The sequence below is a fragment of the Haemaphysalis longicornis genome, unplaced genomic scaffold (assembly GCF_048455015.1).
Source record: "Haemaphysalis longicornis isolate Haplotype H1 unplaced genomic scaffold, Haemaphysalis longicornis Haplotype H1 scaffold_5, whole genome shotgun sequence".
Classification (NCBI taxonomy): Eukaryota; Metazoa; Arthropoda; class Arachnida; order Ixodida; family Ixodidae; genus Haemaphysalis; species Haemaphysalis longicornis.
In genome coordinates this window covers 193,151,585-193,295,763 of record NW_027526385.1, presented here as the reverse complement: position 1 = coordinate 193,295,763, position 144,179 = coordinate 193,151,585, and the positions used below count along the sequence as shown (strand labels likewise).

The following is a 144,179-nucleotide window of genomic DNA, read 5'->3' as shown; positions in this document are numbered from 1 at the left end:
GAAGTGGAAATAGACTTGAGATGGGCGACGGCAACGGCGTAGGCTGAACGTTTTGCGGCAACACCTTTCCCTTGTTTTCGTGCTCTTTAGAGCTTCTGTGCGTGCCGGCGTTCCCTTAGTTCCCGTTCTTCTTCTTTGAAAGAACGACACGTATCCCTCCAGCAGTGGGCTGAAGAAGCATCGTTACCAGACGACTGCGCAACTTGCGAAAGAGTCATTGGTGGCTTCAAGCGGTATATCATTTGCGAAAAAGGCCTCGGCAATGTCAAGTAGGAGCGGAGAAGCGGGGTTGCGGAAGAATGGAGTCATTAGCCGCCGCAACGACAGAATAACTGTATTTGAATCACACTAAATTGCTGGTCACTACGTTCATGACATCCGAAAGTTCCTCGTCTTTCTTATCTTCTTTCTTACCTAGCGTCCTCGAGTCATGTCCTCTTCTTCCTCTCGGTTACTTTGCTATGTGTGACAATTAATTCAACATCCTCCCCTCCCCACAAAAATGTAGTTCAAGCTCCTTGCGTTGTCCGTAAAGTTTTTGAGTCAAGCCTTTCCCGGTACGCTTAAGACACTGCACATCGAGTTCATCTCGTGGAGCAAAATGGTTCTGTGTCAACTACTAATTCCCACCAAGAAGTGAAAACTTACTTCTGATTCAGTAATGTACGCACTCTTCTGTTGTTCTCGACTTTTCATCCTCCGCCCCTGCACTGTGCAGAGTGCTCCGTGACGTGCACAGTATAGTCCCCTTTGTTTTCTGCAACTGGAGAATAAAAGCTTTCGGGCGATGAACCGTAATCTGACCTGTTATGTGAGAGGACCGAATGTCGCTCCTTTGTAGCTCGTTTTGTTTCGCTTTGCACCATGGACGGTAAATTGCTCAGTCGGAACACTTGACTGCTCCAATTTTGACTCGCCTTTTGTGGAAACCATTTTGCGCCAGAAGCTCTTAACCCGAACTTGTGAAGATGGTGTACCTTGGCTACGGAAAAGTCTCGTACGTTTCTTGCGTTTTAACTGGAGCCCTGCCGTACGTGCGGGTCGCCACTGGTACTGATCACTATAATAAGTTCGCCTGCGTCTGTCACAAGCTTGATGGCATTTTCGCTGACTTGATTCTTTGCTGTCGGCGCTTTTACAGTGTCTGGAAGGCACACTCCTTTCGTTTTCGTCATCTACTTGCTGTGCTTCCAACATTTCGAGATTTCCAGGACTCCATAATCTACTCTTTGCGTCAAAAATTTCGATATTTTCAGGACCCCAGAATCTACTAACCACTTCGCCCACCGCCTCACAGTTGCGGCTCACTTTCAACACGCATACGTTTGATGCAACACCCGATGAACTGAGTACGGAAAGGGGACCCTGGAACATCCACCCGAAGACAGAGTTGAGTGCAATTAACGATTGTTTCTGGGATGACGATGTATCTCTCCGGTCATAACCTTCCAGAGATGATCAGCTCCCAGCAACAGGCTAATTCCAGGCCCCGGCGCCATGCCTGACTGAAGAACCTTGTCCGGAATAGGCTGACCAGTAGCTTCGAGAGACAAAACAAAGTAACTTTCCATTGGCACTTGCACGATGTCCTTGCAAATGAAAGGAACTTCGATGGCTTCCACAGAGAACAGTTCGTCATTGTACAGACTGCGGACGACCAGTTCCACTAGACGGCATTCCTTTGTTGCTTACGTATCCTGACCGAAGATGTTCAGTTGCAAGCAGGTCTTCCCAAGCTCCCGTAAACCAAGGTTACGGGAGACATCTTCTCGGATGAAAGAGCGCTGACTTCCCCCATTTATGATGCCACGGACGTACGCACACTGCCGATCGCCATAAATCCAGAGCCGACAAGTTTACAGCAGTATTTCCGTGCCTAGAATGGGTTGATTGCTGGAGTGAAAGCTACTGGCGTTCAATTTCATCACGTTATTTCCTCTGTTAGTTTCTCTGCGCTGCCAGGTAGGATCGCAAACCGATGACACATGTCGCCCGTTGCAGTTCGCGCACGTGACATTGCGGCGACGCTCTCTAGGGAAATGTTTTTTCAAAGTGCACCGAAAGCACCGTCTGTCAGCAGTCAACTTCCTTATCCGATACTTATGACTGATGTTGCCGTCGCATAATTGCGTGTAGTGCTGGTCTGATTCGCCCAACAGACAACTAGATCTACCCGAGGTGCTAGAATTTATCACAGCTGCCGTTGGCGGCATGCCCAAACCTCCCTCACCATCTTGCGGTTTAGGCCGGGCTTGTACCTTTTTGCTTTCAACTCCACTCCGTTCTCGGCACTCCACTTCAGTCATAAGGTGGGTTAAAAGCGCGTCAAGCTCGCCGTCAAGGGACGCTGGTGGCGCCAGTGCTCCGCCGACGGAGGACTCTCCCTCTCGCAGGCTTGATCTGTGCGAGCTATGTGCTCTCTGTCGGTGATAAGCAACGACAATGTCTGATAACAAGGCTCTCAGTAGCACATCAGTCATCATCGAAAAGTACGTGGCATAGGAAACCTTCAGAGCCGCGAGTCCACGAACATGACGATGCACGTGGCCCCGCAGTCGTCGCAGTCCGCCGACATCATTCGAGGACACCACTGAAAGAAGCACTCGCAGCTGCGCTACATGCTCCTGCACAATGCGGCCGTTGTCACCGAAGCGCCGCGAAAGAATTTCCACGGCATGTGGGTAACAATCTTTCGTGTGTTGCAGCCCGGCAACGGATGAAGCAGCCGACCCACCCAGCAGCGACCGAAGGTAATTGAACTTCTCTCCATTGTTCAGACTGGGGTTTTCGTGGACGGCTGCCTTGAACTGCGTCCAGAAGCTCAACCACTGGCACAACTCGCCGTTGAAGGTTGGCAGCTGTCGCGCCGGGAGCTTCACGGAGCCTACCAACCGATGACGCTCGTCACTGTGAGGGTCTACCGCCGTAGCTGGGGCAGTCGACCCAGGCAGGCGTGATCCACTTCGAAGTAATTTATCCTTGGCCTTCAGCTGGCCCAGCATCCCTTTGGCTGCGTCCTCATATTTCAGCATTAATTCATACTCAGCCGCGAACTCTTCGTCGGGTATAGTGTCTTCAAACTGGGCATTCAGCTTACTCAACTCATCATTGTTCGACTGCAGACGCTCTATGAGTGAGCCCAACTGTTGTGTTGTGTAATGTAGTTCTGTTCATGCCCCCAGGTGGCGCACAATGCTAAGGTGGCCAATTTCCAGCATCATCATCAGCAACCGCAAGCCCGGTTATAAATATTGTGTAACAAGAATAACGTCTCTATTTTCCGTGGGTACGAGGTAGCGTCTGCATCTCTCTGCCACGTATGGTGACTCGGTGGGCGGCGGATACAATATAATGGCGACGAGGTAACTTTTTTCGGCTGCGGGCGGAACGCCACGTCACTACTCAAGTATGGCATACTGCAATCTTCTTCAATGGCACTGACGCCGCCGCCGCCGTTTCTACCGACACCGGGAAAGCCCGCCATACCGTGGACGCAATGGCGTCGGCTGTTCGAGAAGCACCTCGTAGCGTCGGCAAGCGACGCGTACCTGCCAGCACGCCGCTAGGCGCTCCTTCTACATTGCCTGGGGTTCGAGGGTCAATGAATCTACTACACGCTACCAGAGAAGCAACCTACGGAGGACGAAGACGAATTCAACACTGCTCTGCAGACGCTCAAGGCCTACTAAGCAGCAAGTACTAACGTTGTCATTGAACGCCAGCGGTTTGGTCAACGCAATATATATATATATATATATATATATATATATATATATATATATATATATATATATATATATATATATATATATATATATATATATATATATATATATATATATATATATATATATATATATATATATATATATATATATATATATATATATATTTATATATATATATATCAGCTCCAAAGTGTTACAGGCTATCACGGTTTGCTTGCATTGTGCTTTGAAACAGTTTGTTAGCAATATCCAAAGACTGACTTGGGAATTTCATGCCATGAATGATACAAAAAGATCAACTGTGGCAGCAATGCTCATCTTATCCTTGTCATTTTGCAGTTTATGAGAGCTGCTGTAGCAAAGCATTCTATAGTATATTTATGAACTATAAGATACAAGGAAAAGGCAGTCTCTAAGAAGGAGGAAAAATATCGAGTAGCATCTGCATTTAGTTTAAATAGTGGCGTGTTGCCCAACTGCTGGGCAGCCGCTATTAATTTTACACCATGTAAAGTGCCCATGATTGTGCTCAAGTATATGAACTCTGAGGCGGCTACATGTTGAAAAAAAATTCCATGCTATCTTCATGCATTCACTGCTACGTGTCCGGTTTCATGGGAAGCATGTGGAGTGTGAGGCGTGGCATGATAAAAATTAAAATACGCCTACTCAGTTGGACTCAAGAAATACCTGATCAGGATACATCTACTTCTGAAGGCTTAACTACGTGATCATATATGAAAAACGGCCAACTTAACAAGCTGAAGGAAAAGAAGCAGCCCCACCCCTTCAACGTAAAATAAAAAGCAGACAAGAAGAAACTATTTTACGTTGATTTCAGGTAATTAAAAATAGGTCTGCTTGCAAGAGGTCCAGGGAGGCTGTGGTTTCTTACTCTTTCAAGAATACATCAATACAGTAATTGTTTTACAATCTAAAGTGAGTATTTCTTACACGACTTCTTCGTCTTCAGTTGGTGTTGTCTTTTCTGGGTGACCTATGAAACCAAAGGTGCAATTTAAATAACAGTACGGCTATGTTGGTTGTAAAGATGATTGAAAAAGAGCACAAAATTACGCATGGCATACTCAGGACTTTCATGGTGTTGTTTTTTTATTTATAGTTAATTTTGTTTTTTCGCAAAGCACAGTTCTATACTCGAAACAAGCTTTCCTCAGAAACCAACCGAGCCAAATTTTATTCCAGGCAATATTACGTGCAATGGCTGCACAACACTTTTTGCCTTAATAAAAATATGGCTAAAAAATTTATTTGTTATTCTGAAGCAAGCCATTTTGATTGCAAGTCACACAAAATGGGGCAAGATGCCATCTGTGCCGAACTGCATGTGACCACACCATAGGAAGTGTTGTCGAGTTTTTTGAAAATAGGTTGTTGGCCCTACGGGAACCACAGCACGGGTAGTGACTGCCGTAATCTTTGTCTCAACCTTATAACTTGACGTGAACATTTCTGCTTCTTAGATAAAACACATTTCCTTTTTTTGTTTGATTATGATTACAGTAAGCACTATTTTATTGTAGAGAAAAGGAACTGCCAGCTAAAGAAAACCACTTCTTGTGTTTCAAAAATGCAGTGCGCAAGATTAGTATCATTCTACACAAGGAAAACATATAAATATTAAACTCTAGAAAATTCGCCATGTACACAAATAACTAATAAAGTGTGCCGCTGGGAAAATTGGTTTTCAATACATAAATAAAAAAGGGCTTTAAAAAGAAAGGATTTCGTGTCTGTTCGCTACAACCTAAAATGATGTGTTGTATCTGAGGAAGAATAAGTGCACTTGGACTGTAGTAGGAAGTGTCCAAGCAGCATTTCTAACTCACACCGTATTTCTTACTGAGAGTTCCTATTTTTTTGATCGAAGAAAGAAGTGAAACGCGCTGAAACCCTCGATTCTGCATTCGCACCGTCCAGTCTCAAGATCTGGCGCAAAAACAAGGAACCACATGACGTACAGACATGTTCGCACGTCAGGTCAGAGTTGCGTATCGAGAAGCTCTGGGCGAGCTAGAGAACCTGGTGAAGGAAATATAAGCTCGCCAGTCGACACAGGTCTTGTACTTAAACATCAGTAAAGCAAGCATTATGGGTCAAACAAACGTGGCCAGAAATAGCTACCTTCATACTTTACAAGGGTTCTAACCACTGTGGCGTGTTGACGCCGCGATCAGGAAGTTGCCACGCCAGCTTGACAGCCCTGGCGCGAATCGTGTGTGTCAGTCCGGCCCACAATTGAAGACTTCCCGTTATTACCGTGATTTGTGGCAGCCAGATTGGTGGGTTCCATGAGCAATGCCCACAAGAGACTAACTTCCCGAAGAAGATTAGTAGAAGAAGAGGAGGAAAAAGGAGACATGGATAATGTCGTGGGCAACCCCCACAATGGCAGGACTGGAAGAAGGGGAAGAAGAAGACAGGCGCGTGAAGTTAGGAGAGCGAGGAATGGCCACGCCTGCGCGGAAGCTCTAGGCACCAAACCTGGAAATGCGCCCAGCCGTCCTCCTAAACGCAACAACGCACGCTCGGCGGCTTCAGAGACGACCAGTAGCGGGGCTACCTGGCTTTAACTCTCGGGCTGCGCACCCAAAATAAGGTCCCCACGGCACCCAGGGCTACGTACCCTGGTCTCCGTAAGCGTGTCCTGCAAACCTCTCAATTGGGCGTCGACTACCGGACCCTACTGATTACAGCTACAACCAGGAACGGACATCAATTACAAAGTGAGCGAAAGATAACTGCATTGTGCTTGCGTACACGACGTTTTACACTGCTGCAGTGAGGAGCGGTGTGATGTGTGGAGTCGCTCGCGTTATTGTCGTTGCATAATAAACGTCTCGTTTTTCTGTATATCGTTAGCCCGACTAATTGACGTGACAATTTTGGCGAGCGTGCCAGGATCCATCATTTAACATCGTCACTGTCAATTCAGCCAGGTGGATCATGGAGCCAGAAAAACTGGTAGCCCTTACCGAGGCACTAGGGTTGACGAAGGAGGAGGCGTTGGCAATGTACGTATGAGAAGCCCAGGAGGAGCAAAAGAGAGCCGAACGAGAGCAGGAAAGAGCAGAGAGGGAACAAAAAATACTGGAACTTAAACTGCACCTCGCTGAATATGTTTTGCAGGGGGCAGTAGTGCAGACTTGAGAAGCATCAGGTTCCGTATCACCTCGAGCCCAAAGGATCTGTCCCAAAAAATTGATGGCACATTTCGATGAGAAACGAGACGACTTGGATGCGTACCTGCAGCAGTTTGGGAGGATAACCACCGGCCAGGGCTGGGAAAAGTCCGAATGGGCTACAGGGTTGAGTATGTGCTTGGCAGGGGAGGCATTAGGCTTCTACGGTCGAATGCCAGCTTCTGACTCTCATAACTATGGAAAGGTGAAGATATCACTACTACAACGATTTCGCTTGATCGCTGAAGGTGTTCTAGAAACGTTTAGACGCTCTAAGCCAGAGAATCGGGAAACTGGTTGACAGTTGGCTGCCCGACTCAGCAACTATTTTGACAGGTGGATGGAGCTTTCCGGAACTGAGAAAACGTATGCATCGATCAGAAATCGTGTTGTCACCGAGTAATTTTTAAATTGTTGTAATCCCAAGTTAGTCGTGTTTCTAAAAGAAAAGCGACTGCACGCTCTGGATGACCCGGCCGAGTCCACTGACGGGTTTCTGGAGGCGCAGGGCATAATACACCTGGGTAGTACCAGAGACGAGATGAACCCGCAGCCCAACCCAAGTGCAAACTCGTCAGGACCGAGGAATCTTCGCGCCGGCCAGCTCGCACCAAGGAAATGTTACCTATGCAACCGCGTGGGACATTTAGCTGCCTACTGCCGCAGTAATAAAAGTGGTGGCAACATTACCCTAACTTGTCAAGTCTGTCGCAAGAAGGGACACAAAACGGATTACTGTAGATTTATGCAGCAAGACAAAGCGGCTAGCATCGTTTGTCCTGAGGAATGAACAATGGCGCCACAACGGGAGGACAAAAAAGTAACAGAAGAGGCAGCACCAGTTGCAATAGCAAGCTCGACAATTAACCCATCCGATAGAATGCCGGTCGTATAGGGAGAGCTTCGACGTCAAAAGATTTCGGTGCTTCGTGACAGTGGAGGCAATGCTGTATTGGTGAGAAGAAGCTTGGTGCCCGATGAAGGCCTGATGAAGGAGTTTTCATCAACCATGTTAGTTGGCAGTAGTGTGAAGTGTTTGCCAGAAGCAATTATAGAAATTTCTACGCTTTATTATTCTGGAAAGATTAGCGCCAAGTGCCTGGACAGCTCCTTATATGACCTAATATTGGGAAATCTTCCGGGTGTCCGAAACGTTGACAGTGCAGATCCTCAATGGTCAGACAGGGCAAAAGTTGTAAAACCAAGCAGTTGTGATATCGGCGCACAAGAAATACAACAAAAAACTAAGAGTTAAGCGTTAAGCACACAAAGGGAACATCGAGGCAAAAACAGCCATCGTTAAACGTGGGACATCGGTAGAAGCTAAGAAACACTCGCTTAAAGTTCCAACTATCGGACCGTTACAAGTTACCTCTAGGGAGTTAACGAACCAGCAGGAGAAAGATCCGTCACTGCAACTGTGCTATCGACATGTAGGAGCGGAATGGTGACGAAACCGTACGGTGTACGAGTTCTAAATACGCAACGGGCTTATTTACCGACGATGCCTATTTCGCTCAGGACGGGTAGCGATGCAGCTTGTCGCACCGCAAGATATACGGGAGAAGCTCTTGGCATTAGCGCACATTAACATTGTGGCGTGCAATCGAGGGATGTGTGAAACCACCATGAGAATTGCTGAAAATTTCTTTTGGCCAGGCATGCAAAGGGATGCAAGGAAATATGTCAAGTCCTGATGTTTGCCAGAAAATTGTCTCCAAAGGCCGTGTTAGCCAAGGGAACGCGGAACGAAGAGACGTGGTCCCCGAGCGACTGTCGAAGTACAGCAAGCCTCATACGAGTGGGCAATGCAGTGCACGAAGTTGTGGCGTATTCAAGAAGAACTACGGCGAGATTTGCCCTGCTTAGTAGTATTTACTGGGACCATGTGACTGGGAAGGGAGAATATATGCGGGGACGTTGAGTAGAGTAGCTGCCTAAGCGAAGGTGTACTCACTCTTTAGCGGTTTCGGTATGGAACGGGCTAAATGTTGCGTGGATTTGTGTGTTTATTATCAACGGACATTGAACTGTGACTGTAAATTGGGTGATGAACTGCGTTGGTGAACTCTTTATGATAAAGTAGAGTGTACTTGGACTTTCTGGGGCTGCAAGCAGTATCTGTGAGAGAAGCCTGTGCTCCCCTTGTGCCGAGAAGAGGCAGTGCTTTGTCAGGATCTATTGATTCTACATTTTCCATGCAGCGAGTGAGATGTTTTTTTGGAAAAGAAAACGATTAAAGGGGGGAGGTAACAATGTCATGAGCAATCCCCCCAAGAGACTAACTTCCCGAAGAAGACTAGTAAAAGAAGAGGAGAAAAAAGGAGACGTAGAGAATATCATGTGCAACCCCCTCAATGAGAGGACTGGAAGAAGGGGAAGAAGAAGACAGGTGCGTGGAGTTAGGAGAGCGAGGAATGGCCACGCCTGCGGGGAAGCTCTAGGCACCAAACCTGGAAATGCGCCCAGCCGCCCTCCTGACCGCAACAACGCACGCTTGGCGGCTTCAGAGACGACCACCAGCGGGGCTACCTGGATTTAACTCTCGGGCTGCGCACCCGAAACAAGTTCCCCACGGCACCCGGGGCTACGCGCCCTGGTCTCCGTAATCGTGTCCTGCAAACCTCTCAAGTGGTCATCGACTACCGGACCCTACTGATTACAGCTACAACCAGGAACGGGCATCAATTGGAAAGTGAGCAGAAGCTAACTGTGTGTTGTGCTTGCGTACATGACGTTTTACATTAATGCAGTGAGGAGCGGTGTGATGTGTGGAGTCGCTCGCGTTATTGTCGTTGCATATTAAACGTCTCGTTTTTCTGTATATAGTTAGCCCGACTAATTGACGTGCAGTGGGATTGACCGATGGATGACTGGTCAGAAGCAGTGAAAAGCAGCCATGTTAACCCTCCGAACGCTTGAAAGTACGTGAAAACATATAAAAAAGTGTTCTAGACTGCACCTAGATAAGGCTATATTGGTACACTCCGGTGGGACTTCAATACGTAGTACATACAGCATCGTCCAAAATTTATAAAAGGTTCTATGAATTCTTTTTCACACTTGTAAGTTTTGATCACGGAGTATCCACAAGCTCAAACTCACACATTGAAAAGCGGGAACTTTTGTTAATTAAAATTTAGTTCGGATGAGATCGACAGCGAACAATAGGACTATGCTGCACTTCAAACTATTTAAAAGAGAATAAACGTCTTCCCACTACTACGAAGCATGTAGAGTTGAGAAGCTTCATGTGGTAAATATGGTTTATTACACCAAGTAATTTGGAGTATAAGGACCCCCCTACAAGAAACATGGTAAACCTGTTGCCAGTTCGTACCTTTGGCGTCTTTCGCAACACGTGTACTCTATGCAACTACCAAGAATTTTATCATGGTAGTTCATAGGCACACTGAGCGGCCAAGTGTTGCAAGTTGTAGTTGCCGGGGTGTAAGCTGAACGGAGATGCATGCCTTCTGTGAACGAAAAGCTCGACATATTCTGAAGGGCAGCTGTACAGTAACAAAAGAAAACTGCACACGTTTGTTGGAAACTTGGAAGAAAGATTTGTTCCGGTTCGCAAATGTTGTCAAACGTTTTCTTCGCAGAAGCTTGCTCCGTCTTGGTGTTTCCCCAAAACCGTTTGTCCTAGATGCGTTTTCTAGTAGAAATTGTACATTCCTTCTAGTTTCCCTAACTTTGTTTTCGAAAACTACACATCATGTTTGTTGCCTTCTTTGGAGACGGTGAGGTGCTCGGGTATGTGAAACATTAGTTTATTGTGACTGGCTTGATTTGATCAACATTCATGCACTTCACAGGTTGTATTCACTGGTGTGACAGACAAGTGGGCACCTTGTGTGTGTGCCGCATCGTCTGTGCTATGTCAGGCTCAATGAGATTGCGGTAATGAACCTTTTCTATTAGCAATCTCCACATGTGCGGGCTGCCAATCCGCCATTCTAGGCAGTCGCCCCGGGCAAAATAAACAAAGGGCTACTTGTTGCTTGGATAGCAGCTGTGCTTTCTAGCACTGCATGTTTTTATTTCCTTTTTTTCCACAGCGTATGGTGAGTTTTGCGCACACACAAAGAAGGATTTTAAAGGAAAGGGGTGAGGACTTGAGGCTGATGACGCTGCGAGCACATGGCTACCAGCAAGGGAATAATGAAAAGGCAAAAATGTAGAGAAAAAGCGTTGCAACCGCTGAAGGCTTATCAGGGGAACGTGCGCCTGCTACAAACACGTTCATGTGAAATGCACAGGACACAAGTGGCTGCGGGAGGCACTGCAGGAAGAGAATATTTTGTGCCGGCGTTCTCCGAAAGCCAGGCTTGTTTGAGTGGCGTGCCTTACTGCCATTTTAAGTGTTCCGTGGCGGCTGCTAGGTGGACGGGCATTAGAAACAGGCTATGGCAAGAGCTGCTTGTTGTTCTTAACTGTTTCACCAAATAGAAAGCACTATATCGACGCCAAAAACTGTTTCGTGTAACACCCTACGACCTACCTATCGATCGATTGCAGGTTTTAACGCGCCGAGCAACGCAGGCGATGAGGTGCGCCGTGTGGAGGGCTCTGGATTACGTTTGACCACCTGGGTATCTTCAACAACCTACCTATGGCCAAACAAAGTTGAAATTGTCGCGTGACTAGGTAGTGCGGTAAAAACTTAAGGGCCTTGCAACTGTGTCGTGATAAACCAATTCAATTCGTGTGCATACGCTATTGAACGCCTATCACTTTTTTATATTCTCTCACCTGTTCAGGGACAACAACAGAAACATTGTGGCCGACCATTTTGCTGTATGGAAGCCAAACTCGGGTGATTTGTTCATGGTGCGTTTGGGATTCGCCAACCATTTGAAGTTTGTGCCTAGAATGTGGGAACCATAAAAAGTGGTGTTGCCGGCCAGGCCCAAACTTCAAACAGCTGTAACTCCTGCTACAGGCCAGGTATAAAGATGATGTTTTCGTATGTTCGCCTTATCCTGATGTTAGCTGAAACCATGTTCAGCTGCGTCTCTCCAGCAGTTTTTTTACAAAGGCTGTCAAAAAATTGAATATAAAAATACAAATAAATCTAATTGTTCTACACAAAAACAAATTGTATATGTACAATCTAAAAGAAAAACTGCTAGTGCCCCCCAGTTGTTATCATCATGACTGTAAAAATCAAGTTTTTTTGGTTTAAGCCCACTGTGCCCCTTAAAAAGGAGACTGCGATTTTTTTTGGTAGACAGCTCGGTAAAAGACCTCCCAAAGGCAGAGATTGAGGTGTATTTCCACCTTACTGCTCTAAGGTGCTAGTGGCAACTGCCCTTGATGAACCTCTTTTAAACTTTATTTTAGGAAATCGGTGAGGATCAATCCCCTTTTACGGGGGGGGGTGCTACAAAACTGGTTCAATTTTAGCCGCTAGATTCAAATCTCATTTCTTCACCTTCTCTTTAAGGATTTGGGCCCCTCCCCTTAAGGGTGAGTGGCCTTGAGTGGTGACAGCCATGCAGAACTTTTTTTCATTTGTAGCAGACCACTCTTAACTGAAAAGAGGAATTCGTTCGTAATAAAGATGCGTTTTTTTCATTATGGGCTTCATGTTGTAGGGTGTCGGGATTAGTGTTGGTTAAACTCTCTGGGCGATGTTTGGCAAAGTGTGGGCACGTCCAGCCTAGGTGGTGATCTGTTTTGACGTCAGTGTTGCAGTGGGGGGATCATGGGTGTGTGTTGGGGCTTCTTGTCCATTTCTGGGTAATGTGAGGAGTGTAGGCGGCATCTTCGCATAGCTCGTTGATGAATACTTCCTCGGATCTGCTGCACGAGACGATGTTGGCAAGATACTCAGGAGGTGTGGCCTGTTGGTAACGTTGTATTTTGCGTTTCTTCAGTCGGAGAAGTATAAGGGCTGGATGAGTGGGTGTGCAGGCTGGAAGGAGAACCAGTGGAGGCGTAAAGTTCGAACACTCCTGTGGCGCCTCGTGGGCAGACTGGTTCCCTGGGCCGGTCCCATCGTGGTCTGGAAAGCAGCCAGTTGTGATGTGCACGTTGTGGCTTTTGAAGAGTTCTTTTATGTAAGATTATAGAGTTTCCGAGCGGGTTCAGGGAGAGTGGCTTGCGAAGTTCTTGAATTGCTTCAAACGAGTCCGGTAGAATCCGTATTGTGGCTGGTGGTCGGGTATTGAGGTCGTAGCAAATATGATGAAGGGCACCATTGATGGCATGCAGTTCGTCTTCCAGTGAAGTTGCATCATCTTGTCGGAGGGAGAGTTGACCTCCAAGTGATGGATTTTCAGGGCAGGTCCATGCTACGCCAATATGCTAAGTTGCCATACCGGCGATGGTATATGGTATATATATGTATACCGGCGATGGTATATATGTCGATGTCATTGGGAAGTTTGGACTTCTCTAAGTGAAGGCTATGTTAAGATCTTGTTGCCGTTCTAGAGCGGGGGATAGGTTTGGTGAGATTGCTGGTAATGTTTTCCGAGATTTACCAGGGTGCTAAAGGGATGGGAAGGTCCATGATCGGGAAAGGCTTCTGCTCGTCTCATGCTGTGAAAAGGAGCCCTTGTCGGGTGAGCCCGCGTTTGGTGTCTGCCTGTTCACGAGTTTCTTTAATGATTATGTCTATAGGAGGCTCCTATAGATTAGGAGGGAGAGCAACTGCTCGCTCAAGAGCTTCCGTTTTTGTATGTTTTGGGAGGCCTGGGATAGTACGCAATGTGGCTCTATGGAGCACGTGAAGGTGTTTTATGTTCGTTTTGTTGAGGTTGTATACTGGAGCTCCATATGCGAGAGTGCCGATTGCAACGGTCGGGATCATGGAGATGTATGCTTGTTGACTTGCGCCACCGTATTTGTTAGACAGTCTCGCGATAAATTTGAGCGTGGCTTTCCATTTCTGTCGTAGTTGCTTTAAACATATTTTAGCGCTATTGTACTGCCAAGTGGGAGACCGTGGAGGCGTACGTGGCCACGTGTCGCTTGGATAGTTGTGTCTCCAATGAACCGCAGAGCAGGGTCCACGGGGTGCGTTTTGGTATCACTTGATACCATTAGAATTTGTCTTTTCTGGGGCGAGGTTTAGCCGAAGTTTGGGTATGCATGCTTCGAGGCTGTTCTCCGCCGCCTGCAGCTCAACCGGCATGTCGGATGTTGACGAGTAGTCTCTACCTTCCTTCCATATCGTAATATCGTCAGCATAGATTGCGAAACGGGCTGAGGTTTCTTGCCCTATAGTTATGGCTAACTTTACCATGACGATGTTGAAGAGTACTGGTCCTAGAATAGATCTCTTTGGAACACCTTTGTCGTTGTAGTAGGTATTGGGCGTCCATCCAGGGAGCCTGCTGCTGAGTTGAATGGGCTGGTTGTGGAAAACGTTACGAGCTCAAACTTGTGCTTTTTTGCTGGGGAAGGCTTGGGCCAGTTCAGTCAATATTGTCGTTTTATTTACGTGTCGAATGCTTTCTGGAGGTGTACAGTAAGGACGTAGTCAGGAAGTCCGTGGTCGTACAGGGATCTTGAATCAATCAATCATTTGTAACATCATACCAAGTTGCAGTTCCACTTCCAATTTGGTTCCCCCTACTCTGCACTGTGGAGTAGACTACTGGGTTGTAGTAGGGTCGCCAGCAAGCAGTCCTCTAGCTCCCACGTTTCTTTGCATCTCTAACATTCAGCCACATGCCACATACCCGGTTGACACGAAAATACACTGGCTGCTGACTCTCAACCCTTCATATCGTCCATTTGCTTTATTCTCCGTCCCTGTTCGACTGCGTGGGAAGGTTCAGACGCAAGTGCTGTTCTTCTCTATTGCTCCCTCTCCTGTCCAGTCTTACAGTGCCCCTCCAGATTTTCTTCTCTGCAACAGGATGTGCAAATCTGTGGCTATTGTCAGTTTCATCACTCCTTTGGGACGCGTTGATCTCTGTTATTTGTTCTTTCATGTGTTCAATAATTGCAATAATTATACTTAAAAAAACATACACCACTTTATTTTAAGCAACAATGGTTAACACAGAGTTTTCTCATGAGGGATTCCTTCATTGTCATCTGAGCTTAGACGTTGAGTATATAAGCTATCTCTTTGAACTGCACGCAGTTTGGCCTTGTGATCGCAGTGGCTTTCGCACTTCGCTGCTTGATTTTGCATGACGAATGCTTTGCATTCAACCATCGTCGTCGTTACATCGTGAGAAGCACTATTTTTGTCTAATTTGGCATGTCGATTCACCCCTATCCAAATTCAAACTGCTTTGACGGTTTTGTAATGGTGTCCTGTAATAGATGTTGGTTTCACACCGCGAGGGTCCTAATTTATTTCTGACTAGAGGAAGCGTTTTTTTCAGCACTTCTTCACACACGATTATTATCATTGTCAGAGAAAGTTGGCTTTCTGCAATTCCTTTTTGGCATGACATACTCCCCTTGTGAGACGTAGAAAGTTTTGCTCTAAAATCAGGGGTCTTCAAGAACTTGTGGTCCAGTGTGTGGGATTCCGCACATATTTGTAACCATACAATACTGAGCAAGCACCCTTTGGTCCTTCCTGTCTTGCGGAAGCAGTCTTGTCATCCAACACCTGAAAGTGCCTTCGACTTTTGCCACACTTTTCACTGATGTCACAAACTGACCCAATAACTTTTGTTGAATTTTATTGTTGCGCATGTCAAATTTGTATTCAGGGTACCTTGGGGCAGAAAAGTGCCTGTTCGTATTTTTATCAAGTGCTTTTAGCCACGGAGCACGCCTCGCACTCTTGTGTGAGCAGCATTATGGGGCCTTGTTGCATGTCGAGCAAGTAATGTGACGCCATGTCAATAAACATTCTTCAATGTTCGGGAGGACTTTGGTATTTTTTTGGCTTCACTTTCACATAGCGAAAGGTCCTATCCATCAAGAAGGATACAGTTACAAAGGCTAGGTATTTTTATTTTTTCTTTAAGGTGACATTTACAGTTTCCTTGGCAATGCAGCATAACATCAAAACCAATAAAAGCAACAAAAATGGCAAATTTGGCATATTTGTAAAAAGAATACACGATGCAAAAAAAAAACAAAGCAAGAGAGAGAGCACAAGAAGTGACAACACAGCCTGTCTGTACTGTTTTTGCATAATAAAAAAATTCAAATAAATAAATACGCAAGGAATGCGATTGAAGTAGGGTACTTTCTTGATCGAGCTTGTTCCTTGGACATACAAGTACATTTCTTAAATTGATTACTGGAATTTTGGATGAAATTTTCGCTATTAGGCAGGCACTGGATTCTCAAAGGGACACAACAGTAAGTTGGTTCAAGTCTTATTTGTGGTTGCATAGTGCAGTTTCACCGTACAAATCTTTTTGGCCAAAGTCCAAAGCTTTGGGTAAGGTAGAACAAAAAAATGCCTGTGTGTCAAGATTTCGAAGCATGTCTAAGATTCATACGTAGCCTGACTGAACCTGTAGCGCTCCACTACAGTACCCCTCAAAGCTGGCCCAAGCTATGCCGAGCTTTGCCATGTGAAACTTAAAAGAATGGATCCCTGATTTTTACAGCTACGCTGTGCAATGTATAGGCCTAGGTAAATATACTCTTCAGTATTTTGACTCTATGCCGGTTTTCAGCGTATTACTCCAGAATCAAAGCGCACAGCCAGTTTTGAATTAACGAGCCAACCAATTCAGTTTGAAAGAACAAAATGCTCTCTAGCAAAAATGGCAGTCTTCACACGTGCAGAAATACGTAGTTCTTTACCACTAAGCAAGGCCAATGCACAATGCCAGGAGAGTAAAATATACTCGACGAGGTGCAGTTGGCCAGTGTGTAATTTAAGCAGATCTTTTTTCAAGACAAACGGGAATTGGTGAAGCAGCCATGAACTTCTTACACTAGCTGTCACCATGACTGGCCAATTCATCTGATTGGGGATGCTACGGCTGTGTGTTGAAGCTTGAGCGTTTGGCCTAATGAATTGCCAAGAAATTTCAAACTCATTGTATATCGGGTTGCTTGTTCCTGTGGACGTTTTTTCCAATTAAAGGTCACAATACGCTCCCTGGGCCCACCTTTAATGAGCTAGAGCCACTGAGCTATAGTGGCTTCAAGGATGTGGTGCTGGACGTGCACTAGGAAGAGCATGCGTTTGATTCCCATGAGGTTTCAACTCTTCCGCAGTTGTTTTGAACTCAATGCACTCTGTTCTTTTTGCTATACCGGCCAATTTACGAGCTGCTGTGCTAGTACAGCCAGAGAGTAGTGGCTTGTTAGTCAATAGGCCACATATTGCTATCGCAAGGATACGGTAGGGCTTTCAAGATTGTGTGTTATGGGCGGTTGCAGTTGCTACGTTTAGGGTGCTTAAATCCAACCATATCTAAATGCAGGCCTGTGAAAAATGGGTACGCGTGATTGTCTAGATGCATAAAACTGCGCTTACTGTCATGGTACGCCGTGAATTGGTTGGTGGAATGGACATTTACGAACATACAGTGACACGATTTCCACTGCAGCATAAAAGTTGAGGCTCCATGCATAATGATACAAAAGGTGCATTCTAATTTCGCTAGTGCCAAGTTATATAAGGCCAGCGCTGATTTCACTCGGGGTGCTTTGGACAGCTCACAGCAAGGTGCACTAAGCACCAAAATCAGCTAGTGCTTGATGTAGTTGCTGCATCTATTCCCTTTGAAATTCAAGGTGCTCGACACCAGATTTCCCTACACTAACATTAGAATTGGGTTAGACAAGTGTTATGAATTGGAAAGCTGTGGGTGAAAAGTATCATCAACATGACAATTCGAACAGGGACAAGGCCAGCTTGTTTTGGGAGCTTTACCCAAAAAGACCACGGGTCTTGGCAACAAAAAGAGCCCCAGCAGAAAACTTAGGCCTCACAGCTTGTGGAGGGTGCTCTTTATGGTAGAATGAATGGTTCAACAGTAACTGCCTGTCATCATGCGACTCCGATTGCCCAGGCGGTGAATGACATTGAAGGCAGGTGACAGAAAAGTGTCGGGAAAGTCGTGCATAAAGGCTACTATTCCTGTTGACACTGGACAAACAAAAGCCAAAATTACTACTGAACTAGTTGTCTACAAAATAAACAGGCCACGTTCTTGTTTTGACAGAGTTAATAACATGCCCTTAAATAATCCATGCATGACATATGTTCATCACACACGGGTTAGGGTCATCAAATTATTTGTTATATGGAACCGTTTTTTACCACACTGAGCAAGCAGTTAACTAGCCGGAAGCGGTTTTATTTGGTGTAACGCATTTCCAAGAGCAGCGCAATCACTTCGTTCTCTGTCTACCTGACTCATACAACTGATTCTTAAATTCGTACCAGTAAATAGAAAAGAAACACAAGTAAGAACATAATTTGGCGCATGAGATATGTCTAGCTGTCCATTGTTTTGATACTCGCTGAAAGACTTGTAACGGTGAAGCTGGCATAGATCCGTAGATGAGTTTGGTTTTGTTTTCACTGGCATTCCCAGTACACACGCTGCCGTCTTCATGGCTACCAACAGCCGCGTTTGTGTAAACCCTCGATTTAAATGTACGCAGAGTGAGAACGCAGTTGTGAATCTAAAGTTTAGCATCAATTTTAAGCCAGGAAAGGTCGGAAACCCGTTAGGTTGTGGCAAGTGGCCTGCACACATCAGTTCCCACTAGACGAACAGGATGAGTGCTTCGGGCAGGCTAGTGGCTCCATGACTGACGTCAGGATATGCCGCAAGAGAAAGAAATCGAACAAGAGAAAGAAATGGAACATAAATAATGAAACAACGTTCATGCAGCAGTAAATAAACAATTTACGATGGCTGAAAAGAAGGGCAAACGACACAGGAGACCACACAAGCAGTGCTCCAGCCCTGCGTTGTTATCGGTGTCGTTCCCCCTGCATTTTCATCATTTATAGAACGCTGATTGGCTTCACTATTAGTACTGAAAACACAGGCACTCATGGCAAGCAAGAGTACTAAATGCAGTAAAGAGGTGCAAGGGGCTAAAGCAGCGTGTTACAACGCCCTAACAAACCACTCGCGCACACGAAATGCTTGCCAACAGCGTTCTGTCACACTCTTACTTCATTCATAGATCGTACTGCTGAAAAGAAGGGCAAACGAAAGAGAAGACCACATAAGCAGTGCTCCTGCGTTGCGTTGTTATCGGGGTCGTTCCCCCTGCATTTCCATCTGTTATAGAACGCTGATTGGTACTGCAAGTTCATTTTCGTTGTACCAATTAGATAGGTTAGAACAAGCCACGCAGCCTAGAAAAATCGCAGAGGATATCAAGTGATGTTAATGACGCCACATAAACAAAAGACAAAGAATCGCCATGGCCGAGAAGGGTTTGCATGTGAACGAGTTTCTGGGCCGTGCGACAAACCGTCAACAGCTCGTTGTCGCATACAGATGCGAACAGAGCAGCATAAACAGCGATACAAATGCGCGAAGGTGAGAACGTGCAGTGAAGAATTTTGTAAACGTCGCTAATATAACTGTCGCGAGCAGAAAGCAAGCTTTGCAGTAGGAGATATGCGAACTGATTGCAAACCCGCCCAAGAGCGTTCACCTGATTCTGCCGATGGTGGGCAGTTGGAACCCCACAGCTAACTGTAAAGTGCCAGAAGACGCAGGAGCTGTTTAACGACGACTTACAGGGCGACAACCATCGCCAGTTCTGAATTCTTGCGTCGACCGCAAAAGTCGAACGCGACTACTTGAATCGCTACGTCGCGCATGCTGTGTAGGCAGCACTCGGAAAAGATGTAAACATACCACGCCGGAACGGTGGGGACAAACGGGGCGTCACATGTTCCTAGCGTGCTCCTTACCCGCGAAATGGTGGGTTAATTCCTCTTCTGAAGGGCAGGTGCCTACACAGTAATGGTGGCTTCCAGTCTTGCCTAGGGAGGAAATCTCCGGCTAAAATGTTCAGCAGTGACTGCCCTCTATACTGGTAGTTACGGGTCACGCTTGAGGTAGTAGCTGTCACCCTAGCATTGTATGCACATCGCGCTACACTTTATACTTCATACGGGAAAGTCACTCTTTGGTGGCGTGTTTAAAAAGTTGAATGCGTTTCCGAATTTGGCATAGTGGCCGTCCGATGAGTTTGCGCTTTGGCAGTGGCTACGGCATGCCAGCCATAAGTTGCACCCGGTGGGTCCGCGCTATCCGTGAGAACCGGCGACACTAATGAGAGCGATCCACCAAATTCAACAGCGGTGCTCACAACGGCGTGCGCACGTAACGGTTTTGTGACTGTTTTATTACGAAATACAAAAGCCACGATGCCAGAGGTTGGAGGTCAATGGGAGAATCCTTCTTGCAGCAGTCGACTTAAGTGGAGGGTTGTTGGTGGTGATGGTGGAAATGTGCACTGCGTTAAGTTTTGTTGGTGCAGAGAGCTCACCCTTGGTAATAAAAGTCGTTGTGATAGATTTTTGGTGCGTTCGCAGTGTAGTGACACTCATACGACCATTTGTAAATTCCCGTATTCAAATCTTGATACGGTTATTTCGAACAGTGACAGTGCGCTCCAAGACGACGTCACCGAGCCTCATTTGTGGGAATAACTAAAAAAACAATTATATTTTCTCCTTTCCTTACCGCAATGCGACTTCAAACGCAGGTGACGTAAAAAAATTCGCCATTGCAATCGCCACTGCAAAGGCGAGAATTAACCGGTCGACGTATAGCAACTGAGGTGCATGCATTATGCCAAAAAGACTTTGAATCCAGCACTAGCACAGAGTCATAAAACAAAAAGAAAAAGTACCACGCAAAAAACGAGCGCGTCTGTTTTCATTTCATGCAATTTTTACTATAGGTTACAATCCATTTTTTGACACCGAAGTGTCTTTGCAACCCGTCGTCGTGAATAACGAACTGGTTAATCCACACATAAGCTCACATGAAGTGGTTCACGTGTGATGAAAAAAGGAGATTGCTCCTACCTCTCATCTTAAACTTTTAGCGAACTGTTGTTTCTACGCAGCCTCACTGTGGATTTAACAAGTTTTCAAGGTGTTAACTCTGCTGTCTGGGCAGCTTAAACGTGTAGGAGTAATTAAATGCTGGAAAATTACCTTTGTTAATACTGAGGAGGAAAAAAAACACAATAAAGTATCCTCAAATCCGCCCTCTTACACGTGCAGGGAGTCATATTCTACATGAATTTTCAGACTTTCATCAGCTCTGGTTTATCAATTCCAACCTGAGCAAGTCATTGCAATGCCTAATATTATTTAGGTCGGACGTTTTCTCTGAAAAATTACGGTGGGGCGTAGAAAAAGTATTAGTTTTGCTTTATTCCCGCGCGGAGAACCCTCTAGGAATGTTTGGCGCCTACGGGGTTAACGAAAGTTTTTAAAAGACTTCAGTGCAAGAATAGGGACATTGCATGCTCTTGAAAAGTGGAGACATGTTTTTGCTGGGAATAACAACAGCAGTTCCCTTCACATGAATACATATGCTTGCAAAGTCTGTTTCAATTGCAGTGAAAACATAAAAAGCTTTGCAGCGCAAGAATACTTTTTGTACGCTGTCCAACAAAAAAACAATGATCGTCGGCTGGGGTAGAAGTTTGGACATTTACTTTGCTGCAGGCAAAAGACAATATAGTGCTTGCTGTGACCATAAAAGTTTGAAAACATGCGCTGTCCGGGGGAGAAAGTGACATCGCTACCTGGCAATAAAATTGCGTTCTTATTCAAACAGAAAAATCAAGGATGCCGTGGAGTTTACGGTTGTTGATAAACAAGAATGTTTAAATTTTTTGTAAAGCAAGGGCTGCAGGGCGCAAGCATAATGAAGAAAGAAAGAGACAACTTTAACAATAAGAAAAAGTGAAAGTAGAAAAGCGACGAACTTTTATTGGCCTGCGAAAATGCGCAAATGTTTACGATATCATTAAACAGATGCTGATCATTTCCGTGCGCGAGAACAAATGATGGAAAAAATGTTGTCTAGAGTAAAATAAAATAACTTCGCACACGCATTTTAGTCTCACAGCATCAAACGCTCACCATGACAAAAATTGAAGTTCTGAGAATGTTCGCCTTGCTCGGTATTCTTTACTCTGTATTTCTTTTAGGAAGCAGCCAAGAGACTTCAGCGAATAGGACTGGCTGGGGTGGAGGTGGTTCAGGATTCCGGCCACAGCCAGGGCTCCGTGGGGGACACCGACCTAGTACGTCATATTCAGCCTTTTAAGTCTCCCTCTGGCTGAAGGAAACTTTATTGCTAAACGGATTGACGAGGTCAAGGTCATCGATTTAAATGCGTTCCTTCTTGCGTCTGCTTGCTTGCCCCTGTCGATGTGCCTGTTATTCCACAGGTTATGGTTCTTGTTACGCAAGAATACGTTTAACATTTTGGCTGAGCGCATGACATAAGCGCAGGTTTACACAGGAAATCTATCGTCAAGTGAAAACAATTTTTAATAGCGTAAAAAATCTGTTTTTCAGTTTTGTTTGTGGTTTTGACAGCGTTTGTGCTTTAAAAGCTTTTATCGGTTCGGAAGTCGGGTCCTTGACTAAATACTTTCTAAAACTCTGTAAACACAACCATTGAAGCTTTTCGGAAGCCTTCATTTGCCATTTTATCAAAACGTTGCTTTTAAAACACCAATTACTGACAAAAGTAATAACACATCTTGTGCAAAATCTGGTGCTCATATCGACACCTTGCAGAGAAGCACCGCGACTGTACACAGCACCTGCGGCCAGTTTTGAAAATCAGAACTGCCATTTGGTTACAAAATACGGTTACTGCATTGTTCAGGCCCTGTCATCAACATAAAAAATTGAAATAAAAAAGCATTATATAAACGACACCTAATTGCCCGGCTAGAACTTCTTACTGGAACGCTTCATTATGCAGCCAATAAAAACTTGCATGCAAGTACGCTCGTATAGCGACTTTCGAAAACTAAGCAGAATTCAAACGAAATAATGGTCTGTTCATTATTTTATTTTTTGCAATGGCTCATTTAAGCGACTGATATTACAAAAACACGTCAAGTGTTATTCCAAGGGAAGAAAGGAAGAAGAAAGGACGGAAAGGCCAGGAGGTTAGCCAGGTGTACAGCCCGGTTTGCTATCCTGCACTGGGGGAATGGGGTTCTGGAGTAAAAGGAAAGGCGCGAGAACAGGTAGATATAGGAGTGGGAAGGCGCGCACTCTAGTCCGGTTTTGGGAAACTAAACTCTTTCATGCAAGCTCGTTTAGCTCAGAAAACGTAAAAGGGCTTTCGCCGCCTTCTTCGAAGTGGATGGTCAAGACCGATGAGTTAAAATAGTTTCTACAATAAATGGCTGATTGTCAAATCGGCTGAGTGCGTTGGCAAGCGCGCTTCTCTCTGACGAGTATTCGGGTACGTGACACAGCACATGCTCTATCGTCTATGCCTCCTTACAGGCATCCCAGTGGGCGCTCCTGGCCACCCCGATGAGGAAGGAGTAGGCTTTTGTGAAGGTCACTCTCAACCATAGTCTACAAAGTAAAGTCGACTGCGGTCGAGACAGCCCGTACGGAATACGGCGCTGAAGAAGAGGACCTTGAATATATAAACGGGGATTCGAGACGTCCAGTGTGTTCCATTGCTGAATGGTAATCCTGTTTCCAAAGGAGCGAAGCTTCCCGGCGCCATCGGTCTTTGAACACAGAAGCAGGATGGTACGGCCACTCTCATGGCCTGTACGGGCAGCTTCTGCCAACACGTTACCGATGACACCGCAGTGACCTGGAAGCCACTGGAATGTTACGTCATGGCCGGCTGTGAAGGTTTGATGGAGTTTTTCTCTCATCTACGTCACCAGTTAATGGAGGGGCCGTAGCGCAGTGATGTGTGTAATCTCTGTAAGGTAGCCTTGGAATCAGAGAAGATCGCCTAGTTTTGAGGAGCAGCTCTCATGACATGATCAATAGACTCACGAATGGCTGCAAGTTCTGTAGCTGTCGAGCTCGTGGTATGGCTACACGAAATCGAGTTGTAGTTGTGGCAAATACTGCTGGCACAACCACCACACCTGCCCAACCGGATGACTACACTGAGCCATCCGAGTACACATGTTTCCGATCGTTGTACGTCATGCAGGAACAGCATCGTAAGCTGTTGAAGGGCCAATGGGGAAAATTCGGCTTTTTTCCATTCGCGGGACACAGAGACGAATCTCAGTTTGTGCGAGGCACCATGACGGGGAGGACGGTGTTACCACAGGAGTGTATCTTGATGGTATCTTAGCTCTTAGCTTTGTGACAACGGCTGATATGGTAGATCGTGGTCGATTCTCAGGAAGTTGCGGGAGATGGTGAGATGGCAGCCTTGTGAGGAGCCTGATGTACAGGCCTAGTGTTTCGGTAGTTATGTACGTTGCTATGCTGCCCACTGTTGATGCACAACGCGGCAGACCAAGACACGTACGCAAAGCCTGTGCTTGGATGCTCCGTATTAGCCGCAGATTAGTTGTGCAAGTATTGAAAATTGCGGGCAAGCTGTAACGCAATGCTCCTAAAAAGTCCAGAGTACAGTTGCCGCATTCCTCCTACCGATGTTCCCCACGTCTTTCCAGCAAAAAATCTCAATATCTGGACAATGGTGGCACGTTTCTTATTAACGAAATACACATGTGTGCTCCAGGAAACACCCCTGTCGATGATGACGCCAAGAAATTTGGGATGCCTGGAGTAGAGAACCAACCCCCCCACCATTGATCTTGATGGAATATCGAAAGATGAGCTTGCGGGCAACGAGCGCGCACTTGTTAAGCGAGATACTCAGACCTTGGTTTTGCAGGTAAGATCCCCTTACATCGGCCGCCTTTTGAAGTCGTGCCCGTAGCGGTGGTCGGTCGACACCCGAAGCCCAGAGGCAAATGTCGTCGTCATAAACGGAGACGCAGAGATTTTTGGTGAGAGCGAGCACAAGTCTGACGATCGCTATGTTGAAAAGAGTTGGACTTAGCACCTTACCTTGAGGAACAAAACGTTGAAAAACGTGCCGTGATGTTGGGCTGTCCTCCGCCATGACATATAAAATTATTCAGTACGAGAAGCTTTCCATCCATCGGCAAACTCGCCCACCCATAAGAAAGTGCTCCAGGGCATCCAGAATCGCTTCATGAACAACGTTGTCTTAGGCGCCCTCAACGTCAAAGACGAAGGCTGCTGATACGCGTTTACATTTTTTCTTGCTGTGCAAACGTTACCAAGTCCACCCCGCAGTCTATGGAGGAACGCCCGCGCCGAAAACCAGCCATAACCTCAGGGTACACATTGTTTTATTCGAAGTACCACTACAGCCGCGTGAGTATCATTCTTTCCATCACCTTGCAAAGGCAGCTTGCATGGGCAATTGGATGGTATAATGAAATGTCAAGGGGAGACTTGCGAGGCTTGAGTGAGGGGACCAGACGGCTTACCTTCAACTCCGGTGGAACGATGCCATCCATTCACGTCTTGCTACAAATGTCCAAAAGCGGTGGACGTGCTTGAGGACCAAGGTGGCATAGGGTGGAGTAGGAGACTCCAACGGGACCCGGGGACGAGCTACGCCTGCAGTATGCCAGAGCCGCCTCTAACTCTTCCAAGAAGAAGAGCACGTCCATTCGTTGATTGTGTGACATAGGGACTTCATGGATCCTTGCAGATCGATCGCCATCAGGTCCAGAGGCAACCCTCGCGGAGAAATCTTCTGCGACTTTCATCTCCGGACTGTTTTCAAGTAAGGCCAAAGCCTTGAATGGGTAGCGCTGCTGCACAGCAATGGTGTGGCCTGGCCACGGACTACCCTCCATATAAATGAAAACCCCTGCGAGGGTCGAGGGACTCGCAGAATGATTTACACCGCCATGTCTGGACCTGAGCGATGCGGCGCTGTATTTTCTTCTGTATGCTTCTGGCTACCCTTAGGTCGTGCGCAGCTTTTGTACGCTGTTACCGTCGCTCCGCTCGACTTCGAATTTGCAGAAGGCGTTCAAGTTCGGTATCAAACTCTGCAATTTGGGGTGGCATTGTGCTAATAAGCGTGCAAGCCTGGATTGCACTGCCGATAGCGGTTTTTAAGCTTGCGATAAGCCCTCACAGAAGGCGTCCTCCATAAGGGATTCAAATTTCGACGTGTCAGTATGTTTGGACATGTTGGGAGAAAAAGGGTGCTGGAATTCTTTAACTTTGATGTATGTTAAAATGTGATCGTTGCCGTGGGTGTTAATATCGGTAAACCATTGGAGATGTCCCGCGAATTGCCTTGAAGCCAAGGTCGGATCCAGCAACTTCGCATAGGTGGGGGCGTGGAGAAATGTAGAACTTTCATTAGAGTACGCGGAGCCCATATTCTGACATGAATGATGCATGTCTCCGACCCCTGAGGGTCATCTTGGAGCTTCCCCAAAGCGGGCGGGGGGCATTCAAATCTCCGCTGAGGATCCAAGGGCCTGGTGTTGTTTCGAAGATATGCTTTAGTCTTTGTCGGTCAATGATAGCTGATGGGGATATGTAGGCTCCGAGGAGCTGGAAAAAACGTGCCGTGTTTTCTCAGTTAAGATTACGTGTTGCCTGGTGTGTGGACGTATCAAATGAGGAGTACATGTGAGTTCCCAGCGTATGAATACTACGACTATGCTACTTGTCCTACACGATGACTCGATGCTCTCATAGCCAGAAAGTCTTATTGCAGTTGGTAGGTTTTGTTTGCAGATCATAAGAATCAGGAACGGATTATTGAATACAAACTGGCGAAAATAAGAAATTCGGGGTTGTAGACCTCTGGCATTCCACATAAAAATAGACGCTCCACAGACATCCTGGTGAAATGATGCAGTAACACGGGCCATGATATCACGTGAGGCCTGACAGTAGTGGACCCAGGGCATCGAGAACTTCCAGGGCGCTCAAAGCGGTCGGCATTCTTAAGGTATCAAGAAGCGTACGAATGGCGTTGACCAACGCCCTGAGAACCGCGACGATCTGTACGTCATCCTTCGACTAAGCAGTCGGAGTCTCTTTGGACCTCAAATCTGGCCATCGGGGCTCCACCGGAGTGAGATGCGGCAGCCTTGGCCACGGGTCCTCTGGTGGCGATTACTTCCGGATTCGTTGACCTTTACATATGAAGCCGTGGCCACGCTGCTTGTTGACTCTGCTAGTAGTTCTGGAGGTAAAGCACAAACCTTCATTTGTCTCAGCATCGTGAGTTGACGTACTCTTTCAGCTGCGTCTCGAAGCTAGACATCAATAGCCAAAATGTTCTTTCGGTGGTTAATTCTGCCTCCTTTATTTTCTCGGCGGAATGGCTTCCAGGGAAACTGAAATATCCCGCCCATTGAGCATCCTGAGGTCATCCTTGGACTCCGGTACAAAAAGACGGTATGAACAGGGGGCTTCTCGCGGTAGTTACAGTCGATGCGCTCGACGTTGAAGACGCTCCAGTTGACCGAGAAGCCGCAGCACGCAGCCTCTTCTTCACCTTCTTCCCGAATACCAATAGTAAGCCGTCATCAGTGCTGTCATCGCTGGGTGCAGAGTATACAGCTCGGTGTCCTCGGAGCCCGCCTCGTTTGGGAGGCAGATTCGCTTCCTTGACGTGGCATGATCCGACGGCGGGTTACCCGGCGCAGTGTCCGCACGTTCTACTTCCATCATCACCGCTAGGAGGAAGCGACGTCCCGACGAAATAAACGCTAAAAAAATGCAAAAACCCTTGAGGGCTGACAGAAGAAAGATCTGCTAGAAAAACACTTCATCGTCGTGTATAGTCCAGGGGAAGCTTACAGAATGCTAGCCGTGTTTTGGTGGCACACCCAAGGGTGAGGGAAGGTTTTTTCAATAAATATATTGGTAAATATTCACAATTTAGGCGATCAAATTTGCTTTTTACATTGAAGCTCCCTACAGACAGGGTAAACCGTCTACAAGCGGACACCTCAAATGGAAGCAGTCTGCATGCAGGAAGGAATCGGAGCGGGACGAGCGCCAAGCCGCATTGATAATAGAACGACGGGTCTCAGGCGAAAGGCTCCATGGCCGCGTGTTTTCGATGCAAATCGTTTGCTACACAACCTAAGAGATTACAGGTAACACTCTGGCTTCGGACAGCGCATTTGTATAAGGAGCCACCACAAGACCAGTACAGGTATAGAGAGTCAATTTCGGCCCGAGTTTACAATGAGACGACGTTACCATGGGATGCATCCTACTACTGGCAAGGAGCACGTGCTACATTAACGGAGCTGTGAGCAGATCCATGAGTTCCACCATCACCCGGCAACCCGTAAGACCGCGTTACCAAAACGAGAAATGCGATCGTCGGCATCTGACCAATGTGGAGCCGTGAGAAGAGTTAGCCCGCAAAGGCAAGTGCAAGAGGCGTCTTCGAGACAGTGATGATGCTGCCGCCAGACACAAATTCATCTAAAAGTGATGTGAATGTAGACGGGAGGTCTTACCGTCATTTACAGCCTCACTGTAAACAACGTTGCCGGTTGAAGGGTCGACGATTTTCCTTAGCTTGAACTCACCTGTCTTGAGTCCGCCGCTTCAAAACCACGAGCTTTCTGGTGCTTGCATCGCAGTTCTTGTTAATGCAATATGCTGATGTGGAGGGATGGTGTAATATAGAGCAGACGCTCCTTGCTGTACCTACAAAAAACACATGGGAAAAGATGAACCAATGTGGAAATGATTTTGCATAATGTGTACCCTTAAGAGTTTCGAAACAGTGCCGGAATCTGCGATGTACAAGAGAAAGTTCCCGCTTGACCTGAAAGCTAATGTATTAAACGTGTCAAGCCATATGGGTTACCACCTAGCATATTGTTCTAGAACTGCATTTCTTAAAAACAAAATTCGCTTCATTGGGATTGCTGGTAAGATATAGAGGAAAGTGCGCGTTAGAAATATATTTCGTATGATGATGTTTTACGCAGTCCCAGCGATAGCGCTAAACCTGAACATTTAGAAATATTTGTGTGACATTCGAAACACTCAGGACAGACGCGAGGCATGAAAAAAAATCACAGCGTATCAGTGGTTACACTGTATCTGTAAAAGCCCCTTCATCTGACAAATCGCGCGAGTCTGGAAGGTGCGTGAATTACAAGCGTACTCTTCATGAATATATCGTCACAAAATCTTTGTCGGGGCAGGTAGCTTTTCAATCTAAGGATGCGGCCATCCATGATCCCAATAGGACTGAGGATTTTTCGCGTGTGTAACAATCAACGTCGCAAATATTGTAAAAGGGGGCGGAATCTTTTTGTTCGCAAATCAATATATCAAGGAAAATGTTTTTCTAATAGCAAATGCAGCCCGCCGAAGGAGCAGGCACGCTCACTTGAACTGCAGTGTTACCATGTGTCTTTTACAGCGTATATCTCTAAAACTAGGGTAACTGGTCTGTTATTAGCGAGGAGGAAACCATGCGAAGCATTTAGCACGCATGTGCACAATAAACGAAACGAGATGGGCTTGAAGCTGCCAAACTAGGGAACGTTGTATTAAAAAGCGGTAAAACACGCGATTGCCGCTTGCTGGTTACGTAGTTGGTGAGCCCCCACGGGAAAGAGCGTGTCGCAGTGGATCACGCGTTAGTACGAGTAGCGACTCAGCGTCCCATACGAAGAGACGCTCATTTTTTCTCCGTTATTAACGTGCGACAGCCGTGCGGGCTTTGTACTCTAGAGAAATAGCATGGGCAAGAGGAACGACAGAGCGAGCAGCGGCGAGAATGAGAGTGCTGTAACGCGGCGGTGAGAAAAATTAGCTGCGTATCTGCTCCTTTCGTTGCAAATGCCGTCAAAAGACGATAGTCTTTATTGGCTTTTGCGAAGTAAATGCCTCCCTTCGCTTTTCCGCTCACGTCTCATGTTGTTCCTCTTGCGTTGCGCTCCTCCCAAGGTAAAGACGCTAACGGTTTGCATAAATAATTTTAAATTTCCCGCTTTCCACTTCTCCAAACCGGGTGTCTCGATGCCAACGCTGCCGTACGGAGAAGACGCGCGTTAATCGAGGCGCCCTACTTCAACGTTTATAGAACCGCGTTTCCCTACTCCACGTGCGTTGCAAGCAGAACGTGGAACCTGTCTAGTGGAACCTTGCGTAACTGTTGCCGGTTGATTTCTTAAAATGGCGCCAGAAGCTATAGTGGCGCGGGCGACAGCAGGCGACCGCGGAGTGAATTCTTTTTCTGCAGTTTATGAAGTATTTAATTTCGCAAAAGTCAAGCATGTTTGATTTTTTTATAAAGGAAAACTGCAAATATCACTTCTTTATTGATTTGTTGTCTCATATTTGCCTAATGTCTTGTTTTTCTTCAACAATGTTGACAAGTATGAACATTACACCGGACAAAGACGGGTAGATTTAGCTGTGACTATATAAGACTATTGCGCAGGCATTGTTTTGCTTTGGCCGGGTGACTGAATCGATTCACAGACCGACAGACGGACAGACAGACAGACATACAGACAGACCAAAATTTCTGTGTTTAAGTAGCCCAAGAAAGGCTATCGTCTTTAAAAGAGTGGGAGTCCATGCGACTGAGTGTAACTGTAGCCGCCAGGTCGAACCAGCCGCCCTGGAAAACGAGAGCGCCCGCGCCGCTGTATGTGATCGTCGACGCTCCCCTCAGAATGCCGCCTGTGCCAGGCCCCGGTACACTTTACGACGTTGTAGGAGGCTGCGACCAGACCCCACTTCTCCGCCTCAATCCCTATCGCACCTGTGAGCTTTGGGAGGGAGGCTTGGCCAGCTCCACCCTAGGGAATGAGCGTCAGCTGGTCGAGAGGGCTGTTGACGCGGCCCGTGCTCAGTGTGTCCTGAACCGAGGATGCCACTCCTGATCCCGCGTCGCATGACAAAGAGCCCAACTTCAAGGCACAGAACATTGTCTAGGGCAAATATTAATAAAAATTATGATGTAACCTTAGTCGTACTAGCGTGCTTCGTGCCGTAAAATGGGCTCGGCTGGTCAAACACATTAAGTGTTGAATGGCCCATTTTTTTATGTGCACCTAAAATAATTACACTAGTGATGGTCAAAATACTCACCGTATTCTTACAGTGTAAGACAGCGCAACTGTAAATGCTCCTTGAGGCTTGTCACGTCGAGTTCAGTTTTTACAAGATGCCAGTCGTACGATGGTATTTCGCTTCAGTATGCATTTACACATTTACATAAGCCTTCAAGTACGAATCTGTATAATTTATAATGAAGTATAATCCGTATGATTTGTAGGTGGCACCTACAAATGCTCGGAAATCGCCTTCGTCGAATTTTTTATTGCTTTCTGCCGTTTTGGGGCTCTTCTCCATGGCACGGTCACGAATCCTGCTGCATGTGATCCTCACTTATATACCTCGTCTTTTGTTGTAGCCTAATATTTGTACGTCATATACGCGCTTGCTCGGGGGGCCGTCATTTTTAGTTCGCCTTTTTCTCGTTTGATTGCACTTAGTTTTTGCCGATTAACCCCCCCAAGGGAGTGAGCCCTTGCTGTAAACTTTAAGTTATGCTCGAATCATGATATCAGCGTGAAAAGGAAACTTGCTGATGTGTGCAACAGCAGGGAGTCGGTTGGCATCCGCACAATGCGCGTCGGGATAACTTCCGCAATATGTGTCCGCATTAGGTAAGCTTCTCAGCATGTTCAGTTACCATTTGATGCTGGATGCCATCACTTCCACAGCGGCATGCAAATCAGAAAAATACAGAACCCCCGCAGGGGCTAAGTGGTATGGTGTTGTGCTACTGGGACCAAGGACTGGAGTTCGTTCACAGCGTGGCCATCGCTTTTCAACCGGAGGTGAAAAGTAACGCAGCCCGTGTGTCCAGATTTCCGAACGTTAAAGATGCCCAAATGGTCAAAAGTAACCCAGAACCCCCCACTACGGTGCGCCTTATATAATAGGTGTAGGTTTGGCTCGTTAAACCCCACAATCTATCAGAAAATGTAAATCACATACACAATAAGCGCGCTTTGCTTATCACCTTGGATCAAAAAGTAAATAAAACAAAGCTTTCGGAAAATGTGGTTATTACAGCAAAGTGTAACCCTTGGCACTGGAAGATCTATGCTTTCGTCGAGCAGTATTTCATGAAGTGTGCATCCCCCCCATTTAAATATTAGGAAACACGCGTGCAACTGAAATCTTGCACGCTGTGTTGGTTGGCATTTACCTAGGCAGTGCCACCGCTGTATAGATAGTGTGTGTGAAACCAGAATTTTTAGGAGAGTCTGTTTTCGAGGTTGTAGGCTATATTCAACCTTGGAAGGAGAGTCGGGGACAGGCATACGCAAAATATAGGTTTTTACTTTCTTATGTCACAGGAATTTGCTTACGAATCCTCTGCAACGCCTTTTCATCATACGTTCTGCAAACACACTATCTTACTTGATGGTATATTGCTGCGTAGAACTGAGGAAGACCAGAAACTGCCAGGCGCAGGCAACTGTTTTAGCGGGTTACTGTGAATTCAGTGCGCCGACAGTGGCTTTAAATGTTATCCAAACATAATGGTGGTTCCAACCGCGGACATTTCACAGGGTGGGCTATAATACCACACTGTGCTTTGTCGCGCTTGCAATTCCTTCGAGGGAGCTGCTAAAAACGTGGGAGAAATTATAGAATAAAAAACTGAAGCCGCTGAATTATACGTCGACTATTGCTCCTTTCGCTTTAAAACTTTGTCCCCGCCCTAGATGAAGGGTTCTGCAAAACGTTAAATTGCATTTTTGAAGTTCATTCGAACACATTCATGCCATTTCTGTCAAGGTTTTCGCACAAACAAACACAAACCTCCCTAACGTAAAGGCAAAGTAGATAAAATGTATGTGACTTTGAATAAGGTCAAATTGCATAAAAGGAGTACGTTAGTCGACGAAGCTGATGTATTGTAGGCGTGCTTTATAGTGTACATTGGCGCTGGCATCTGGTCGTGACTGCGCAGTAAATTGAAGTCATGTAGGGGGAATAAAGATAGTGATCCGTACGGTCGATATTTGGTACCGACAGAGTAAGGTTATACTTCAAGCGAAGCGAAGATGGGCTGGTTGGGCATTAAGTTGCACCATTTGATGCAGCGGGCATTCTTACCCAGCCAATGTTACGTGCTGGATTCAGTTGGCGCCGGCTGCTTTTGGCTGGTCGCTATGCATACACCCGTATCTAATTCACAAAAATGAGCTTTCTGCATCTTCCTAATGAAGAAAGGGTTATTTAATCTCACACACAACATAAGATCCTGTTTTAAGGGCCCTTCTAGCGTTGCCGCAAAATGCTTTTACTCTATTTTTTGTGTTTGGAGGCACTTAGAAAGCTTGCGTGATCACCAGCTGAGAGCCGCACTTCTTGATTTGCTGATTTGCTGCGGTAAAGCGGATACAGCCCTTACTGTATCCAGATTTCTTTTATCTAGCGTCTCAGTGCTTTGCAAATAGATGCATTGCTGCAATTGAAAGCAATCGGGCTGTTACCCGTGACATCAAGTTATTTACCTCATTTGAGCATGCAACAATACGTCTTGACTGCAAACGAAAAAAAATTGTTTACTAAACACCTAACATAATATTACGCTGGGGTGAGGCACTGTGTGATTTTCTTTTATAAAGCTGGAACGGCTTGTTAAGTACGTTCTTAAGCAATTCACGTCAAAAGGGTGATGAAGTGTTATGTAGTCTCTCTAATGATTACAAACTCTCGTGCACAAAAAAGAGATGAATTGTAACGACAAGCGACAGGATTTGTACAGTTGTTTCTTAAAAATTGAAGACATTTGTAATCTTATTTAGAAATTTTCCTAAAAAATTTGACTCTTGTGCGTACTGGGGTTCCAGGTATTTTCCAGGTGTATACAGTTACAATATACTTGGGCCTACTAAACTTATTAAAAGAATTATAAAAAATATTGGGCGACCGCTCGTAAAAGAGCACTTGTATTCCCGAAATTACATTGTGCAAAACAAGCGAGCTAAACTGCTCACCGAGGTGGCTAGTGCCAAGATCCTATTGTGGTGGTAACGAAGCGCCCAAACAAAAATTATGGCTTTGTAAGAGAGCACGTGAGAGAAATAAAAGGCACATGAAATTCAGCTGCTGAGACTATGAACTGGAATTAGAAAGTTTGGTGACGCACTTACGCCAACGCGTTTCTAGAGATCGTGAGAACATCTGTAGCAAGGGTTCATTACAAAGTAATGAATACTTTACCGCTGACACCCTGTCTACAAATTCGTTTCCATACCTTGTGATTGCTGCAGTCAGGACCGGAGCCAGAATTTTTTTGCGCTTGGAGTAATGGGGTATGTGAAGGGAGAACTTTTTCCCAAAAGAACACCGAGTCCTGATTACGTGCTGCTTTAAAAAAATTCGAAGCGGGTTTGATTCCCTAAACCCCCGTCTGGCTACGTCTCTGCCTACAGTTACTTTTTGGCTGCTCTTAACGTCTTTAAAACGGCCATGAAAACTAAATACAACTGGGCTAAACTTGAAAGAAGTAGGTTTCAGTACCTCACTCAGCTCCATTCCAGCCAAGGAATTGTTTTAACCGGCAAAACTCAAAAAGTCTTAAAAAACGTGTACGTTTTCCTCCAAAAGGACGAGTTAAGGACGGGAGTAACTCCATACGTAATGGCATTAAAAAGAACTTTCAGTGTGTTAATTACATGTTAGGGCTCAAGTGAGGCGACCAAACGGAAATACAGGCCCCACTACAATCGTCCAGTCATGTGTCGTAGGAATGATTTAGGTGGGCGGCCGCCAATCGAACAGAGAATATTCTGTGACGTCATAAAGAACTTGCCAGATGGTAGCCAGGACGTCGGCACTGCTTTACATGTTTCATTCAATATCTCCATTGTATGTTCGAAGTTTGCGTATAAATTTGTATGATTGTCATCCGGACACAGCACTCTTTCTAAGGAATAGAACTCGTATTTCGTCTTCGTGGCCCCTTAAAAACACTACTTAAATGCACTTTGAGCCTGATAAATGAAAAAGAGCAGTCGTTAGATTTGGTGGTACATCTCATCTGGGCCAAGTATAACATTGCTACGCGCGACGGAAAACGCACGTACACATTCGTTGCAAAGTTTTGGCCCTTTTCATAACCCTTCTTGCGTGTTTTTGTACGCCGCTTTTAACGCGTATACGTCATCAATTCCGCCATGTGCGTCGCGAAGGAGAAATACTGCTAGTGGACGCCTTTCGAGCGGAAAGAAGCTTCCCCTGCTCATCGTCACCGGGTCATGGCGGCAACTTTGGTTATTAGCGCTTCCAGCACTACGCTTACACGCTATCGTGTTCGTCTATATTTACTCTTTTTACTCTACTACCACGCTTCAAGGTACAACACATGGGTGCAGCTTCTCAAAGCACACGTGCACCCAGCTTGAGTGCACCGCTGGTTTTCTCTATTCCTTACAAAAAGGGACGTTTATTGCGAGTTCTCTGCTGGTTTGAAACTGTTTTTGCTTCATGCCACCCGGAGGAATTACCGCAACACCGCGAAATAGGACCCGCCACCGGAGGGGGGAGGGATGACACCTGTGACGGCACTTTTCGTATAAACAGTGCGCGCGGCGCTAGAAAGAGAACCAGAAAAGTACGATCTTCGGCATGCTGCTGATAAAAAAGTTCTAACCTGCCCGTTCGTGAGAATTAGTTTTCCAACGCTTTAAGCTGTCTTTTTGGCGTGCCTGCGATAGCAACCACTGCAGACTGGACTTAGGCCAGCCCAAAAGAGGAAATGGTTGGCGACCTCACCTTTGAGAAGCAAAGTGTCATGTGAGGGAACGCTGGCGCGTCCTCAACAGCGAGGAGAATGGTCAAAAGAGGAAGAAACGAGCCGCAGGGACAGAGCGCGGCTTTTTATTTACAATTCTCAGCTAATACTCATCCCTTTAACATAATTTTCGAAGGAGGTGATTCCTAATGCATTGCTTTATTTGGTTGTATGCGCATCCACGTATCGGCGGATGGTATTTGATGACCCCTTCACGTCGTCAAACGGCGGCGTTGTCACATGTCTTATGGAAGCGGTTCTACTATTGTTCCCAGCATGAAGGGCCACTTCGTATATCTTGGCATTTCATGCCACCTGTGTGCGTTTTTACAAATCCGCAGATTGTCGGATAGTTGGGCAGATTTGCAATAATATTTCCAAGAAAGTTCGCGAACCCGTTGGCACACGTAGCCTTTCTTGACATTGCCTAATTGTTCCGAAGACACTGTCAACTGTTCGTACTACATATATATGCTGTTATTTTGCAATTCGGGTTATATTTTTTAGACCCCAACATGTCCTCCTCCAGCGTTGCCAGATGCTAAAATTCCGCACCAGATAGTGAAATTATGGCGAAATTTAATGGTATTAGGGCAGCGGTGCGGCTACACCACATATCTGGAAAAACGTTGTGAATAAGTCGTGTTACTGCTTAGAAGGAAAATTTTATTCCCTGAATGAAAGCTTTTCCAGCTCCTAAATACCACATGTGGCCCACAAGACGGAGCTGTGTGTTTTATTGTGCTCGATAAGTATTTTGGCTTTTCACTGCCACTTGAATATAATAAAAACACAAATGTTACGTTTTTTACCTGAAACAAAGCACACTAGTATCCTTCGGAATTCTTCATGCAGGACGGCACACTCGTGTGCTCTCTCTAACGTATTTCTTACTATTTTGGTACCGGAAGTTGATTTTACAGCAACCAGTAAAATGTTAAATGCTGGGATTAATTTTTATACAAATATATGTTTCACCATGTCTCATGTTTGAACATTCTGATTGTAAGAAAGTACAGCGACCACTATTTTAAACGCGCGGTATCTTTCTGTGCGAGCATGCTGATAAAAAATGAAGTAGCAGTGAGAGATGTGCAAAAGATATTTCACTTGACTTAGCGAAAACATCTTTTTTCTGTAATCAGAGTCCCGTCCTCCACAATGAGATGGAGAACAGCAACTGAAACACTAATCTTACAGACTATTCTTCGGAAAATTACGCGCTCAGAAAAGATGCTAGAGCCGAAATTACGTTAGTACGACAAAATGTTTAGTGCTGGTGAAACATTGTGAAAGTTTGACCAGTGACTGGTGTTATAGCCTCTTTACAATCTGGCAAGGCTGTCCTCGTGTATGGAAGTACAGATATCAGCTGAAATGCTTCAAATGAAAACACGTCTTCTCAAAGCATTTAGCCATTTTTATGCAAACATTGATTGATTGATTTATTGTTGGGTTTAACGCTCCGACGCATCACAGGCGATGAGGCGTTCCGTAGTAGAGGGCGAGAAAGCTTAAAATGGCGAGAAAGCTTCAATTTTCTCGTTCCTCCGAACAAGTCGTATTTGCTTGCTTTCACTGGCGTGTTGGGCCATTTACATTTTTGACGCTTTACATAGATAGCCATGTTTGGGCTGCTTGGGAGCAGTATAACTCCATTTTACGCTTTTCCAGAAGGCGTCTTCGCACCGCAGTTTGTCAGAGCATCGGATACATGTTGTAAAGTCCTCATGTGTAAAGCTCGCAGCTCGCAGTCCTCGAAGTATGGAGCTCGCCGGTGTTGTGCCTCTCAAGTGCATCCGCCTCCTTACGAAATATTTTTTGCAAATATATTTAGAAAACAAAATACTACTGCCGCCAAGTAACAATATTTCAATTCCCTGCCTGCTTAAAAAAACGTTATAAGTTGTTCCCATTCATTGAGTGAAAATTTGGTTACGAGCTTTGACCCTCCTTCGTGAATACGAGGCGCTTTCTTTTAGAAAAAGATATTTTAGCATGTGAGGAGAGATATAAACAATTATGCACTTAGGCAATGTTACATTATAACAATATTTCATTTTATAGGCTAGAGAGATGTATGTTAAAAATTTGAGAGGCTTGAGTTCGAGATTACACTTTGCTTGCAATATAGAAGTATGTTTTGGAAATTGTGTAGAAGAAGAAGACATAGCTCCTGGCAGGTAGACCATGACTATAATCATCATTGTAAATAGGCCTGTTATCGCCAGTAAACAAACGTTCCTTCACGGTGGCTGATGGTTCCGTTCCCTGGCGTCTCTACAGCAACAAGTCGCTCGAAGAGAAGTTTTTCCTCCTCCTTCACCTCGCTCCGCAACAGTATGTACTATTTTTGCGTAAATAAACGTTCGTGTTCTGTGCCACTGAATAAATATTTTACACTGTACCCACATTGTTTAAATTTAAAGAAGTGAGGGCACATGATTAGAGAAGAGGACAATGAGGAAGTGCTGCAGGGATCTGACGTTTTCTGTGTGTGATCATCTGCACATTCAGCTCTTTTCCTTTACCGAAGGTGTAGCAGTCACGAAAAAGTGGTGCCGGAAGCCCGAGGGATGAACGAACGACCGTATGTACCCAAGAGCTGCGACCAATGCCTGCAAAGGCCTCAAACTGACGTCATCATGACCAAACCTCGACCGGAACGTACTGATCATCAACTGTAGCGCAAATGAATAGCTGAACTTGCTATCATAACAAAGCTTATTTCCGAAGCGAAGGTTGCCATTATAATTGCGTAGTGAACTAATGAAGGCATTTCCGCCGTAAGCGAACACCTTGAGGAGTTCAGAGAACCAAGGATCATCGACCGCGACATCTAATCAATTTTGACTGGTGCCCACTCTGAGCAACAGTTTATAAACACTTATGGGCATCGTGACGTCATGGTAGCTTGGCAATCCATGTCAGCGGAATCGATGCAGTTCCCGAGAAGCCAAGTTTATGTTACTTGTCTCGATACGGCGAAGTCGCGCGGCAACTTCTCATCCGGAATGGCAACGAAGCTAAAATTACCGCGTTGACGCATCACAAGCCAGCGTGCCTTTTCAAGACTCAAGCAGCTCTCTCAAAGCATCAACCGGTAAAGAGGACTGTAGCAACGACTCCGATGCACATGAAGCGACAGTGGCCGTTGTCGTCAAATCTGAGCCTGAAGCGCAAGGTATGTCTGCGGAGAAGGGCGCATATCCAGATGTCGTGCTTGACCTCGCTGGACACACCAACAGTGAACTCAACTCGTCAGCTAGGGACAGTGGAGCCAGTACTGGAACCATCGCTGCTAATTGCGCGAGCCTAAGGTCGGTGTGGCTTCCATCTCACTTGAAAGTAGGCGCATCGAAGGAATCCTCAGTTCACCGAAGTTGGGATAATCAAATTGGAAAGACCTCTTGAAAAAGACGTTGATTTTATCGCAAGATTTGCCTCTACGCCGTTTCTGCACCGATACATGACTGTTGAATAAACAATTCTCGTTGCTTATGGCGTTCATGCCAAACGTCGGGGAAATTGCCCCGATCATGATACCTTCCAGACTCGGAACAAGGAGCAGGGCAAGGGTAACCAAATGAAGCCTTCCCCTGCTTTTTGGCATACTTAGAAACCCTCCGCGAAAACACTAAGTGAGGCTACCATTCGGCCCGATCAAGTGGAACAATACCATACAGGAAACCCCACCTCTGGTAGGAGTGCATACGCAAAGACGGGTGCAGCGACCGGGTGCAACAACCTTCCGCTGAAAGGGAGGTTGTTGGAACCTAAAGAAGTGAGGGAAGGTAATAGTAAAAGAGGGCGATGAGCAACTATAGCGGTGATTGGACGTATTGTGTGTGTGATCAAATGTAAATGCATTTTTTTTTTCGTTTATCGAAGTGTTGTAGTTGCGAAACCCATCTAAGGGGCCTTCTACAGAATATAAACCGCTTCCTATTTTGTCAATTTTCAAAATGGTGATGGGGGAAAAAGTTTGTTTCGGAACGCCGCCACTAAAAGAAAGAACCGTGTTGAGGAAGAAGGGCATCTGCGATCTTCGGCGGTGCGGAGGAGTGCGTTAGGTGGTTAAATACTGCATCACGTAGAAAATTTTGTAAGGGTAAATTTTTATTGCTATGAAGCATAAATAACTTGGTATTATTTGAAAATGAGAAAAATGAGCACTTGCGGTCAACGTTCTTCTATTTTCAGGATATTTTATACACGATGAACCTGCAGGATACATAGAAATTCTTTTATTCACAAGAAATGTACAATTTTTTTAGTAAGATGATATTTCATTGATAATTTATCGAAGCGTTCAGACCCCTTTGCTTTGATGGCCATTGAGTGGAGCAATTATCCTTAACATATTGGTAGCTGCGACCAAATCCACGTCAACCGTGCCGGTGACGCCGTCATTTTATTTTTACAAGGGACGATGTCGACTTCCTACACTTCGCATGGTACATTTGGGTGATGAAGAAGGTCTTTGTGCGGTTCATTATTCACGTTCCTCACATTTTCTTATGACCGAGTGATATAGTTTTATCTCTGCAATAGCAATCCTTATTTTTTCCTAAGGTGTGTTTTTGGCGCTTCATGAGCGAGTAACATGCTAGAATAAATGAACCGATGATTGATCTGAGCCGGTTACTTTTTTGTTGAGGCATAAAGTCTAAGAATCAAATCTTTTTTTGCATATATAGGGTGCTCCTAATCAATTTGCGCCTCCGCGGCTTTTTCTGCTTACCTTCAATTTTTACATTTTTAAAATTTTTAAAGCAATGCAATACCCTAAACCTTCAAGCAGTTCAAGACATTCGGGAGAACCCCTTAACCCATTTTGCATTATAAGCCGCGTAAAGGGAACATAAAAGCTATAGTATTTTAGGTCGGCTAGCTAAGGGAGCTAGCATGTAATGCTTTCCATGGACCGTTATTTCTTTCACGTTTCCGTGATTAAGCTAAATTATGAAACCTGTTAGCGTACGATGGCATTTATACACCAATATGCAAATACTTTTCTTCCGAAGTCATCCACGTTCATGTTCTCTAATACGAGCTTGCCTCATTTGGCCGCTGAAACCGCCGCACAGCTGTTGCTGATTTCCCAACTTTTTCTCCTATGTAGGAAACGCTGGAGTTACTAATCAGTCCATTTTTAAATATTACTAGGACTACCACAAAATAAGTTTTGGCAACCGTTGAGCTTCTTATAGCGAAATATTTGGTATTGTTTGTCGAAGTGATTATTGGCTCGCCTAACTAGCGTGTTTTTTTTGCCTTCAGGCTGCAGAATCCGTGAAGTGTGGGTGAGATGCGCAAGCAGCAGCTGCACCGAGAGGATATGCGGGCAACCTTTTGCACCTACGACTGCGCTAGAAAGTGTGTCTGCAAGCCTCAATTCTGCAGAAAGAAGGCGGGATTTTGCGTTAGGGACAGATACTCCCCACCTGCAAACGTCGAGTGCTATTTTGCTGGTTTCCACAATGCTGAATAATAAACGCTTCATCTGCGCCCGGTGGTCTCAGAACAGGCGTATTTCTGCGCGAACTGCGAAACAAAATTCGCACCTCATGTGACAAATTCTGATTTCACTGTTTATGAATTTTCGTGCCTCCCGATTGAAAGTAGTTAATGCTTTCGAAAATCACCCTTTTATACTTTCTGCTTAACTTCATAAAAAAAGCTTATTTTGCGTGATGCTCGCTACACATGAAGAATTAAGGTTGTTGGAAGAAAGAGCTGATGGATTTTTGGTCCATGTTACACGAAGAGAATAGTGTGGAGTGCGAGCTGCCAGAACAAGCGAATAACGGAATCGAAGAGTGAGGGAGTGGAATATTGCTACGACATTGTGAAGTCATACATTATGGTTGTACGCCGAAATAATTGCAGTAGCCACCTGAATTAGTTTCACTAATAAATCAGCGTAGAAATAGCAAACGATAGCAAAGCATTAAGAAGAGCTTCATTAGGTACTAAAATCTGTTAACAATAAGCGAGTGATATTTGGCCTTGAAATTTAGCAAGCGCGATAGGTTGTGCTGGAAGGCAGCAGAAATGGCGATGGCTGAACAACACGCGTTTTGTGTGCATTTTTTTCTTGAAAATTAAACAAAAAAACCCAACCTTCCAGCAGGTTCATATTTATAAAAGTCGTTTGTAAGCGTCGGAAAAGACACGAAAACTTTGAATATTTATGTAGGCGTGGGAAATATAACCGCATCAACAAATCAACAAAAATAAAAACATCGCACATTTATTTCTTGGATTCGATCGTAACACTGCAAAATAGAAGACATCGCTGCGCCAAAATCTCCGACTGTCGCTGCAGCTGTGGCGGACACAGCGTGAGCAACTGCGTGGTTTTACCGTGAACAGCGTGGAATATATATCCAGCCCTACGTGTCGCACAAAGATAAATTTGACTTGGGTGTTTCATGTATTGATGCCTATTTTCTTTCGTCTCATTTTCAAGCACTTGTTTAAAACCAAGGCTGCTCCAATTTCTGCTACCAGGTTCCCGTGAGAGTGTTTGACGTTTATTTTCACGGCATATAGTTTGATCCAGCAATGTCGACTGGTAAATATTGTGATCAATTTATTCTTGTATAACCAAAATGCAACGATTTACTAGACACGTCTGTGGTATTTAATGAACGCTCGGGGGCCTCATTATTTAGAATTTCCGAGATAGAATTTCAACGTAGTCTTAGGACGGCATTTGCTAAAAATATTATTTCAGATAACATTCTCGGCCGGGCAATGCGTACGAAACGATGTATTTATAAAAAAAGTGACAGCTTACTAGACCTGTGGCACGGTATGGAAGCGTTAGTCTAATCAAGCATTTTGCTACCAACTGACGACTAATTATATTTGTTCCTACATTTTCACTCTTTGGAACTGTGCAAGCGTTTTAATGCTGATTGAAATGTCACCTAGTGCCCAAGAGTAAACGAGAAAGAATATCTTCAGTTTCGCCAGCCGTATTTTGGGACGGGGAGTTGCATCTCGCCAATGGAATACATGGCCGACTTGACTGCTAGCCACAATGATATTAACCTGACTAATCTGCCTGTCTGCATTCTGCTGCTATTCGCAAGCGTTCCGCTCTTAATCACACACAGAATAGGTGGAACCGTTTTGGTTACAAAAAATCAGTTGGAATGTTCCCCGAAAGGCACACTATATCCTTCTTGATTTCTTGTTTTGAGCCCAAGTATCGTCGATTAGAGCCTTTTTTGGTTCATTCCCTCGGGACCTGGTTGTGGTTACGATGCATGATTCGTCAGTACGACCTATAGCCGTAATTTGAACTTCTATCTTACCATTAGGAATACTCGACAATTGGAGATGAGAAAACTTTAAATAATGCCTAGCAGGCCCCTGGTCTTGCGCTGAGTGTTAAGATATGTATCGGGGATGCGGGCAGGATACCCAGCGGCTATACAATCTTCAGCGTTGAGCTCAGCCAATAATTACCACCCTGGTCTGAGTTGTCAATTTAGATGACGAACTGATTCTTGTAGAAAACATTTTTAAGTTAGTGGCCGGTAACAGGCCCCTCTAAAGAAATTCAAAATGGAGCTTAGCTACAGTTATTTCTACAAAGATATTAAAGTTACTCTTGTCTGCGACTTTTGCAATAGTGGGTCTTGAGCAAAATAAATCTGAGGAGTCACCGGCTATGAGGCGTTTTCCTGAAAGCAGATAAAAGAAACGCCAGAAGAGGCGATGCCACCACACCCGGTGGTGACTAATATGTGTTGAGCGACGAATTTGTGGGAACACACGTGAAAGCGCAGAAGCTTTGAAAATTGGTGAAGGCAGTAGGCATGTCAGTTGCCTCACTCTTAGGTGCTCCCATTGTAAGCATAGCTTCCGTCGATTTAATCGAAGGGGACCACGTAAGCCAGCACGGCGTATCACAGGCCATATGGAATCGCTGAAGAGCAGCCACAATCGCCGTTGTGCAGATGTCGGGAACGGAGCACAGCTCCGGAAAACGCCGAGTTCGTTGCTTCTATTTTCACCAAACTCTCTCGACTCACATTTCATCGACAAGTCTTGTAATTTATACACGAAGTAAACGATTCACCTGTGGAATGGTGTGTTTTCGAGAGACGGCAAAGATTGCAATAGAAAAAAGTACCACCGCGGGGACAGGCCAGCAGCACAAGGAGCGACAGAATTTGAAAGATAGTAATTGTACTGAAAAGTCGCAAATAGGAAACCTTGAGCGATATTGGTGCTAGGGATAGCTGCAGTCAACATCCGCAGGACTCTCAGTTGAATCGGCTCCAAAAGTAGTGAAAGTTATCAGAGAGTTTTAGCAGTCCGTCCGTTCCGTTGGTTACGTTGTTACCGGGTTGATCGGGAACCGTCTTCGCTTGCGCGTGCGGAAGGGTGAGGATGAAAGGCGAGGAGGCGCGGACATGGCGAAGGCAGGCACGCTAAACTAATCCCCCTAAAATTTTCACAGCCAATTACCTTTAGCTTAACCGGAGAACAATAATAATGGTTGAAGGACAAAGGAAAGGATGCAAATTTTTAGCAGGCACCACGCCTGCACCGTAGGGTGCGTTCTACGATGTGTTTGTCGTACACGATCGCCAGCAACGACTGTAACTGAACCCATTTTACCAAAGTGCCGACATTGTCCTTTTTGCGCTCTAGAATAATTTTGACCACCTGGGGATCTTTAGCATGCGCGAAAATCTCAATAAACGGGCGTTTTTATTTTTGGCTTCCGGTCAAATAGCGGCCGTCACTCCAAAGAATTGAATACCTGTCGTGGGGATGAGCAGTGCAAAGCATTACCCAGTGAGCCACCGCGCCGTGTTTTCCACTGAAACAGATGCTGGCACCAATAAAGGGTCACCTAAAAAAAATTGGCTCCAATCCCCGCTGTTTGGACAGCAAAATTCGCACACGCGGCTCTACAAAGAGTGAAACCGGATATTCTGCCAGCCGTTACTGGGATTCGCGGTGGCGGCACCCCGAACGCCGCAGCAGCGTCGGCCACAGGAGGGATAGAGCGGCGGACGCCGCGGCTGTAGCCCGCCCGTGCGGAGGTACAAAGGAAACGGCTAGGAGTGTCTTTCTAAGGGCGAGACAGCGGAACCTAGCCATCTTGATGTGATAGCTCGGGGCTACACCACCGCTCCACACAAGCGCAGACACCAAAACACTTAGGCTTGTGAGCTTAGTGATTCCCATTTATACCGATTGAAACTAGTTTAGTAAGTTTGAGAATTGAGAAAAAGCTGAGGGAACGTTTATAATCGTTATTTATCAGAAGCAGTTACTCCTTTTACCTTTTGTTATACCTGTTAAAACACAACCGAATTGGTATTTAGCATTGTAGAAAACGGTTTCCCATTCGGGGTAAGCCGTGCGTAAAAGGTAGCGTTTTATTGGCGGCCAGATGTCTGCATGTGGTCCCTACATTTTGTTTTCCCACCCTTCAAACCAATCCGTAACGTATTTTCGCCGTACGACCACTTATTTCCGTCAGATGGGCGCTACCCAGGAGGTGTTGTTGAATACGTTGATCAAGCCGTGCGAAGGAAGCGCGCAGTGGACGCGAAGTTGTACCAAAACAGGCCCAAAACAACCGTCGATGAAGCCGACGACAAAACCGTTCCGCCGACGCGGCTGCTTATGCAAGCAGGCACGTGCGCGCGAGGAACGCAGGGTAAATTCCTCATGCCATCTACAGTAAGCTCCGTGAGTAAACCCCTCCTCTCTCTCGCCACCCCCACCACCTCCACCGCGTTTGTAGTTTATTGTCCCACACGCAGCGGAAAAATCCTTGGCTGGTAGAGGTAGAAAGCGTTTCTTTAAAATCCTAGGTGCTAGTCATTTCCTCTTGTCAGGCATTCTGCGCCACCGAATCACACATCGTTAATGCCGCAACTTCCTTACAATACGCATATTAACCGAGAAGAAACGCGTTCGCGTAGTACAACTTCAAATCGAAACGTAGATATCATCTGCGGCGTTTTTTCACCCAACATTAACAGTGAGTGCGTTCACCACAGACCTCTTGAACGCGACCATGGACACTGAAGGCCAATCATTGAGTTGTAAATTATATACAAAGGTGAATAGCAGCGTCATTTCAAGAAGGCACGTCGCAAAGCAAGTGGTACTACGAGAACAGGCTTGTCGGGCTGAGCTGCTTTTGGCCACAGATTAACTGTCCAAGCAAGAGTGGGAGTTGGGTTTTAAGCCAATGTTGGGGTGGTACTAGAAATATTTTGCATCGTAGAGGACTTCCTTCTACGATGCTCCAAGGACTTTCAGTGGTTCAGGGACCGAACACCTTGAGTTTCTTTGCTTTGTAGAGCCCATTGATGTCTACTAACTTTACACCCTCGAATAACGTTTTTCGGGGGTCTACTCAGAACTGAGAGAGCTCTAGGACAACGAGAATAAAGAAAACAAACGGCAAATCCGGCTGTAAGCGTCCTCGTACCCGCTAGAAGAGTTACTGTGGCCCTGGAGGTTAGGACTCGGGCAAAACGTTAACGTTTGGTGCAGCAAGTGGTCAAAGCAAAGGTGACGAGGCATACCAAACGTCCTATCTCGTTTACGTTTCTTTAAAAGAACGTCCCAATTTTTCTCGAAACATCATCACTCAAACAAGCGGTCTTTCGTTGGAACTCTGCATGCCGATGTTCAATGATGTGACTCCGAAGCTTCACGACGCCAAGTTCTTTTCCACGCTTTTTGCAGTTTCGGTGTTTGGCAAACTTTCCACATTGAAAACTCTTCATTTCCACTATCGGTTTATTCGCCTGCCATTTGGATTACTTCCTTTCTTCTGGTGCTGTTCCGTCCCAGAACTTTTCCAAGAAACAGTGCTCCGTCTTTTGGAAGGCTTTCACTATGGTGTGGTTGTGATAGATGGCGTACAAGTGTGGGCCACAGCAACAGACGAATAGGACTCCAAGTTTCAACTTCTGTTCTCGCGTTGTCAACACCGGAGGCTTCGGCTGAACCCCCAAGAAGGGTGCGTTCTAGCGGCCGGAGCTGCCGTATATTGGACGCATCCTCTTCACAGGACACCCAGAGAGCCTACGCCTGGACTCCAATAGGATACAAGACATTGTAGGAATGTCTTATTGTAAGAACAAAATAGAAATAAAAGTATGCCTTGGAACAATAAATTTCTTGCAGCGGTTTATTGCCGATATGTCGATGGTAACAGCGCAGCTTCGAAAACACTTAAGTAAGCATGGGATTCAGCTATAGAGCAACGTGCAAGTCTAGAAGCATTACGTTATTCCTTAGGCTGTTTTCAACCTTAGGAAAACTTTTACTGCCTAGATTTATGCATGGCAATTAGGAGTATGCGTAGATTTGAAGCAGGACGGGACACTGTAGGTTTTTCGTTCCAGTCTGGTCCCGCCAAGATACGTAACAAAATTGTGAACAAAGCTAGAGGGAGGTGCTGGCGATAGTGCATGGTTACACAAAATTGCATGGCGACGTTTTTGGTCAGGCAGAACGGAGTGTGGAGACCAGTCACGTGCCTTTAGTATTCATTATTGATAAAAAACAAGCCATTGCATTATTGCTCTTCTCGGCTGCAGCAGATGAAGCCGACTTCTCAGAGTATCGAATTGAAACTGGTGGACAAACATGGCAACGACAATTTTTTACCTGATGTGTTCTTTCGTTTTCTGAGCAAAGTGAGTATGCTAAAGAAAACAATGCAATTTCAGGTCAATTTGGTAGAATTTTTTACGGCCTGGGAACCTTCTTCAAAGATGTATTCTCGCAGTAACAAAGACAATCCCGGTCTCTTCACACTTAGGGAATATGCGGTGATGAGTTGGCGTGACTACACACCTGATGTGCCAGAAATCATTCACCTCTACTAGTCTTATTAGAAGGTCTTAAAACACAAAAGACGGCCTTACATTTGTATTGCTCAGCAGCAAGGTAATATTACCACACGTTATAAATGCCTAATATTTGACATGCCGGAGAATACGGTGAAGGCGCGGGTGCGAGGCTTTATTTTTGGGCCCAGCGTGTTAAGCAACATAAACATTAAAGCCACATAAAAGCAACATTTTTTCCGACACTGCGAAAGATGTAGGCTTTGCCGCGGCAGTCGCAACTGAATGCACGTGCCTGCGCTCATCCTTACCGCCCAAGAGATTACCCCAATCAACTACTCTCCACTCAACCGGTGAACGAGCGGCCCTATCGGAAATGACCTGCGCCTGCTCCTAAAGATCGATAAACCCGTTGTGCACCCTATTTCCAGCAGCGTCACACCATCGACAGCTATTAAACCTGGGCGGCCCGACTTTACCGCCACTTGGCAGCGGCAGTCGCAACTAAATGATGTGCATGACCGTATCCTTTCTGCCAAAATGGTTGGAATTTTATTTTGAAAGCACTAGTTTTTAAAAATTGTCCGCGACTGCTGCTGCTGCCACTGTTGCATTCTTTTAAATTTGTGCAAGGGTACCTTGTAACGCCGAGCTAGCAAAGAGAATTGAAGATCTTGAAAAGCATTTTAACGACAGAGTAACCGAAGTGGTTGACAATATTTTAGTAAATCTGAATTAGAAACTTGGAGAAAACTCTTGCGTGACAATGACGCCAGCTGATAATGAACTTGAACTCCGACCTCACCCTCATGTCCCTAAATAAAACGATAGAAGCAATGACAACAGAACGGAAACAGGTGAAAGCAGCAAATAAAACCTTGGTCACACGTAACCAGAAGCTGGAGTGAAATGTTGCTGACATGGAGCTGTAATTAAGAAAGCACAACCTTGAAGCTAAAGCATTTCAGCAACTAAAGGTAAATATTGTGAGAACATTGTGCAAGCTATTTGAAAAAATATTGAATGCCCTGTGTCAGAGTCCGATTTGGATCTTGTACACCACGTACCATTCAAATGCAACACAAAAAGTTTGATTGCTCGTTTCCTTTCGCGCACAAAAAGAACGAGTTTGTGATAAAGGCACGAAAGGCCCACCTAGAAGCAAAGGACATTTGGGTTCCATAGCATGGAAACAACGCAAGTTTACGCTAATGATCACTTGACTCTGAGCAACAAATAACTGTTTGCAAAAGCATTAGAAATCAAAAATGAAAAAGAATAGAACTTTTTGCGGACACCGAACTGCCAGATTATGACCAGAAAATCTGAGGATAGCCAGGCAATCCATATCAAGGACGAGTATGACCTGGCTATCTTTCGTTAAGTGGTCTTAAGCTGTTTTCACAACTGTAATAATGGCGTACATCAAAAGTAAAGACGTAGAATAATTCACTAATTCTTATCATTCTTTTATTCACTTCAACTCCCGCAGCCTTAGAAAGCACTATGATGAATTTCAAACTTTTGTATTGCGAGCAGCACACCCATTTTCGATCATCTGCGTCTCCGAAACCTGGCTGAGCGATGCTGATAAGAATTCATACTGTCTTCCCTCATATAATTTAGAGTACTCCCATCGTTTTACCTTGAGTCATGGGGGCGAAGCCATATTCCTATTATCATGTATCATGGTTGACCTGATCTACGCCTGAGCGTAGTTGCACGTGAATCAATGTGAAATGAAGTGACTAACCCTGATTTTCCTATTGACAGTAAAAATGTTACCATCACTACCAAATATTGCTCAACTAGTTACGCGATTCCTAACTTTTGCACGGAATTTCAGAATTTATTGCGTTCCCTGTGTCTTGAAAAGAAAACTGTTATTATAGTTGGTGACATCAACATTAATCTTTTAGCTCACGGAACATCCCAGCATACCAATTACAGCCATTGCTTTCATGGCTATGGTTTCGAATCTTTGCTTATGCTACCTACCCGGTGCCGTACCACTGATTCAGGCACTTTTATTGATTAGGCTTTAACGAATGTTTTCTGACGTAGGCGAAAAGCAGAAACGTCCGTGTGTACGTGATTTCGGCGCACGTTAAAGATCCCACCCGTCGCGGTGGCTCAGTGGCTAAGGCGTTGTGCTGCTGAGCACGAGGTCGCAGGTTCGATTCCCGGCCGCGGCGGCCGCTTTTCTGATGGAGGCGAAAAGCAAAAACGCCCGTGTGGGCGAGATTTCGGCGCATGTGAAAGATCCCCAGGTGGTCAAATTTAATCGGGAGCCCTCCACTACGGCGCGCCTCATCGCCTGCGTTGCGTCGGCGCGTTAAACCGCCACAATCAATCAATGAACGTTAAAGATCCCGAGGTGGTCGAAATTAATCCGGAGCCCTCCACTACGGTGTGCCTCATCGCCTGCGTCGCGTGGGTGCGTTAAACACTACCATCAATCAATGTAACGAATGCGCTCCTTCCACCGGATGCCTTTATCATTCAGGTTCGCTTCACCGACCACTTCCTAAATGCTCTCGGTTTTCCGTGCCACAATCCTAAACGTGTTTCGCATTATAAAATCTGCTTTTAACAAAGTGAAATTTATCAATTTAGCTGGAAATTCAGATTGGGCCACAGTTACACCTCTAAAAGATGCCCGGTCATCTTACACTGAATTCGCATCAAACATAAATCACTGTATACTATCTTGCACATCTGTCATGTCCTGCCAAGAAAAAGCAATCGTCTCCGCCAAAGCAATGGTTAACAGTTGGTTTGCTGGAAAGTCTACGAAAAAAGGGTAACTTTTGTCGGGAAAGCAGCTATTTAACAGCCAACTAAAGCAACGGTAGAAGAAATATTGTACTGTGCTTAGGTCAATACTAAAAAGGCGAAAAGGTATTATTACGAAAACCAAACCTTTGTGTCAGGGAGCAGTATTAGAAAGAAATGGCGCGTGTTGAACGAGTTCATGCACAACAACCCGAGCAGAAACCTGATAGCGGAAATTAATCATGAAGGTAACACCCTCACCCAGCCTGATGAAATAGCAAATCTATTCAGCATCTTTATTCTGCCCCAGTAAGCTCAGCCGACCCGCCTACTTTAGATTATCCGCGACATGTGCCACAATCTTTCTTCTTACCTACAAGACCCAGTGAAGTAGACAATTTTTAATCTTAGATATACCAGTGCGGGCCCTGTTATTATGCATGCAAGCTACAATAAAGCCATCGGCGACATCATTTCCGGTATTTTTGCGGATTTTGTTAGCCCTTTATTTGAGACAGGCATTTTCCCAAACGAACTAAAAAAGCAAGTTTTCTCCCTGTGCTTAAAAAGGTGACTGTACCATGATTTCAAACTGCCCACTCATCTCAATTCCTACATTTTTTAGTAAAGTTGTGGAAACGTTATTCCATTAGCCACTGTCTAATTGGCTCAAACAAAAGAATATAGTAAACTAAAAGGCAATTCGGTTTTCGTCATGACTTATCAACCAACCTGGCTTTAACAGCCTAAGAGAAAAACTAAAAAAGAAATCGACCATGGGAGAATAGTGGGATCTGTCTTCATTGACTTTACCAAAGCCTTGGCACGATTGCCCCCAAGGCACCTTTTCGTAAGCTCTCTTCATATGGAATACCCCCCCCCCCAAAAAAAAAAAAAAAATCTTTCAAAGCCAACCCCAAAGCCCTCCAGGCGCCCCGCATGGGCACACCCAGCAACGCCATAATCGTCTTCGACGGCTACAAGGTACCTCCATACATTTATTACCGTGGTGCCGAATACAGGTGCTACATTCATCGTCAGAAGATGGAGGCATGCCTCGCCTGTGTTGACAAGGGACACCACGCCGACGTTTGCCCACGTCCCAACCCCACGCGCTGCAGGAGGTGTGGGGACCATGTCGTCGACTCCTCCCACACGTGTGAACCAAAATGCGCCCTGTGCGGCGGCGCACATTCTCTGGGAGATCGTTCGTGCAATCAACGCTTCAAGGCGACACCTCCCCGTGGAAAGACCACCAGCCTCCACAAACAATGGCGAGAAGATAGCGCTGCACTGTCATCACCGCCAGAACTCACTATCAAGTCTCCACCTACTTCCCATGAACAGCACCTAACTGCCTCCCAAGAGCGACGTGCCTCTTCAGCATCTGCAGCAGCCACACCACGAGACACCACCCAAGAGAAGAAAAAGGCATCGTCCCGACCTTCCAAGTGGGAAACTGGGCAGCAGTGGCGGCCTCCAACTCATCTTCCCCATCGAATGAATTAGTTGAGTTAAAGCAGTTACTTAATCAGGTTCTCGAAGAAAATGAGAAACTCAGAGCCAAGATCAAACAGCTCAAAACATCTCCCCCACCATCCAGCGAATCCGATGACTCAGCAGTCATGGACAGTGATAACCCTGCCTTCTTTTCACTCAACCCCTCCTAACCCTCCCCAAATTGGTTCTTCTACACCCTACATCACCAAGCAAGATTTATAGAATTCTATTCAAAAAATTACAGAAACTATCACCTCCAAGCTCGCTACACAATATGAACCGTTCTTCAACCTTGTGACGAAACTGACCTCCCAGTAACTGCATTGGAAGAGCGGTTATTGACAGTTGAGCCACGCCCTAGCACCGAAAAATCTTCCAAGCCTTACGACAGGCCGTCCACCTCCCAAATAACTGATCATGGCAACTGCTAGTTATACAATTTGGCAGTGGAATTGTCGTGGGTACCGACGTAAGCGCGGCAACTGCAACAAACCATTGATAATCGAATTCTAGGTCCACCCCCAGATGTATTGGGCCTTCAGGAGACAGGTGTCGTGGCCAAACTATCGGGATATAAATCCTTCCGCGACTCACATCCCATTCCCACAGAAACAACTATTTTGGTTCATCGCAATATCCCTGCTGTACAACACACTCTCGAAAGCGAGATAGACCACGTTTTTGTGGAAATCATACCCCCCAGAAAAGACGCCCTCAGTCTCTTTATTCTCAACGTTTACAGAAGCCCTCGCTTTCATAGGCATCGTTTTCATTCTCTCTTCAAAAAGGCTGCTCTTGTTTCACGGAAAAACCCAATCGTCATAACAGGTGACTTTAATGCACACCATCCTGCGTAGGGCTACAGAAAGAGCACTATCAAAGACCGATCATTATGGGAAGCAGCACAACAGGAACAACTTACCCTCCTCACAGATCCCGCATACCCAACCAGGCTGGGCAACAGTGTAAGCGTAGACACTACCCCCGACCTAACCTTCAGCAGATATGTCAACCCCCAAGCCCAGTGGGTAAACACGCAACAGTATCTAGGCAGTGACCACAAAATACTGCACATCAAAGTACCCCTTAAGCACATGTCCCGGCAGGTGAAATCTGCCACCATCATTGATTGGGACGCCTTTAGACATGCCGAACAATCTCCTCGTCTCACTAAGGACACTCTTTCCGAGTGGGAGGACGGTCTGCTCAATCGCGTTAAATCGACAACACGTGAATTAGAAGTCGATGCGGACCTTCCCCAGCCAGATTCACGCCTCGCTCATATGTGGCAAGCTAAAACTAGCATGCAAAAACGCCTCTCCCAACAGAAACACAACCGGAACCTCCGAAGAAGGATCGCTCGACTCAATGAAGAAATACAAAATTACTCTTTTAAACTTGTGGCTCAAAACTGGGAGGCCACAAGCGAGTTTATTGACGCCGATTTCAATTCGAAACAAACTTGGAACATCCTCCGCCATCTAATTGATCCCAGTACCACTAAAACAGCTCAATCCCAATCCATACAATACCTAATTCACAATTTTGAAGGATCAGAGCAGGACCTTCTCAACTACATCACTAAGAAATATGTCCAACAGAGTCCACCCTTTCAACACCCCTCATACAGAGGCAACTCGAACGACGAATTGGATGCCCCCATAACTGAGGCCGAGGTAAATGCGGCCATACAGCGGCTGAACTCCAGATCGGCCCCCCGACCACATCTGATAACAAATAAAATGTTGCGTAACCTAGACGATTTATCACCGGAGGATGTCACACGACTCTTCAACGAATGCTGGGAGTCTGGTTCTATCCCGGAACGGTGGCGTACTGCCAAAACGATTCTAATTCCTAAACCCGGCAAACCCTTCGCCCCATATCATTGACATCGTGTTTGGGTAAACTCTTCGAACATGTTTTCCTTTCCAGATTAACTAGTTTTGCCGAACGGACACATGTCTTTCCGCCCTCCATGTCTGGCTTTCGCCCTAACTTGTCCACCCAGGATGTTATGCTACAACTCCAGCACCATATTATTGACCCGGCTTTTGCCCCTGTGCGGACAACCAAGGCTATCCTCGGCTTGGACCTTACACGGGCATTCGACACCATCTCCTATTCGGCGATTCTCGCGGGTATAATGAACTCACATTTGCGAGAGCGGACTTACAACTATATTTGTTCTTTTCTATCGGACAGAACGCTCACTCTGCACCTGGGTCCCATTAAAACGTCCTCAATCAGTTTGGGAAGCACTGGCACTCCCCAGGGCTCGGTCCTGTCACCCTTTCTTTTCAATATCGCTATGAAAGACCTTCCTCCTTTACTATCGACCCTACCGGACCTCCACCATTCCCTTTATGCAGATGACATCACTCTTTGGATCTCCAAGGGTTCGGACGGACACATTCAGAACACCCTTCAAACAGCTACCCAAATGATCGAAACATACACATCTAGCCGCGGCCTCTCCTGTTCTCCACAAAAGTCCGAGTTTTTATCTTTCGGCCCAACTCACATGAGCCCCCCAACATCTAGATTACCACCCAATCTGGCAACATCATACCTACCGTCGACACCATCAGGGTCCTTGGTTTGCGCCTCCATAGCAAGGGACACAACCTAGACACTATCCGAGAACTTGAACGTGGGGTATACCAAACTACGAGACTAATATCTCGAATAGCTTCAAAGCATAAGGGTGTTATGGAGGGCAACCTCATTCGACTCATACAAGCGTTTGTCCTGTCCCGAATAGCGTACTCGACCCCCTTCCTAACCATGAAGCGAAGTGAACGAATAAAAATTGACGGCTTGATACGCAAATGTTTTAGGGTAGCCCTCGGACTCCCTCCAAAAACCTCCAACGACCGCCTCTTTGCACTGGGTGTCCACAACTCCCTTGACGAGATTGTTGAGGCGCAACGCACCGCCCAATTAGAAAGACTCACTAAGAGTCACACCGGTCGGCACTTGCTAGCTTCCTTAGGCCTTTCACCACCCACCTACAACCATCAGCAATTGGTAGACATTCCCCCTTCCATCCGCCAGAGGCTCCGAATCAAACCTCTTCCGCGAAATATGCATCCCGTACACAATGAGGATCGCAGACTGGCTCGCGCGAGAGCCCTTGAAAAAGCGAATCCTCCAGGCTCCCCCACGCTATACACAGATTCAGCAACCTATCCTACCAGAGCGGCTGCTGTAGCCACAGTGGTTGACTCGAAACAAGTCCAGCTCGCTTCCGCCTCCTTATCTACGACATCCCCCACAGCGGGAGAAGAGATCGCCATCGCGTTGGCTATGACCCACAGTCCCCACCTTCAAACAACTATAATCAGTGACTCTAAATCAGCCATTCTAAATTTCCTTTACGCAAGAGTTTCCCCAGCAACTTTATCAGTCCTGCTGAAGGCACAGAACATTCGATCGCGTTCTTTCACTCTCGTCTGGGCTCCCGCCCATACCGCGCTACCTGGAAACTCAGCGGCCCACGAAGCTGCTCGAGCTTTGGTCTACCGAGGGCTCGATGGCGCCGCCAATGATAGTGAGATATTCACTCTACGGGACAGGCTGCACACATACGGGGACATCCTCGCCCATTACCGCTTGGAGCGTGCCATTTTTCCTCCTCCTCACCCATCCCTATCCCGATCCTTGGCGGTCATATATCGGCAGCTCCAGACCCGCTCCTTCCCCACCCCTGCCATCATGTCAGCGATCTTTCCCGACACCTACATAGACGAATGTCCATATTGTTCGGTCCATCACGCATCGTTATCCCATATCATATGGGCGTGTGATAGCATCCCACTATCTAGGCACCGATCCCATCCCATTCTCAATACTATCACCAGCGAGGCGCGCTGGGAGGCCGCCCTGCGTGACCCAAACCCCCAAATTCAAGAAGACCTGGCCCGCTTGGCCGAAGGCACCAGACCCCTGCCGAAAAGGGGCCCTTCTGCCCGACGGACGACGGAGAAGACGTCGCCGGCCTAGTCACCCCAGCTGTGGCCAAATAAAGTTCAGTCTGTCTGTCGGTCTGTCTGTCAAAGCTATCTACTTAACCGCGAACACATTATTTCTTTAATTGGTGTACTGTGACAGACCACAGTTATTAACATTGAGGTTCCTCAGGGTTTCATTCTTGGGCCGATTTTATTCTAGTTAACATTAACGATTTACTACCCAGTCTCAGACCGGAAATGGGATGCCTGCTTATGCTGATTACACACAACCTTTTACGTGCCATACAAGTATTGACACCATAACCAAGAAATTAAACTCTGGCCTCCGAAACCTTAACTTGTCTTGTCCAAAGAATTATTTTAAAATTATTACCGGCGAAAGCTCACTTTATAATACTCGGCTGTCGAGTCGAGAACACTGAAAGTATTACTGTTACGGTCAACTCGCACTCCATAATAAGTACTGCTCAGAGCTCCTTCCTTGGTGTTCCACTAGACACGCATGGGACATTTATTTGCATATTGCATCCTTAGTAAAAAAAACAGCCTATAGAATTTGCTCACTGGTAAAAGCTCGACGTTATTTCAGCTTGTGCACGTTAATTTTTCTTTATAATGCTTTCATTTATAGTCACATAAGTTACTGTACGACATCTTGGGGGAACACTTGCACGTCTGACCTTGCGTCATTGCAGCATATTCAAAACCAAGCAGCCCGAATAATCACCTTTAGCAGAAGACACACCCATGTAACCCATCTTTTGCGATCTCTGAACCTTCTCTCACTCAGTGAGCTCGCTTTGTACAACTTAAGAACTACCACTCCTAACTTGGTCAGCCACTCTCACCTTTAAGTAAACGGACAAACAAATCTTACCAACAACAACACACGATGTTCAATGCGAGATAATTTGTTGCTTCCTGTGGTCCATACGAACTAACGAAAACAGTCGCTTGAATTCAATCAGATTGTGTAACAACCTGCCCCTCCTCCTGAAATGTCGAAAGCCATTATCATCTTTTTAAAGACCACTTAACTGTTGCACTTTCGCCCAATAAATACAAGCAAAATATATAAACCGTGAAGCCGTATGTCTCCAGTTGACCACCGTTTCTTTGTGTGTCGCGATTTATTTTCTTGATCCATCCGAGGTCAAGCATGTAGCTTGATTGATCCCCGTTATGCGTTTATTGTGCAATATAAATTTACAATATTGTGCTTTTATCTTATCCAGAAACTTCTCGAACGCGTTAATCCTCTGACGTGTGTTTAAAAACTCAAAAGGCACGTGCGCATTCGCGTTAGTACAGAGGCCCAGGACCCAGCTCATGCAGTCTCCGCCGCATGAAGATAATACGCTGCGTGTTCAGAGAACAAGGGTACGGTATGTTCCCCCGGGCACCTTTTTATTTTTTTCTTTCTTAGTAGGTCACTTGCCCCTCAGCGAAGGAATTCAAATCCCGGCACTTCTCGTACGCGTTAATCCTCTGACGTGTGTTTAAAAGCCACCTCAGAAGGCACGTGGGCATTAGCGTTCGCCCAGAGGCCCATAACCCAGCTCAAGCAGTCTCCGCCGCGTGAAGATAATACGCTGCGTGTTTTGATATGATACGTGCCTCGGGCAACTTTTGATTTTCCGCCTCGCGTGTTGGAAGACCGTGGTTCAAATCCCGGTGCCGGACAACCCCCCCCCCCCCCCCCCACAAAAAACCCTTGCAATTCTGGAATTGCAGTTGGGGCTTGGGGTGCGGCCTGACCCCGGCGACTATTGCCGGTAACGCACTCCCTCACCAGAGAAGGATTGGCCACCCTGGTGAAGAACCGGCCACAACCTCCCATGAATACGCCAATTAACCCACGGCCCTCAGTCTCCAGTGTTTGCGAAGCAACTGACCACGACGGCGGTCAGACCTGTGAGGCAGCAGGGGGTCCTAAGAATACCTGGACCCGGAAAAGCCGCCATTGGAGTCTGAACCTAGCAACGTTTAACACGAGAAGCTTATCAAGTGAAGTGAGTCTAGAGGTGTTCGAGGAATTCAAGGGCATCAAATGGGATGTCATAGGGCTTAGTGAGGTTAGGAGAACAGCTGAAGCCTTTACGGTGCTGAAAAATCGACACGCTCTATGTTACCGTGGTCTAGAGGACAGAAGTGAACTGGGCGTAGGATTTCTAGTCAATAAAAGCATAGCTGGCAACATAGAAAAATACTATAGCATTAACAAAAGGGCAGCAAGTCTTGTAATTAGACTCAATAAGAGGTACAAGCTCAAGGTGGTACAGAGCTATGTTCCCACATCCAGCCATGACGACCAGGTAGCGGAACGCTTCTATGAAGATGTGGAATCGGCAATGGCTAAAGTAAAAAAACAGTATACCGTAGTTATGGGGGACTTCAATGCTAAAGTAGGCAAGCATCAGGCTGGAGACAAGGCTGTTGGGAACTATGGTCTGGTGTGTAGAAAAAGCAGGGGGGGAACTACTAGTTGAGTTTGCAAAACGGAATAACCTACGCATAATGAATACCTTCTTCTGTACACGGGAAAGCCGGATGTGGACGTGGAGGAGCCCGCATGGGGACTATAAAAATGAAATAGACTTCATATTATGCGATAACCCTGGCGTTGTGAAGGATGTGGTAGTGCTCGGAAGGGTAAGGTGTAGTGACCATCGAATGGTAAGATCTCGAATAAGGTTGATTTGAGGAGGGACCAAAACAAGCTAGTACGAAAGAAACCGATTAATGAGCTAACAGTAAGGCGTAAAGTAGAATTCAGGATCGCGCTGCAGAACCGATACTCAGCTCTTACCGAGAAAGCCGAGCTTACGACACAGGAAGCCAGCGACAACATTGCACGCATTACCACGGAGTGTGCAGTAGAAGTCGGGGGCACTATGGCTAAACAGGATACTGGTAAACTTTACCACGAGACGGAAGCTCTAACTAGGAAACGGCAAACCATGACAATCTCCACCCCAGCTGACAGAATAGAACTAACGGAGCTTTCAAAGTTAATAAATAAGTGTAAGACAGCTGACATACGCAAGTATAGTATGGTGAGGATCGAATATGCTGTAAAGAATGGAGGTAGCCTGAAAGCAGGAAAGTGGCGTCTTGGCGTGGGGAAAAATCACATGTATGCACTTAAAGACAAGCAAGGTAATGTCATCACAAATAGAGATAACATAGTCACAGTGGCCGAGGAGTTCTATAGGGTTCTGTACAGTAGCCAGGACATCCAGGATAATGCCGAACGAGAAATCAGTTCAGAGGAGATGGACATCCTGCCAGTAACGACCGAATAAGTAAGGAAGTCTTTGAAAGAAATGAAAGGGGGCAAAGCACCTGGTGAGGATCAGGTAACAGCAGACCTCTTGAAGGATGGAGGAGAAATTGTACTTGAAAAACTGGCAAACCTGTATACGCAATGCCTAATTACCGCAAGCGTACCGGAATCTTCCTAACCCATCCTAATCCATCACCCTAATCCATAAGAAAGGTGACATGAAGGACCTGAAAAATTACAGGGCGATCATCAGTCGTCTACAAGGTACTTACGAAGGTAATCGCTAACAGAATTTCTGCAACCTTCGATTTTAGTCAACCTAAAGAACAAACAGGGTTCCGTAAAGGTTATTCAACAATGGACCATATTCACACGATCAATCAGGTGATACAGAAGTGCGCTGAGTATTCTGAACCGCTAGCATTCGACTCGGTCGAAACCCTAGCAGTTATTCAGGCATTACGGAACCAGGCAGTAGATGACCATTATGTAAAAATACTAGAGAATATCTACAATGGGTCCAACGCTACCTTCATCCTCCATAAGGAGAGCAGTAAAATACCTATAAGGAAGGGCGTCAGACAAGGAGACACAATCTCTCCAATGTTATTTACAGCATGTTTACAAGACGTATTCAGAACGTTGGATTGGGAACATGTGGGAGTAAGGGTTAATGGAGAATACCTCGGTAACCTCAGATTTGCTGATGGCGTGGCCTTGCTAAGTGACTCGGGAGACGAATTGCACAGCATGCTTTCTGCTCTAGACGAACGGAGTAGAACCGTGGGCCTGAAAATTAATATGCAGAAAACTGAAGTAATGATCAATAACCTCGGGAGATCACAACAGTTTGGGATAGGGGGCGAAGTAGTGGAAGTGGTAAAAGAGTATATCTACTTAGGCCAAGTTGTTACCCCGGATCCCAACTATGAGGCAGAGATAATTAGAAGAATCAGAATGGGGGGGGGGGAGGAGTGCATACGGCACACATTCTCAGATAATGAATAGCAGCCTACCATTGTCCCTGAAGAAGAAAGTGTATAACAGCTGCATCTTACCGGTACTCACCTGCGGGGCAGAAACTTGGAGGCTCAATAAGAGGGTTCAACTGAAATTGAGAACGACTCAGAGTGCAATGGAGCGGAACATGATAGGTGTAACATTAAGGGACAGGAAGAGAGCGGAGTGGGTCAGGCAACAAACGCGTGTTAAGGACAAACTGGTGGAAATTAAGAAAAAGATATGGACGTGGGCAAGGCATGTAAAGCGCAGGCAAGGTAACTGTTGGTCATTAAGGGTAACAGAGTGGATCCCTAGAGAAGGCAAGCGTAGCAGGGGGCTGCAGAAAGTTAGATGGGCGGATGAGATCAAGAAGGTTGCAAAGACGAATTGGTCACAGTTGGCACAGGACCGAGGTAATTGCAGAATGATGGGAGATGCCTTTGCCCTGCAGTGGGCGTAGATGGGCTGGTGATGATGTACTTTTATGTATGCTTTGTTTCCTTTACGAAGGCATTACAAATCAGCCAAGGCTATTTTTGCGCAAGTAAACTCTTTCACTACATGCAGTATATGTCTAACCCCCCCCCCCCCCCCCAGCCAGTTTTTATATCGGTGTCATCGATTTACTCGGTGCCACTTCGGGGCTCCTCCTGCTCCTTCGCCTCCACTGATGGCCCTTTGGCAAGTTGCGGAGTCGGCAGCTAACGGCGGTATGCATGCGGTCATCAGATGATTGCGGAGAATGAGCAGAGGCACGGATGGGCATAAAAATGCACTAACGATTACTACACTCCCTAATATAAAATTTGTACGCAGCGCGAGCTGTAGTCTTCTCGGTCACGGCGCATTTCTGCTGCGTCTCCCGCAGCGTTCGTGTAATCAGCGAGCGTATGGCGGCGTGCGCTACTCTGCTGCTACCTCGCAATGTGCCACCGCCGCCGGCCAGTATGTTGCAAATCGTGTTTGAACCTCCCTCACAAATGTGACGTGGTTAGGATTAGCCCTGCACAATGAAGCAGAGAACATTTTTTTGCATATTGTGTCTGAACGTTCCACGTGAACGTCACGTTGTTTGCATTAGCGGAGAATAGAACAGAGTCTGGGGAAAGTGTCAGGTGGAGGGCGCTCCTTGATTGCGACACACGAAGCCTGTGTGAGGGAAAGGCAGGGAGAGAGATGTCGCCATAGCCGCACATGTCGTACTCCACTTCACCTTTCGCTAGACGCTCCTGTCCGTTGTCTTTCAATTGTCACTGCTGCGTTCGGTCACTAGGTTACGCGGACATAAACAGACGCCGCTCCCGCGAAGCCCATGTAACGGCTGCCGAAGGGCTGCCCCCTAAAATGACTTAAACCCGCAACTACCATTTCCACTCAAATTCACTTCGCCAAGTAGCTGCGAATCCCTCCCGGTAGAAGAGAAGCTTCCTCAGTTAGAACGCCGGCTTGATCCCATATTTCTTTTTCAGCTTGAAAGGCCTTCCGAGAGACATTTTCGCCGGTGTGTTTAACACCTAAGTATGCGCCATCCCCGCCGTCCGGTATATGCAACCATGGTTTCCGGGTAGAAAAAGGGGCACATGCACGCACAGCTAGGCTTCATGCCACTGCCGAATAAATGCCGGTTGTAGTGGTATTTAGATGTAGAAATTACATGGCTTAATGCAGTTAGTCGGGTGTCCTCCTAAATCGATCGAGTGGTTTGGGTATGGGTTGATGTGTTACACAGACATCTTAGACCCACAGTAAGATGCATTCGAGTAGGCTTTGTGCTGCTGAGCACGAGGACACGGGTTCGATTCCAGGCCGCGGCGACCGCTTTTCTGGTGGAGGCGAAAAGCAAAAACGCCCGTATGTACGAGATTTGGGCGCACGGGGAAGATGCCCAGGTAGTCAAAATTATTCCGGAACCCTCCACTACGGCGCGCCTGATCGCCTGCATCGCGTCGGCGCATTAAACAGTCATTCAATCAGAGATGCATACGAGGGCGAAGGAAAACGGACAGCCACATGTTTGTACGCGATAATAGAGCTCAAAGGTATCAGAGTTTTAAATAGTTATTGGGCGGATGCATGCCGTTCGTTTGGAGGAAGAACAGCAATATTCTAAGCACAAGCACGAATGGGTGCAAAAACAATAGAAACCTGCTGGCACCGCCATTACCTCCTCAGATTCAGCTCTTCGAGTAGCGGCGCATCCCTCCCTCCCGGATGAGCACAAAATTGCCTGCGTCACGTCTTCAGCCAATATCACGTCTTCAGAGGGCTTTCAGGGGATATTTTCGACGACGTTTGTCACTTCCAAGCACGCACACATGACCGGTTGCCAGTTTATGCGTGCGCAGGTTTGTAGTGGAGAATAGTGTGAGGGAGGAGGGGAGGCATAAAGCCGCAGCAATAAGTTTCATGCCCGCACTGATGGATGGAATGTCCGTTGTGCTGGTGCGAGTTTAAACGCGGAAGTTAAACGGCCCATGGGGACCTGTCCGGAGTCCTTAGTGGTAGAGCGGATTGGGTTTGTGTCTTCATGAATATGCATGAAGCTTCCGAGTTGACATCCACTTCGTATGAAGGGAAAAGCACGCACAGTTGTGTAACCCATGGATCGTTGCGAACTGCGCAGATTTATTTGGCATTATCTCAATGAAAAGTTCACGTTCAATCGTCTTACAAGTTCACAAGAGAAGTTCCCAAGCCCTAATATTATGATTATTATTCAATGTCGAGCAGACACGGATGGTGGTGTGGCCTCGGCACAAATCATCAAGTTGTGGTGATTGTTGCTGGCGTCCCATACAGCTCTTCACCGTCGCCGGCCAAGTGGTAAGCAGAGACCGAGAAGGAGCATTCCTTGAACTGCGTCGGCGGGCCTGTCAGAAGAAAAAAAATAGATCATTACAGTATGCTCTTATGATTGTCAGCGTCAGAACAAAAGAAATACGGCTAGCTAATGCTATTTCTTTGAGCAAAGACAACACCACGCGTTGAATGGGTAGCTGCATTTTCATTTTGCAACAACTCAACCAGTTCATCAGAAGCAAATTATGCTTGATAAAAAATGTTTAAGCTTTTTGAAATATGCTAGCGCACCGCTGTTCCTTTCATAATGCTTCATAAGGAGAACCTCCGCATGCTTACACGCTTACCTTTCGAAAGGGTTCATCCTAAATAGTGATAAGTACATTCGAATGAAAAAATACCCCGCCTACCTCACCTAGCCACTCCATTAGAGTTGAACACATCTCTTTCTTAATACACGTTCCTTTCATCTCTCTACTTATAAACCAAACATTCACCTAGCCGTGGCATCCCCCACTAGCCACTCGAAAAATTGCATCAATTTGATGAAGGCAATGTGGGTTTCAAACGGCTATTAGGTTCAAAATGCAACATACTTAATTTTACTGCTTTAAGATCGGACTGGCACGTAGACCTGGACATCCCAGCGTGTGGTATAACTGCGTGCGCGTTGTGATTTCGGGAAGTACATTTTGAGCCAAAAATACATGCTAAAACTGTCCGTTTTAGCACTGTTAATTATATACCCTTCATTGAGGCGTGCAGAAAATATTTGAAAGTTATATGACGTGGGTGCAATTATACCGGTTTAGCTAGACAAGGCACCGACAACGGGGTAAGAATGGTGTAGAAGGAATAATAAACAGATATTGCCGGGCCACCAGAAACAACATTTTGTTTGCGTTGTGGTCGCTAAACAATGTTTTAAATGTTCTTCTCTCTGGATGGGCGGGCGATGGATTAACATCAGTTTTGAAATATCACTTACCGAGAGTTAAAAATATTCTAAGCTCAGATCGCATTTACTAACACAGAAGCAGAAATTAATCTAGTTATTTTTATTTTGTGTGACCCAATCGCGTAGCTTCGTTGACGCAACTTCTCTCCTCCAGCACTAAAACCTCAAATTCTTTCAGCTCTTCCAGAAAAGAAAGAAAACACTGGATATTACGGGAAACTGTGATTGACTACATTAACTTTAAGGGGTTCACCTTTGTTTTATATTAATGTTCTTTCTAACAATAAGTGCGAGATGAAGTTATTTTAGCAGACCAATTTTGGGAGCTTAACTTCTTTTGGTTTTTCCCGGTGGTGTCCTATGCTACTAATGAACCGAGTGACGCTACTTATGAATGCTTACTATACGGCAGAAATAATTTTATACCGTACTGTTTACATGAGATATAAATCGGTAAGTATCATAGTGACATGGCTGAACTTTTAAAACGTTACTACAAAAATTATCTTCCCTATGTGTTTTTAGGGTGCCTTAGATATATAACATTTACCAAGAAGTTAATTGCTGTAGAATAGGTTGCCCTGCCTTTCTCGGGCCGTACATCATTATCATGAGTACAATTCCATACAACAAACATTGGGAGGAGTTATGGAAGGTTATCATTCTTTTTCTCAACATGGCGACATGACTTTTGGGAACAATGGCCTTCTTAGGTGAGCAACAATAAGCGTATCCTGCGTTTCACCATTTAATTCAACGAACCAATTATGAAGCCAGGAATGGGAGAGGAAGATTCTGAGAACATTGAAGGTGCCTAAGACTAAGATGATCGAAGAAGCCCGATTTTCGAAATCGTAAACGATAATCCCATGCATAGACGACGTCCACGCGGAGACGACGGCCGCCCGTTCCTTGGGAGCTCAGGCACCAGGATTTTCGAGATATACGCCGTAAGGCGAGACCATAGCGGTTCAGCCCAAAATGTGTTGGACTGCACGAAAACACAAGTCCTTCCTTGTCACCGTGGTTGAAGACCTCCAAATGGAAATGACGCCAAATCGCGAAGGGACAACAGTTCTTCGTAGTTTGAACCACGTCGCGACGTGCTGAGAAAGACTACAAAAGAAGCAGAATCCGCTGTAGACACCGGCAGTGTACAGGCTGATAGGACAGCTGCATATAATTTTCACTGCTTAGTTTCTATAGCAACTGCGAGGTGTCAAATAAACTTTTACCACCACAGAGACTCCGACAAAACCTAATTGGCAGTGTCATATATAAGTGCGCGCCCAACCTAAGAAACGCCTATAGAATATAACAAGCAATAATATATTGTAAAACTACAGAACTACAAACATAAATCCAAATTCAGGAGACGCAATACATATTACTTGTATTTTTTTCTTATTCTACCTAAGAACGGGTAAAAAAGATCTTGATATAGCACTCCCGTAGGTGAGCAAACGTCTGGATATGTAAAAAAACTGTATAACAACTATATTTGCGGACCCACGTGAAGCGTTTCGAATGTAAATTTTTTGTTTCTAGAACTATTTTGTGAATAACAACGGTCATTCTTTATATCTAAAAAATAAATAATGCTCATGGATACGTTTACACTAGAACCCTGTTCATACTTTCTTTATGGGAGCGGGTAAACAAAACGTAAATACCAGTAAAATGCAGCACTGAGAAAACCTGCGAAAATTAACGAAAATAGCGTAGCTTTGACTTCCAACGTATATTTGAACGTGTCCTCTGTGCTTAACTCCTCTGTTGTGAACTCCAGATGGTCAGGAGCCCTCGTCAGGCAATGCCTTTAGCTCCTGCACCGTCAGCAGGCATTGTAACAAGGTCTTCTGAAAAATAATCTTCTTCTTCTTCTTCTTCTTCTTCTTCTTCTTCTTATATTTCTGGAAGTTTGGCTTCCAAAGCTTCAAAAAACTCCAGAATGTATGATTGCCGCTTTTTACGCCCGCTGGAATACCGCACGCCTGTCAATGCAAGGTCCCTAGCGATGTCGACTTTCTTCCGCGCTGGCTGCTTGTCTACTGCGTTTGGTACGGCAAGCTTTTCCTGAAGGGAAAGCGCCTACCGTTTTGGCGACGTCATCAAGGCACGGGAAATTTCGCGGTTGAAAGTTCAACGGTGTTCTGAAAGCTTGAAGCGCACGATGACGGCGAGAGGACGTGCTATTCGTGTGGTGGTACTTTATGGCTAACCCGGATTTCCGGCAACCCGAAGTGAAACTTCCCTTGTAAATGCGGCGATGGGGGTGATAACATGGAGTAACATAGAGCCATCTAGTGGTGACGAATCGCACCCGCGTGCGGCTTCGGGCAGTGAGTTTCGCAGCCAAGCCTTGACAAGGCTCGTCAAGTGTTTAATGGCGGTCCGGGCATGTTGCCCGGGCGGCTCCTGAGTGTCAGATTGCGACGTATGATCCAAGAACGTACTGGGAGCCACGACGTAACAGTGAGGAGTTTAATACATGGGCCTCTATAAGAGCTGCGCAGGGACTAAACAAAAGCAACGTAGCAGCCGGGAAAACGCAGCACTGAGGAACGTAAGAGGGCGTTCTACTGTATTGTGCAGTTCAAGACAGATGATACCTCTCAGTTTTTAAAACGTTTGTGCGAAAGCACTGATCTGCATAGCTTGTTAGAGTTCGCCATTGATGTGCACATATATGAAATGGGAACTATTACGAATGGTCACCCTTTTGCAATATGTGACGCAGCAGTCACAGAACCGTCGAACAGAAACCAGTGGCACTGAATGCTGGAATGTCTGCGATGCGTTTACTGTCTTAGTCTAAAAAAATGACCAGGTTATTAACGGCGGAGCTGTTGTTACTGGCTGTACGTCCGTCATTGTAGCAAAATACACGAACAAAATTCCGAGCGCCCGTGAGCACGTGCCTCGCGGCGACCGTCAAGCATGCTGAGCATGGGCAGTGGCTTTGGAAAAAAAGCTGGCAAAATAGCGAGTGCTTGTTAGTGCGTGCCTCGCGCCAACCGCCGAGCCCCTGACTGGCGAAGCATCTTTAGAAAAAAGAAACTAAAAATCTCCAGCGTTGTCGTCAAATGCCGCGAATGTAAAAGAACTTCAAGCGCCAATGCTAAACGTTATAGACATCCATTACGGGAGGGATAACTGCAGCCGCCGCATTTTCTAAAAACCGTTATATGTCACTGGAGAGATGGCTGTAAGTGTGCCGCTCTTTCACGAGCCGCTTTGAAGACCCTGCCACCGGTGCCGCGAGTCGACAGCGAACAGTTGGTGGAAGTCTACGATGCCGCAGATGACCTTGCACCCACCACTTTCCACGAAGAAGACGATGACCTCTTCAATGCATATAACGACGGTTACTAGCACCGCAACTACACAAATAAACAATAATAGTGCAACTTAACTATGTATCCGATTATGCTCACCTGCCAGAGCTTCACCATTCTAGTCTCGCGCGTCAGTGCAAAGTTCACTGAATTTTTTGCCTTCCCCACAAAAAAACGAAGACGAAATTCCGGCAATCTGAGCTCGATTAAGTTGGTTGCACAAAAAAATGTACTATGGTGATTGGTGAATCTCTTTTATGCTTAGTAATAATTACGCGATATTTTTAAACAAAAACAATGTAGCCCCGTGATTACCATGTATAGGGTTTGCGCACATACGGAGCCGCGTGTAAGCCGCCTTATGCGAATAAAATGGAAGGCGATTTGTTTCTCCTACACGCGTTCAAATTTGAGAATAGCTTAAGCACGCAATAGGCGTATAACGTATTGGCAAGTTTAGCTGAACCAAGAAACATAACCTTTTATTTCCGCGTACTTCACACCCCGTAGACACGGACGTTGCCTACGTTCTCGCCGGCAAAGCATTGCCAATATCCACCCCGGGTCGTCCTGTCGTTGTTTCCGATCGTAGGCCTTGCATTTTTACGAGGGCGTTATCAAACCGTAGTCGATTCTATACTCGGCTCATCCGAAATTACGATTAGAACGATTCATTGCAACTTTGAGAAGGCCTAGTGAATACCCGCACCGTACACTTCTGCCGCCGACTTCTGATTGCGGCGTACCTGGCGTAGCGATATTCGTCGACGGCTTTTTCACTTCGCTTAAGTACTACTTCACAGGCACACTGTTCTTTAAGGCTGCTGGCTTCGAATGACATCTGTGGCTTCTCTCGCACCGCTGCTTGCGTTGGCTCATATACTCTCATCTTTAGGGAGATTCGCAGCTCCCATGCGAGCGACGATATGAGCTTGCTTTTGTTGCTGGCTGTACCACCCTACTTTCAGGGGAGCTTTTCCTCTACGTCGCGATCGCAAACTCAAGCACATAAAGCCTTTTGTTTGTGCATTTGCATTTGTTGTGACACGTTTACTTTCACTATACGGTTTTACTCTTCATCTTTAGGGGAACTTCCTTCTCCCGAGTGCCAGGAAATCTTTGATTTTAAAGCGAAGCTTTCTACCTCTACAAGCCAACCGTTCATTGGTGGCGTGCGGGACAAGAAACACCCAACGCGGCTGAGGAGGCGGAAAGCGCTTTTCACTCACGGAGCACAGCGTAGATGGCGCCGAAATAGGGCGCTATTACCTAGCGTTCCCCGTGCTCACCCCGGCGGGGGCGTCGGCGCTACCTTTCCGTCGGCTTTGTCGTCTCCTTAAGCGACGGTGTTGGGCCTGTTTTGGCGCAGCTTAGCGTCCATTGCGCGCTTACTTCTCACGGCTAAACTTGTTCTACAGCAGCTTCATGGCAACCCGGACCCGACGGAGGAAGTGGTCGTACGGCAAAGATACGTTAAGGAATGGTTTGCAGGGCAGGAAACGAAGATGTACAACTACATTCAGACATCCGGCAGCTAAACAAACACTGCCTTTTGGGCAACGCTTGCCACGAATGCGACTGCATTTTCAAAATTACTAAATACCAATTCGGTTGTGTTCTAACAAGTACTACAAAAGGCTGGAGCAACTGGATCTTATAAACAGCGACTATAAAAGTTCCGTCAGCTTTGCGCCATTCTCAAGCTTACGAATCTATTAATTTAGTACTGCATAAATGGGAATCACTAGGCTTAAATGCCGGATTATTTCGGGGTTTGCACTTGCGTCGCGAGGTGGTGTAGCCCCGAGCTAGCATATCAGGATGGCTAGGTTCCGCTGTCTCACCCTTACAAACACGCCCCTCGCCGTTTTCTTTCTTCCAACACACCGCCGGGCTACCACGGTGGTGTCCGCCGCTCGATCCCGTCCGTGGCCGACGCTGCTGCGTTCAGGACGGCACCGCCGCGAATACCAGGCACCGGCTGGCAGAATCTCTGGTTTTACTCTTTCTAGAGCCATGTGTATGAATTCAAGTCACGTCGCATGTGGAATGTTTGTCGGAGTCGTTCGCCGATTCGCTTTTCAAGCCCCTTCACAGTGTTGATTGGGGCCAATTTTTTTTTTCCATAGACAGCATCCCGCTAAAAAGCCCGCGCTGCCCGGGCACCCTTGGATCCTCGCGGACAGTTGAGGGCGGAGCTCACTGCGGTAGCTCGTGCGCTCCCTTTGGCGTGTATGACTTCTGGAACGGCCGCATCCGCCTAGGAACGGAGGAGCCATCGGCGACCTAATGTTTTGCATGGTTAAGAACGCTTTATTGCGTCCTAATGAACAGGCAGCGGAGTTCCATTCTACAACATAGCTTTGGCGCTGACACCGAAAAAAGTGAATAAGTGTCCTCAGCGTGTTGAGGCGTCGTCATCGCCAGTACATCGAAAACCTCAGACTGCTATGACATAAAAATGCACTTTAGAATATAAAAGTTGGCTGTATAATATTTGTTGTTCAGGTAGTGAAAAAGTGTTATTTCATTATTTTTTTCTTTTTACGCTGCTTTTCGTCGCTGAGATTACGCTCTCTGGCCAGTACAATTACGCTGGTCTGATAGAGGTAAAAATAACCTATTTATTCAAAAAGCGTGTCCTTCTGCACCTGATTAGGTAATAAACGTAAGGAAAGTTGCATAGCAGAGCACCTTAGTAAGTTTTATCGCGTGATGAATATTTTTCTTTGATCCAATATTTTATTCAGTGAAGTACTACTTGTAGAAATTTCCTCTTGTACATTCTGGGAGTGGCAGGTGACAATTTGTTATTAGGTGTGCCATAACAGATCACAGTTAATCGGTATTTCAAACAAAACTGTTCGCGGTGCGCCCACTGGAAGATGCTATTGGCTCGGAACTTGTACTAAACTGGAACTCTAACAAACCGGCTAGTCAGCCTTCACTACAAGACCGGGAAGTATCTCAAAGAAGAGAAACCACACGTGTTTTGTGAGTGGTGTTGACTGGTTGGGCGATTTTGTGCAAAACCAGAAGTACAGATTACAGTTACCCTTACCTTTACCCCTAGCGTTGCTAAGTGTGTCTTTGTAGGACTTTTTGCTTCCAGAGTAAAATATTTTACTAGATGAGCGTGTTAACCTAGTTGACAAACGCAAGTTTGATTGCATGACTTACATCTTCGGCCAATTAACCGGGATGCATGAATAAATATTTTAGAGTTTTTGCCTTGGGTGCCTAAAACAGGGCCTTATGTTTGTGGCTCACAGCCAGTTCTATATAACAATGTAAATTGGGTTCATCTACCCTCATGATTGAAAACAGTAAGTGTGCCGTTTTTCGCAAAAACAAAGTGAAAGTTAGGCAACGACACGCAGCAGTGTCATCAACACTGTTTGCTTTCTAGTTGTGTAGTTTGCGTTGATTTTTGCCAAACATCTCTCGTAACTGCGCGTGCATTTATTTATACCTACCACTGGCGCTTTTCAACAACTTAGAACATTAATGCGACATGTCTATAACATTTGTGAAATTTGCACAGACTCACAGCTTCCACATTTATCTCCGATATCCACCTCTACTTTGCGCAAAAGTATAGAGGGCGACCATAAATGATGACAAATAGCAAAGGGATACCAGGTGTTTGTTGAAGCTCTAGTCAGGTGTCTTTCACCGTCTAAGGGTGCTGGTTGGGATCTTAATTCCGCTTCCTTGACACCACGGCGTACCTAAGGTCTGAATAACCCTTATAATTGTACGGTACGTGTCATGCTCTAGCCACAATTGGAGAAACAAAATGGAAATATTTACCAAGTGGCAAAATTGTTGTGCTCCATTCTTTCACAAGGCAGGCAGCATGTTTATACTTGAGCTGGAATCCAGGCTTTGCAACTTTGCCACCCACTTACACTCGCGAGTAAAGATTCACAAATAGCAAAACATAGAAGTTGCCTATATTTGAATAGTGCCGGGTGCTAGCGCTTTGCTGTCTGAAGTTCTTAACGGCCTCTCGGTCTTACTACCCAGTTGATCGTTCTTCAATTCTCAAGACATTAGGCCAACTGTATGGTCAATATTCGGATTGATTTCTACAACTAAAATTCCCAGCTTATCGACCAGAGAGATTTTTCGTGGCTTAACTCTTGCGGATCCGACTATATTTATACGCTCCGCGAAGCATTTCTACTCAATAACAGTACAACAGTAAGGTAGCCGTTTTTGTTGTAAGCAGTGCAGATGCGGCAGTGTTATCGCATGAATGCATATTTTAGTAAGGGCTGATTGGGCATAAGAATGTCGTACCGGGGAGAATAAACGAACACTCGGTTGTAGTTGCCGCCATCGTGGAGCCTTTAGCGCACTCCCAGGAAACCAGGTAACCGGCGAGCGGGCCAGCGGGCTCAGCAGGTGGTTGCCAGGACAGAAAAGCTGTCGTATTGCCCTCAGTGTGTAGATGAAGCTCAAGGGGCTCGCTTGGCACTGAAAGAAAAGGGATGCATAAACGAGTGCACAATTACGATAAGAAAGGGGACGTGTTTTTAATGCTGCAAAACGTTTTTACCAATACAATACAATCGCGGCCGATCGTTGCGATGGGTGAAAATTGACGTAAACTGGTAATATGAGGAGAGCGTGGACAGATACAAGCCCTAAAAAATCATACATCGCTTCCTCTAACGAATACGATGGGTGAACGCGAAGCTTTCTCGTTACGGATTATTTGGTTTTTCTAGACAATGTCGAACCACTTAGACCATGTGGGACTGTCGCAATCGCATAGACACTGGATTCATAACTTTAGGGACCGAGGTTCGATTCCTGTCACAGGAAGCGTTCTTTTTTTACTTCACCCAAAATCATTAACCATCATATTCAGAGCAATTTTCTGCATGGCATGTTCGCGTTATAGACGCCGTCAGTGAGAATATAATGAACCTCCGCTCTAAACCAAACTCGCTGTCTCAGTACCTTTACAAATGATGGGCCAATCGCATACCCAGCTTGGCTTTTGAGGAGATATCAGAGCAGGGGGTGCCAGCTAACAATTTCAACCCCATACACTTCAGTGAAGGCCGGCATCTACGGGTTTCAAAAGGTTTAAAGGGGACTTTAGAGTCTCTTGAGAAAACCAACGCTGTAGCACGTCGTTGTGCTTGTTAACCCTACTCACAGTTCCTGGGGTGTCCTAAATAAAGCACAGGGCGACGAAGTCGTTATTGGCGTCTTTTCTAATACCAGATGGAAGGGAAGGGTGGTCAGTGTGATGTCTAATCCCCCACACTTGTATCGCGCGCACGTGCGGTAAGGGCAGCTTAACGACATGCCTGTAAGCTGTCCACGACCGGATCAACTACTCGATGCGCCGGCTCGGTCGCGACCCTGCTCGATGGTCGGGACGAATCGCGGAAAGCAGGGTCACGCGTCTAGGGGGGTTTCATCGGAAGTGTGGTATTTCTTAAAGAATCGTACTTCGGTCGTAAATTTGTGTCGCCGGATTTCTATCTTCAGATTAGTACCTTGGGTTGGTTGAATAGGTCTTTTAACAGTAGAGCTGTTTAAGCTTCGGCTAGGTTCGTTGTCGTTCGCAAGAAATACAAAATAAAGCTGCTGTAGCGCAAGCTGCCTGGAAAGACCTTCAGCCCTCCGCGTAGGCGCAGCCATGCCTCGCCTGCCTATGACGTCATCACACGCGCATGTACCGCTCGACCTTCTGGAACACCCTGCCCTCTGTTTGTGGCGGGATCTCTCCCGTGCTCTTATCCTCGCCAGTTCACGTGCGTTAGTGCCTAAGTGGAAAGCAGAAAACAGCTCACGCGTCAGACATCGAGTTCGTGGGGCCGGTTACCGTCGGTTCTAGGGCGTTCTAACGCGGTACACTTTGGGAGAGATGTGAAAGACTGCGAAGGAAACGGGCCGGGCCTGTCAGTAGTGGATAACTTTTAGCGGCAAGTTCGCAAATTCATGTGATGTGCAACTGCCGGGTCACCGATGGAGCGAGCGGAGCCACAAGGTCTGCTGTTTCTCCCGCTTTGCACAACTACTGCAAGCTGCGTGAATTTTTTAGTGTAGGCGAGGATGTACGCCCTGCCCATCATTAAATATTTTTCAACCGTACGGGTATTTGCCGGCACACGAAGTTACCAAGGCGCAGCTTCAATCTGCTGGATGCCTTTCGCCAAAGCTCTGCCATGGGTGAGAAAAATAGCGTCACCAATGTTTACCTTTTTGAAGCCCTAGAACTGGCTGAACTGACCATAAGCAGCCAAACGTAGCAGCATATTCATGGTTTTGACAGGACAAGCTTATATAGAGTCCAGGGTATGGTTTTCATTAACAGGGTTATTTTCAAAAGCGGTCCCAAGTTTTATAACAAAACGGCAGCCCTTACATTCCCTTATTTAAGGCTACGTTTTATTATTATATTCGGGTGCAGTTCATTTCGCTTCCGGAAAACGTTACGAAGGCGGGTGCCCGAAGGCAAGGCAGGCATATAAAATCGCAGAAACGGTGAAATTGGTGGGAGTGTATACATGGCGACGAAAGTGCAAGCCTCACTGCTTGCCAGTTTCATTCAGCGTGAACCTTTCTTGCGGCCATTATTCTGCAGACTGAATTTTTCGCTGCTAGCAACAGTGGGAGAAAAAGTTTATGCGAAACGTCTCCAGCTCGAAGCATTTTTCACAATTTTCCCCCGCGTCGTGTTGTCACTAGAAGAATTTGCGAAAAAGGAACATCCAAACAGAAATGAAAAACATTTTGTTGTAATTTATGCTCTCAGGCAGTACAAAATTAAATTTGTGCACACTGAGATTTTTTTGTAATGCATCTAGAAGTGGGCGAATTCAGAATTAAAAAAAAATGGCCGTGTGCACTTCATACTGGAGGTATTATTTAAATTTTAACGTGCAGGAGTTGCTTGCCCGTTTGTTACTCCCTGTTGTTCTGTAGATTCCTTCTCACTATGCGTTGCGCGTTTGTGGTTTTCTGTCGCATTCCGGTACCTGATCGCTTCGTAACTAATCGCAAAACTGCGTACTCTTCGGGAGCACTTACGACGTGAGGCCTTCCCCTATCGGAATAACGTGCAGCCGGTATTTGTAAATCCGCATTTATATGCTCCGCCCGCCCCCCAGCGGCTCCTGCCCTTTTTCTGTGGCTTGAGCTATGGTTCTCTCTGGCTTTTCTTACTGCCTTGCACCTAACTGCCGTGCAATATTTTTTTTTATTAAGCCATGCGCACCGCATTGTTTGGAATGAGTTGTTTTTGCGTGACGACAGCCGGGGTATTTTCCTGGCCCTTGGATATTTAAAGACTGCTATAAAATTTCACAAATGAAGGAGGTGCCCCAGAAATTGTTTACCACTCGGCAATGAATGGGGCTGGCTCCCTACTGACGGGAGGGTGTGCTGTCTTGCTCGCTGATAGGGCGTAGCAGGGGAGTTTCGTAGTTCTATAATTGTTTTCCGAAAATGACGACATGCACTAAATATACTGCTTTCTACCATGATAAGTCGCTTTGCCACCGACCCGTCTTTTCATCCAGATACTTTTATAAAGTGGCCAGCTACACATTATGATCAGTCATGCTATGAGCAACTTCAGAAAAAGACCACTGGAGTGGACACCACAAAGATCACTTTTATGCAGGCGGAACACCTCAATTTCGCTCTTAGTTCTTGCAATCGGGTCGTAGACATCGTCGTCAGCTCAGGCTCTACCGGCGATTTGCATTTGAATTTTTGGGTAACCTGGTGAGTATCGAATAGTTTGGCTCAACGCAGTCAGTGGGCTGAGTAACAGTAAAGCGCTCACACGTTTCCAAGATACCATTTGTTTTCAGGTTAGCCTTCTTTTAACCAAAGAAAGGAGGATTGATTTAACTCACAAGGGTACTTCGAGCAATGGTTGTCAGTGATGGGTCGCCAGCAATTCCCTCGCCGAAACACAGTACTACTGATTCACCCATTTTATGCTTGCCAAACAATGTTTATGGTTACGCCTCACATATCGTGTACTGGAGCAGTTGGATGGCATCAGTCTCATCGAGAGAATTCTTAAAGAAAGCGTATCTTTTGCGTGCGATATTCCAGAGGCAACTCCAATGAGTGACAGCTCTGGGAGGCTGGAAGTACCCACTCCATGTATGTTCGAAAGAAATATCACATATTCCTTGCTGTTCTTTTATGAGTGATTTGTTCAGGCACATTATTACGCCAATCTATTGCGTGTCCAAGAACTGGCTGTGAGTGTGTACAAGACAATACTACCTGAGATGCCGGTCGTGACATGAACACCCGTTGGGGAACCACACCCGTGCTCGCTACAGCCTCGGATGAAAACAGCGTACGCTTCGTTTGCCTTGAGCCCGGAGATTTTGATGAACCCAGATTTGAAAGAGGAGTTCCAACCGTACAGCACAACTACTTCGCAGGACGACAGCGTTGTACACTTGACGAAGTCGGTGCTGTTGGTGGCCACCTGGAAAGGAAAGTATAGTTGATATTGTCCATGTGCAAGAATGGGCCATGGGCTATTCCTACACTTATAATGGGTACTTAAACCGGGCCAGAACTTTTAACGGCCAAGATAGGCGAACGCCGAGGCAGGCAGTCATGTTCGATCTGTTCGGACGTACGGCACCGCTAACGCTTGGGAACGCGCACGGCAAAATCATTTTTATAGTATGAACGAGGCAGGCCGTCGCCACTACAAATTATTTGTGTTAGCGTACCCCCGTACACGTCTAGCAGGGTTTGTGCGCGGATTTGTGGGCGAGCACTGTCAGAATTACTGCAGTGACAAATCCGTTAGCAAAAAGCGAAGAAGAAAGAGAGCGAAAGCGCTCCACCAATAAGAGTAAGTGATGGCCATGTTGAAGAGAGCGGAACAACAAAAGCGAATGAGAACAAAGCTGCAAAAGAGGACTCGAAGGACAACGGTAGAACAAGTGCGCTTTCGTCCATTCGTAGAGCGGAGGTTGGTGTGGTAACTGAGCCATGAGACCCGCTCACGCCTCTTTCACGCGCCCCCTTCCGCGATCTCTCCAGCCCTACCGGTGTTGTTACGCGCCTCGACTGCTCATTGGCCAGTTAGCTGAACAATCGTTTCACCACGCCATCCACGCTACCCACAGCGTTGTATTATTTATAACGATGAGAATGGTGGTTGCCAACTTCCCATGCCACCTTGCCTCAAATTTTATTTATAAGTATATTACAACCGCAAGTCCCCCACGCAGCAGCAATCAAATTTTTTTGTTAGTGCATATCCTCATCGCTTTGCCGAACTTTTATATCTCTGAGTAAAATGTGCGCTTCCAAGTGAGTTTTTAAATATTCCTGAGTAAATAGTCTTGCCTAGGGAATTAGCTATTAGCTAAAGATTTTACGAGATATTGGTCATAAAAATAAATTCAGGGTAAAATATTTTATAAATAATGGCACGTGTACACGTGGACAATAAAAAGTACAATACTAAACTCCTAAGTTGTTTTTAATGTTTATATCCAGATAATAAGAGAGACTAAATTTGGCACGTACTAACTGTTTCTGACCGCTCAGGAAAGAACGAATGAGTAAAAGTATATCTTTGAAGATTCGCTTCGATTTTATCGTTGGCGAGATTAGACACTACTACCTTTTAAGGTTTATTTTTATTCTAATCGTGCCACATCAATGCGTCGTCATACCTTGATAACATGTGCGCAAAGCACTATTTAATTACATGACACCGCTCTCAGTTTCTGACGGAAAAAAATATTGACATTGTAACGAACAGGAAGTCGCATCTTAATAAAATAGTGATGTTTGCAAAATCCGCACTAGATGGGAAACCCTTTACAATTCGTACACCACATCCTAAACACAAAAATTTCTTTTTTTTCTGAAAACAGCTTGTTACCTCAACATCCACGACGGTACTGTTGACAAAAACCCAGGAGACAGCAGCTATACCAGGTGCATTTTTGAAGCCCTTGGTGGATAATGTTGGGGGTAGGGGAACTGAGGAGTGAAAATAAAAATAGAAACAAAGCAATTGTAAGAAGCTGAACACCATCGAAAAAACAATATTGCTATTGGGTCGAAATCCGCCTCTTTAGGCACAGCAAAACAAGGCATGTTCTTTGCACTTCTTTAAATCCGGACTTCTTCTTGATTCAGACTTACAGGGTTTCCTATGCAGCACCATGGTTTTATTTTAGTGTCAAAACCATATTATTATACCTGAGACTGATTGGTATGACAAACGAGGGCAAACGTTTATGAATATGATGATCATCTCTTCTGATGATGCGCATGAACACAAAGCCGAACTTTTTATATATGAATACATATAATCGTAAGAGAGCCAGGTGTTTAATAATGAGTACACCGGCGTGTGTTTGGCGTCAATGGCTTGCGCCAAGAGTTTATATCGAAACACTGACGAACTATTATCAAGGCTATCTGTGTTTATAGAATCCACTACAGTTAATAAAACTAGAATATCATGCCTACACCCATTTTTTGGTTAGCCCGAGAAAGTCTTGAATACGTTAGTTCGCTGTATTACGAATTTAATAACTGGCCCTTAAGAATTTTCCAAACCGTGCAATGTCTTACAGTCAGGAATGCAAAGGTCCCCAATCGTTATGGTACTCCCACTTCCAGTTGCTATGGTAACCCCAAAATAATAATCAGGGCTTCACGCAAAACACAGTTCCTGTAATAGTTTAGAAAACATTTCAATTTCTTCTCTTTTTGGCTAGAAGCGTAGCGGCATTCTCTTGCCTAATCTTTAACACACGAAGTGTGGTTGCTTACACAGCATTTCTTCCAGTCAGAAAATTCAGCTGATCCCTTATAGCAAGAGCGCGATATAAAAGCAAAGCACACGGATATAATTATTCAATGGTGTACTTATTCCCATCACCCCGTCACAGAGATACTTTTTTCTGGATATTCATACAAAAATTTCCTAAAAATTGAGAAAAAAAAACAAAGATATTTGAATGACACTGCCGCAAGCAAAAAAACCAATCAACCCGGCCGGGTAAAAGGTGTATGTAGCATATGTTAGGAGTAGTCTGTCCAGATATTTTCCGAGGCGGTTTGGAGGGGTTGTTCTCTTCTAAAGACGGTTCCTGGGCACGCACGGATAAAAACTATTTCACAGGCAATGTAATTTATGTATTGCGTTTTTGCCACTGGGACAAGTAGCACTGTATGGCATTTCAAACATATATTGCAGAATTCCAGTTATACGGGCTCAGACATTTGTTGACAGTAACGGCAAGAACGGGTTTCGCGGTCCACGCGTAATAAAGCGCGGTGGCGTTTAAAGGAACCATGAAGAGAAAATACAAGTTTGGTTCATTCGAAAGATTGTCTCCTTAGAATCATAGTGACACCACTTTTAACACCCACTTCGCTCGATTAAGCTATAAAATTAGGAAAAAAACAAATGGTCATGCGACCCCCTAGCTCATTTCCCGCAACAGAACCTATGATGTCATACCAGCAAGCTCTCATATTGGCGGAGGTAGGCGAAAGCCAACAAGAATTAGTCAGAGCTTATAAGCTTGCCAAACGAGCTGTTTTCGCATAAAGTTCGGGCACCTTCTTTTTATTGCAGTAAGAATGAGGGGTTAACAGTGGAAGGAACGAAAGAACACGTAAACATAGAAGTACCGATGCATACTCCTGTTGGTACTGTGCGCACTATGATTGTTTCATCTGCACAGCATCTTGGTGCTTACAAGTTGTCTTACCCGCAGTGGCTGATTTGCGTAAGCGACGTTGTCTCACGTGACCCTGTTTGTCGCGGATATTCCATGTTTCATGAAACAATTAATTTTTACAGTAACAAAAACAATCCAGGTGCAAATACAGGGCAAAAAAAGCAACGTCAGGCAACCATGGGTGCATTAGTATGGTAGCGCCATCTGCGAAGACTGACGGCAAGAAGTGCTGCAGCCCAATCACGCAGTGCAAGTTCGTTTGTTTACGCGCTCGCATGACGTCATTGCCGACGTCCCGAAAACGCACGATTTGGCGGGAGAATCAAAATTTAAACCAACATTGAATATTTTCTCAGTGAATATGGAATTTTCTGCGGACAAGCGCAAGGAGAATTATAAAGCACGAAATCTTTCGAATAAAACGAACTTGTATTGTGTCCTCATAGCTCTTTTAAAGTGCTAAAGTACTACCGATCGCTGAGTTACTTCCAGATAAATTTATTTCTACGGGAGTAGTTGAGAATGTGGATCAGGAAGGTAAATTTCACTAAAGTGCATAGAATGCATGAGTTCTTTTTATTACATAACTGCTTTGCTTTACCTTCGTGCTATGTTTATTCGGTGCAGCCTCAAGGTGTTTCTTTCATCCGCTGTATTCACCTTGTGGCCGTGTAATTCCAAATGTAATACCCGAAAATGTCAATTTAAAGTAATATTCTCTGTACTCGACGAAATATGCTTCTGATTTTACTTTGTCCTTTTTAGTCGTTTACAGTCACAAGCGTCGCCGTGCTCACTGAATGGAATGCGCCTATGTTCATGACTTCATCGCCCCGCATATGTATAAATCTGCTTTATATAAAACTACAAAGGCCGAGGTGTACGTTTCGCCATTCACAAACAAATTAGGCGTTTTCAAACTTTAGGCGAGGTGTAAAAATTCACACTTTGTAATAAAACCTAGGGAGACAGGAAATGCAATGCTTTAAAATAATGATGTGCAGAGTATCATACTTGGAGTACCACGGATTTCTAGAAACGGTCTATCTACCAAGCCGTAAACGGTGCTACAGAATACATTTCGAACAAAACTCACACAGAAAACATAATATCGGAATTTGCGTCACGTGATACTCCCTGTTAAGGAAGAGAAATTTCTGTGCCAGATAAGGTTGGCATCATTCGCGCAAAAAAAAGTGTGGCTCAGGTCTGTTGGATAAGCAAATTTGCGGGCTTGTATTTTGGTGTTTAGAAATATAAGTTCGTCTCCATGGTAAGTTAGGGTTAAAAGGCGGCAATAATATTTGCCGAAATATTTGTCATGACTTCCTCCGTAACAAAACATGTGTTACTAAGTGAGCATCAATACGGGTTCATCTCCGGCGCGGGCACGCATGCATTACTTGAAAAGTTGTGTGATACCCTTCCTAACAGCATAGATGAGAATAAGGTTTCGTTTGGGTTGTTCCTTGATGTTAAGAAAGAGTTTAATGCTGTGAACCATACTCTGTACTAAATTACACGGTTACGGCTTCCGCGGACCATTTTTATCTCTGCTTCAAAATTACCTTCGGGATTGTTCTGAAGTGGTGTCACCAGGATCGGTGCTGAGTGATACTTACTCAAAAGAGGTGTCCCGCAAGGGTCTATGTTGTCACCTCTTCTTTTTAATTTGTATGTAATGACTTAGCTACTGTTGTTATAGCTTCAAAAATTTATCGATACGCTGATGACACCCTTTGGTGTCTGGCAACACTGGTTATTCTGTCGCTCTAAAAAATCTTCAAGATGATGCTAGAAATGCTGATTGATTAATTGAGTGGGGTTTAACGCGCCGACGCAACGCAGGCGTTGAGGCGCGCCGTAGTGGAGGGCTCCGGATTAATTTTGACCACCTGGGGATCTTTAACGTGCGCCGAAATCTCGTACACACGGGCGTTTTTGCTTTTCGCCTCCATCAGAAAAGCGGCCGCCGCGGCCGGAAATCGAACCCGCGACCTCGTGCTCAGATGCTAGAAATGCTGCGAATTGGTTCCAGGCACTTGTAATAATACTCAACCCTGTAAAAACTGGGCTGCTTTTTTTCCGAAATCGACAGAAAACAGTGCCGAATGACGGCTTCATTAGGATACACAAATAGAATTGTACATCATGTTCTTGTACCTGTATTTTTTGTTTCGCGTCGGTTAAATAACTGGGTATATATTTTGATGGAGATCTTTCGTGGAACACACATATGATTCACATAAGCAAAAAGCTTAGAAGTACTGCCTGTAGGTTGTACAACATAAAAGTGGCTCTGCCTTTATCTGTTCGAAAAATTCTTGCTCTAACATTGCGTTATAGTGTTCGTCGTTATGGCATGTTCTGTTTTTCCAACTGCTCTGCTAGATGGAAAAACAGAGGTACAGTACTTTAAAAAACATAGCCAAGAGTGTTCTTTATAAGTCCCACGTTCCGGATTCGGGCAGCATATTTAAAGCAAGCGGTTTACCATCATTCGATATATTGTTTAAGCAAATCGTCGTGCTAAAGTATCTCCGGTGTACGGATTACTGAACTCCCAGTGTTAAACCGATACCTCTGCGGCACATTGACTGATTGTAGGGTTTAACGCGCCGACGCAACGCAGGCGATGAGGCGCGCCGTAGTGGAGGGCTCCGAATTAATTTTGACCACCTGGGGATCTTTAACGTGCACCAAACTCTCGTACACACGTTCGTTTTGTCTTTTCGCCTCCATCAGAAAAGCGGCCGCTGCGGCCGGGAACCAAACCCGCGACCTCGTGCTCAGCAGCGCAATGCCTTAGCCCTCTGCGGCACATACCTCGCTGTATGACGCCAAGGATCCGTACCCATTACGGAATGGCTGCAAGCCCATTATGTACCTGCTATCTTCCATGAATTCCCTGACGAATGATTCTTCTCAACTACGCGGAAACAGTTGCGTGCTGCTATTCTAGCATTAGAGTTATGCTGAAGTGCGTATGTGTGTGCAGGGAAGGTTCATTATTTCTTTGTTCTCTAATTGCTTCTTTGAAAATGTCACCCATGCAGATAGAACCCATGTGTTTTTATTGTATTTTTGTTTGTCTGTTTGTCTTCGTGTTTTTTGTTTGTCTGTTGTTTTTTTGCTTTCCTTTTTGACTTGTCTTATTTTTCTCTTCTTCTTGCTTTTTTTATTGTCTGCTTGTCTATTTTACCTCCCTATTGAATTACCACTGTGAATGAGTGCTTTTTAAAGAAGTAAAGGACGTTGCTGATGGAACACACAGCACAAGGCAATCTCTCGGCTTTTGCGGGCCCATTTTACCTGTGTATGTACTCCTTGATAAGAAAATATATTAATAATAAGATTATTATTATTATTATTATTATTATATATGTTGCTTATGCTGCGGGCGTAATCGTTGTATGTACTATGCTACACTTCTTTAGTCAACTCTTCATACATATGTTTAAGTGGCCCGGACGAACCAAATGTTATAGAAACAAATGTTTGTATAACCTATCAGTTTATGTGAGTAGTTACAAACATTTCCTGTACTTTGTTTCATACGTTTTTGTGTAATTGATGCTTCAGCCGATTTCTATGGTCATTGTACGCTGTGTTTGTGCAATGTACCATAACTTCGTATAATGTAGTTTGGATACCACTTTTAATTTTTTCTCTGTGGTATTCCAGATTATTGTTTTTCATTCACCCACATTTTTTCCTGGTTTTATATGTGTCAGTCGCTGATGTATTTCAATGTGGCATTTTTTCTTTTTTTTTTTTCTCAGTGCGCCAGCACCAAGGCTTCGGCTGTTCCTGGGCACTATAATAAAGGTGGATTGATTGATTGATTGATTATTATTATTGTTGTTGTTATTATCGCGCAATGTAACAATTGATTGTTCACTGTAGTTGGTTTATCGCGCCGACGCACCGCAGGTGATAAGGCGCGCAGTAATGGAGGGCTCCGGAATAATTTTGACCACCTTGGGATCATTATAGAGTGCCTAAATCTCGTACGCACCGGCGTTTTTGCCTTTCGCCCCCATCAGAAAAGCGGCCGGCGCCCCGGCCGGGAATTGTTCACTGTAGTTATTGAAAACGAAAATAAACGTGGCCATGTAAAATCTCACAAGACTACATGATCGGAAACCATCAAAATCTTGTATTCCAACTTTGTTCTTTCAATACACGCAATTCCAATTTTGAATGCTCCTCCTTTTCATACCAGGAAAGCTTTCCACTCTATTTTCTTCCATTGTATTTTGGTGCGCAAATTCTCGCCTTAACTACTGTGAGCATATTTGCCCTCATCTCTCCTCCCCGTGCATGTGCTCGAAATTTATCAAGGCATCATCATCTACGCCACGATATGTGCAACACTTAATTGTGCAAGAAAAACACACCAGCAAGGCACAAGCCACCTCTTACGTATCACGCATCCATAAATATCTCCATAACATCTGCTGTCAGGTTACTTGCTGCATTACAGAAAAAAGCACAAGAAAAAAGCTGCAATGAGCGATAACAAAGACGCAGATACGCTACTGGTTTTTTCCAGTTGCGGCCGCTGTGTTGTTGTTTTTCCTATTTACGTAGGCGTTTTGGCGCACTTTTTTTAATACAATGAATGTCAGCTTCTTCCTCGCACAGTCCGCCCTAGAAATCCCTCAGGGACTTACTGAAAAGTTTATGCGAACCTTCGGGAAGGTTAGAAGCACCGACATGTGAACTTTCACGAAGCCACTGTTTTTCTGTGGGCACTGTTGCCTTTGTCTATCCGAAGATTTAAATCCTTATTAAGCGCAATTCAAATATTGCAGTCCCGCTAAGAATGGATAATAATGTGTGGGTTTGTTTCTTTTAATCCCCACCAGATATAGAAAAGTCCTAACGAAGGGCTGTCCTTGTCCTGGCAATGCTGGTTTTCGGTTTACAAGACTATAACGTTATCCTGCAGTGTGCCTTACTGCTCTCTGAGCGTCCATTTCTTGGCGGTATTTTGTATAAAGCCACCTCATTATTGTGAAACAAAGTTGATAAAGCTTATATTACGTTGATGCGATGCTTTGAAAGCCAGTCACTTGTACCTTTGTCAAAAGTTAGGTCTCTGCGATGCCTACGTATTTTGTCCAGGGAAAATACACGTGTCTAAACTAAGAGAGGACAGGAATTAACCAACGTAGAGCTTACCAATAGGCCACGTGTTGACAACGGCTGTGGTCGGTTGGCCGTATTGTCTCCGTCCGGGCACCACCTCCAAGGATGGCCGAACCTCGACTGTGTATTCCGTTCCCGAAGCCAAGTTAGTAAGTGTGAGTGCCAATTCTGTTGTGTTAGTCAGTCGGAAAACACCGTTGTTGTACGCCCGCACTTGAAACTGGAGATCGAACTCTAGCCATTCTTCTGGGTGGAGAAAGCTCCATTCTACATAAATAGAGCTTGTGTCCTTAGCGAGTATTTTTGTGATGGTGGCTGGGGGGATGCCTGTAAGACAACAGCGAAAGATCGTGTTGGGGCATGCAAAGAACTAACGATAACAAATATACCAATGCCCATTGTTCGAACTTTACACAACTTTTATGGTAAAAGATATTCTTGTATACATCGCAATGCTTAGAGATATTCCAAAGCCTTTTCAAAGTGAGGACCTCATGATTTCGTCCGGCCAGCCTGCATCAAGGTCTACGTTACGCTATACCTCAGCTTTTACTCCGTAGCATCGACCAGTTCGCAGTGGAATCGTCGTTGTTTTTATATCTGTTGTATCACTTCATATTCCTGAGCAGTTTTTCTCATACTTAAATCGCAGTGAAAAGCCATTTGAATTTTTTCAAAAACTTGCGATATCCCTTATTTTTATTAAATCAACTCCCGCTAAATTTGTCCAAAAAACACAGACTCTCATCTCGCTACTTAATCCGTGACTCATTCCCTCAACTCGTATTCAGAAACCAGAACCGTTTCCGGCTAGAATAGCCATGTCGGGTCACCCCTTCTCCCGCAGAGTATTACAAGTGATAGAGGCGCAAAAATCCGGACAATTTTGACCCGATATGACAATTATGTTGTGGCAGTAAGCAGGTACTTTCAGTAACGTATTTTGTCAAAACGCTTCGCAGTGTCCACATATTCCTAATCTTAATCTTACGTGTGCGCTTAATATTACTCCGATCACTGCAGAGGCACTTGGTAGAGGACTGATAGAGATGCACGAAACTCCTAAAATTGGTGAACGCGTTTACTTTACTCTCCTTAAGAGTTTTGTTTTCCTGGCCGGATGGGAGACGAAACAATTGTGGGAAAGCGCACGTCCCTCTTAAAAAATGTCCCACGCTGCTGAATAGAATCTTAATTTATTAGCGCGACAAATATTTACCCGCATATGAGTGGAAAACTCGCTCAGGAGGGCAAGTAATATGGCCAAATTTTGAAAGTGGTTATAGTGTACTAGTCGAGACATTTGTGTTTAATTCGGCTTTGGGACAGACTACGACGGCCATTTGTTATGTTTTGATCCATAAAATTGGGAAGTACCTTGGGTGATTACGTTTTTTGGAGCTGGCAACAAGATTGCAGGTTGATTGAAACTTGGGCTCGAGTCGGCGTTTAATTTGTCACTTCAGTGTAAAGACTAAGTCAGCTTATCTTTTCTTCAACTAATATTAATCGCAAGCTATCGCAATATGCAACATTGGCCAGTAAAAGAGTTGGGCTATATATGCACTGCCAGATGAAAAACGTCTGTCGAGTCCTTCAGACAAATTTATTTGATAAAAATTACATCGCCACCAGGTAGATGTAGTTACTCATTAAACGACGCCGAATAGAACCCGATCTATACGTTAAGCTGAAAGGCACGCAATGTTTCCAAAACTCCAGTCGTAGAACCTCATTGTGGCTGACACAATACTAACGACCATTGCGCACAACTACACAGCACGCAACCAATCCCATAATGATTCGTATTGTCTCTTTATAGTGCTGTTAAACACGGAACTGCTGTCGGAATGAGTGGTTTAGCGTGAATAACTCGTAACGTTGCAATATTGAAAAAATTATTTACCAGTATGCGCAGATCAAACTGACGATTAAGTAAGGAGATCCCAGGCGTGTTACACAACCACTTAAAGTTACTTATGTAATATGTGTTGCCCCGTCTCTATAAAAGCAACAAGTGCGTCGTATTTAGCCCGACTACTTGCACGTAAGGCCGAAACGCGCCAATTTAAAAAGAGAGTGCTACATTTTATGCAGGAAGTAATTCCGCTAGCTTTGTTTTTTAAAAGACGCTGTTTTTTGAAGTTTTCAATACGAACTGTTAATTCGGCTGCAAAATCAACAACAATCACTTAATGTATGTTGAAATGCGGCGTGCATACGTCTATAGGGAGCACCTAACTTTTGAAATGTCAACATAAACAAATGCTTCTTAAGCATGAGGTAACGTTCAGTACTTCCCCACAGCTTCTATATTAATGCCTAAATTTTAACTCAATACTAAAAAGATTGCAAGGAAGCGCTGAAATCTTTGGCACTGAAAGTAGTCGAAAATGTGGCTGAAAGTTTTGTTCGCTCATTTGCGACAAGCACTTAATTTGCAAATGCGAAAGCGAAACTTAAAAGTACGTAAACAGGCCGTACATGCAACATATATCTTCACTGCTCCGTATAATATTATTGCCCAAATTAAGGCTGTATGCTCGAAGTACACTAAGGAAGTGCACTAAAATAAGCACATGTTCTCACTTAAGGGTGGTGTTCTGAAGGTCATTGACAGCTTATCATTGCACCCATCGATTGCGCAAGCCCGGATGTGGACATCGTAGTTCCTATTTGGCATCAGGCCGAACAAAGGAACGCTATAGTTTGCAGGTGACAGACTCATCCCATCTAACGAAATCGTTGCACTGCCGATGTTGCTGTTTCTGCTCCACAAAATAGCAGATGAGGACAGTTGCTGGTTGGAAGGCGCAATGTCGCTGTCGTCCTCCAGAACCATGTATTCCTCTTGAGAAGAATGTGAACTTTCGTTGGTGGCAATCAGCGAAGAGGAATTCTGCAGTTGGAACAATGATAATACAAAAAGGTTACGTTTTTATTAAAAAGGTGAGTGAAGTGTTGGTATCATAGCTTTGCTACATTGCAAAATTGTTTGACCAGCCCGATTCTGGAAGTCCACAGGCCACACACTTTAAGGACAAGAAAACGCAGCTGGACGAATTTGTGTGAACGAGGATGTAACACCTTAAACGTACGTCTCTATAAATGTGTGAGTTCGAATGCTTGCACGTTTACGCTGAAAATATCTGCTAGACAAGTAGTGTTTTTTTCTGTTTGTGCCCTTGATGCGTGCATTTGCTGATACCCAGTTCCTGTCTTGTGCTAGCGGGTTATACTTAAATCTTTTGAGTTTACCGTGTAGATATAAGGGCTCTTCTTTTTTAAGATATGGTAGCCAGAATATCTGCCAAACATATATTTTGCGAAGTTTCGAGGGCTTGAGTTACTGGCGGGTATTGTTTTTTTAGCGATTGGAATGATCATTGTCACAGTAGAACCAATGGAAAATATAGGCTGAACGAGAGTTATTCCCGCATACCGATGGGGAAAAAAGATGCTGTGCAATGCTTTCTCATAAAAATATTGTACTTAATAAAAAAAATCTCAGATGTTACACTTGAGTCCCTCTTGGCACCATGTCCAGCTGTTAGCTGCGAAATAAAAAAAAAAGAGTTGTTTGCTCTTCACCGTACGCTTTGTTCTTTGGTCCCACGCTTGATCCTTCTATATGTCGTCCTAGGGAGGAAGTGCGAAATTGACTTGTTTATCTGACTATTTGCGCTTACGATTGAAGCTAGACCTAAGCGAAATCAGCATCGCTTACTATATCTGTGCTCAAATCAGCATCCTCAGTGGCTGTTTCGGTTATAGTGGTTATTATGCGTCGCCTGGATTTTAGAGGCTAAATGCGAGCTTACGAAGCTTGCTTGCCTGAGCACAAACCTTTACAGATAACTCTCTACTTGCGTACCTTTTTGTACGGTCGCAGTAAAAAATATAAGGAGCATAAAGTGTTTTTTTTTCACCGGTAAAGGTTTACGCAAAACAAGGAGCTTTGGGAAGCAGGAATTAAGGGGCACATGAGAATATGTTCAACACTACAGGTTATTAGATGTCTTGATTTGAAGCGCAACAGAAACACGCGGACGAAGAACAGAGTAAACAAGAAGGGCGCCTACCTCGTCGACTCTGTTCATCGTCCGTGTGTTTTTGTTGCGCATCAAACCATGACAACTTTTCAACAACTAGCCCAGCAAGGAGTTCTTCTCACAACAGGTTATTGTTTGCAATAAGGTGGGAACGATTGCTTGAAAAATCAAATTATGGGGACGCATACTTTCGTACTCCAGGAAGTGTGTAAAGTTCACGAAATTCTCAAACTGCTGTTGTCGAAGCAGAATCAAAGACGAGTATGAATGAGGTATTTGGCGAAGTCGCTGAGATATGACTTTAGAAACATGAGGCTGCGATTGTTTGCAGAGAGAGTGTAGGGTTGCTTAGACTAAGTTTAGTGCATTCGGATGTCGCCGTTGTGAGGGATCGCTACCTGGGGGATTCTGAGTTCGTGTAATCGCGTAGTACTGGACAGATTCAGGGACTTGGTTAAGCAGTGTTTTTTACTGGGTGATAGCAGCTGACAGTGGTGTTACGGGCTAGCTTGACCTGGCCATTGTAAAGTCCTTGAATCCTGAAAGGGATGCCGGGGGTGTAATTTCGGGCCTCTGTGTAACCGACATGGTGGAGTGTAGAACAGTTTGAAAGGCTGAACCAGAACGCCTGAACGTCTTAAAAGTATGTTAACTTAAAATTTAAGGTAGCTATAAAGTTCTTTCTGGGTTCGCTTTCAGGATATCCCTGAGCAGCGTTTGAACAGACCTCGGCAATGACCTCGGAAGGTGCGATCAAGGCCTGGCGGTATCGAATGTCGCGCCTGGCCAGGTGTAGATCGATGACTTTCTAGGTGGCGTACATGGCCAGCAGCATTTTTCCAACCAGCATCACGAACAGCACAATGCCAAGGACCACCAATCCGCAGACATACTACACAGCTCTTGCCTAATGCCCTCCCGTGCCATGTAGGCCAGCGAGCCGCACCAACACCAATGCCCAGTGCCAATCTGGCTGAGTCCGAAGTCGATGAGTTTTGCGGTTTCCCTGCTGTCTATCAGGAAGTTCGAAGACTTGATGTCACGGTGTAGAAATGCTTTTTCGTGCACGTACTGGATGGCCAGCGCCACCTGCGCCGACAGCAGGCGCACCGTGTCCTCCTTGAAGGGACCCTTCTGGCGGACAAGGTCTCGTATCGAGCCTTCTGGCAAACTCTCCATTACGAAGCACCAGTCCTTAGCAGTTTCGAAGTACGCATGAAACGTGACCACGTAGGGGTGATCTGTGCCGGCCTCCCAGGCGGATTGTTCCACTTCCACGCGCTTCGCTCCTTTTCGGGGTTCTGGTTCTTCTGTCGTATGTACTGGGCGGACTCTGCAATGGCCACTTGTAGATAATGTAAATTCATAGTTTCACCTCATCGCATTCTTTGTCTCATCTTTGTCCTGCTGCCAAGACACATGTTTGGTGGAGTGTGTGGGGTATCCTCATCCCCGTCCTGCCACCACCAGCTCTAAACGAAGTTACCCCGCCTCATGTCCCCAGCCCGTCACTGAGGAAGATGTCCAGGTAAGACCAGCCAACCTCGCCGTGTCCCCAGCCCTTTCGTGTGGCGCTGTTCCAGTGCCCGCAATGGTTCATCGTGGCCTTGTGGGCGTCGATGTTAGGGAACCAACTCTCACCAACCCCACCATCGGCAACCGTGGCGGCAAGGACTTTACTGTTTATACTCATCCCATCTCATCCTCACCGGAGGTGCCGACGACCAGTTTTCCGGCGTTGCGTCGACGTCCACGAGAACGCTCCTGGCTACTTTCGACGGATTCTGCGCCATGAAAAATGCGTTCCCACTATGAAATGGAGACGCTGGCGTAACAGCTTGTTGGCCAGAAGTTGCCTGCAGCTGCTCCATGGAGAGGCTTCAATAACAAATTCGACACGGAGCGAGTTACTTCGTTCATGTTTATAACAAGCGAGAACAAAACAGGACCGAGGAAAGAAACACGTAGAGCCCGAACCGGCGTTTAATACCAACTGACTATTTTTCGAGCGTACAAGCAAGGTTAGACCAAAACACAAAACAATTTTCTAATATCAGAAGATAAGGACGTCAAAAAATGGTCAACACGTTTCTGATTACAAGAACCCGTCTAAGAATTGGATCACTTTATCAAACAGTGGCAAGGATGGTGCGTCTTGTCATTCGCTTTTTTGATGCCCCGCGAAATCCGCAGCAGTGCTTTCGATAAACCATATCGAGTATGTGTAAGTACAGAAGACTAAGCCCAGTGTTCCCGACTGGTTTCAAAGCGTACTTCACTTACGGATCATTAGAGACAACACCAGCCTACAGGGGGTAGTGGCTTTTCTCTTGATCTCTTCTTGTACAAACATTCGTGTTTTGTGCGGGTGTTTGCCTCTCTTGTATAGGAAATAAAGAAAAATAACTACCAGAGCACAGCTGGCAGAGCATTGGGCTGGTGCTGGTGACGCTCATGTTAAAGTCCCAGCAGATCACTGTTATGTTTTTATTTAATTACTTCCTAGAGCCGGGGCAACTTTCTTGACCAGGCAACAAAAAGGCAGTTGTTTGCAGAGGGGGGCAACTAAAGCTTTTGTCTTAAAATGTGCTTAATTATAGTCAGGAGTGGGAAAGAATTGCGGCAGAAAGATACCGAGTCGATGAGCGTTTACTTTCGAGTGCGAGGTTTGCAGTTATGGTGAGAAGATTGACTAGTAAAGTAGGAAGGATGAAAACAAAAATTGAGTACAAATGTAGATACTACACACTGAGAAGCTATTTCACATTCTTTTTGTAAATGGGTGGATAAATAGTCATAGTCAATTAAGTTTTGGGTGAACACGACCCCCGACGGAGAAAAAAAGTTGGTATAGATACTAAAGACACTCAGGTCGAATTTTTAAATGTAGTAGCGCTTTCGGCACTGCAGTCAGCTGTACACGGGTGCTGGGTCGCACGAACTAGGTGCTTAAAGTCTTGTCCTACGGCAATTGTGCGGCCGTCCGTAAGAGACTCTGATAAACATGGTTTTTTAATGCTGTCGTATACAAATAAACGCATCACGACAACTCATTAGCTGAGGCGTTCTGCCATCTTTAAACTGGTAATTTCCATTTGATTACCTAACCAGGACTCCTCGGCATTTTTAGAATGCTACGCATCCCTGTTTTACGCCCAGTAAATCACTGGTGATGTGCTATTTTATGTCTACAATATGGCAGTTTTGTCGACATCTTCATGCCGCCATGCCATGGGAGCACATATCAAGTAACCGTTAGCCGCGTCGCAATGCAATGAGTTGTTCTTCGATTTCTTCAACCCGAATATGCAGAAGGAAACTAACAGCGCAAGATTGAATGAGACCAAAGAATAATCATTCAAAAAAAACACAGCGGTCGTCAGAACACTGTTTTAATTTTCACTTTTGCCACGCCATTTCTTTCGCAGCCGAATCATAGGAATGACAAGGGTAATATTTTTGTATGTTATGTCAATAAATGTCTTCCCACAGCACCTTATCTTTGCTCCACAAAGAAGTGGCGCACTAACAGAAACTAAAATATAGAATGTCTTCTTAGATGAGGGTCTGACAAGACGTTCTAACAATTTTCTTAACGATTGTTATCTACGCATATGAATGTAAACTCTGTATCTTTTTCTTGTTTTTTCAATAACAGATATGTAAGTAAAGATAGCCACGCAGCAACAATCCCCAACAGGGAGGTTCAGGCGGCCCCTAATTAAATTTTGTACATAAGAACGGCGCTTTTTATTTTTAATTTATTACGTTCCTATTGTCCCACTATATTTTTTTACAGGAAGGCGCGAGGCGCCGTATGTAGTGCATTTACATTCTGGTTTGCATACATGTGGAGCGAGGTTATGGTGGTCCCCCGTTTTGTTAGCGGTGGAAGACATGGTGGACAATTTATTAGGCTCGCAAAACGCACCTTTCACTGAGCGCCTATTTCCATCTTTTTCAACAACTTCTCTGTCCGATCCATGTGCTAAATTACCGTTATTTTATCACTTTTTTGCATTTACACATTCCCAGGCTTTTGTGGGTGCTTATTTTACGGTTGTAGAAACAGGTTAGCTACGATATTAGGGTCCACGCGAGGTACAGTAATATTAAAAGTCAATGTATCTCCATATTACACCCACTTGCCAGAGCGAGTACCTGAATGGTACAGCAGTTACGGATGCACGCAGTAAGAATCACCCTTTCTACGATCTTTTGTATGAGGTACATCAACACAACCCTTCTGTGTTTCTTCTATTTCATGACTTGGAAGGTATACTTCTCCCAAATGTATAAAACTAAAAAAATTGTACGTCAGCACTGCGTTTGTCATTTTTGTTGTCTTGTGTATTACCAGGTTTTGCCGCGTTTCATTTATTCCGCAACCATAAGCCAACTAGCCAGCTCTTAACCCTAGAGACATTATTATTACCTCACCGTAAGTTAGTTCCCGGGAGTCAGACGGCTTACTCACTCGGCTGTGGCAGTGGGAAGAGGAACCGCGCTGGCTGCTCGACACAGAACACGGGATTTACTTCTGTTTTGCCGCTACAGCAACAAAGATTGGTTAAAGGTCATTGCAAAGCGGAGAACGAGCAAATCTGGAATAGCTGAACTGAACCATCGTGATGGTCGTCAAGGTTGCGTACAGCTGCGCTACCTTCAAATCTTACTCGTTAGTGTGAGCCTCCTTCATTTTCCTGTTACCTTTGCCCAGAAAATAGCTCAATTTTTAAAACTCGCAAGCACGGAGGCATTGCTGCAAACGCTGCGCCTGCGACTAGGGCTGACTCTGACTCCATTAATACACCAGACAGAAGTACTAAACCTGCGGGTGTTGGTGATTTGTTTTCTGTATACTGCTATAGCGAGTTTTGTGAAAGGCTGGAATCAACAAATTGCTTAACAGCTTTGCTGTAAATCATTTGTATGCATATTTATTTGTTTTTCTCGTCCCGCAATCACCTATTAAAGAAAAACGTGCGTCTGCACTAAAGACCGCAACTCGCAAAATGGGATTACGCAGGCCGGGGGTGATTCGCCAGGGGGTGCAATCACTGAGTTGCCCAAAATTAGGCGGCCATACAGAAGGCAGTCTTTTCTTCCCAAAACTAATAGCGACATGGCTGTCACTTTCTAGTTCCGTACCTACGAAGACGGACGTTTCAAAGGCAAGAGCGAAGGAATAAATGACGGAAGTGAGGGAGAGGAGCAGAGCGAGAGGAGGAAAGGAGGGCAGAACATTAGACATTTGCCACTTTGTCTCGAAATTATTTACACAGCGGCAAGCATTGCGCGGTGACTTTCCGGGCAACAGCTTGGCATCACCTGGGTATCCTGGGGTCTTTAACCTCCAGTCTATCTACAGCGTGCCCCGAAATCTGGACTCCCGGGCAGTTTCGCTGTTTCCCCCACGAGAATAGCAGCATCCCAAGCAAGGAACAATCCCGAGTCCGTGGACCCAGCAGCACAACGCCATATTCTCTGAGCAACCGCAGCGGGTTTATCTTTTCAAATCGCCCTTCAGTTGACCAAAGTAACTTGCCACAATATACCGTAAGGGGGCCTTTGTGCAACATGGAAATAAAGTGTAAAAAAATAAACTGCAGTAAGTATCGTTTATGTATGGCTGGATGCGTCATTTTTTTACTGTGGTGGTCGCTAAAAAAAATACCTGAGGTATCGGTTCTACTGGTTCCGAATAAGCTAGAAATATACTTACCAATTGAAAGTAAGGCCTGATGTTCTTTTCATCTGTATTTTCACCTTGGCTGATGTTTTGAAGGCTCACAGTGATCTGAAACGTTTTAAACGTTGAAAGTTAGATGGCGTGATGCCAATATTATCATAATAAATAAGCGCATAACTGACAGTGGTCTAACAGCAATAGAAAAGCAGGAGCAGATTTCCCCGTATATCGCTGACGTTAGCAGCGAAGCGCTTAGCTTCACATTGATCACTATTGTTTTGTGTGTCGTCCTGGAGTCCAAAGTAGGTGCAAAAGATAGCAAAAACGTAGGCCATAAAAACATGCCCTGCTGCCTTAGAAAAAGTTGGAGATAAAAACCAAAACAGCAGCATGGGCGACAGAACCTCCAAAGGGCCGCTAAACATTATAGAGGACGATTTTATATTGGGATATTACCTTAAAGACTACATAAACTATGGAAATAATGCATCTTCAAGCATATCGCAGCAGCCCGTGCACAGCCATCCGCCGTTCGCGTGGACTCCGGCGGCTGGACAGACGGCGCAGGTGTAGCAGATTGAATAAACAGATGAATGGTGCACAGCCTTTAATCGGCACATAAAAGTACGCTCCCAAATGTTGTTCTCAGGCGTGGTTATAGGACTTTCATGGAGGCGTGCTATCTAACCATAAGGATTAGTTTTAAAGTCTTTTGCAAGTAGTGTAACGTTAGGGCATTGAAAAACTGTTCGAAAATGAAAGATAAGGGTGTAATTCTAACCACCTTCATGCCAATTCATTTCAGTTAGACGAGATGGCACCTCAATTTTTTCCGCACATGAGATCTTTTGCTCTGTCATGAGGTAGAACACTTGAAAAATACTTGGGTATGTTATAGTGGTAACTGATCCTATTACCCTGGGGCCATCGCTACGTTTAACTGATTAAGGAAGCGTTTGCGATGACTGGTTGTGATTCAGCAAATGTAAGTCATTAAATCTCGTATCTTCCCCATATTTGGTGCAGATAATTGCGACTATGTCATTTTTGATACTATATTTTGCCATTCCATACTTGTACAGTAAACAACAATAAATATGTTGTCAAAACGTTTTTCTCACGAGGTTGATCGATAGGCTATTGATGATTGTACCTTATTCAAAGCAAGTTGGGCTATGTTTGCCTAATCCATATAGGAGTGTTTTTTATGCAGTTGCCAATATAAAGGTGTAGCGTTTCAGCCAAACGTTTACACCATGTTTTAACCAAATGTTCACTAGCTTGGCCGCCCAAACAACATGCTTATCTTGAGAAACTTTCCCAAAATAGCCGTGGCTGTGAATACCTGGAAAATAATACCGTTTGCAAAAGAAGCTACAATATTTGTTCTATCGCACTGAAAAATGGAATCGTACGCCAATCTTATGATTATATTTTGCCAGTTGTTTTGAAAAGCGCCTTATTATAGCCATTTTTATGGTCACCTGCTTTCAGAGCCTTGCGCTTTTTTACGAAGATAGCACGCCAGCAGCTTTTTCCGAATGTTAAGGAGCTACTATTCTTAAATTGACACAAAAGCATCCCAGTCAGGAAAACAAAAGGAAGAAAATGCCTTTCGCATGCACTGCAGATACCCTTCTATGTAACATTTTATGTGTGGTATCTCCCCTTACGTAGACAAAAAGGACCCCTGTTTACAAGAAAAAAAAAAGCATCTGAAAGAGAACTTTCAGCCTGCACGACGACGTTGGTTTTAGTGTTTGGTGCCAAGAGTGAATACGCGCAATCTGTTACAGCGTTTCTATAATGTCCTGGTGAGCGTGTAGAGGCTTTCGTGCGTTGCGCAGCAAACGAGTTTTGCACGTGTGCATGTGCACTGCGCGTCGTATGTGACGGCACGTCGTTTAGAGCAGTAGGAGAAGGGAAATACCTTTGCTTCCAGCTGGTAACCACACTGAAAACAGATATCTTATGTCGTACAAGGGCTCATGTAATGCTTGCTCTAACTGTCCACACAAAGACCCCGTTGATTACACATTCGAATACATACCTCAAATCTTTCAGCGGGGGTGGGAGATTGCCAAAACAGCACAGCACTGGTCGGGTCAGCAATCTCAACTTTTGCAAGTAATTTGATCGGTGCTGTCGAGAAAAAAACGCAACCAAAGAAATAGAACACAATACAAGAGTATTTTTAAAATGTACTTGTTTTGGCGCATTTAGTCAGCACACTGCAGAGTTCTAAATTAGAAATAGTATGTATCGGCATGTGGTAAATTAATTTTCCGCTGCAATTTTCATAACACTCGTTGGCCATAAAGAACACTTCTTATCATTGTTTTATTTCGGCAACATAACATGCATAAATGTACGTTACTGAAAAATTCAAGGTGACATAATTGCAAGCCAGAGAAAAAGCTTGGCGTAATAAAAATGCAATATGGTAGACTGCCTCAGAAAGACGCAGTCTACTAGTGCTTCTTTGTGGTCGATAAACGGTCGATAAATACCCGTCTACTCAGTTATTCGGTCATGAGGCCAGCAGTTTGGTCTCTCCTGCATTCCCCGTTTGTTTTTCGTAAAGATACGGGTGTTCGCGTGATGAATTTTCTTTTTACATATGATTAGTTTACCAGTGGTGTTCATCAGCTTCTTTCTCAAGCTAGGTGAAGCGCTTAACGTTACATTTCCGAGCAGAGTAGCTTCAAGCGGTACAAGTCTTGCTGTGGGCGAGGAAATAAAGCCACAAAATGTCTGTTGTCGTTCTCCGAAAATAATTTGCAGTGCACGGGATGCGAATGTGAATACTCTCATAACGAAGAGCTGCTGTCAAGAAGTGTGCACTGCGAAGGAAGCGGAGCTGTTTTCTTCCACTGCGACGCGAAGATGGTATATTTGGTCTTGGTAGGGGGGGGGGGGGGTGCTGCGCAGGCGAAAACGTTCTGCCGGCGTTGTCGAAGGAGTAACATTTGCTCTTCAAGAGATTCATGAAAGAGTTTTCCTTGGCACCAGGCAACGCTATTTTTTGTAGTTTTTTACAGCAGAGGACCTTTACATAATGTCCCCAGCATATTTTCTGATACTAATTGGACAAGGGTTTGCTTGAATGTTACCTAAATGAGTATAAGAGTGATCAACTCTACATGTACCTGGCACAGACTCCCGTCATTTTTGGTTACAAATTAGTCAAATGCCACACAATATGATGATTATTCGGTAAACCAAGAAAACTACATAGGTGATTAAAATTTCGGTAAATGTCTGCTATATTTTACCTTAATGTAAGCAGCAAATAATATATATTCAAACCCATTTGCTCGCGTTCGCAATTAGAAAATTTCTAAGCAGTCATAAAAATGTGTCTAGAAAAGTGGATTTAGCGTTGAAACCAAAGGAAAAGTTTGTTTGACTTCTGTAAGTACTCAAAAAGAATTTATAGTATAACTCTTAACAGGTGAAAGGTATCTGAAGCTAGACAACTTGTTCACCTAATTTTTAACACGGGATACGTGTGTGTACCCAGGAACCTCAAATTTTCAACTTCGACGAATACACGATACGACTCTGCTGGCAAATACAGAAATTGAATGCGGAAATGCTATCGTAATCACCCTCTTGATGTTGACTGGGCATCAAGAGCAAAATAAAAATAAACAATTTCTAGTTTAAATTTTTTGAAGCAGTGCATTGTTTTCGTTTTGGGCACACCCTTTTTGATATTTTTCTTTTCTTCAAAAAGGCCGAACTTGCAGTTTCAACAGGTTATCCTTTAGGGTAATTGTTGTGCAAATTTTGTATTTTTATTACTTGTTTTAATAAACGTGTCTACAAGATACTCAGGAACCCTGAATTTTTGGAAAACTTGCTCTTTTTTTATAAAGCTTGAGCTATATTGCTCAAGCCTACAGTATCAGAAAATACAAGGTATGAATGCATTGGTCGGGAATACCTTGCATTGGAGTAACTATATGAATACCTCGGCATTGTTTTGTATTGAAAACTTGCTTGAAGCCACACCTACGGTGCAATAACACTACAGAGCAGAACTGTGCGCACGCTACTTTTTACCACCTTGTCTTTGCGGTGCAGTGAATATGGCCAGTGTAAGACAAACACATAGCTCGGATGATATTAGAAAATAAAGAAGAATCGGCCAAAAATATTTTTGGCAAACAAAAAAACGTACCACGAAGCTTTGGCTACAAGGGGGCATAAGTAAAATAGTTTTCCTTGTACAGACCGCGACATACACAATATACAAGCTGGCGGACTGCAAAAATTTTACAAGAGTAAAGGGAACACTGCGTATTTTTGTTGGAATGATACGCTGTCTGAAAATGTATTTAATGGCGTTCTGACCAACGTATTCGTCTATGAAACGAAAATTGCGGAAACAGACATATGAAGTGAAGCTAAACGTTTTATTGCCTAAAGAGGAAGTTATGAGTCAAAACCATTATTTCAATGAACATTTTCCTACAATGATTTGGTTCATAGAATATCGCTTACGCATTCTTGCACGTACTAAAGCTTCGATGACAGAAAAAGTATTTTACAAAACATTCCCTCTTGAGCAAGATGTTTTGAGCTCGTTGCTTCCTATGCACATTATTCAGAGTTCTCTGTGGCCATGTATTGGCTTTCGCCCTGGCCAATCATAAAGGGTGGCATTGTATTAGGCCTTAGACGTGAGTGGGTGAGACCAGAGTGAAGAAATGTCTTCATTTAGCGGCATGACCCCTCCTGAACCACCTGACGAAGCGTTCTGCTACGTTTGAGGACACCTACACCATCTATAAAAAGTTTTGGTGCTGTTACGAATCGCTAATATCCGGCCACTGGCGAAGATTCTGAAAACCGTGTAGCTCAAAGCAAGCCTAATAACCCGTGATTTTTTACATAAATAAACATTATATTCTCTACCTGAGGCGATACCTAACTATAAAGTGTAATTGGATACTGGACCACATGGGGTTCTTAGTAAATTTGGAAAAAATGAGGCCTCTTCAAGCACGTGGTAACACGTAAAGCATCACTGCCTTGAAAGCCTCCATCTTAACCACATGCTCAGAGGTTCTTCGCAAAATGAGGCATTACTACGGTGTTCCGCATACAGGAATTGCTCGCATGATAACGCCCATGAGGAGTTACAAAAAACCACTACGGCCTTCTTATTTAGCCGTAGCCATGAACAGCACAGAAAGAAAGACTAACATGCTACACAAGACCGAAATGTTGCCTAAATATTGCTTGAGCTACATTATAGCTTGTGCTTGAAAGTAGCTAAATATAGCACTTGCCCTAGAGAAAAATTCAATACAATTCCAGGTTACCTGAGAAACCATTCATCGTGGTCTTCTAGTATACCATCATTCGTAAAAAACACACACGCTGTAAGCCCTAGTTACGCCTCTCGAAAAAAAGCCAAGAAATATTACCTCCGTCTCCCAAGATACTATCGGTGTCTTAACAGTTTTCTTTCTATGGTCACTGGTACTTAGTCAATACACAATTTCACTGCTTCTCCGCTTGAAGACGTGTGCACTAGAAGGCAAACCGCCAATTTTGATATTTGTATCTTACCCACAGAAATATTTCCGATAGTAGCTGTAGTTTCTGGTCCTACAAGAGTTTCTCCCATGTCTCCCATACCGCAGGCGCTGGCAAAAACGGTGTACTTTCGTCCGGGTTTTACCGAAAGAGTGACGTTTAGCTCGTAATTGCTTTGGCCTTGAAGTTTTATGAGGCGTTCCTTCTGGTCGCCGCCGTCAGTAGGTTCCACCCGCACGCGGTAGCCGACTGGCTTGGAGTTCCACGCCACGGGCCCGTAAATGGTTAAGGTCGGCTCATCCGGTCGCTGCCATTCCGATTCAGGCCATGGCGTAACGGCAGATGGTGCGGTAGGGGCTGCGTGGATATTGGCACACATCACGCTAAAGTGGTGCTGAAGGAGTCTTCCTACAATATTTCCAGGACACAACCAAACCGAATAATCACCAGCACCTTAACCCCTTCGATAACAATAACAAGAGTGATTAGAATTTTGCAACTTCATTTCGGTCATTTGAAAACCGAAATGAACCTATACTAATTGCTGTCTATTCATTGATTGATTATAAGGTTTGCGCACCGACGCTACACAGGCGATGGGGCGCTCCGTAGTAGAGTGCTCCGGATGAATTTTGACCACCTGGGGATCTCTTTAACGTGCGCCAAAATTTTGAACATACGGGCATTTTCGCTTTTCGCTTTCATCAGAAAAGAGGGCGCTGCGGCCGGAAATCAAATCCGCATCTTCGGGCTCAGCAGCACAACGGCTTTGCCACTGAGCCACCGCGGCGGGTTGGTGCAATCTATTTAAAATGGGCCTGTAGTCATCCTAAATTGCAATGAGTTGAGTGCTAGGCTTGCGTGTAGCGTGCCTATGGTTGTGTTCCCAAAAAATACCATGCCTTTTAAATTGATCATTGAGCAAATTCTGTCACTACTCTGCGTTAGCCAATGTGACGGTGTCTATGACGATTATTATGCGAAGAATTTGCAGCTTCAAGCTTCCAGTTTTCTGGAATAAGCAAAATGGTATTCTATATTGACACGCTGGCACAAGTATGTGAGCCACCGTCACAGCTGATTTTCGGCAAACAAATGAACATTCTCAAACTCTTTCATGTGAAAACCGGTTGAATGTATTCAGCTCTTAGTGTTAGTTTTATAAATGTCAGGGTGGTGATAAGAATTAAATATTTTTTGAGCTGACTTATGGACCATCATTAACTTAAAAAACACGATTCCAATAAGCAGCCAGCACAATGACGTGCACGAAATAGCGTCACATATTTATTGCCACGGGGATTCATTGGCACGCTTTTTTTGATGGTGCTCTTTTTGCAGAAACACCGATATGCACTGGGAGTATGCGGGAATAAACAAGTGCGCTCAAAGATAGTGGCTGCAAAGCAACAAAACTTTTACATCTAGGCAACATTCCCGTTTTGGGGTCAAACAGGCAGGAAGCGAGTGATTCGTCTGAAACAAGAGATATGATGCCGAGCAAATGAAGGCGCTGGTAACAAAACATAGGTAGCAAAACTTGAAGGTATGACTCTTGGCATTACCCCTATAAAAGCGTATCGACCAGTCGCTAAAAGAAAAGAAGTACCCACACCCTACAAACCGTATCGCCTGCGTATTAGGGCTTGTGGAAACGCACGGGGACAACATCGGGCCGCATGCATCCTTGTAATGGCTCGTTATTACCACAGGGAAGAACTGCGCAGCTAAGGAGGCCAAACGTCGTCGCATTCAGTGTTCTCTGAAATGCCATCGCCGCTCTTCATTGAGGCCAACTCGTCTAACTGTGGTCCAAGTCCACACGAGATCACCGGATACTCGTCGTCCCTTACTCTAAGATGTCGTCTGGAATCTACGACCTGCAGTGTTGTTGGATGGACTAGACGAAAATTCCAGGCGTCCTTACCAAGTTGTAGGTACCAGTGGGCGTAACATCTGAGCTCGTTGTAGTCGCCTGTCTTCCCTAGGGAAGCTAGAGTCATGTCCATAGTTTTCTAGGTAACTGTATATATGTCGAAAAGTAGAATTTTGTACCACGTCAACTTTCAATGTCGATGTGCCGAAGCAGTATATCAGCGATAGTCTTGTACAGGTGTTCGATTGGATCGCTCGTTTGGCCTTTTTCGCCGTGGTCAATATTTCGAGTTTCTGCAGCTTAGAATTCTCGCACGCGCTCTGCAGTGAAGGCCGTTTCGGGCTTCCTGATTAGATTTTCAGCGATCGTGTGTCGCAAAACTTGGTGGCCAAAATTTGAGAAGTTCTTGAAACCGCTGCAGTCGGGTGTCATGAAGTCAGGAAGTCATGAGGTCAGGAGGTCAGGAAGTCAGGAAACACTCAGCACTATGACTACGAAATTGCACTAGAAGGTCCATGTCTACCTTTGGGAAAGGCCTCAACACTTGATGATGTCATTTAGAATTTTGACGGGGTCACAATCGGCTCTTTTTGTCACTTGCAGTTGCTGTGTGTTAGGATGTCGTGGGTGACATCGGATTATAGGCGGAATCAATAGTGTTGCGCTTTTAGTTCTTCAGTGTACAAGTTATTCCGAGATATTTGTGGGGTGGGTGTTGCTCGCTTACTTACAAAAGGTACGTTAAAAAGCACTACGGTGACGACGAGAAGATAACACTTTCTTTTTCAGTGTTCCATATAGCTTTTGATAAGGACGTAATTTTTGCGGCAGAAGGCAAGAATGTTTGGCTAGAAAGGTCTAGGCTTGGCAATGTTGAGTCTTTTATGGTGGTGGATCGCGGCATCCTTCTCAAATACCGCACTCTGCTTGGCGGTGAGGTGTCTCTCCGTGACGGTGCGGAAATACGAAGCCTTCATAGGCGTCTTTTGTGTATTCGTGCAAAGGAGCTGTGTAATAGGCCTTCTTCCTTCTCTGGTTTTCTACCGGATTTGCGGAAGATGGTAACCGGGAAATGCTGCAGGCACAGGCTCTATCGCTCAAGATGACCAGAGGGGCCCCATAAGTTTGCGAGCCACACAGCGGCAGGGAGTTTTTTATCTCATTTAATCAAAGTACGAAATGGTGGTCAATATGGCCTGGCACTCGTTTTTTCAAGCCTAGGCTCACCGCGGCTGGAGAAGGCGATTACTTTTTCGCAGGCCTTCCTCTGGTTTTAACGAGGTTGTCATCCATGCCTACCTCAATTGCGTCTATTTGCATTTTTACTCGACATACTCATCGAAATATGCGGACACAGGCGCACGCTGGATGTGATTTTGAAGCACGCAAAATGCGGCGTGGTGTGAGTCTTTCGAGCAACACAAAACGCGGTTTTCGTTCAGAGGGTGGGTTGTTCGGCTTTTTGTGTCAAGTTTAATAGGAAGAGCGGGCAGTACGCCCACAGTACGAATTGTCAACGCACGCATTTGGTGCCGTCTTATCTTGAAAAGTAAGTATTTCCGAAGTTTTTGTTGAGTGAAGAAACACTCACTCGGCGCTGAAGACCTGGCCTTAAAAATCGAGTTGCCCTTACGAGAAGCGGCACTCTTAAGGATTAAACGTTAACTTCAACGTACAAATAGCGTCATGCACCGACTATGGCTTTGCAAGTTATCGTCGAGCATCCGAGAATATAAAACAACACAGTCGAGATACACTAGGCATTTCTGCCACTTCAGGCTGGCTAGGACAGCATTGATAAGTTTGGGGAACGTTGCTGGTGACATGTGCAATTTAGAAGGCGTCACCCTACACTTCATACCTTGTCACCATAAGCTCGACGGTAAATGAACTATATGCTGCTCTCCTTCTCATCTACTTCGATTAGCCAGGAGCCGATTGTCCGGCTTAAGGAGAAGAACTTGGCACGGTAGAGATAATCGATAGCGTTGTGCGCGACTCATACTTAAATTTTCATGTTGTTTTTCAGTCTTTCGCCGTCAGCGTAAAACCTCACTGTGGCGCCTTTTTTTCCGCAAGCGCCACTAGAACATCCCTGGGCTCTTAAACGGTGACGAGTGACGTCTACAAGGTCTTCAGCCTGTATCAAGATCGCTTGACACCCGTGCGTAGACACGCGTTAATGTGATTGCCGCGTTGCTCGTGCGCTGTATTTGGTAATAATTACGAGTTTTGCAACTCACACGTGACATAGCTTCAATCTCGAAAAAAGTCTTTGTGTAGCGCTTTAGCGAAAGTGTCAACTTTTTCGGTTTTGTTTTGCGATTGCATCGGGTTTACAATGAAGAAATTAGCATGCTTCAATACAATATCCAATTCGCGTTGACAGTGGGTGACGGACAGTGGGTGACGGGTGACGAAAGAAAAAGAAGAAGACACCTATATAACCGCTGCTTCTTGTCGTACACAATCACCCTTGATGAAGGAGCCGAGGTGGCTCCGAAACATTGAGACCGCTTTGAATAAACGCCCTTGGTTGGTGTATTTGCCTGTTCTAGTTTAACCCAACCAGACAGAGTTCTATCGAAGATGTTCACATTCAAGTCTATTTCGCATAATGTATAGAATTGAGGTTGCGCGGTCGCTTGGAAGAGCTTCACGACGTCTTCGCGAGCGACGGCGCGGATGGCGTCCCGCATGATATTTGGAACTCTAAGGGCAATGGCGGAGTTTGGTTTCAATGTGTTAACTTGTCCGTCATACTGAGCACGCTTAAAGAATCTTCTCAGTCATTCCAGCTTCAGTCGAGTACTGACCGACTGTTTTAAGCCCAAAGAAAAGGTCCTGTTTCGTTTCACGGCCTTGAAAGCATAGCATTTCTGTTTTTGTGTTCTTAGGGTAATCTCCAAGAAAAGCCTATTCATTTCTTCTACAAACAGAAGAGGATATTTGTTTGGGCCTTGCGAGAATCACTACTTCCTGCAATATAGTGAACCTTTTTGACAGGCCAACCCGAACAGGCTTTATCCAGGGTGTTTGTGTAGTCTTCTGGGTTTTATGCATTTTCAGTTACATCTTCTAGACAAACGAACACATGTCAACGGGTTTTTTCCCTCATACACGCTGTTGAAAATACGACCTCTCCCACAAATCATCCCAGTCTTCTGCGAACAATCTTCTGAAAGGGGGCGGTTTGTCGGGCTGATACACGGCCGTTGGTCAAGTGGCTTCTTACACCATAGGAGTGGTTTCGCAACTCGTTATGTTAGGCTCTTCCTGCAGGAAGCCAAACTGGGTGGTAAACTTCGCCTTTGGACTTGGTTAATAAACCCTTGCTTGTTGGTTTTGGGAAGGTGTAGAGAGCATCAAGGGTGCGTGCTCAACAGATTTAGTGGATGTCACGAGCCGAAGACGATGAAGGGTGTTTGAGAGAATAAAACTTTATTGGAAAGAACTTCTGCGCCACACTAAACTTAATAACGAACCAAACGTCGAAGCAGCAGTCGGCAAAGAGACGTGAACAGGACGTCGGTGAATTTAAAGGTTGACATTTTCCCTGCACGCGATAAGATTTACACGCATTTACATCGACGTCGTTGAAGCGAATGCGGAGCACTTCCTCAGCGAGCTTGGATATCTACATTGATTACATTTTCCTACAAAGTAGGATATTTCAGGACAGTAACCGCCAAGCAACGCCCTTTTCCTTCAAAACAACTTTAGTGGTGCAGAATACCACAAATAAATTACCCATCTGTAGACACAAGAACGGTGGGCGAACGCAAAGTTTTCCATAATCTTTTTCAAAATGAAGTCATACAAGAAACGAACCAGCCCAGACGCGAGAACCGGTTTCCTATAAGAACGTTTAAATGCTCTGTTATTGCGCTCTGTAGGTCTTTGCTGGTATGGTCATTCGATGGCATTTTCTAGCGTTCAATCATCAACGTAGCAACGCGGAGGGGTGCATTTTCTGTCTAATTGTGCACGTCCGTGCCCCCCTCTGAAAATTTTGACTGCTTCGACATTGCCGGAACAGCGCCATCGGATGGACATCAGGTTCACGACATGAGGGACCCAGTTTTGAGTACGACCACGGAAAGTTATGTTTTTTAGCCGCTCTACCTTTACAAACAATGACCCGCATCAGTCAGCGGAGGCTGGCTTTCCCGGACTGCGTTTTAAACGGCTTACAGATGACACGGGTGACACGAAAAAAGCGTCGCCTTAGAAGCAGAAAAAACACGTGTGCTGCGCGTCAAGCCCAGCATATATGGTGTGGAAGGCGCTTGTAACAAAACGTAAGTACTCGAATAAAATGGCATTGTCGCGGTAATTCCTGACCTCATTACCCGTATTAGTTTTTGTTGAAACCCGCAGTTTATTCTGTGCTTGCCAACTTCATCATCATCGGTGATAGACATTCCCCAGTTTTGGTCGTTACTGACATACGAATTCTTTTTTCTTACAGGTGAGTTTTCATAGAAACCCCGAAATAGTGTAAACCACTAGTTTGGGAAATTACGAAGCGTTGAGCGTTTTGGATACGCCTACTCGCTCTTTTCTGAAGTATTATGTTATTTTTGCTTCCGAGTACGTCGAGTAGTAAGTTTTATCTTTATATATAATTTTCAAAGTGGCAGAGTTTCCATAATTGCACAACTTCAAGATCTACAATTGCAGTGGTAACTGTAGGTCTATTTCTGTAGGTATCATAACGTACCTGTTGCATTATCTGCTTTTTATTTGTCGAATGTTAGATAAAACTACGTTTTTCTAAAACACAAATGGATAGTGATAGCTGTATTGTTAATAATTTGGATCAAAAGCAAAAAGAATATTTTGATCGGCTGTGAGCCGTTGAAGAGCATTCTTGTATGAGGGAAGGATGCAAACCTTATTTCCGGCTGACTCGTTTGCTCTTCTTAACTTGAGCTATGCTGGTTTCCAGAAAATATTATGTGCTTTAGTTCCTAAAATATTCTTTAATCTTTCATCCGGAAAGAGTGGATGCGCTGAGGCAACGTATCTCTTGATTTTGCAGGCAACAAAATCAGTGCTGTTCTCGATGTATTAATTATATAAGCCTTACCTGATGCAGGCGAGTGCACTGTCAGCGTGGCTGGCTTCCAAAGCTTCTCATCAATGTCATCTTCGGACTTGTAAAATGGCCACAATGCAATATCATACTCGGTGTAAGCACGCAGCTGGTCAGCAGTGAAGCTTGTCGACGTGGGAGGTAGAGTGATTAGGGAGCTGTTGTCTAGTGAAGTTGCCCTCAAGTAGAAGCCCGAGAGTTTGCTGGGTGCCATGCCGCCACGCCACTTCCACGAAAGTGCCACCGACCCGTTGGGTTGTGCAAGACTGTTGAAGTGCACAATTTTTCCTTCGGAGGCCTCTGCGTGTAATGGACGAAAAACATTGCTCCAGACATATATTACTCAGAATTATAGTTGTATGCGAGCGTGTAAATGTGGCAGTACTATATAAACGTTGAAATATGCCCTCGAACGACTGTAACGAAAACTCTTCTCCGAGAGCTTTTGTCGTTGTCTTAGAAGAAAACACCATTCCAGACATATTTCTCTACAAATGATGCATTGGAGGCACATTATTGCCGCAATTAAGGCCCACTTTTGGTAACATGTTCTTTAGTTATGGTAATTAAAAGGCAGTGGTAATTAAAAGGCATTCAAAACCGACTGTGCATAAGCCAAGTAACGCTATATTTGTAGGGCAAAAAATTCACGGAAGAGAAATTGTTTGGTAGTCTTACTAATAGTTTATAGCGGTCTTTAAAAGCGGTCTTTAAATCGTTTTTATAAGGAATCGGCTATATGAGAAAATAAAGTCACTCAGAAGATCTGCAGGTTTTAATTTATCTTCAAAAACAAAAAAGCACATGACGAAACAGCTCCAAAGGAAGGGTGTAGACTTAGGAGGGAGTAACAAAACACTGTTAGGTGTCAATTTTAACGTGCTCGTGCAATTTTTGTTCTGTTTTCCTACGATCAACCATGCACCATTCCAACCAATCTTCCTATTATGACCTAAAGTGCGTTATTTGTACCCAAAATTCAGATCCCTGAGAGTTTTGACCTGATTTTAAGTAAGTGCGGGGCACTTAAGGCGGCCGTCCTGCTGTCGTAGCTCGTGCGTGGTCGCGGTGTTGCAGCGGCTTCGCACAGCCAAACAGCCACGGGGCGCTACGGACACAAACAGAGGCTTCTTAAAGGTACCAGCTTGTCTCGCGATTCAGCCTTCCCACCACAAGTTGATGATACTTGAAAAAGTTTATATAGGTCGAACCGTTCCACATTTCTGGATCAGCTGGCACTGGTCATATCCCCCTTATTTCACACACAAAAAAAGCTGCAGATGCGTTGGAGGCAACATATAGCCACTTAAACAGCAATCCATGCGTTCATTTTGTATGGAATGTTCGTTAGCTTGCTTTTATGATAGTAGGCAAAAAAATGTGACCACGTAAGCAAAAAAAATGTTGTGTTCAAAACGGTGCAGAAAGGCTGCAGGACGTGCGAGTTAAAAGCAAGCACGAAAAGAACCAAAATTTACGCTCGTGCTAGTGTACGCAAAATAAGAAAGAAAAGATAGAGAAAAGGATGTGAGATGTCCCTGGCAAAGCCGCGCGAGCCCTGCAAAGACGGAAAAATTCAATTACATTGAATAAACCACTGTTTATTTCATTAATTGTAGGTAGCGTAGTAGGTAGTGAGTAGGTAGGGTAGTGAGTAGGTAGGAAAGAACGGAGAACACCGCCACAGCCCCTTTGTCGAATCAGTGCTCTGCACTTAAACGCTTTTACGTTGAGTGGAACTGCTTTAAAATAAACTTTCCGCTCATGCTGCGACTACATGGCTCGTCGATGTTCGGGCGCACAGTAGGAAAAAAAATTACTCTATCATCGCCAAAAATAAGAAAGAAGCGCATTTGGCATAAGTAATATTTTATGTGCCCCGCTTTTTCAAAGAATCACTGACGGTAAGGTAACCGAAGAATGCAACTTCTGCGGCGCTAACTAAAGAGCGTTATTCGCAAAAAGCAGAGGAAATGTAGATGCGTGAAAATGGCCATTTTGTTACTTGCGTGTGTTCACGCATACTAATGTAATGTTTTGGCAATGAATCTGTTAGCTTGTTTTTGTGGCCCATTCAAGTCTACAGGCAATACAGTGTCGAAGTAGGATTCCTTGTATTGTTATTTTCAACATCATTTATTTACGGTTCTTTATTGGTCAATTGTTTAGGACTTCGCCTTTTAATCTGTTTATTCGTGTTATATTTATTTCGATAGTAACGCACTTTCAATTATTGTTTTGTCTAGGCCTTCAAGTGCTAACCAATGAAGGACCGAACGCTATCTCAGAACACGGGCGAGTCTTCGAGTAACCGCGGCCGCAGCAAACAGTGTAGCTATGTTATGGCAGGAATTGCTATCAACCCAAGCTATCAACCCAATCGGCTGAGAAGACGGCGGCGTTCGTTACAACAGCGGCGTGCTTCTGTTGAAGAATCGAGGCATTAGAAAACCATACACTTGCTGTAACTTAGCTTCATGCATTAAGGCGAAACTTTTAAGCGCCACGTTGTGCAAAAAAATCTCGATATTGGCAGTTCAATAAAATAGCTGGCGCTGTAGACAGTAAGTAAAAACTCGCATGTTATCGTTTGAATGTGAACCCAGGTGTCTACATTAGATTTGGCTTTTTTTAACTACTGAACTATCTTCGCTGTTGCTAGCGGTAGAATGAAAGGTGTAATTTCTGTTGTTCCTTTCATTGCGCTACTTACCCAACTTTGGCGGCAAGCCCAGCACCACGAGTATTGAACAGCTAATCAGCGAGTTTAACAATATTCTCGAAAGGTAATGTCTGTAGTGCTGTCCGACGATAATGTTAGCAATCCGTTGAATTGACGTCAATCGAAATTTTGCTTAACCTGCCACATCTCGCACTTATTTAGCTTTACTGAAAACCCTAACCAAACCTAACATGGCCTAACAAGGAGATAAATGATTTATTAACCCAAAACGCGCCGGAGCCAATAAATAATAATTCAAAAGGAAGAGGTAAATAAATGAAGAAGACAAGAGGAGGACCTGAGCCATCTACCTTGTAACAAGCAAGCTTAGAATAAACCCTTACAGCACAAGTACAGACGTTCCGGCCTTCAACAGAGCAGTTTTAAAAATTGCAATTGCACCCTAGCCACGTCTGCAGCGCCGAGCTGGAGTGTCGACGTGTGGTACACTAGACACTGCTTTCACAAAACTCTGAATTGGAAGTTTAAATTTCTAGAATAGTCCTTGCCCCGTCATTATAAAACTTATAACAGTTTAGTTGAATACGTGCACAACATCCGCGCAGTACACGGTTTTTAACAAAACAGTGGAGCTGCCAGTCTGCTTGCTGACTTAATTTGAAGTGTAAGATAAAGCAACGCCAGCTAATAAAAGTAAGTCACCTTGGTTTACCGAAAAAAAAAAAACACCATAAGCACTTCGTGCATAAAGACAGAAAAGGAATGCGAAGAGACGCAAACATAGTGTACAGTAAAGAAGTTGGTGGGCATCAGCAGGTTTTCAACTTCAGACACGCGAGCAGATTTATTTTCTCAAGGCAATTTTTGCGGTCTGCATTTGCGCAAACTAGAGAACAAAAATCAACCACAAAGCCTCTTAGGGGCGCTCTTGCGAAGTTCAGATTCATTAAAGGCAGGCAGTAATGCAAGTTGATATTTGTACAATAGTTTAATGAGAGGTGAACAAAACGTCAGCTCTGTGCCCGCTATGCTTACATAATATTAAAGCCAGGTTCATAGAGGTGCATTAAATTTGAAGCCAATACCGGGAGTTGCTGTAAGGGCATAAATGATTTAACGTTGTTTGGCACCAAATGGTGTTGAGGCATAACGGGCTTGAATATTTTTGTACTAAATGATAGCAATGTTCATGAGTCATACAATGCAAGTTTAAAGTGTGATGGCAAACGTTCTGTGTTAAACTTTGCTATACCCAATGAATAAAGAAAGCACAATACAATTGGAAAGGTATATATTGCTAACTTTGTACCAAAAACAGTGCTCAAAAATAGCATGCCCAAGCAAACCAAATGCCACCAAGCTTGCTCGCACCTCAAGGGCCTAAATATAAACATTCGATTGCGCGAAGCATTTTAACTGAAAACCCTGATAACTGATATCCCACTTATGTTACAGCAGCTACACGCCCCAAAACTATTAATGCGGCGTCTGGGATTCAACATGCAATGCCACTCAAACCTTGTGCAGCTGAAGAAGTCACTGAGCCTCAGCACTTTCACCAAAATTACAGCAAATGCCTATCGTGAATATTTTTAAGGAACAATGAAAGTGCATCTTTTCATTTGCTATTCGATAACCTTGTTTACACAGAATGGAGGAATAAAATTTCACTGCTTTTTTTCACAAAAATGGTCCAGCTTCAAAGTTTTCAAATCGGTTGAAATCGAGCATTGCATGTGACACGTCAGTTCAAGTCACTCGCCAGAACATGAACTTTAGGGTACCTTTCAGCTTCAGTTAGTCTTTCCAAAAAACCTGCACAGACTTGCTCTTTGGATGGGAAATTAGCAGAGGAATAGCTAGTTTTTCGCAACTCACCTTCTTTGCAATCCTGGTCGTCATGATGGAGCACAAATCCGGTGCGGCAGGCACACGTGCGCTTTCCCTCATTATTGCCTTCGCAAATGTGCTTGCATCCTCCGTTATTCTCTGCACACGCCACGTGTACTGGAGAAAGAGACCACAAATAAAGCTCCAGACTGCTGCCGTGATTTCTCCAATTCAGAAAAACAAGACGCTGTTTATGCCCAACATGCGAAACTGCCCGCAACGAGACCACGATACCGTCTGTATAATGGCTAACCCATGCTTCTTATTAAGAAGAATGAGCCCTTAGCATCTCGGGCTAGAAAATTACGAGCACAAAAATTCCACACGACTGGACATTCAGTGTTTTTCCTTGTTACACCAAAACAATAGCTGACAAATATAGCCGCAGCACCATTGATCGGAACCTTTCATGTAGGTTTACTTTATGTTTTGTTATTTATGCAACTTCGAAGGGATTCAACATATGAGCGGCATAGATTGACTGCATAAAAGCTTAGTAATGGTCAGTTAATTTCATCACCATGATGCAAAACGGGCCATTAAATATGGCGTAGCCAACAAGGCTCCGAACATTGCACTTACACTCAAACAATGTTCAATAGATTACATGTGTTCTGAAGCAGTGCACGTGACAGAAAGGACAGCTTACTCTGCGTTTGTGTTCGAGAGTAGTAAAACCATCACAGGATAGAGGGCTTTAAAACTTTTTCAGCAAAACCAGGGTTTTCGAAGCAGGTTTTTGTCAGATCTAGTTGCTGCTAGCCCCTCCGTACACATCTACCACGTCGTATTGATGATACCACATCTACTAGTTCCGATCACAAGAACCGGGTCGGTAGAGCGGTGTATTTGTTTTGTCAGCAATGCATGCGGTAATCGCTAGACATTGTCACCGATTACTACTGCGGAGCGGTACATGTCTACCCCCCCCCGAGTTTTCATTCCTTGGATGCTGATTTACTCGGCGCCGCTACGGGGCTCCTCCTCGCCACCATCGACGGCTCTATCTCAACTGCTATTCCCCTCTCCACTACCGATGCTTCTTGCAAAACTGTCGCTATCGGCTGAAAACGGCGGAAGGCCCTTGTCACATGATTGCGGAGGACACATAGAAGCGCGAATGGGCGTAAAAATCAGCCAAAGCCGCTGCTGCTGTTCTGACCACCTCAAATTTCTCCTCGCCGAGTGGGCGGGAATTGAAGAGCCACTTGCCCGGCCGTAATGCCGTCGTGAGTTCATAATTCTTATTCAACGTGAAAGCCTTTCCGAGCGACAATTTCGCCGGTGTATTTCACGCCTACGTGTGCGCCCATCACCGTTTGCCGGTTTATGCGTGCACAGGTTTGGGGCTAGGGGGAGAGACGAGGGACGTGCCAGCACAGCTGGGCTCCCTGCCGCCTCCGATAACACTCGTTGTGCTGGTCCGAGAGTTAAACGTGGAAGGAAGACTCGTGGCTGGATGCGTCCTGTCAGCTGTTGTCCGTTATCAAGCGGTTTCGGTTTGGATTGGTGTGTTCAAAAGGCAGTAAGGTGCCTACGACGGGAGAGAGAAATGGACAGTTTGCAAGAATAAAGCTCGAGACCTTCCAGCTTTAAGTCACTGTGGGACGAATTCATGTCAATCGCTTGGAGGAAGAACGGGAAGTGAAGAAGCCTCGGCCCGAACAGAAGAGCGAGTAGGCAAAAAAACAATAAATAGCCGCTCCCCCCGCCGTTGCGTACTCTAGTTCCAGCTCGTCAAGTGGCTGCAAATCCTTGCCGGATGAACGGCAACTGGCCCGCTTGGAACGCCGACATGGAGCAATATTTTGTCAGCTTACAGGGATTTTAGAGTGACATTTTCGGCGGTGCTTTCGCTTCTAAGCCCGCGCACATAACCGGTTGCTGGCGTGCACAGGTTGGGAGGGGGGGTTCGCGGAATGCAAAGCTATAGGTTTATGCCCTTACTGATCACAGGTCCGTTGTGCTGGTGGAGGTTTATATTGTTACGTGGCGGCAGAGCGAATGACTCGAACCATGTTGAAGATGAAGCGATGTATTGAAAGGTGACTGATCTATGTACAGTATGTACATGGCTTTTATAACAGAGCCTGCGCCAGCAACTTTTTTGTCGTCGTCATCATCGTAGTCCTAATTGGGTCATTACCCTGTGGGGCATTGTCCGCCTATATGCGAGTCCCGTGACAATATATAGACATCAAATAGTCCTATGTGACTTGACCGGCGTGGTCTCGGTGGTCGAGCGGATTCAGTTGGTGTGTTACACAAACGACAGGATTCTAAGTACTCGGGAGTAATACAGACAGCTCCCTGTTTGTCCGGGGGACTGAACCTCGGGTCCTTCCAAGCTTCATTCAGATAATTGCTGGGAATTTCTGCTCAACCGCGTTCAATTCCCGGCCGCGGCGGCCGCTTTTCTGATGGAGGCGAAAAGCAAAAAACGCCCGTGTGTGCGAGATTTCGGCGCACGTTAAAGATCCCCAGGTGGTCAAAATTAATCCGGAGCCCTCCACTACGGCGCGCCTCACCGCCTGCGTTGCGTCGGCGTGTTAAACCCTACAATCAATCAATCTGCTCAACCGCAAATTAAGGACATACGTGTTTTCTTTCGTGCACTCTGTGGAGTACGCCCGTCTTCGCAGGTCATTCTTCTTCACAGAGTGGAAGAGAAATTATTTTTTTTGCTTTGAAAGGACCACAAAATCTAAAAAGATACCGGTATTTTTTGAATGGAGGCTCTTTTCGTGTTCCTTGAGACGTTGCTATCTGGTCCGCAAATTGATACTGTGCTCCCTACTTGCCTCAGCAGGCGTACCGTTGGAGAGCGCCTCGACAAGTCTTGTGGCATGTGTGGATGTGCGTTTTTGTTTAAAATGTAGAATGTAGCCAGTGAAGCGCAGAATTTAGCACGGATTAGGAGAAAAACAGCAGTAAATTGCTGACACATGCGGACAAGAAATGAAGTGACTGGCTTCCTCTTTTAAACCGAACAGGCCTGACAGCTGATACAGACGTAGTGCAAACAAAAGAGTTCGCGGGCTGTTCAGAAATCGACCGGAGTATACATGTGGCGCTTTTTTAGAGGACGAATAAGACATGGGCTTTAAGACTAGCCATGCGTTCGCTAAGGAGACAGAAGAGCGACTTTGTTGTTGTGAATATCCATCAATGCACCCTACATCTACGTATCAAGTCAACGCCCGGACAATTACTCTTACCCGTGGCTCGACGGCGAGTTATGTTCACATGTTGTACAACCCGTGCTGCAGCCTGTTATTACAATATGGTTTCGGTTGACATTCCCGCGTTAATAAGTGTTCACACATCCCCCATGGAGAGGTACCATTCTTGCACCGTTTGCATAGAGACACATGTGGTCAGTTTGTTAATTTAAGCAGTGTTGGCGATAACGTATTACAAGTAACGGCGTTACCGGTAACGCGTTACTTTTTTTGGTAGCGTAGTAACGTACTCGTTACTTTTACAAAGACTTACGTTACTTGTTTTGAGTAACGTGTTACGAAATTTCGTTACGTTACTTTTATTCCTAGAAATTAAAAAAATAACTTTTTTTGTGTGTGTTTTTAAGTTCTCCAGACCCACGGGATGCGCAGATCAAGGCCGCCGTGGAGGGTACGGTCGAGATTTGACGGAGAGAACTTTCCTCCGGCAAAAAAACAAGCAAACAAACAGTACGGCCGGAAGCAGAGCGAAAGGGCAAGGCGATTAAGGTTGACTACGCTGCGAGCAGGGGAACGAAGTTGAAAAAGTAAAGAAAAAGGTTGCTTGGACCACTGCAGATTAGTCACGGGAATGTGCCCCTGCTACCGTGACATTAATCTGATAGGAACCCGGTACGGGTGGGTGCGAGAGGGACTGCAGGACGAACATATTTTGGGCACGAGTTTTCTGCGAGCGAGGCTTTTGAGTGGCGTGCCTGCCCGTAATTTTTTGGTCCCCCGTGGCGGCCGCTAGGAGGACCGGTACTGGAAAAAGGTGTGTTGTCAGAGCGGAAGACGTTAAAATCCCCCACGACACTCATTCGCAAGCAGTTGTCTTGACCTGTAGGATGGCTACGGCAAGTGCAGCTTCATCGCCTTGGACAGCACTCAATAAATATTGCTAACTGACAGAAGCCAAAGATGACAATTTAAGTTTTAAGTGCCTTCTGTGTCAGCCACAACTCAAACTCTTTAGTTGTGCCAAGTCATCAAGCTCCAAACTGAAGAAGCACGTGAAGGTAAGAAAACTGTTTGGTTCTTGCTCTTTATATTTTTAATTTAATTCTGCTTTGTGCATTTATTGGGCCGTCAGATGTTATCAATACAGCTTTAGCGGAGTGTTATTTCATGTCAGAAAGCATATCGCCATATTTTTAATGAATTATCTGCTTTTTTTTTGCGCAGAAATTACACAAACAAAGCTTGGCTGCGTTCGAGGTCCTTCCAACAAAAAAGAGGGGAATCACTCAAGCGTACGAGAGCCCTGGAGCGGATTCCACACAGCCAACGAAGCAAGCCAAGATCGATGACTTACTCCGCCATCAGTCCGTACTTCAGGCGCAGCTTGACAGACTGGGTGAGAATTGTGTTATTAATGCCACGCAGGCAGTCTCGGTGGTGGAGGAGCCTTCATTTGTGAAGTTACTAAAAGCCACAGCCTCAGACAGGAACGTGTTCCAGCGTCTGATGCTCATGACACGCCTCAAGGCACGCTTCAATGCCCTGAAGGACAGTTTGCGCTCAACATTTCGGAAGCTCCAGTTTGTGGCAGTCACCGCGGACTGCTGGACTCGCTTTCACAGGTACTGTTCTTAGCTCAATTGACATTTATTTACAACCATACGAGTGATGATTGACCTATCCGCACTTATGGCATTTTACTCAAAGACATATGAGCCTATTGATAGCTACTACGTTTGCTTCACAGAGTTTTGATGTTCTTTTTTACCTTTTTGTATGTTTATGGTGTTTTTCAAATGTTTAAATTCACGGGGAATTTGATTTGCCATAATCTGCGAAGCCATATTTTTCTTAATATCGATTTCCCTAGCGCAAACACTTCATTATGAAGAAATACGGGTATCATTTCCAGTGTGGCTAACCTTGATTATTATCATATTCTATCGTTCACTTGAAAATAACTTTCCAGGTGTTACATTTGGTGTCGACGGTCATTTGGCCGCTGCCTTGGCTTCCGCCGTATGCACGGGAGCATAACTTTTGAGAGGCTTGCCGCCACTCTGGAGCGCCATTTTTTCATGTTCGCACCTTCGCATCGCTCCTCACTTTTCTCACCTATTGTGGCGGTTAATTGAGTCGCACGCTTATGAGGGTGTATCGACGTGATACACCCCCAACCTGAACCCGGTGTCTCTCCAATAATGTGTTTCTCTCTCTCGACGTGATACATGAAGTAGCGAGGATCATCGGGAACCCAAATGTTGAGGTAGTGGCCCATTTTTGGCGATTTTGAAAGACTTTTTCGCACCCACGAGGAGAGCACGCCGCTAAGCGTAACCATGACTACGGCCTCGGCCGGGGCGGGGCTAGGCCTAGGCCGAGATCGAGAAGTTCGCCGTCGGGATATCGAGTTCTTTTCGGTGTTCACGTGCGCGGACATTGATCTAAAATGGCTTCCGCCATGCGAGTGGAAGTGGACGGCATCGAAATTCTGCCGGCCCAGTGGACGCGATCGCAAGGCTGGAAGACTGTCGGTGAAAGAATCCGGCGGGCGGGCGAAGGCAGGCTCAGCCTTACGCCCGCACTTCGCAACAGTCGAGAAGGCGCCAAGAACACCGATCACGTTACCGGCCTGAGCAACAGCGGCAGCCTCGGCTTGGGAGCGAGCGCCCGTGACGAAGTGACACGTCACCCCAAGGAGAAACGTATACATAAGGGAAAGCTGTTGAAAGGCGCGCGCATGCCACACCTGCCGCACAAAGATATGAAGATCATCGTGCGCCCGCGCGGAGGCTTGCGCGTCAGCGACGTTACCAGAGTGGAGCTCAGCCGAGCTCTAACGGCGGCGGCCCAGATCCCCGCAATCGAATCGAGAAAAGACGTCGTTTTTCTGAACGCGCAGCAGAACATCATGGTAGTGAGCACTTCCAAGAGGGGGAACGCCGAAAGGTATGCTGCCGTGGAGCGGATCGACGTACGTGGCACGACCTACGAGGTCAGTACCTACGAAGCAGCCCCTCACGGCACTGTGAATGGGGTGACAAGAGATTTTTGTTCCAAGAGAATTTTCCAAGAGAATTTTGTCCACGAATTCAGCCCGACGGCGCTGCAGGCCAACCGCATTGGCAAGAACCGGCCGGTGGTAAGTACCTTCGCAGGAAAGAAGGTGCCTCGTTACATCAGATACGGCAACCTACCGATGGAGTGTACTTTGCACAGAAAACAGATAGACGTGTGCTACGCATGCGGGTGACTGGGCCACCGCATGGACGTGCGCCCAGACCCTTCGAACACGATCTGCCGGGGTTGTAGAACCCCCGGGCCGACGGCCGACCACACGTGCGACCCCACGTGTAGCCTGTCTGGAGGCAATCACCTCACGGCAGACAAAGCCTGCAAGGCAAGATTTAAGATCCCCTACGTCGTTAGTTGACGCCAGTAGGAGAAGAAGCATTCCGATCAAGGAGACTACGAAAGAGGAATAAGCCGAAACAAGAGAGGTCCTGCAGGCGGACCCCACTGTAGCAGCTGGCCGTGGCACCGAGTAAGATGGCAGACGCCGGCCCGGAGCGGCGACGGCAACCATCAGAGCCGCTCCCGGTCGCAATCGCGGCTGCGGGGCTGCACAGGTGGCTGTCAAGGCCGCTCCCAGTTTAAGTCCGCAAGGAGCGGTGGCGGCAGTGGTGCTGGCGGCAGCCGGCGCTGGGAGACGGCAGGAAGAGCGACGTCGAAGTAGATGAGTGGTTCGAGACGGCGAGCCGGCGGGAATGGACCGCAGTCCGGGACCCGTTCGACTCTGGGTGGTCCTTCGAGATTGAGGGACGGACCAGGAGACTAGCGAGGGAACACCGGCAACAAGGTGGGCTGGCGTAGCGGGTCTCCCAGGGCTCGAGTCCCCGACTCCGAATTCTCACCCTCCTTCTCCCTCCCAAATCGACCCCGAGCCCACAAAAGGACGGTGGCGAGGTAACAAAACTAAAGAAAATTATCCAGCGCCAGACCGCACACGTTAAGGAGCTGAATGCCGAAATCAGGACACTTACGTGCAAGATAGAGAAGTTGGCGGGCAGCTCAGGCAAGACCGAAGCAAGACCACAAGAGGGCCCGACGTTGATGGCTAACGTCACTGAAGGTCCGCGCAAGGTGCCGTGGAGGGGATCTCCCTCCGCCATTAACCCGAAGACAGCGATGCTGGTAGCGAGCAGCGCGAAACAGAAAAGCACCAAAGAGGCGATGGAGGCCGCAGAGGCGGCGGTTACCGAGGCGGCAGTTGCAACACCGAAAGCGGAGGAGTAGACGCGATTACCTCAAGGGGATGCACTGACGGCCATTCTGGCAGCATTTGGAAGGATAGAAGATCGTCTCAACACACTGGAAGTGAAGCACGAACGTCTAGCAACGAGGGTTGCTGCCATTAAGGTTCGCACCCGCTTTGGGTCCCTGAAGAAGGAACGCGCCGAGAGAATCTAAGGCGCGATCGCGAAGAGGCGCGGTCGACTGGACATTACCAACAAGGATGGTACAGAACCCAAGTAAGCAGCGTCGCAAGCGAGTGGACGGCAGCGAGTCCACCGGCATCTATCAATGGAACTGTAGGGGCATTCGTCACAAGGAGATGGAGCTCAATTTGTACATCAGCGCACAGGATGATCCGCGTGCCATCATTGCACTGCAAAAAACGAACGGGAAGCCGCGACTCCCGGGATACATCACTTACCCAGACCCCTCGGGAACGGGTACAGCCGTTCTCGTCCGGAACAACGTGCGGCAACCCAGCACGTCACGGCGCAGAGCGGGTGCGAGCACACGCTGGTAGAAGTCCACGCACGGGAAATTGGCAGCACAAATGTATTCGTGATGAGTGCGTACTGCAGGCCGTCACAGAGACACTACGACTTCGACAGCACCGTGCAGGAAGCGAAGAGGTTGGCGGGGTCAAGGCCGCTCCTGATCCTCGGGGATTTCTACGCCCCTAACTACGCTATGGGGTTACAAATGTTTGTCCAAGAGAGGAAAAGCCCTGGTACTAACCATGGGAGACCAAGACCTCGTCCTACCTAACGAACCGGGAGTCACCACGAGAAAAGGCAACATCGTTGCCAGGGGCACCGCGCCGGACCTGTCGTGGCTGGCCGGGTCGCTCGACGCGTCGTGGAGATGCGAAGCGGTCGACCTAGGGTCGGACCACAGCATAATCAGCATCACCATCCGCGGTCCCCATTTCCGAGCAGAGATGGGAAAGGCGCGGATCACCGACTGGGGCAAGATGAGAAAGTTCGGCAAGTTGGGCAAGATGGGCAAGATGAGAAGACGCCACGGGTGAAGACGCCGGGCAGGAGACAGTACAAGCCACAGTTTTACGAGGAATGGGCACGTAACCAGAAGCAGGCCTTTCAGAAGTTCACACACGACGCCAGGCTGTACAATATGTGGGCAGCCCGTCACTCTCTAACTCGAAGGTGGAAGCGTAAGCGACGCATCAGAAAGATCGCCACACGCATCGCCTTGCTTAAAAGCAAATCGTCGAATACTCGGCTAAGTTATACAGGGTAAATTGGCTCAAGATATGTGACGGTCTGCAAGGTCAGCTGTCCGTGGGAAGACGTGGAAGCTCCTGCGCCACCTCACCGACCAGACGAGCAGCAAAACGGCGACCAACCGCACCCTCACTAAGGTGCTCAACTCGTACAATGGCGATGGCCGCAGGCTTGTCAAGGCCCTCGTGAACAAATACCTGCAGACCAAGAAGGGCTTCCACCGTATCATGGAGGAGTAGGAAGGATCCGAGAACGAAGACCTCGACAGACCGTTGACCATGGTGGAACTGTGGGCTGCTATAGACGAGAGCAACAAGAGAAACGCACCCGGTAAGGACGCCGTAACTTACAAGCTCCTTGCCAACCTGAGCGGTACGGCGGCGGGCGAGCTCCTTGGGCACGTCAACGATGCCTGGGAGAGCTCTCGGTTGGCGCGCGAGTGGAAGGAAGCAGATGTACAATTCATTCCGAAGCGCGGAAAGGCCGCCTCGATCGACAACATGCGTCCCATATCCCTTACGTCCTGCGTCGGACAATTCATGGAGCGCAGGGTGCTACGTCGGTTGTAGGGGCATCTCGAAGACACGGGGCAAATGCTGGGGACGATGTTCGATTTCTGAAAACATCTGAGTACCCAAGACGTCATAATGCATCTTCACGAGCTTGTGGAGAAAAAAGCCACGCGGAACGGTCCACGGGCGATCCTCGCTCTCGACCTGAATGGTGCCTTCGACAACGTGACGTACGCCAGCGTGCTGTCGAATTTGAAAAGGACAAAGTGCGGCTGGAGAACCTTCGGTTACGTGAAGGACTTTTTGACCAATAGAACAGCCACCATCACACTAGGGGGGGAGAAGTCGGATCCCATCGAGCTCGGCGAGCGGGGCACCCCTCAGGGGTCTCTCCTGTCTCCCCTGCTCTTACCCCTGGCTCTCCTCCTCTTACCTCATTTACTCGAACAAATAGACGGCATTGACCACGCCCTTTACGCCTAGGACATCACGGTGTGGACGGTGAAGTCCGATTCCGACGGATGGATCGAGGATTCCTTGCAGCGTGCGGCCACGAATGTGCAGAAGTCGGAGCTTTTACTCATACAGCCGGGAAGACCCAAGAAGGCGCCCCAACCGGCTATCACGGTCAGAATCGACGGCATAGAGATTAAGCCGACGCAGCAGTGTAGGATACTGGGCCTGCTGCTGCAGAACAACGGGAAACCGGACGCCGCCGTCGTTAAAATCAAAACCACCACGGAACAGGTACTCCGCCTATTACGCCGGGTGTCTAACAGAAATAGAGGCCTGAAAGAGGACGACACCCTCCGTCTGGTGCGGGCGTTTGTCGTTTGGAGGGTCACCTACTCAGTTCCGTATCTCCAGCTGACGAAGACGCAGAGAAACACCCTCGACACGCTCATTCGGAAGGCAACGAAGCAAGCTCTAGGCGTTCCCATATACTCTTCGACCCGACGACTGCAGGACACGGGCGTCCACAACACGGTGGACGAGCTGGAGGAAGCTCACCTCTCTAATCAACGCATCAGACTCAGTAGCACAGAACACGGACGCGCCGTCGTACGCAAGCTGAGATAGCGGATAGAACCGATACCCACGACGGCGCCCCTATCTGAGAGGTGGAAGGAGGCAATCGAAACCAAGCCCTTAACCTGAAACATGACCCCGGGTAAGGATGACGGGATGCGCGATGCGCGGGCCAAGGCCCTGGCCCGCCAGCTGGAGGAGAATCCTCGGGTTCTATACGCGGACACCTCGCTTAGGAAAGGCAGCGACCGGTCGGCGGCAGTCGTTACGACAAACGACCGACTGATCGTCACAGCTTCGACGAGGACGAGAGATCCCGTGACGGCAGAAGTAGCTGTGGCTCTGGCGCTTGTTCAACCGGATGTCCAGGCCGTGGTCACGGACTCGAGGACGGCGTACGGCGCAACTACCGAAGGGGACGCGTTTCCTCCACGGCATTACACCGGGACAAGCCGGTGAACTTGTGTGGGTCCCAGCTCACTCGGGGGTAGCAGGCAACACCATCGCCGACTACCACGCCAGCGAAATGACGCTCCGGGCAGCCACCGAGTCGCGCGATGATGCGGACACCCCCAGCCCAATGAGAAGCTGCAGAGAGATTACTCGAGCGTACAGGGAAGAACGGCGCACCTTACACGAACCGCACTGCTCTCTAACCAGGCAACAGTAAACGATCCTGCGCAGAGTGCAGGCGGGGTCGCTCGCGCACCCAACGCTGCTCCATCGAATGTATCCCGAGTTACACGATGCCACCTTCTTTTCTGCAAGCAGACCGAGGGCACCCTGTCGCACGTCATGGCGGAACGCACGTTCCTCAAGAGTCCAGTTGCCCCCACTCTCTTCCCTACACCCCCTATCCTACCTCCACTTCCCCACCCCCACTCCTTGAGCAATGGGCGACCTTGCTGTCCAGCCCCGCCCTGCCGACCCAGCTTTCCTTGATGGCCAGGGCCTGTTGTTGGCGACATATGGGTCCCGTGAATAAATAACCACCCCCGTCTGGTGCCTTTGGGCACCATCAAATATTTTGGGCTCAATAAATGTTGTTTCATCATCATCTTGCCGCCACTCTACAGGAGATTTTAAACAAGTTCGACCTTCTGGGCAAGATTACGAAAGTTATCACGGACAGCGGGTCGAAATTCGTGAATGCGTTTCGGTGAGTCTCTGTTACATTGTTAAAAATGTCATTCCTTAGTACACACGTATATATATTGTTGCGCTTCTGCAGGATCTACGGTGAGGAGAAAGAGGAAGCCAACGATGAAGACGAAGAAAATTGTCAGCCAGTGCATTTATGTTCGCTGATCGACAGCGTCGAAGAAGGAAGGCATCACATGCCACCCCACCACCGGTGCTGAGCACATACTTTAAACCTCATCGCTACCGTTGACGCGGCTCGTGCAGACTGTTGATCCGCAATACTCCACGATTAAGTAAAGTCTGTTCTCCAAGTGCCAAAAGCTCTTGAATAAGCACAGACAGTCCGCGCAAGCAGCTTATCTGATCAAGGCCCACTGCGGAATCTACAAGGTGGAACTCTCCCTTCAAGGCCATGGAGGCTATCAACACGTTTCTAGAAAGGGGAACAGACCTAAACGTGCTCTTCTCCAAGCCAGGAATTCCGAGGCTGCTGCTACCTCACGAGCCCAACTTCATTAGGGAGTATTGCAGGGTACATGAAATTTAGGTAGTTTTCGTGACTTTCTTCCTAAAATATCTGTCGTTTAATTACAGGTCATGAAACCTGTCTGCTGCGCCCTGAATGTCCTGCAAGGTTACAACCACATTCACAGTAGCTATCTGTTTCCGACGCTGAACGTTCTCATCAAGAAAATCGAACATGAGGAGATGGCTGGATTGCGCTACTGCGGACTTCTAGCTGAGTCTCTGTTGGCCGGAATTCACAAGACGTAAGTTGTGACACGCGTAATCTGCATGAATTGCCTTAGAAAACTGTGAAATATAATGTAGATCGGGAGAGCCAAAACGGTAAAACCGTTGGTCGAACGGTTTTATAATTCATGTTGCTCGCGTAGAGAGTACGTTTCGAAAATTGTGGCCTGCGAATTCCCCAGTAGGTGATCGATCAGACGACTCGTTTTCTTTACACAGTGGTGTTTATTACCACTGCACGCAGACTTGCCTTCTTTCGCCACGCTCCTATTGCGTGCGGGGAGTCCCGCGCGCCTACGAACTTCGCCCCTTTGGATAAAGTACAACAGTTAATTTGCTAATACAATATACATTTCGCTGCTCCAGGTTCGACAATGTGATGAATCAGAACGACCTGCTGGTTGCCGCTACACTGCTCCGAGATTCACGCTGTCATAGATTTCGAATGAAGTCAAGCCAAGTGCGGCCTTTGCGGCTGTCAAGAGTGAGCTGACAGTCTCTTCGCGGCTTGTCGAGAGCCCAGCTTCCCCACTGAAAGCGAACGCAGCAGAAGATTTCTTTGTGAATCCGTTTGGAAATAAATGCACCTCCGTGTTCGGTGATGATGAGCTTCCGCGGTACTTTCTGGTGCCGCACAGCTTTGCACTGGCGGAGATAAAAAGACAGCTTCGCTCTGGTGCAAAGCTGTTTCTCAAAGTTAACACGGCACTGCCATCTAGCGCATCCGTTGACCGCCTATATAGTGTAGGCGCGGATGTTTTTAATAATAAGCGAGGGAGAATGTCCGATGCAACTTCGAAATTCAGCTGTTGCTGAAGTACCACAGCGGAGTGTGCTTCGGGTAATGGAGGAATTTGTTTACAGCAACTGTCTGTACTGCGACATGTTGTGAATAAAATATATTCAAAGTTTCGATTTCGGCTGTTCTAAATTTTCGTGCTAATAAGGGAGGCCGGTTCTTTTGTTAAGTTCTATGCCAACATGTTATAAATCAGCTTCATATATACTTCCGCGTTTTTTATTGTAACTATTGTAGTGAAACCCTAAAAAAAGAGAGGGTAAGTTCATATTTTAGCTATGGCGCATACACACATATCAAACGTCGAAACAGGAAACAGCAAATGTTTTATTTCGTGAATGAAAAGTAACGCAACAGTAACGTGCGTTACTTTTGATCACTAACGGTGACGCGTTCATTTTATTTTGAGGTAAAGAGAAGGTGGTGGGGAAACAGCCCCGCCGGTAGCATAGCGGTCATTGCACCAGACCGGTATTCTGGAGGTCGTGGGTTCGGATGCCACCCGGCGGGCATTTTTTCACCACTTTCGTTCGGACTCAAAAAAATTATCTCTTTCTATGACCTACCGCATTTCCATGCTTTCCGATGTTTTCTTGACTGCCAACCCTTATTCTGTCTTAATTCACCGAACCCTTTATTTCCCATTTCTGATTCGCTACATGCATACGGAGGGCCTCTGTTCTGGCAATCTTTGTGCCAAAAGTAGCTTAAGAGGATTCAATGCTGGTCGACCACTGTCGAAATGTCGTAGACACTCGAGTCACTGCCCGGGGCTTAAGAAGAAGGTCCCCTTCACCCCGAGTAGTCCGAGTTGCGCTGGCTACCACCCCCAAGTGCAGGAAACAAAAAAAATACCTTAACATAAATACCCGAGGAGGTGGTGGGGAAACAGCCCCGTGGCAGCGTATTCGGATGCCACCCCTCGGGCTTTTTTCACCAGTTTTTTTGTGACTCAAAAATTCATCTGTTTTGATGACCTACCGCAGTCCTCTCTTTTCTTTCCGAGGTTTCTTGACTGCCAACCCTTATTCTGTCCTAATTGACTGGGCCCCTCAATATCCTTATATGATTACCTATATATATATATATATATATATATATATATATATATATATATATATATATATATATATATATATATATATATATATATATATATATATATATATATATATATATATATATATATATATATATATATATATATATATATATTGTATGGATAAATATATAGAAAGAATACTTTGGAGAATGTAGCAGCCTCAGAACTCTGCCAACGTTTCGACAAGGAGATTTGTCTTTTTCAAGGCATGAGGAGTCATCTCTGGAGCACTGCTTATTAGATACAGATTGAGTTGGAGAGAGAGGTGTGAGGTTGTTAAGAGCGGGGCCAAAAGGAGGACAGAAGAGTGGGTCAACGGTCGGTTGAAAGCAGCGAAATAGATAGAGAGAAAGGGAGGTGTGGTTATTATGACAGGGCCCCGCAGTAGAGAAAGAGGAGAGACTACAAGAGGGTCAGAGAAAACAGGGGGAATGGTTTAAGCTAGGCTGCGGTGGCGCGGGGCGACCTCAAAGGAGGCTTCCGGGAAGTTTGGGGCAGAGAGGGACGTCTTGGTGGTGCAGTTGCAAGTTCCCTGAACTGTGTGTAAGAGAGAAAACTCGTAAACAGCAACAGCCAGTACAGTTTGAAGAATTCTGACCGGGGAGGTCAGTGTTCGCAGAAGAATAGAAGGGGTATGCTCGGGTACAACTCAGGCGGAGCTTTCCGGTACATTCAAGGACTTTTCTGTTTTCTTTCTTTTTTTTCTTTTTTTCCTTTTTGCGTGTGTGTTTAAAGCAGGTAGTACGATGAAATGCCGAAGGTCGAGGGATGCGAGTGCGCGTGCTATGTCGAAATCGGCTAGGAGCAAGACAGAAGAAAAAAAAGGAGAAAAGCACAGAAATTGTATTCAGGTATCAGCTTTGGGGGTGGGCTGGCACGACTGTTGCGAATGGAGATGCCCACTTTTTGTAAGAGCACTATTTTTCTGTTCCATTCTAATACCGTAAGGTTTGTAAGTTGCCTTTCGAAGCATTGATTCCAGCCGGCTCCAGGCAGTTGAATTTATGAATTAAGTCCGATTCTCTGTATTTCCGATCTCTTGGAGACCTGTAGAATATAGAGCTTGAGATCATCGAAATTATGGTTTGGCTGGTTGAAGTGTTGCGCAACTGCTATGGAGCCGTTGTTATGAGTGTCGGCCCGATGTCCAGTGAGGCGTAAGTTCATAGGTTGACTCGTTTCTCCAATGTACTACTTTTGACAGAATGAGCGTTCTAGCATCTACACAATGTTAGAGGAATTGCAAGGGAAGCTTGAATTAATCTTGTAAACGTATTGGCTGGCAGTGCTTTTGATAATGCAATCCGTCTGCAGATGTTTGCAGGTCTTGCATCTAGGGTGGAGGCAAAGGCTGATGACTGGTTCCTGGGAAGCGCTAATTTTGTCATGCACTAAAATGTCTTTTAGGTTCTTGTTTCTTCTGTAGGTAACTTTAGGGGCTTCCGGAAATGTATTTTTAAGTCGGTCATTACTTGCTAGAATGGGGTAGTTTTTCCGCCGGATGTTTTTTTATGTTAGAGAGTGCGTTTGAGAATTTGGTTATTAAGGCTGGTGGTAGAGCGCTTTCGTTACGACGTTGTTGCTGGAGCATTTCGTCCCTTTCTAGCTTGGATGCTCTTCGTAAGCCATATCCAGCGAGCTGACTGGGTGATTCCTGCTTGCCAGGGTGGAATTCAGTTCATTAAGGTGTTTTATATAGTCTGTGTTATCACTGCATACTCTTCTTAGTCTGATAGCCTGTCCTACAAATATACCTTGTTTGCAGTATCGTGGGTGATGACTAGTGTATTCTAGGTACTTTGCCTGTCCTTTGGTTTCCTTTAAAGCGTGGTTTTCAGTTTACAATTGTCAATAACAACAGTGCTGTCTAGGAAGCTCACTTGTTTACCCAAGTACTGGCATGCGAACTTTTTGGTCGAAAGCGAAGAAATAAGATGCGAAATGAAACTTACTAGGGCTGTGCGGCCGTGCTCCCAAATTATGAAGATGTCATCTATGTATCGAAGATAAACCTTCGGATTGAGTGGGAAAGACTGTAATCAGTTAAGATTCAAGTTGTCGAATAAAAATTGTGGCGTGCACTTCTTTCACACCCACCTACTGCCAACATTTTTGTCCATATGACTCCTTTGGCGTTGTAGACCTCCGACATTTCTATCTACATTTTCCTAACGAGCCCCTCATTTCAAAATCATATTATTCTGCGAAAGCTTAGGGAGGGCCTCGGTTCTGGCAGCCTTGATGCCAAGGTAGCATAAGAGGGTTTCCCGCCAGTTACCCGCTCATGACATGCTGTCGACGTTCGAGTCACGCCCCGGGGTTCGAAAAGAAGGTCCTCTTCTCCCCGTATAGTCTGAGTGGCACTGGCTACTACCCTGAAGCGTCAGGTACAGTTGTAGTAAAATATAAATACCCCAAAAAGTGAAGGCGAACACAGTCGCTGAGACAGCCGAATTGGTAAGGCATTCGAGATCTAATCGAAAGGCGTCGGTTTGGTCCCCACTCTGGGCGCGTGTTTTTCTTAATTTCTTTCTATGTATGTCTATATATATTAATATAAATATATTAATATATTTATTTATATATATATATATATATATATATATATATATATATATATATATATATATATATATATATATATATATATATATATATATATATATATATATATATATATATATATATATATATATATATATATATGTATATATATATATATCAGGGTGTCGAACCGGAACTTAACCTAAAAAATAAATAAAGGTTACCGGCTCATGCCGAAACCGTTCGATCCTCCGTTGTTGATATTGCACAGTCAATGCAATTCAGGCTTTTTTGTCCTTCACGTACCATCGACTTCGTATGCGCTCGCACACTTCTCCAGACAATTGAACATTATCACGCTCTATCTCACAACAGTGGAAATGAATGAGCACCAATGTAGCAATGGTCTGTTGCTGCTCGAATCGCGAACGTAGTGCAAACTGACCCAACGAAATGTCTTTCTCGGCAGCTTGCATGGGATATAAAACGACTTTGCCCTTCCCAGCTGCGACTGTATTGGAGCAATCAGGCTGCAGGAGTGCTCCACTGGGCAACAGCGAAAGCCCACACCCGATGTGTGCAAACGTTTTGCATTTAATAATTTGTTTATAAGGTCCGACACCTGCAAATTGTTAATACTTGGCAAGTGTGACCGCAGGAGCTGCTCAGTGGCTAAGCCGCTTGCTACTCACCACAAGTGGCCTCGATCTCCCTTCCCCACGACCATTTTTCTGAAGTAGATGGAAATCGAGAACATCTGTGTATCAAGATTTTGGTCCACGTTTATTATCACCAGCTGGTTAAAAAAGCCTGCCGGTCTGCAACATATGCTGCGCCTTGGAGCAGAGATATAGCTCGGGGCATCAAATGCGCCAGTTTTTAAATGTGTTTACAAGGCAAAACAACAAAAAAGAAAAGGCGAATCACGTTGTTTTAAAATATTTGGCAAAATAACTAATCATGAATATAAACGTGTCAACAGAAAGAAGATGCATAAGAGTCGATGTATCACTTCACATACTTTAGATCAATTTCGTACCAAGGTTCTCAATTTCGTCTGGAAGTCAATTTATTCACTTACTACATGTAATGAGGCCTTTGATACTTTTATGAATATATTCGTGCCCCTTTACGATGATTATTTTCCGTATCAAGACGTAAAGCGGCGTAAGCAAGCGCGGAAGCCATGGGTTACCTCCCGCATAATTAAAATGATCTCAATAAAAAACAGGCTTTATCAAAAATTCTGACGAGTTAGGGACCCTGCAACGTTTTCTGTTTTCAAATCTTACCGAAATAAGTTGAACTCTTGTTTAAAGAAGGCAAAAAATAACTGCTAGTTTAATTTATTTGTATGTACAACTCACTCAAGCAAAGTCTGGCGTCAACTAAATGAATTCTTAAACGGTAAAAAATCCAATAGTCTGGACACCCTTGTAGTTGACGGAAAAACATATTCCGGAAATGAACTTGCAGATAAATTTAATAATTATTTTTCAAAGCTAATAGATAGTGCCCATGATTCTAGTGCGTTGCAATATTTGAATGAACATTTAAGCAAAAGTATATATTTATCACCCTGTCATGAGGCCGAAGTACTGTCACTATATAGAGATATAAAAAATAGCAACAGGGATGACGCTTTCAACCTTAAGATCAAACCCATTAGGTATGTACTAGATATAATATGTACCATCTTAACTCATGTATAATTTATCGTTGGCTTCTGGTGTCTTTCCGAGTGAAATAAAAAAGGCGAAAGTCATTGTTCTTAACAAAGGCGGTCCTAATGATGTTCTAAATAAGTATAGGCCCCTGTCTATTCTTCCGGTGTTTTCGAAAGGTCTCGAAAAAATAATATTCCGGCGCCTTTGCCAATTTTTGCGATAAATACAATCTAATAACGTCTAAGAAATTCGGTTTTAGGCCTCGAGCCTCCACAGAGTTGGCATTACTTCGTCAAAAGGAAATGATTATCAGTAATATAGAACGTAAAAATATTACGCTTCATATATTTGTTGACATCTCCAAAGCTTTTGGCAGCATTAATGATTCCACTCTCCTTCAGAAACTGTCTGTATACGGTATTAGAAATAAAGCCCATGAACTAATTAGCAGCTATTTCAATATTCGCCTCCAGTATGTGTCCATTGTCAATCATAGATCAGGTTATTCTTCTTTAAAACACGGCGTTCGTCAGGGAAGTATCCTTGGACCGTTGCGTGTTATTATATATCTATTTAAATGATTTAGTTCAAATAGATAACGAAGTTCAGTATATCATATATGCTGCTGACACAAGCTTATTTCTTTCGGGTACTGATGGGTAACCGAATTCTCAAACGCGCTCCCTAACATAAACCACATCCTGCGGAAATACTACCCCATTTTTGCCAGTAATGTCCGACTTAAAAAGACGTTCCCGGAAGCCCGAAGAGTTATCCAGAGAAGAAATATAAACCTAAAAGACATTTTAGTGCATGCCAAAATTGGCGCTTTCCAGGAACCAGTCATCAGACGTTGACTCCGCCCTAGATGCAAGACCTGCAAACATCTGCAGACGGATTGCATTGTCAATAGCACTGCCAGCCAATACGTTCACAAGATTTATTCAAGGTTAACGTGCAATTCTTCTAACATTGTGTATGTGCTACATTTCTGAATCTGTAAAAAGCAGTACATTGGAGAAACGAGTCAAATTATGAACTTACGCCTGAATGGACATCGGGCCGACACATAACAGTGCCTCCATAGCAGACGCGCAACACTTCAACCAGCCGAACCATAATTTCAAATATCTCAATCTCTATATTCTGAGTCAAACTTTAACTCTTCAAGGAACCGGAAATACGAGAATCGGACTTAATCTATAAATTAAACTGCCTGGAGCCGGATTGAATCAATGCTTCGAAAGGCAATTTACAAACCTTACGCTATCACAATGGAACAGAAAAATAATGCTGTTACAAAAATTGGGCTTCTTCATTCGCAACATTCCTGCCTGCCCATCCCAAAACCTGTTACTTGAATACAATTTCTGCTCTTTTTTTTTTTCCTGTCTTGCTCCTAGCCGATTTCGACATACCAGGCACAGTCGCCTCCCTCGACCTTCGGCATTTCGTCTTACTACCTGCTTTACATACACACGCAAAAAGGAAAGCGTAAAAAAGAAAGAAAACAGAAAAGGAGTCCTTGAATCTACCGTAAAGCTCCCCTTGGATTGTACCTGCGCATGCTCCTTCTATTCTTCTGCGGACACTGGCCTCCCAGCCGGAATTCTCGGGCATAGCGGCTGTTGTTGTTTACGAGTTTTCTCTCTTACACACAGTTGAGTAACCTTGCAATTGCTCCCCCAAGATGCTCCTCTCGGCCCCAAACTTCCCGAGAAGCCTCCTTTGAGGTCGCCCAGCACCGCCGCAGCCCAGCCTAAACCATTTCCCCCGGTTTCCACCTACCCTCTCGTAGTCCTCCCTCTTTCTCTATTGCGGGGTCCTGTCGCAAGAAACACACCTCCGTTTCTCTCTCACTATTTAGCTCCTTTCAACCGTTGGTTGACGAACTGTGCTGTCCTCCTTCCGGCCGCGCTAGTACCAACCTACCCCCTGTCTCTCCAACTCAATCTGTATCTATAAAACAGTGTGCCATAGATAAACCCTGATGCCTTAAAAAAGACAAGTCCTCTTGTCAAAACCTTGGCAGAGGTCTGAGGCCACTACCTTCTCCAGAGTAATATTTCTATCTGGTGACCATCTGCAAAGCCCCCTCGTTCTCTATATAACAAAAACAGGAAACGTGTCAGTCGACTTCTTTCACTATTTTTATACGGGCCCTTCGAACCTCATGATCTCTCTCTCTCTCTCTCTCTCTATATATATATATATATATATATATCTATATATATCTATATATATCTATATATATATATATATATATATATATATATATATATATATATATATATATATATATATATATATATATATATATATATATATATATATATATATATATATATATATTTCCGCGAACCATGTCTGAGTTGATTTTTTGTTTTAGCTGCCCGGCCTTGCCCGGCTGTGTTATCTGCGTACCAAGCGAAGCACGTCTTCCATTCTTTATTTTTATTCAGCGCGGGCTATCACATTCAGGTAAGCAGACTGTCTAGCACTAACGTCACTAGCCCAGAATGATCTTCTTTTATCTACAATGTTCTGAATGTAAATCGACGGTTCCAGAAACACTCGCCCCAAGAGATAATAGGCTTAAGATCAGACGCCATGGCATTCGCATCGCCGTCACCAGTTTACGCACGTCACTTTGTGGACTGCTGTATCGCCGCCTTGTATGCTTTCAGTTGTTCGGGGGGAACAAGTTTGCTCCAATAAACGTATTTTTCTTGAAGACAACTGCATCGTCGTTGGCAACGTGAGATTTGATGGAGGTTCCGGGTACATGCACCCTCAACCCTCTTCAATTCCTCAAACAAGCCCAACTCGTGCCTGCCGCGGACAGCAAGACCTAGAGCCGGAGTTTGGACTACTACCAGATAAATTGAAGGCGGAAAACGTCACGGCTGTTGCCATAAACAATGCATCCACGATGACCACGAAGCATCCTGTAGTTCTGCAGCAACCCCGGGAACCACCATCATTTCATGGATCACCCATGGCCGATCGTGAGGACTGCTTGAAGAAAGTAGAGCTTGTTTGTATCTTTAAAAGTTGGGATGACGAAGAAACGTTTCGGCATGTCTTCTTCTATTTGGAGGATGCTGCTCGAACTTGGTTCGACAACGATGAAAGCTCTTTGACTGACTGGACTCTCTTCAAGAGCGAGTTCCCTAATACGTTCGCCATCGTCGTGCGAAAGGAACGAGCCGCACGTTTGCTAGAAACGTGCACGCAAGGCCCCAACGAAGGGGTAGTGACCTTTGTTGAACGGATTAAGAGGTTGTTTCGACGTGCGGATTCGGAGATGACAGAAGAAAAGAAACTAAGGTTTCTCATGCGAGGGGTAAAGCAGAAGCTTTCTGCTTGCCTTGTCCGCAACCCTCTTATGACGGTGATCGAATTCGCATCTGAGGAGGCCGCGATGTAGAAGACGCTGTAATTTTGAACGACGCAGTACGATAGCCCGGTCAACGCTGTGGTTTCCGAGATGATCGGTGCCGGGGAAACTTCGATACACTGCGCGAGACCATCCAAGCAGTGGTCAGGAAGGAGCTTCGGAAGCTTTTTCCGACGACGCCGCAACCTCAAGTAGCTTCGCTGACTGACGTCATCCGCGAAGAGGTTCAACACGCTTTGGGCACTTCTATGCCATTCGAGGCACCCCGCGAGCCACAGGCGATGATCTACTCCACGGCTGTTCGTCGACACCGCCCTGCTCCAGCCCGTCTACAAGAAGCTCCGCCGTACCGCCGTCCACTCTTGCCGCCGTCCCCACTGTCACCGCCATCCACCATACCGCTGTTCACAGCCCAAAACCAGACGACGAGAAAGACCGACGTTTGGCGAACCACCAAAAATCGTCCGCTGTGCTACCACTGCGGAGAGGCCGATCACATCTATCGTCGTTGCCCATACAAGCGACTCGGACTGCGTTGTTTCAACGTTGACGCACCTCGCCTTCCCTGGGGAACTACTACGTGAGATCGACGACTACCTTTCTCCAACCAGCCGTGGCACAGCCTGTTTTAACCGTTCGCCATCGCACTACCCATACCAATCGCCGAGCCGCTGTAGCAATGCTGACTTCTCACGTGAAAGGTCCTCCAGCCCACTAAGGGGAAACTAAAAGCAGCAACTTAGGGACTTCAAGTTGCACAACAGCGGAAAAATGAAAACCCTCCAATGACGCCGCGACTCACAGAAGACAGTTATTCACGACATGCCCTCATCCCGACCACCCGACCTAACCCTGAAAAGAGTCCGGAACACGACGACAGCCACACGGCGCGACGCGTACCCGACATGACCGAATGTGCCGCTGAGAAGACGACGACAACGACGGCGCACAGTCGGCGACCGTCAACACGCACAAGCCGAGATGCGACCCCCCGACGCACCCGGAACACGAGGAAGCCGGCGTCTGACGTCAAAGCGTCCATCGACGGCTTTGATGTAGTCACACTCATCGACACTGCAGCCGACTGCCCAGTTATGAGTGGAACATTTGCGTCTAAGCTGAGGAACGTTATGACCAGATGGGACGGTCCGCTCATTCACAGAGCCGGAGGCCACCTCGTGACGCCAACTGGAACGTGCACATCGCGCGTCACCGTAGACGGCACAACGTACCCTGCGGCGTTCGTCATTTTGCCTAACTGCTCCCGCGACGTCATCCTTGGAATGGACTTTTTCACGAACAACGGTGCAATAATTTATCTACAGGCCAAGTCCATAACTTTTTCCTCCGATCACTCCATGACGCCGGAACCGAACCACGAACACCGTGCTGATGTAAGGATCGCCGATGCTAGTGTCACCCTGCCACCCCGCGCAATCTTGATGATCACTGTTTACTGTGAAGATGCTGTTCCTGACGTCAACGCTATCGTAGAGAGTGATAAAAAATTGCTCTTCGACCGCGGGGTCTCCGTCGCAAGAGGCAATGCGCGCTTTAACCAACTCTAATATCACGTTTTGGTCACTAATTTCAGCGAGGAACACCAGCATCTAAACAGGGGCGCTGCAATTGTGTTCCTCGAAGAACCGCAAGAAACAAGTGACGTGATCGATGTCGCCGACTTTGAACGCTCACCCGAAGATACCTTCAAGCTTCCGAATTCCTTCGACGTGAATCCGGTATTACCGCAAGAAGAACGTAAGAAATTATCGGATTTGCTGCGTCGCTACAGCGAGTGTTTTTCGTCGAACTTAAAATTACGTCAGACACCTCTGGCGACACACCGGATAATAACCGAAGATAGAGCTCAACCTATCCGACAGTCACCGTACCGCGTCTCTTAACACGAGCGCGAAGCCATCCGGACTCAAGTCGACAACATGCCCACAGACGACATTATACAGCCATCGAAAAGTCCGTGGGCTGCGCCGGTGGTACTCGTGAAAACGAAACACGGCGCACTAAGGTTTTTGCGTTGACTACCGGCGATTGAATGAGAACACCAAAAAGGACGTGTACCCCATGCCATGAATCGACGACGCTCTCGACCACCTCTGCCTTGCGAAGTACTTCTCATCGACGGATCTGAACACCGGCTACTCGCAAATTGAAGTGGACGAGAGAGACAGAGAGAAGACTGCATTTATAACCTCGGATGGTCTATACGAGTTCAAGGCGACGCCGTTTGGGCCGTTCATGGCGCCAGCAACGTTTCAAAGAGTCATGGACATTGTGTTAGCAGGCCTCAAGTGGCAGACCTGTCTCGTATACCTCGACGACGTTTTAAGGTATTCGCCCGAAATTTTGACGAGAACCTCGCAAGATTGGAGTCTGTACTCGAGGCTATTGCCATGTCGCGGTTAACGCTGAATCCTGAAAAGTGCCGCTTCGCTTACGAGGAACTCAAGTTTTTGGGATACGTCGTCAACGCCGCAGGAGTCCTGCCTGACCCGGCGAAAATATCAGCCATAGCGAACTTCCCCAGACCGAAAGACAAAAAGGCTGTGCGAAGATTTCTCGGACTGTGCGCATACTACCGGCACTTCGTCGCAAATTTCGCACGCTTTACGGAGCCACTCACGCGCCTTACAGATAGTACCTCTTTCGCCTGAGAAAACGCCAAAGAAAAAGCATTCTGCGAGCTGCAACAACGCCTGCAAAACGCTTCCGTGCTCGCTCATTCGACGAAAACTCCGGAACGGAAATGCACAGCGACACCAGTGATATAGGCTTGGGAGCCGTTCTGGTCCAAAAGCAAAGCGGTTGCGAAAAAGTAATCACCTTTGCCAGCCGTGGTCTGTCGAAGGAGGAGAAAAATTACTCAGGCTCTGAAAAAGAGTGTCTCGCAATTATATGGGCCATTTCAAAATTTCGCCCATACGTGTATGGTAGACCGTTCAAGGTTGTGACAGACCACCATGCACTGTGTTGGCTTGCCAATTTGAAGGACCCCTCTGGCCGTCTTGGGCTTTGGAGCTTGCGCCTGCAAGAGTTCAACTTTACAATCGTCTACAAATCCGGCAGGAAACACTCCGACGCCGACTGCCTGTCCTCCCGCGCCCCCGTCGACCGACCACCACAAGACTCCGATAAAGATGGAGCGTTCTTCGGAGTCATGACTGAGTGCGACCTAGCCGCCCAGCAGCTTGGCGACCCCGACTTTCACGTAATGATAGACTACCTCGAAGGACGCAATGTCGCCGAGCATAAGGCGTTGAAGCGGAAATTACAGCATTCAGCCTCAAAACCCCTGTCCTCGTGAAGAAGAATTTCAGCCCCGGAACGAGAACGAATTATTTACTTGACGTCCCCGCAGACCTCCGGGACGAAATTTTGGAAGCTTGGCACAACAACCCGCCTTCCGGACATCTCGGCACAGCTCGCACTATAGCAAAAATCAAGGCGAAGTACTTCTGGCCCCGCCTTACATCCGACGTCACCCACTACTTTCGTAGCTGCCGTGACTGCCAACGACGAAAAACGCCGCCGACAATACCCGCCCGACTTCTGCAACCGATCGCAGTCCTGTCGAGGCACTTTCAACAGATTGGAATGGAAATTCTAGGCCTGTTCTCTACGTCACGATCCCAGAACAAGTGGATTATGCTAGTGACAGACTACTTGACGCACTCCGCAGAGACCGCCGCGTTTCCGACAGGGACTGCACAAGAAATCGACACGTTCTTCATAAACCAAGTTGTGCTGCGACATAGAGCCCCTCAAAGTCCTCATAACGGACCGCGGAACGGCCTTCACTGCGGAGCTTACGCAAGGATCTTACGCTACAGGTACACGGATCACCGAAGAACGACGGCGTACCACCCCCAAACGAACGGAGTAACAGAAGGTCTGAACAATACCATCGCGGATATGCTGGCAATGTACGTCGACGTTGAACATACGACATGGGATGAAATGCTCCCGTATGTCACGTTTGCGTACAACACGGCTATCCAGGTAACTACGCAGATGACGCCGTTCGAGCTTGTCTACGCAAGACTGCTCACTACGATGCTTGACGCCATGTTTCCTCATGTGGAGAAGACGACGACCTCAAACCCTACGTCCAAGAGTACCTTCAGCATGTGGAGGAGTACCGCCAGCTCGCTCGAGTTCATACAACGAACCAGCAGCTGGTGGATGCCGGGCGCTACAACCTCCGACACCGAGACGTCGAGTACCACCGAGGTGATCGTGTTTACTCTTGGACTCCCAGCCGACGACGCGGACTAAGTGAGAAGCTTCTGCGACGGTATTTCGGACCTTACCAGATTCTACGACGTGCGGCCAACTTAACTACGAGGTGATTCCCGATGGTGATTCCGGAACATCACGACGACGCACGCGGCCAGAAGTCGATCACGTGGTTCGCGTGAAACTTTACTAGGCAAGATGACGGACTTTTAGTTGTTGTTGTTTGGACTGTCTTTTATTTTAGCATCGGGTCAATGCACTCCTCGAGGGGGGTAATGCCGCGAACCTTGTATAAGTTTGTTGTTTGTTTTTGCTGCCCGGCCACGCCCGGCAGTGCTATCTGCGTCCCAAGCGAACCGCGTCTTCCATTCTTTATTTTTAGGCTGCACGGGCTATCTCATTAAGCAGACTGTGAGAGGGAAAGAGGTTCCTAGCCTGCACCACATATGTCTCGCCCTAACGTATCTACCCCAGAATGGTCTTCTTTGATCTACAATGTTCTGAATGTAAATCGACGGAGCAGACGCCATGGCATTCGAAACGCCGACACCACTTTACGCACGTCACTTTGTTGTTGCTGTATCCCTTCCTTCTATTTGTTGAATTGATACGGGACCACAAGGTCGCTCCAATAAACTTGTTTTTCTTGAAGACAGCTGAGTTGTCTTTGGCAACGTGGCTATATATATATATATATATATATATATATATATATATATATATATATATATATATATATATATATATATATATATATATAGGAAGGACAGACATAAGAATTGGAAGTCAAGAAACCTCGGAAAGCAAAGGGGAGGATGTAGTAGCTCAAGATAAAGCATTTGGAAAATAAGAAAGTGGAGAAAAAATGCCCGCCAGGTGGGATCCAAACCCACGACCTCCAGAAGGGTTCGGATCCCACCTGGCGGGCATTTTTGCTCCACTTTCTTATTTTCGAAATTCTTTATCTTCAGCTACTAGATCGTCCCCTTTGCTTTCCGAGGTCTTCTTGACTGCCCATCCTTATTTCTGTCTTATTTTCAACAAGCCCCTCATTTCCTATCCTGATTCGCTATATATATATATATATATATATAGCGAATCAGGAAATGGGAAATGAGGGGCTCCGTGAAATAAGACAGAAAATAAGGGTTGGCAGTCAAGAAAACCTCGGAAAGCAAAGGGGAGGTTGTGGTGGGTCATAGAAAGGGATGAAGAATTTTTTTAGTCGAAAAGAAAGTGGTGAAAAAATGCCCGCCGGGTGGGATTCCACCCGGCGGGCATTTTTTCACCACTTTCTTTTCGACTAAAAAAATTCTTCATCCCTTTCTATGACCCACCACAACCTCCCCTTTGCTTTCCGAGGTTTTCTTGACTGCCAACCCTTATTTTCTGTCCTATATATATATATATATATATATATATATATATATATATATATATATATATATATATATAGTATAAGTAAAGAGTCGGATACACAGCAAGAACAATAACAAACAAGGCTTACTTACGTAGCGGCAACGGGACTTGCCTTCATTAGAGTAAGGTTACATGATTTTGCTGTCACAAACATTTGGAACACATGTCTTATATAGGTTTGCAGAAAACTGTGAGAAGGAGCGGAAAATGTTTCGGAAAAGGAGAGTACGCATATAGTCGGGCTACGCCTATGTTACAACAACAACAAACAAAAAAGGGGGGGGGAGTGAGAGAGAGAAAGAGGTCGTGTTAACAAAGCAGCGTTCAAGGTTGCACCATGACGGGTCAACGTATGCCGCGCGGGCTGCAGAGAATGCGGGAAACTGGACAACCGCGGTTTCAAAAGAAAGGGAAGCGTATACAGTAAGGTATTCAGTGGCTTAAGGTATTATTAGGCCCTTTGACAAGACGTTCATCTGAGCTGGGGAGAGGGTTATACTTGAAAGGTTCATTACATTCCCGGTAAGGTTTTCTTTTGTGATGGCAGGCAAGGGAAAATTATTAGTACAGGTGTTTAACTCAACTGTTTGGGGTGCAGTAGTCGAAGCTTTTATTACAGTCGTAGTTATCGGCCGTATTGTCAGACTGTATCAGACTGTATCGGCCGTATTGTCAGACCGTATTATCGGCCGTATTGTCAGACTGGGGGCAGTTACTTGTGCCGGAGCTTGTTAGGTTCTTACGCATGTGTCCAGTGTTAGAAATCTTATCTCGGTTAAACTTTCGGTCTTTTGTTCGGGATATGGCGGAGGCCGTCTTAGATTCGTAGTTGCTTAAAAGGTTCAACTCTCTTTTCTTAGGTCCTGACTAAGTAGTGCCTCTTTCTTTCGGAGAGAATGGGCCGTAGTTTCGTAGTGATTGAGGATTATTTCAGTTATTTGTAAAGATGCTTTATCGAGTACCTGTTTCCACTTATTCATGTTGGACGGGGAGAGTTCGGTAGTAGCAGGTTTTATTCTAATCCTAAGATCCCTGGGAGCGACTGCGGTAGTCAAGTACTGTGCAAGAGCGGAAACGTGCAATTCGGAAGGTATGCGCTTTTCGGTGATTTTTCTATGCTTTAAAAACTGTCTTGACACGGGGAAGGAGGCCACGTTACCTGTTTTTTTTTTGTGTTGTGGTCAGTTGCTGCTACGCCGATTCTATCGAAGGTTGTAAGGGCATGTGGCACGGAGGGCTGGATTTTGAACCCCGGAAGGTCCGGCGGACGCGCTGCTGTTGGTTTTCGTGGGCTCGGCGGTCGCTGAAGATGCGGAGGTTGGGCGTGGCATGCTGTTGGTGCGGCGCTGGTCTGGCAGGTTCCTAGTGTCGCCGCGAGCGTTCCCTTGGGGCGTTTTGGCCGCTGCAGGTTTGCCAGTAGGGGTTGGCATGTCGCTTGCGCGACGCTCGTCCGTGGACTTCGGGGTTGGGGCGCTGGCGCTCGCCCGGGGCGCCGTGGTTGCGGTGGATCTGGGGGGCGGTGGCGGTGGGCTGCTGGCACGACACTGCTCCGGGGCACGACACTGCGTCCAATTCCTTACACCGAATGGAATTGGACGCAGTGGTGGAAAGTCTCTGTCATTTGGCAAGAAAGCCGGGGCTGCAACTGGGTCGGCGGTGCATGCGAAGTCGCGCCAGCCCAGAGAATTTCAGCGCTGTTGCATGAAGCAGAGTGCACGAATGTGGCTGGCCAGCAAGGCCACACCCTCGACGCTCGGGTGTAAGCCGTCCTCAGCGAGTACTCGGCAGGCTGGAAGATTCTCAAAGCCATGATCGACGAAGCGGGCAAAGCGTGAGTGGCGGCAAAATTCGCGGAGAAGTGAGTTGAAACGGCATGCCTTTTCGTTGCAGCAGCGAGCGAAGCGAGAGATGCGGTTTCTTTTTGGCTGCATCCGAATGAGTCGACGTGCCGAAAATTTTACGTTGCTCTTCTAAAAAGGTAGTCCAATCAGGGATGTCTGCCTCGTTGTTCAGAAACCAGGTCTTCGCCACTTCATTCAGACAAACCGAGACATTCCTCCGCTTGAATGTGTCGTCCCATCTGTTGAAAGCGCTTACCCGGTTGAAGTGATCCAGCCAATCTTCACCATCTTCATCCCGGAGGCCCAAGAAAGACACAGAATCGTGCTGACAGCTGGTGATTATGATGGGAGGCTGGACCGCGGCCGCAGCGTTGCTGCCCGAGTGGCCGCTCTCGTGCTGCATGGAGCTGATGGGCAGTAGTAACCGCTGACCTGATCGGAGCTCCAGTGGTGCGACCGCGAGAGGTAGACGGCGGGATGAAAAGCACCCTCCACCACTTGAGAAAGGCGACGGGAACGCAGGAGGTCCGCTTTATTTGCGAGCGCCGGGCACGGACACAAAAGGACAGCAACTGTTCCAGCAGCTGAGATGATGATCAACCGTCGAGAACGTAGGTGAAATGAGATGATCAAGAACGCGAACAATGTCTAAACGACAACGGAGCATAAAATGGATATTGGCCGCTTCTTGTTGCAAAACCTCTCCTTTGCCAATTTCACGCTCACATATATATATATATATATATATATATATATATGTGTGTGTGTGTGTATAGATGACCAAAAATATACCACCGGAGAAATCAGACCAGGTTCTATTACAATATTTTGGCCGGCGACAGCCTATATGAATGTATATTAACGCGTAAATGTCAGTGTGTGCTTCTGCATTTGTGTGCGTGCGCAAGAAAGCCCTAAGATAATGCAAAACCTCTTGTATATCGCCCACTAAGACTGGCATTATAATATTCAAGTCGTGTATCACTTCGCATCTGCTGTGATTGCGTATAACTTAATTACACGAGAATGCATGCTATCTGAGCTGGACGCAAATGTAGTATTTTTCCCTGCATGAAATACTTAGGTGGTAGAGGAGCGTCCGTATCGCTTTGTAATACTTAGAAAACTGATGTGCAATTTCTGTACGGACTAAATCAAAAACGCTGTTCTGAAATGTAGGCATTTTTCTTTGTGACATCAGCAGCGGCTTTGGCTTCTTACTTCTGAGCCTACTAATCACGGGCGAAAGCATATGATGCAGACAGTGCTTCGTGACACCTTTCATTTGCTGGGGTTTCACAGCCTTCGCTCCATCTATCAGTAATACACGATATATTTTCTTGTTTTGCTTGCTATAAAGCACCCGCACATGAAGCCTATCCAGCGGGCCATCGAATCGGGGCTTTCTTGTGGGCCCGCCGTGTGTTTCTCGCGTTTCAGTCTCCGCAAACTGAGCCGGTGCAGTGTTTCCATAGATCAACGCCAAGCCCTCAACTAACCACGTAGTTCGCTTTCTCTTAACGATACGCACAGCTCTCCTAGACGGCGCTGGGCGATTAGGAGCATACGAAGCGGCTGTTTCGCCCACGCCCACTCGTGTTGTGCGCAATGGAGAAGCTCCAAGTAAGCGCAGCGACAAGAAAGGCACAGATTATGCACTGACAGCTGAAGGTCTCTGCTACATGATGAATAACCTTAAAAGATGTACGTCGTAGAGCTTTGGCTATAAACTTACCACATCTTGTTATCAATAACATAAATAGCCACCAACACCCACCTTGTTTTCACGTTCCGTGAATCAGATTGCAATGCAATAATAGTAGCAACTATAAATGAACACCAGCGAGTAAAAAACAAATTACTTACACGTGTCGAACTCGGCGGCAAACCCTCTATGCATTACGGAGTAGTCAGATATAAACTCTATGGCCACTTTTTTGCTTTCGCAATGAATATAGCTCGGGGCGATGGGACCGCAAGCGGGTTCATACTTGTGGGCCGTATTATTGTGCAAGGTGCTGATGATCTGCACACTGTCGCTTATACAGCCGTTCTGCGAAAGATAGAAAGACGGCGTAACGAACAGGGTGGCGAGTACCATGTCAACATTTTGGGAACATAGAGATTTATCTTGTTTTAGCAGACCTTGTCTATTGAAAGCAGAACTTTTATCGGTGTCGGATGACACATCGAAAGCCCAAAACTTGATAGTCAAAGCCTTACCAAAACTCCCCAAAATGCCTCTACAGCTGTTTTTTTAGTTGAGTATAGTGGAGCCAAAATGACTGCCTTTACTTTGAGCCATCTGTAAATAATCAATGTTGTTGACTAGATATTGGTAATGTACAGATCGAATTTTATTTAAGATGTTTAACGCGCTGATGCTACACAGGCAGTGATCATCCGTACTGTAAAGAAAAAGTCCCATTTCTACGCTGAGAAATTCTCAATTTCTCTCATTTTCCCCAAAGGTTTGTCACGGATTCCCTCTGAATTTACCTGCATTATCTTTTTGGAGGCAATAGATCTTTACATGAATTTCTGTTCGGTTTTTCATCGTTAGCTAGCTCCACCCATGTCCACTTCACGTCGCCTTCAGAAAAGCAGATGCCGTTCAGAAAGTCAGTTTCAGCGTGAACTAAATTCCATTACATCGGCCGCTCAGCAGCACTTGACGATGCGTTTCACATTGTGTATGCACTTTACATTGTGACTATGTGTTTGACAGCATGCCTAGGTCGCATTCTATATAGCCCTGAGTTAAAACTACCCGCGTGGAAAAGAAGAAGACGTTGTAACAGTTAAAAATTTTCGCCCTGGTCCAGGTTTTAACACGGCTAGCTCACTTCGTACATAAACTCCTTTAGGTAGTCGGTGGTCAGTCGCACAACTAGGGTCGTTTTTCAGATTGTGACTTCGGTGCACCACCACTGGATTGCCTGGCTTGTACATGTGTGACAGGGCAACGCCTAAGGAACTGGAGTAAGGCCGACAGCAAGTGTCGCATAAAAGTTTTATAGCAATACAAAAATGATTTTTGAATGCGCCAAGCAATGATAAAAATATACTACTAAAAGGCGGATTGGAATTTTCAGTACAATGATAATGGAGTGCCCTACTTACCGATTCCTGGAGATGAAAATGGGTGAAGTTGAGGTGGATGCAGTGCCACGCAGGAGCAATGATTTCATATGTGCAGTTCTTGTTGTTTGGATAGAATTCCGGAAAGCGTGGGCTCGTGATTGTTCCTTTTCTGTCTGTGAATACACCTCCGCATGGTTCTATAACGACACAAGACGAACCTTCAGAGAACTGTCGTGAAACACACAGTCCATTGTCAAAGTGAGTAAAAGCTCCACCCTTTCTTTTAAGGTGCTCCCACCTTACCTTACGGGCACCCACTTTCTGTCCCTAAATCTTCGCGTTATTTGTGCCTACAACTGTCAAGTGTTTTATTCGGTATGCACTCTGTTCCTTGAGTGGTCCACCTGCTTTTCCCGCACTAAATACTCAGGGCTATCTAGATTTTATTTATACAATCCGTGCGCGTTTCTTTTATTTTGAGACCTCGTTTTCTTTCCCAAGAAGCACAATTAACACTCACAGTTCACCAGCTCTGTAAGCGGACGGAAGTTTTCGTTTAGGTTGCTGAGTATGCAGTTTTTCAGGATTTGACAGCTGACGCTTCGTCGAAGGCATAAAAAACGAGATTAACCAGGAGGGTTTAACTTTTTAGCAAACTGAAGCTGTAGTTCCTGCAAACGGTCAGAACTTCTAAATTATCCTCACACCCCATGCTGCGGGCGGCAGAAGAGCTAGGTCAATGCAGAAAAAAATCAATTTAAAAAATTGACAATTCCCATTTTTTTTTTCAATTTCTCCATAGCTGTATATCGCATGGTTTTCGTAGTTCGTAAACCCTATTTATTCCTTGACCATTTCTGTGCTGTGTTTTCACAGTACTTTGGACTTCCTGGTGCAACATTTTTATGGCCAAAGCCGTAGTTTTTTACCTTTAATTCACAAACAGAAGACTAGCCATAGAACCGTGGGTGTAGAACCCTTAGTAACATATTT

The 144,179-nt window shown here is 45.7% G+C and overlaps 1 protein-coding gene and 1 pseudogene across 1 annotated transcript; one reads left to right on the top strand and one right to left on the bottom strand.

Annotated features, from left to right (window-relative positions):
• Window positions 1–62,712: 62,712 nt before the first annotated feature.
• LOC144140060 (uncharacterized) lies at window positions 62,713–142,104 on the bottom strand. The gene is made up of 12 exons (XM_077672262.1): window positions 141,969–142,104; window positions 110,909–111,037; window positions 106,342–106,647; window positions 99,407–99,730; window positions 95,874–95,965; window positions 93,857–93,931; window positions 86,669–86,978; window positions 84,113–84,406; window positions 77,107–77,207; window positions 75,474–75,684; window positions 71,508–71,684; window positions 62,713–62,977 (listed from the first exon to the last, which is right to left on the bottom strand). Exons 1-12 carry the CDS (start codon window positions 142,000–142,002, stop codon window positions 62,871–62,873), a joined length of 2,160 nt encoding a protein of 719 aa, XP_077528388.1. The 5' UTR covers window positions 142,003–142,104; the 3' UTR covers window positions 62,713–62,870.
• On the top strand, window positions 116,124–123,921 carry LOC144139579 (uncharacterized; annotated as a pseudogene).
• Window positions 142,105–144,179: the final 2,075 nt, after the last annotated feature.

Excerpts from the sequence above, each read along its gene's own strand:
- LOC144140060 (XM_077672262.1), bottom strand. The coding sequence starts at position 142,002 with ATGCATAGAGGGTTTGCCGCCGAGTTCGACACGT. Across the intron at positions 106,648-110,908 it reads CGACCAGGATTGCAAAGAAG|AGGCCTCCGAAGGAAAAATT; the intron begins GTGAGTTGCGAA and ends CATTACACGCAG. Across the intron at positions 71,685-75,473 it reads TGTCACGACCGGCATCTCAG|TGCCAAGCGAGCCCCTTGAG; the intron begins GTAGTATTGTCT and ends CTTTTCTTTCAG.